Genomic DNA, 118,980 nt, shown 5'->3' on the forward strand with positions numbered 1-118,980 from the left:
GAAAAATAAATAAATACAGAGAGTACATTTTGACACCCAGAGCAGGTGAAACACTGAAAAAATATTGATTACCAGAAGTAGGTCTGACTTTTCCCTTCGGAAACACACTGACGTAACAACACAGTAGGTAGGCCTATGGCTCCAAACAATTTTATTCATGACAATTAGATGGTAACTATATTTAAAACTAACGACTTTGGCAGGTAATATAGCTGCAAACCATGATTGTAGGGTTCAAGCGCAAAGAACAAGCTAAAGAAACAGATGCAGAGGATAAAATGTAGTTGGCATTTGAGACATTTGGATCAGCACATTCAAAGATATGAATTTAGCATCTTTAAATAAAAATGTCGCCAACCTCTAATAGCATACAATGTGAATACAGATTGAGGAGATAATTTCCCATGACATCCTATTTAATTCCAAACAGGTTACTGGTGGACAAACTGAAGGCATTTAGCTCATGCATGAGGTTTGGTGGATAAACTATACTAACTGGGTTTTGAACAACTGACCTTGTTATTGTTGGCCAGATATTCAAACCACTAGGGGACAGGTATACTGTAGATGGGAGACAATAAAAAATGAAAGACATTTTATGACTGTGTGACCTACGGTGTTGGAAATCTGGCCTTTTAAAGAAGTGTGATATAAATCATTTTCAAGTTATTCACAGTGGTTAAACTTTCTATTGGAAAATATGCCTCTTGTTCTTGGCAGATTAGGACTTGTGTGGATTTGAAGCCATAATCATCTTGAGAGGAGGGTGCTTTACCTGTTGAACCAAACCCCTTTTATAGTTTTGTTGAAGAAAAAAGAACAATATGGAGAAGTAGTGTGATGCTGCAGCCAATGATTTAAAGGTTTTGGATCTCTAAAGCTCCCCATTAATCAATTTCATCATGGCTTTACAAACATCATCTTGAGAGTATTGACAGCATTATTCATTAGTTTAATGAAAATTGATCAATCTGCATTGAACATTTGACATTGTCAAGTTATCGGCGCGTTATAACCTGACATTTTGATTGACTGTATGCTCAGTTTTCAGATATTACTATTTTTAACGTTTTCGCTAAGATATGAGAATTTCAGTAATATGTTTTTAAAGAACTTACTGTCTAGGAGGACAATGTTATGTAACAGTTAGATTTTCTATAAATGGAGGGGGGCAACTTCAGAATTGGGGGTAGCCTAGGTACCAGTGTACCGAAGATTTGTCTCGAAGAATTATCAAAACATATTTGTGACGCCCGCTGTTGGCCATTTTTTGTATAATTGTGCAAAAAAGATTCATTTCTTCTGTGGAAGACATGTTCCAAGTTTCTTAAACAGTGGACACAGCCCATGAGTTACAACCATTTTTCTGCTTAGCATGTATGTTGTCAAGTTTGCTAGTTAACTGTGGCCATTAACCGATCAGGGAAAAAACATGAATCTTTGTGTAGCTTGGGCTAATAGTGTGGTGTAAAAATTTTCTAGGCAAAAATTGAAGAAGTAAAAGGTTTTCGAACAAAAACAAAAAAAAATGGCAGAAAATCCAATATAACGGAATTGCACCATGTGCACTGGCTTGGTCCAAGTCATCTAATGAAAAAATAATTTACATTTTTTTAGTCAAATAGTTCAGAAGTTATTGGCCAAAACGTATTTCTTTTTCCTGAGTGGCTGCTGACTTTTCAAACCTATCTGCCAAATTTGGTTGCTGTGGGTCTTAAAGTTTCTGAGCTCCAGATAGGGTTCCATCACTACTTGCTTGGACCCCTGATAGTGGCAGACATCATTCACATGTTTACATATTCATTTAATTTATATATAGCTATGAATTTCACTGCAGCATACAGAGTAATGAGATTATATAAATGTATGCTACAGGCTGCCAGCGAGTTCCTCGGTGTTACATAATACTGAACATGAGCCAGATAAAAACTAACCCTTCCTGTCAAAATTTTTCAAAATAAAATCCTTATTGACTAACGTGATGAAGTGTTATTTGGAAGGAAAAATACAAAGTATTAGACCTCTGAGGTGGCATCTGAAATCAGAAAATCCATCAATAGAACCATGCTCAGTGTGCTTTTGAAATGTTTTGGGTTTTGCCAATCTGCCCTGAGGGGGTGGTGGATCTAACTGGGCCTCAAACTACTTAAGTCTGCATAACATATTTCATCTCAGGGCAAGTTTTTTTTTTTTTGAGTTTGGAATAAAATGAAGTGGGGGAAAAAAGATAATTATGTATTTTGTATACAGTTATGCTATTGTATTTTGAATAATTAGATTGGTAAAACAGCTGCTATGCCATAACTCATAAATGAGCAAGATCACAGTAACAATTAAACTATTTAGCTCAAGCATACAACAGTTCCAGACTGACTTAACATCCAGTGCTTGTGCTTGACGTCTCTCAAGCCGACTTCAAGACGGATTGGTCACTGAAGCAGATTAGTTTATCATTTGATAGACTTGCTTTAGTGTTAAATACTAATCCAGGCTTGATCAAACAACCTGGAACACGCTCAAGCACCTATGCACAGGGATTGGCTAAAAACATGAATTTAAAACTGGGTGTATTAATTTTATCCAATGCTGCAAAGTACCCTAATGCACCACTGTGGAACCGGGCCCACAAAGTGCCAACATGAATATAAAGAATATATTTAAGAGGGAATCAGTAGTAAAATTAAATAGGATTTGCCCCTAAATGTATTTTTCACAGTAGACAGTGCATTTCAGTGGTGTTTTGTTGGCTGACTGGACACCAGGTACCGGAGCTCCTGTTAGGAACAATTTTACCTCTGTTGTGGGTTAAAATTGACTTTTTCAAGGTAGACAACAGTAGACATCCTTCCAAAAGTATTTGGTATAGGTTCTGTGATTGTGTAGTTTGGGTTGTTGTAATTAGTTTATCATTACTGTCTATTTGTCGTATTAACTATCTTATTCTCTGTTCTCTGCAGCTGGGTTAACCCAGTGTCCCCACAGGGATCATAGAACTTTAATGAAATCTCATTTAAATTTGGCAATAATATATAGAGGTCTATATGGCTATTATTCATTTCCTCTACAAGGGTCGAGGGTCATCACATTATTAAAAGCATTCAAACGTACAGTATGTTCGTCAATGTGTCTTTTATTTTGTTAATCTGTGACCGGAAGTCGTGTTTGGTTATAATTCTGTTGAGCTTGATCCCACCCAGTGTCAGTCCGCCCCGCTGAGCTGCGGTTCTGCTTAGTAACGACTATTGGTAAAAATGAGCGACAAAGGCTTGTCGGACGAGGCAGCAGCAGCGGCTTGTAAAGATGGAAACGCAATAACTAAGGTGAGCTGCTTGTTGTTTCTCTTTAAACTGAACTAAACTTCTGCCAGACAGTGTCAAACCCCGACTAACAGGCCAACGACTGGCCGATAAGTTAACTAGCTAACCACAATGCGTCCATTATCGGACTGTCCCTGTCCGACCTGCTTGTTTCTCCTTTCCCCGCAGAATTTAGATGATGTCCCCCGACAAACAGTCATTCCGCGGTGTAATAACAGGGTTTCCAATGCGTATGCAGAGTTTTGTAACACATTTCGGAGTACCAAAGTCGGGCAATCTCATGCGTCTACGCTAACGTTACCGCTGGACTTAACGCTACCCCGATACGTGCCGTTCACTCCTATGGAGAGAAAGTCACGCCAAACTCTATTGGAAAAATGTGGCATTGTAGTGTAGCCTTGCTTATAGGCAATATGCTTATCTAATAGAACATGACCTACAACCTTCTGCAAATGATTACAAGCATACATCCATTGCACCAAACGGCACTTGATTTAGTTAAAATGTAACTTTTCGAATTGGTTTCGAATTGATGGACAGATTGAATAGTAAAGAGCCTGAAATCTCGCCCGAGCCAGCAAAACTGTGTCCGATAATGGATCTTTAAACCATAAGAGTTTACTGCAGGCTGAGTTGTAGAGGGCAAGTAAATCAATTACAGCATATGAATGTTCACCCACGCCTTTATTGGCATTTTATTGCAAATTTTGCTTCCCGATTAGTTGTTTTGGTAATGATTTAGGCCTTGTTTGATAAGCAGAAACTATCCTGAACCTGAAGACTTGACTAATGTACAGTATGTAATAGGCTGCAACTCCCTGGTTTGTAAATATTGTAGAAGATGACATTTAGATGCGCTTTGAGAGAAAGTTGTCAGCCTGGTGAAGGGAGGGAGGAAGGAAGGAAAGGCACAGGAAAGGAGAAGTCTCCAACAGCACAGAGATAACACTCCACTGTGACACACACACACACACACAGAGAGAGTTTCGTATACACTTGAGAATACAAAATATCAGGATCAGGGTGGGAAATGGCGACCAGCCACCTGTCAAGTGCTGGTGAATGTTTGCCTACTACAGGTAACCAGCCATCATTTGGAGTCCTTTTCTGTTCTAAACATCTAGTCTGGTACAACAGTTAAAGTGGCTGGTGAGAGTTGGGATTTACCAGCCACTGTGGTTGGTAGACAAAAAAAGTCAGTTCCAGCTACTCTTTCATTGAAGCAGACTGATCAGGTGAAAGCTCTGAACCTTTATTGATTTAGGCTACCTGTTGAATCCACTTCAGTCATGAAGGAGAGATGGAGATGAAGAAGAGCAGAAGCTTCAAGAAGGCTTTAACCCTTTAGACAACTGAGACCTGGATTATGGAAAAGGTGGAGAAACCCATTGGTGTTCCATGTTAGTTACACTTCGGTGTAGCCTATAACCTGGTGATCCAAACAGGCCTGCTCTCTTCAGTATGTGAATTTTGCCTGGGAGATGTAGGTCACACACAGAGCTGTGGTGGTCGTTGTGGGTTATAAACCCTCGGCTGGACAGAGGCAGGGTTTGGCTGAAATCCCTTTCACATGGAACTGCTAGGAGACAAATTCTCCACTGCTGGAATCCAGGCATCTACCAACATGGATAAAGATGTGTTGAGAAGGCTGTTGTGATCTCTCTCTTGATATCTTTCTTATACATAAATATTATGCACTGCATTATATTTATCTAGAAGGCTGTACTTCTGAAGCTTCCCCTGTACCTCACATCTCGAATCTCTGTTAAATCCAGTCATTATGGTTAGTTTTAAATACTTTGGGGTTAAATTCTCATCTTGGCAAGATCAGTTTCTGGTACTGGGCAACATAAACTGCAAAACACTATTTAATTAGTACTTCTTGTCCCCACTCAATGATTTTAAAGCAATATCTCACATTTTCTAGGATGTGACTGCTTGACTGAATAGTATTGTGTATATTCTCTGTGAATTTTCTTTATGAATGCCTTCTTCTGTCAGGTCCCTCTTGAAAAAGGGATTTCCATCTCAATGAGACTACCTGATTAAATGAAGGATGAATGGGGGAAAACACAGTCTGACCAGGAGCTCCTTGAGTATTGCAGCAGGATGTTTAGAGTAGATTAACTTGTTTGTGCGGTGGCTGGGCCTTCTTTCCCACCTTGGTCTTCAGGTCTACTCTGTAGCATCTGTGGCAGTTTGGATGTTTGTCTGTGATGTCTAAAACTCTCTATCTTCTGTTTCTGCCTCCTGCCTGTGATGCTTCAGGACTTCATGATGCAGCAGACTATGCTGCGAGTCAAGGATCCAGTCAAATCCTTGGACTTCTACACCAGAATCCTTGGCATGACGTGAGTGTTACTGTTGGCTTTAGTTCAGTGGATTTGATCTTTTACGTCATTGATGAAACACAGAAAAAGAGGGAGAAGGTTAACAAATTGTACTGGACAAAGGGATTAACATGAAAGGGTTATAGAAAAACGGTTCACACGGGGAAATTAATTAAATGATAAAAAATAACCCTAATTTGTCACCATCACAAATAGGCTAGATTCTCACTTCTTGCTGCAAACCTTATTGTCCTGTAAGGGAAATTTAGTTTGCAGACAGGGTTATCAATAAAACACAATAAAACTAGATAGCACTCAGTAGAGCGCATACCTCCACCAACATTATGCAATTGTCAATATATGCCAGTGCCACAATCCTCCACAAAGTTTCATGCAAATCCATTCATAACTTTTGGAGTTATCCTGCTGACAGACAAACAGACAGACGGAACGGGGCAAAAACATTACCCCCGTCCAACTCGGTTAGCAGAGGTAAAAACACAATCAGTGGTATAGAGTTGTATTCATCCTGCACATATTTAGTATTTTTATCTTATATTTTTCATTCATTATTTTTCTTTGTTTGAGTAAGTTCTCCTGCCACTACTGCTGTTATTTTGCATACCCTCTTAATGCTGTAGCCTAATTCATACTTTCATTCATACATTTCTTTTTTCCTCACTCTAAACTTTGTCTTTTGATTCAAGGACCAAGATGACATGCAAGCCACTTAATTAGTCTAAACTAAAACGAGCATTTCCAGTCCTTACTCTTGCTGTTGCGGCAGTTATGGAAGTATGTGGACTGGCTTGTGTGTGTTTTTTGTCAGTCAAGAACTATTTGAAAGGACTTGGATGTTGAAATGGATTGTTACTAATAGGAGGCTGGTTCTTGAAAAAACAAAAACAAAGACTCCAGTCTGAAATTGTTTTTAATGTCCAGAGTGGAGCATTAGTTGCTGATTAGTAGGATAGGCTTAATCTTTGAGATTTTAATTGTCGGGTCTATTTCCATGCTTTATAGCGTGTAGAACTTTTTTCATGCATTTCATCTCACTCAGTACAACTCAATGCTGGACACTGTTGGACTCTCACCAACAACTGCAACCTACTGCATGCCACTACTGTTGCCTGAATGCACTGATAGAAGGCTGAACACATCTATATATATAGTCTACTTTCTGCTGTATGTTTCTCTCTGTTGCGCTCCATCCTCTAGGCTCCTGCAAAAGTTCGACTTCCCCACCATGCGTTTCTCTCTCTTCTTCTTGGGCTATGAGGACAAGAAGGAGATTCCTGCAGATGTGAAGGAGAAGACGGCCTGGACCTTTTCCAAAAGAGCCACCATCGAGCTGACACAGTAAGGGTCTATAGTCTTATTGAACTCTACAATTATTACCTGGGGAGCTAAAACTGGAATATACGATAAAACACATTTAATTGTGTAGCCCTACCACACAAAAAGTAGCCTGGGTTAATATGAGATCTCTCTTAATCTCTCAGTTTGACTGTCTAGATTGTAATGACTGTGATCATAACACAGCTGAAATCCCTCTCTTCCTCTCCTGCTCTCTCTCCTCTTCTTCCTCCCTCTCTCTCTCTCCTCCAGTAACTGGGGTTCTGAGTCTGACGAGAGCCAGTCTTATCACAACGGAAACTCGGATCCTCGTGGCTTCGGTGAGATTCCCTGTTTTTAAAGCAGATGGGAAAGATAAATAAAATGTCAAAGAAAATTGTCAAAAATGTCATTAAAATCAGAAGGCTACAATTTCCAGACTCACTTGGCCCTAATGGGGAAGTTGTCTTGCAGTAAGGCATACAAGACAATATATAATCGCAAAGAGATAAAGTACAGGAACATTTGTTGCACGTTAAAGGAAACGGTAGAAAGAGCAGTAGATTGAATGACCAGGAGAGTGGATGGGCATGGGCCGGACAGTCCATCAGTTATGCTGCATTCACATTGTGTTGGTATGTGGGAGATGGCAAACAACATGCTTGGTGTTTTTTCTTTTTTTGTTTTGTTTTTTATCTGTTCTTCTTGTTTCACCTTCCAACCAAGACAAACTAGAGTAAAAAGCTGTAGTAAAAATATAAAAAACAAATGAACAAGGGCTTCCTTCTGTATGAACATTTTGGAGTCAGGAGAAAAAGATGGACAGCCAAACTTAGGTTTAGCTGAGCTATGCCAATTCTCTGCTTGGCTTCTTATTCATTCACATTGGGAATCATGTTTAAAGCAAGTATTGAAAATGAATAATCAGCTATATGAATGTATAAGGAATGGTTGAACCTGTTGTTTATCAAGAAGGGTCGCTCTTTTTCTCTTCCTAACATTGGACAGGACACATTGGAATTGCAGTTCCCGACGTCTATGCAGCCTGCAAACTGTTTGAAGAGCAAGGAGTCACATTTGTCAAGAAGCCGGATGATGGTGAGATGTCAAGTGTTTATGGATGTCAGGCTCCTAGTTGGGATGGAGGGTTAGCTTGGCAGCCAGTCTTTCTTGTTTGCATTTGCCCTTTAGCAGTTGAATCTTTTTTTTCCTTCTTTATTCATATTTATGTTTATCTTTTCAACTGTTTGGATACATGCACTATCAAAGGTATTATTGAAATGAATTTTCCAGTGGAGGTGTTACTTGGTTTGTTGTTTCTGATTCTGTCTGTTACTCACGGCCCAGCCATCACTATGGACACCTCGTCTTCTGTCCATGTACCTGCATTTCTCTTATTGATCCATCCATCATAATATTCCTTACAAAGCACTGTATATTAGCACATAGGTAATATAACCAGAATTAGGTGGAGTCACTCTATTCATACATTGTACAATTTTTAAGTAAGATTTTCTACTCTTTAAATTGTTAGTTGCATTATGGAATTCTTTCTTTCTTTCTTTCTTTCTTTCTTTCTTTCTCAGGTAAAATGAAAGGCTTGGCCTTCATTCAGGACCCTGATGGTTACTGGATTGAGATCCTGAGTCCCAACAACATGGTCTCCATTACCTCCTAAAAACAATGATGACAACTTGCTACCTGCTGCAGTACAGATAGGCAAAGTCTGCTGTGGCTTCACTGGGAGAGCAGAACACTGGGGATTAGCAAAGAATTTAGCAACACAAGCCGGAAAGCCGAGGGGTGCGGAGCACTGAGGGAAGATTGACGGACCAGGATCTCTTCTGCAATGGCAATCACTGTGTCCTGGCATGGAATGGACTAATATTGGACAACTGATTAGCAGATAGCTTAAATAAGTGAGTCATTGCCAAGAATAGCAACTACTGTGTGGAGCTGTTGAGTTTGTTTGTCAGTTTGTATCTTCAAGAAGCGATGCTGAAATAATGTGGTGTTGACTGTGCAGTAAATGTGAAAGCCACCATTCAAAACAATTGGATTTTGTCATTTTTAATGTTCACATGTAACATGTGGCCTACATGTGATAGTAATGGTATTTTAGCCCCAAAATGTACCGTTCTTTCTCTCATATGGGAGAGAATTCATCAAACTCCATTACGAAATCTGTCAGTTTCATTTTGTTTTGCTCATCAGCAAACGCACCTAATCTCACCGAACACTACTAAAGGCCTTTTCAAGAATCATTACAATCAGAATCACTTTATTTTGCCAAATACAATGGGTGCACAAGGAGTTTGACTTGGACAATTGGTGCTGACACATTACAAGACAGTTGCATAAGACAGGATTGACACACTAGGTGTAAGACAAAACCAAACAGGACGCTGCATGTAGTGCAGACAAGACATGCTGCATGACAGCAGACTAAACTAACACACTGTAAGACAAGATTTACTGTAATGAATGTAGACTAAACAGGAACTCGGTACAAATATAAAGTCAAGGCTGAAGAACTGTAGCAGCTTTGTTATAATCAGATGTGGAAAGTACAAGTAGGCTGATAAATACCTAAAGATTCATAAATGACAGCCAGCCGAAGAGTTTATATCAGTGTACAGATTAGCGGGGTTCAGCCAGTCTGTCAGTTCAGGGTGGTGGGGGTCCACTCTTCCTTTATACATCCAGTCCACCAAGCATGAGTTACTTAAATACAAGTTAAACTTTTAAAATAAGTTATCCAGTTATTCCTTTGTCTATTTCCAACAAAAGACACTGTGAAGTGGAAGCGAGCAATACAAACCAGTATTAAAAGTCATTCTACAGCAGGGTTTGCTGGTGTCCAGGGAAACAAACTGTCAAATTTCACAATGCAGATTTTGACTATATGTTGTCTCTCCCATACAAAGACAGTATTTGAGTGTCAGAGCTTTTTTATAGTTTAGAAGGGTCTAGTTTGAGACAAATGTTTTGTAAGCCCCAAAATGAGATGAACTTTATTCATTGTTATTGTTTCAGCCAAGTGGTGTCCAATCATGTACCTTGGATTCATTCCAACCAAACACTACAGCAGCTGACCACTGGCCTAGTGTTTAGTGTGCTCTGTTCTCCAACTGCAGGGTCCCAGTTTCAGCCACGCTTCCTTAAGCAAGACACTTAACCCCTACCTGCTCCAGGGTTGCTGCAAACTGGCTGATCCTGCACCAGAAGAAGGAAAGACAATTCCCCCTGGATGGATAAATAAAGTATATTAGTGTAATGTTTGGTTGGTAGGGTTAGGGTTATACTTACATATATATAGTTCTATAACTATAAATGCTATACTATATAGTATAAGCTTTTTTATTCATAATACTGACAAGAGACGGACACATGAAGCCAGTTGCAGTGTTGAACTTGGCCACAAGAGGCACTCGCTCAAAATACAATTACGTAACTTGTACACTACATTCCATAACTCAACAACATCCGGTATGCTAACTCCTTCACAGAAGCTTTTGCCTTATTCAGAATACAACAATTTAACGTTACGTATTTTGGATGCACTTGGCCATTCTGTCTACTCTTGTTCAGTCGTGTGCTTTGCCGAAAAATCGTGCAATAACTACCCAACAAATCAACGTTTGGACAGGTAAGGAGTGGAATGTGATTTTGAGGCTGACCTAGCAAATTACAGCTGTGTCAAGCTTTCCACAATAAGACCGGAAGATAAGCGGTATTGTCTGCAAAGTAGTGGCGTTAAATTTGTCGCTTGTTAAAACAAGTAACAATGGAGTGTGCTGAAGAATACAAATCGTATCAGAGCACTCAATATAGTATTCAGGATTACTACTGATTCCTCCTGAATTATCCTATTTTGCTATGGTGCTTTGTATTCCCTAAAAACGGGGTACAGGGTTTTATTTTGAAAGTTAAAATCGGAAGTCCTATTTTTATTGTGACTGGCTTGACATGTTGCTAACAAGCTATTGTTAGCTAACGCTAGTTAGCTGGCTTGTTTACGACTTGCAGCTAGTATTCACGGCTAACGATAGTAAATAAGCAACTGAATTTGGGCCCATTTTGTCAAATATTAGAAAAATATTAAGTGAACCGTCAGCCCCGCACTACTCTACTAACGTTATAATGTCTAGTTAGTTTAAAATAGTAAGCTAAGTTAGCTAATATCATGAGTGGGTGTGTGTCTGACTCTGACTCGCTTGTCAAAGCGGTGTCAGCCCAGCGGCCTCAAGATGGCGTTGTAATTCACTTTCACTTTACTTGCATCTTGCAATATTTAAAAGAAATGTTAAAAGAAACAGGCAAGTTGGATTAACAAAATAAAATACATGTTTCTTTAGTACATCAGCTGTTCACTACCTTAGCTGGAATTAGCTCACTGAATTATTTGGGTGAAGTGCAGCTTGTAAAGTGCGACAGGGCTTTAGTTTTACAGTGCCCTTTTTGTAAAGCAGCTAGCACATACACAGTCCTCTAGGGCAGGCTGGATCCAGTCACTGTACACTGGACCATCAGCTAGGCGGTGCTAGCTAGAAACCCCTGTACTGTCAAAACAATTTGTTCATGGCACCTGGGGTGTCTGTCTACCTCAAACTATACAAAAGTCTGGAGAAACACAGTGGATCATAATAAAAAATATTGCATCTAAAGTTATCCACTGCTATGAGCAAGAATGCTAATGCTATGGTAACAATTAGACTTGATGTAAGTATGATGATGCTCTGCCATCCTCCGCACTGTTATGTTTTCTATTTGAGTGCACAAGCAATCATGAACTGCTGTGAAAAATCAGCTCTATCTTGCACAGTGTACAAGTAACAACATTATCAGAATTTTCCTGAAGTGTTCCCAGACTTTATTGTGAATTGTTTTTATTTGGTTGTTTTTTGACTGCTTACTTGCATGCTCACCTTCAGAAAGGTTGCGTGCATCAGCCATTTGCCAAATACAAACAAAAAGAGAGAGAGGACGTAGGCTTGAGTATTTCTGATGACAAATCGACAACGGTTTTATTATTTGATAATTTATTATTGCTGGCATTGTCAATAATTGAATAATCGTTTAAGGAATTGCATTGACATTTTGAGTCCATTGAGGCTAAATCCTCTCCATCCTTTCAGATGTGATAAGTAACACAACCTCCTCCTTGGATCCATGAGTAACAGTCACCCCCTGCGGTCCCTGACCTCCGTGTCGGAGATCGACCACCTCCATCTGCTGTCGGAGCAGCTGGGGACACTGGTGTCTGCAGAGGAATACAGCGATGTTACCTTCCTGGTGGAGGGGAAGCGGTTCCCTGCTCACCGGGTCATCCTGGCATCACGGTGCCAGTACTTCAGGTAGCCTGTGAATATAGTTTTCCATGGTGTGATTAGGCCTAGGCATCCAAGTGGAGTACAAGGAATAACCCTCTAACAAACACCTATGGATTGAAATGATTGTTTATCATGTTAAAAGAAAAGGAAATTGAATGCTGTTGATAGGATGCCTAATCACAATATCATCCATGACACCTGTTGGTGTAAAGAACCTATATAACTCAGCAAAAAAAAAAAACCTGTTGCAAACATTTGCCCCTGATGAAACACACTGAAATGTTTGCTGTTTTTTCAACATAATAAATAAACATAAGAATTGCTAAGACTGTGTGTGGCCTTACGTGTGTGTGTGTGTTTACACATACTTATCTTCATACATATACAGCAAATGTGTTTATACATACTTACATTTAAATACACTGTAATCTACTTTAATTTCACCACAGGGATCACTGAAGTTTCATCTTAAAAGAAAAAAAGTTGGGCTTGTATCATTATACAGTCCTAAACATCAGGTTGGCTGGTAAAATAGTGAAAGTGACTGAAAATTTAGATGTAGCAACCACTGTGGCCAGTGGACAAAAAAAACTGATTTCATGTATTGATTGCTGTCAATTGATTTCCCTTCCAGAGCTATGCTGTATAACGGGATGAAGGAGTCCCAGCCTCAGGCAGAGATCTCCCTGGAGGACACGCAGGCCGAGGCCTTCTCCATGCTGCTACAGTACCTGTACACAGGTACACTTCACCCCAACTCCTTTCAATACACATGAGTTCCCACACTAGATCAAACCTCAGGTGAGAAGAGTGGATTTTCATTCCCTGCCGCTTCCTCTCCGCAGGCCGGGCCAGCCTCAGCATGGCCAGAGAAGACGTGGTGCTGGACTTCCTGGGTCTGGCGCACCGCTACGGCCTCCAGCCTCTAGAGGTAATGTTGATAGCAGTAATAATAATAATAATAATAATAGGAATAATAGTAATGATAATCCTAGTAATAGAAACAATAATCATATTTGTACAGTGTTTTTCTTTAAGTTAAAAAGTGCTGTAAAGTAAAAGGAACAAAACAAACATATTAACAAGCAGTCAGCTCTAACAAAGCTAAGACTGGCACTGCTGACTCCAGTAACATCCCGAGCTCGTAAAGGCTGACTCAGCAAAATTCAGACACCATATTGCTCGCTCAACAAAAAATCGCAACATTACTACAGCATAACAAAAGTAGAGAGAACAAACAGGATTCTGGGATTTAAGGGGAAAAATATACAGTATAGACAATTTTTTGTTCAACAGTGCTACCTCATAGAAAAACGTACATTCTGCTGCATAGCTCAGCGGGCAGAGCAAGGCACTAACGCTGTCAGGGTTAAGGGATCCACTCCTTCCAGGTCCACCCATACTTAAAATATAGGCATACATTTATAAGGTGCTTTGGATTATAAGTGTCCTCCAAATGCCAGGATGTGTGTTCAGATAAGTGGATTCTACCTCTGCTAGAGGCTCCGATATAAAAAATAAATAGAAAAAAGTGATCAGGAAATTAAAGTTTATGCTTCCTCAACTTCCTGTTCCAGGGTTCCACCTGTGAGTTCCTGCGGACGGCGCTGAGCGTCCAGAATGTGTGTGTTGTGTATGACGTGGCCAGTCTGTACTGCCTGAGCAGCCTGGCCCAGGCCTGCTGTGCCTTCATGGACCGGCAGGCTCCAGAGGTGCTGGCAGCCGACGGCTTCCTCTCTCTCTCCAAGGTAACAGGAAGAGGAAGAGGCTTGTGGACACAGAGAGGCGGGGCTTTCCTCCATCTCTCCACTTGTCCTCCTCCCCTCTCCTTCTCCTTCTCTTTGTTTTTTTCTCTGCTCTCTGATGACAGTGATAATTTGTCTTATGCTGCTTGCCTAAAATTCGGCATCAACACCTCACTTTGGCGACTGACTGACTGTTGTATGTTGTGCCTGTTAGTCTTATGTTTTTATCTAATGTAAATTCCCGCTGCTAAACCCATCATCCATGTGGAGCAAATAATCTTGAAATTTTAAACTTCCCTCCATGCAGACCGCTCTGCTGGCCATGGTTCGGAGGGATTCCTTTGCGGCCAGTGAGAAGGAGATTTTCCAGGCTCTCTGCCGCTGGTGCCAACACAACGCTGACAACAACCAGGTAATCCCACACTTCTCACTTCTCTTTGCTTTTATTGCATTTCTCTCCCTAGGCCTGCACAATTACGGTTTAAATGAGAATCTGGATTATTTTGTGATGATATTATATTGCGATTGCAACTCTTAATCTTTAATAAGCCTCAATGATTTATTATTTTATTACGCCAAACTCCCATGCACATTCCTTTGTTCTGTATGCTGTAATTGAAGAGTCTCTTTCTAAAAATGACAACTGTTTGAAAAATGTGACACCTACTCTAACAAAATGATAGCTAGCTGTTAAAGTTAAGACCTTTGCAAAATAGTTCTGTTTTTAAGGATGGAATCATCTGTGTTTATGAAATATTGACTGACTGAATTGCAGGGGGCAACATTTTTCCAAGGTGGATATCGCGTTTTGAAATGAAACCCTTCTTGTCACCATCTTATTTTAATCTCTCACTACAACTGATCCAGGCCGCCGCACAGGAAGTGATGTCAGCGGTGCGTCTGCCGCTGATGAGCCTGGCGGAGATGCTGAACGTGGTTCGTCCGTCCGGCCTGCTGAGCCCCGACCACCTTCTGGACGCCATCCAGACCCGATCCGAGAGCCGTGACATGGACCTCAACCACCGCGGCATGCTCAGTCAGTAGACCAACCTGTCTGACAGTGTTGGGTGGTAACACATTACTCAGTGCTCTGCAACGCGTTATAATAATAATATTACTTTCCCCAGTAATGAGTCATATAAAAAATTACTATTTCATTTTTAGTAATCACAGATTCCAAAAAAGTCAGTAGTTTTGTGATCACCCCCTCTAAATATCAGGTTGAAACTGAATTATCCAAAAACGAAATCCCCCAAATACATTTCCTCACAATTAGCGGTCGTCCTCTCACACTAAACCAGCTTAGATGGGAAATGGTAGAATAGTTCACTTTCTCTGGGTGTATTATAGTATTCCTACTATTTTTTTAAAGCATAAGGATGCCAAGAACATGGTCTTCATAACACCGCTGGTCTGTATGTATGTGTGTGTCTGTATGTGTGGTGCGACTCTGTTAGATGTCAGTATATCTCTTCCTGAATGTCACCAAGACAAATTCCTTTACATTTAATGTACTCAGAGAAGAAAGCGATTCTGTTTAATGTTGTTGTCCTGTCCCATCTCTGCCCCTGCAGTCCCAGAGGAGAACATCGCCACCATGAGGCACGGCGCCCAGGTAGTGAAGGGGGAGCTGAAGTCGGCTCTTCTGGACGGAGACACGCAGAACTACGACCTGGACCATGGCTTCTCCAGACACCCCATTGAGGAGGAGGGCCACGGCTGCTCTGGCATCCAGGTCAGCCTCCTTTCACTCCCAATCCAGGAGGCTCAGGAACTTTTTGAGGAAAAATGCTTGACATAAAAAGATTATGTCTATTATATCTATGTATTGATGTTTTTACAATTTATACATATACTGCACATATTTCATGTTTTTCAGTCATTTTTTCTTCAATAAATTCTACTTCTACTGCTGCTAGTTTGCACAACCTCTCAATACTGTATTCCATACCTTTTCATGCTTTCATTCATACATTTCCACTTAAGATGTTGTAGTACTGAAATTGTAATTGTATTGTAAAATTCTTTGCTATAAGATAAGCACACAAAATTACTTTCAATTCCCATGCTGAGCAGAGTGAAAGTGAATGTGAAGTGAATGACCTTGAACTTTTCTTCAGGTCAAACTGGGCCAACCATCCATCATCAACCACATCAGACTTCTGCTGTGGGACAAAGACAGCCGGTGAGTAGGCCAAACCAGTAATGCCTAACTTCAATATAACCAATGAAATGACCACTAGCCAGCTGCCAAATACTGGCTGATTTTGTCTGTGCCTGATAAGTTAGACTACACAGCAGGTAACCGACCTTCATTTGGAGTTATATTCTATTCTTAACATCTAGTTGGCTGGTAAATTGGATTTTGGCACCCAGCAGCCACTGTAGCCGATGGATAAGAAATATACATATTACACACTCACAGACTCACACAGGACACTTAACTTGTGCACACACATAGATAACAGACACGTAAACACATTGTACTCAAACATTTTAGCTCTTCATATTAATGTTGATCTAATTTCTGTGAACTGTAGACTGAATTTATTGTTTGTTTTATCCTATTTAGCTGCCAGATAGGCAGGGATTGCCACAAAATACAATACAATGCCTGCAACTATTTAAAAGGATACTTTTTTGTGATTAACAAATTACCTGACACCAAAATGAACTATTCCTAATGTGGTAGACCCCACCCACCTGGTACTCCATGGAGGTGAAATCAAGCAAATTAATTTTGAATGCCTGGTGGTTTTCAGTCAATATCTACCGCTATCAGTGTTTGTACAGTACTACTGCAGTGTCCCATGCTAATTTCAATGAAATGTGAGCACGGTTTCCCTCCTGCTGTCCTTGTACAGGTCGTATTCTTACTACGTGGAAGTGTCTATGGATGGACTGGACTGGGTTCATGTCATCGACCACTCTAAGTTCCTCTGTCGCTCCTGGCAGAGCCTCTTCTTCCAGCCTCGAGTCTCCAGGTAAAAAGACAGGAGAGCATTAGAAACCTGTGCAGTCTCTCTCTCTCTCTCCCTCTCTCTCTCCCTCCCTCCCTCCCTCTCCCCTCCCTCAACAAATACTGTTAAACTGCCCTTGAGCAAGACACCTACCGCCTAATTGCTGGTCAGTGGCCAATAAGTGGAGACTTGCACTGGGCAGCTCCAAGGTGTGAATGTGCGGAACTGTATGAATGTGGAGCAGGGTGCTGATGAAAAAGAGCAAGGAGCTCAGTCAATGTTCCTTGGATAAATGAAGGTTAGAAAATACATAATTACTGGTGTTGTTGGCTCCAGGAAAGCCTGTGTGCTTGTTTGGAAGAACAAGCACAAGAACAAGGGAAATCCACCCATTGAGACAGACAGTGGCTATGTTACATGCACGGTGTAACCTGGTTATTGGCCACACCCCAGGTAAGGCCTTATGTGGCTTTAGCTGTTTAGATGCACCTTTGATACCATGTGATTGCGCCTCCATGAGTATCCACTGAGTTCCCACAAATAAACCAATTAACTTAACATGCCTCCTCCCTCATTGACTGAGCAATAGTAGCTTACTTCTAATACAGGGCAACGAAATGATACGCAGTAGTAATCTCTGTGATCTTCTGGCACTCCTGGCCAATAACCTGATGTTGTAACAGGCAATTATACTCTTCTAGTTTGAACACATGGCAAAAAACAAAAATGAAAGGAGATGTTTCCATGTTACAGTAACCCATTTAATATGGGAGTTAGCCAGGTTTCTCATAATTGGAGTATGAGCTTAGCCTGGTTATTCCAACCCAGTTATGATGGGTTCACAACAGGATTCTCTGTATATGGACATGTAGCCGATGTTCCATGCAGAGACGACACTGACATTTCTCTCTCTTTGTATTTTAAGAGTGGTAGCCTTTTTTGTGATCAGAACTCATATCCTCTTTAATTCATGTCTAGCATTCATGTCTAGCGTTTTCATTGTTTATGTTTTGGCTCGTATTCATTCTGTATTTGATAATTAATAATTTAAAATTTGGGGAAATACTCATTGAGTTTATGTCATCTGACTTGATGTGCTTGTGACTGATTAATTAGACTCTGACTTAATTTCATTACAGCCTACAACCTACCTAAACTCGCATACACTCAAACACACAGATACACACAACCTCTGGCCCTGTTTATTGGAGTTTATGATGTATTTCTTCTTATTCTTTTTTTTTAATGTGTTTTCTGTAAAGCACTTTGTGACAATTGCTCTATAAATAAACCTGACTTAACTAATGTGAGCACACATAATTTGACCGCAGTCTATTTTGTGAATGACTTTCAGGTATGTGAGAGTGGTGGGAACACACAACACAGTCAACAAGGTGTTCCACCTGGTCGCCCTGGAGTGCATGTACACACAGCGGCCCTACACCCTGGAGAAAAGATTTCTGGGTAAGGAACTGATGTTGTGATACACTGGGAATGGAACCCCTAACCCTGGCAGTGTTAGTACCGTGCTTGTCCCCACAGTGCCCAGTTGTAACGTGGCGACCATCCCCTGCGGGGCCAGCGTGATTGAGGGCGTGAGTCGAAGCCGTAACGCTTTGCTGAACGGAGACACGTCCAACTACGACTGGGACTCAGGCTACACCTGCCACCAGCTGGGCTCCGGGGCCATCATCATCCAGCTGGCCCAGCCATACATGCTGGCCTCACTCAGGTAGGACCTTCACAACATGCAACCTCTTCTATAATAATGATAATAATAATAATAATAATAATAATAGTAAGAAACTGTATTTGCATAACAGCTTTTCAAAAGATTTTGAGAAAACTTTTCAAAGTTTACAATGCTTTACAGAGCAAAAAAGACATTGCGTAAAAACAAGAGATTACATAAAATTATTCAAGAATAAATTAGTCAGTAATAAGTAAAAACTAAGAATTAATCACAGGGACACAGCCTAGACAGAAGGGCTCTGGACTTAAAAGGTCAGTAATGAAGCTAGGGGCCAAAACATGCCATGCTAATAATAAGAATAATAAGAATAATATATGTGTATAACGCTTAATAAAGTTCCAAAGTGCTGTAAAATACAAGGAACAAAACAAACATATCAACAAGATTTGTGCTACTGACTGCAGTAACACCCAGAGCTTGTTAAGGCTGACTCAGAAAAACTCCCAACTCCCAACATACAAATGAAAGTACAATAACATAACAATATATCAATAACAAGTTATCAAGTTAACAAGTTAAATGCAAGTTTATACGAATAGGTTTTCAGTTTTATCTTGAAAAAAGACAAGTTATTAATCATATTTCCTTATGCAGGATGTTCCAAAGATGATGGACTAATCGTCTTTAATGTAGATTTTGGAAATAAATCTAGATTTTTTTTATGTGCAATACACTTGAATCATTTACATTTACATTGTTGACATTCAGAATTGTCTACAATGACTTTGACCCAGGTCTATGTGTGTGTCTGTGTGTGTGTACAGGCTGTTGTTGTGGGATTGTGACAACCGCAGCTACAGCTACTATGTGGAGGTTTCCACCAACCAGCAACAGTGGACCAGGATCATAGACAGAACCAAAGCGGCGTGTCGGTAAGAGTCACAACCAGGAAACTATCTATCTAAACTACTATATTACTACGCAATCGGTCAGTGTGCTCGGCTGTTAACTGAGAGGATGATGGTTCGAGCCCACCCAGGGACGTAGTGAGACAAATCTGTGCTGCTCACAGTTTAGGTTTGGTCTTGCTGTGAATTCAGTGAGTTTCCAGTCATCATCAATCCTGCGGTGGAACCATTATCTCTCAAAAGCAAACTGGCAAGACCCTGGGCTCCACTAGAAGACTTTAAAAACCCGAACCAATTTTGAAAATGCATTGCATCATACACATAATGCTGGATTTCACAGATTTTGTCTCTCAATCGTGTGTGTGTATGTGTCGTAGGTCCTGGCAGACCTTACTGTTTGACCCACTGCCTGCCTCCTTCATCCGCATTGTGGGAACTCATAACACAGCCAATGAGGTGAGAACTAAAGGGGATTTCCACCAAAATTAACCTTAACATTGTTACTCTGCAAAAGCAAACATTTTCTTAATTCCCCAGCTTTTGAATTATGAGTTCTCAAGATCAATGAAAATGCAATGAGAGTATTTATTATTATTATTATTATTATTATTATTATTATTATTATTATAACATAATGTGATCAAAAGCAAGTTGTCAGTTAAATGCAAGTTTGTAAATGAACAATGAACAATTAAAATGAACATCTAGGCTGATTTGATTGGTCATGACTGATGCCAGCCCTTACCACACTTACTGATAATGTATTCCACCTAATCCAACCCTGTTTCCAACTTCGCCTCAGGTACGCTGTGCGCCTCTGGCCACAAAATTACCAAACATCAGTTGCCACACGCTGTGTGCTGTGCGCCACTGATTCACGAAAATAGAGCCCCTAGACTCCTTCTTTCAAAATTCTAGATGCTGAATATATAAGTGTGGGAACATGATGGTCTATATAAACTTCTGCTTCAGTCTTCTCATTTCTCATTCACATGTTTTTTTCAGAATATCCTAAAAGTGTAAATTTGGTGTAATTCCCTTTTTTAAATGCCCAACCATGTCGTTTCTTTCGGCAGGTCTTTCATTGCGTCCATTTTGAGTGTCCTGCCCAGCTGGACGTGGAGGTGAAGGAGGGCAGTCCAGGGTCTGACCAGCCCAACACAGACTCCAACTCCCAAAATGTCCAGCTTCATGTTTCACCAAGACAGCTTTCTGCCAGGCCTTCCTCCTCCTCCCCCTCTCCATCACACTCCCAGCATCTCTGAAGGGGTTTGCTTAAAGCCACGTTTTATTTTGGTGGAACATCTGTAGACCTCTGCAGACCCTCCCAGCGCCTCCATAGGATTTGAGGAACAGACAGCCTCCATCATCAGGCATCATGGACTCACCTCCAGCTCTTAGTATCAAGAACTGCACACTATTACGTCTAGAATAGTATGTTCCAGGACAGAGAGTGAACTCATGGTACCTGGGTCAAATTTTCCTCATTTGGAAATGTCTGATTTCGAGAGAATGTTGTAAAATTTCAAGCATCAAGGTGGTGCTGACTATGGACCTCCATTACTAACTCCCATAGTGGCTTGTGCACAAAAAATATACCGTGTCACTTTAAAGGGACAGTCCAGGATTTTCGGTTAGGATTTAGGATTTCTAAATTACTGTAATCTGGGAGTCTTTTCAATCCATTGTTTTGACTGATTAGATACAAAGAATATATAATGAGCATTTGTTACGCAATTTGCTAGTGATGCCAGTAAGATGCAAGTAAATAAGGCTGATAATCCTTTATGAGGAAACAGGAATTGGTTTAGACTGTACTGTTCATAATATTTTTCAGATAAATAGTTATTAGCAACAGTGACTAAGTATTCAGGGTAGGAAATGAGTCAGCCAGCCACTTTGGCAAGAAAACATCCAGTTCTTCTCTCTTCTACGAAGCTTTTTGTTTGGTAAAATGATGGAAGTGGTAAATGAAGTTTGGAATCCACCAACCACCTTGACTGGTGGTCTTGTGTAGCTCAATGGGTAGAGCAAGGCACTAACACTGCCAGGGTTAGCGGTTCAATTCCCACTGGGCCCACAAGTCCACTTATGGTACTTCAGTGTGCGAGCCACTATCAATGATCAAAACAGAGACTAGGGACATTTTGGGTGGACTGAAAAAACTATTATGTACTCAGAGAGGCTTCCTGAAACCATTAACTATGGCTGTAAGACATGCTGATGTTTCTCTAAGGCTTAGAAGGAAAGAACCATTGACAAAGAGCACACTCCCCCAGACGGCATCGCTCTCTTACTCCCCCTCTGTCTCCAGGGTACTCCATGACTGTACAATATGCTGCTAACAATATATATATATATATATATATATATATATATATATATATACATATTTATATATATATATATATTTGTACCATATATATATACCATATATATCCTAAAATATATATGGTATATATATATACCATATATATATATATATATATATATATATATATATATATATTTGTAATAAACTAAACTCTGGTGTTATTTATTTTCATAATAGTCATATTTATTATAAAACACTTACAGCACAAATCAAAAACTGTATTTTAAACAGGTCACACAAAACACCAACCATGAAAATGCCAAAATAATAATAATAATCTAAAATTATAAAGAAGAATGCTGAATGAACAGGTTAAATGCCAAATCAAGTAGAATGGTGATCATGATATTGGTGAAGACGATAGTGATAATGAGTATTGATAATTCTAGTACTGGCAACAGTGGTAGTTGACTTCAATCAATTTTACTGTAATCAGGTTTACTGTTACAAAGACAGAAACTATTTTAGTTACAGAACCAGTACACAACCTATTAAATGAACAGTTAGGCCTCTGTACTTCTACAAATTGTTTTCCAACTGTGAAAAGTTATTACGTGCTTTTACTCAATTACTGTACTAAAGTAGGTCACATAAAACGTAAAAAAAAAAAAAGCGTAAAATAAAGGAAAAACATGAAATAAGGAATACAAAGTGTATTGGAAGAAGGGGCACCCTTTAAAGGAACTTTATAACACTATTCAACTACATTATAAGGAAATATCCCACTATGCAGAGTACTGAATAGAGTACATACTGTTCCAGCAGGCTATTTCTACTGTTTAATTTGTATTGACCTATTTCTCATATGACTGAAATCTCCCACAACATGTGCTGGACTTTTGATATCCTCAATTCACTAAACCTTAAAGTGTTTGCCACAAAAACTTCCAAACTTATATAAATAAATTAAGTTTCTGGGGACAAAGTGGAGCAATGACTAATGACTAACAAAAATTATTTGGTCAACGTGATAAATTATTAGATGTAGGTAAGCAAACTCTCAGAGATATCATTGATCCTGAATGCTCCCCAGGTGTGATTTTTTTCTGTCAGTATGGCTTCCAAATACATTTCTAGTGATTTTTGCACAATTGTTGTCCATTATAATGATAAAAAAAAAACATCAAATCTGGCCTAATTTAGGTTAAGGTATGGCAAGTGCAGCATCTTGCCATACCCAGTTGTCACCTGTGAATTTCCTGAATTTCCACTGTTGAAGAGTGTAAAAAGGTCATAGGTTTGAGTCTTACAACCTTATTTTTCTTACACGTGAGAAAAATATGTCTTTGGGATGAGATAATTCTGTTTGTATCCAGTGTATATAAACTTGTTTCGACTTCTGCAGCTGATGGTGCTGTAGCTTAGTTCAAAAGTAGCTTAGTGGTCAAAGTGCCTGTCTAGCAAACAGGAGATCCGGGTTCAAACCCCAGCGGTGCTGGGATGCTATTTTTCTGCTCTTTGCCGTGTGAATTGGCTGCAGTATTTGCAGACTCAATAGCATTTCTCAGATGTCCAGTGAAACACTGATGCGCAGGTCTCTGTGGCGCAATCGGTCAGCGCGCTCGGCTGTTAACCGAGAGGATGGTGGTTCGAGCCCACCCAGGGACGTAGCGAGACAAATCTGTGCTGCTCACAGGTTTAGGTTTGGTGTTGCTGTGAATTCACTGAGTTTCCAGTCATCACCGATCCTGCGGTGGAACCATTATCTCTCAAGCCGCTCCTGTGCAGGGACGTAGCTAGGAATCTGGGCCCCCTGAAAGAATATTGTTCTGGGCCCCCCTGTTTCTATAAAATAAATGTAAGTATTTTTTATATAAAGGGCATATTTAATGCAGTGAATTAATACTCAGCTTGATTATAGAGGCCAAATCCATTTTCCTCGCTGCTCAATCTGTCTTCTCCTTCCTTTTACACATGCCACTCTCTTCTGGCTCTGCAAATGCTGAAATACTACTAGTACCAAATCAAGACAAGAGAGATTATTCCACATCAATGCAATTGGCAGGTTGCTAACTAACATCCCAAAAGCTCACAAACAAACCTACACAGCCAACAGTTCAAGTCCTCAATTTCATCTTCAGCAACATTGGATTATAAATTGAACTATCTCTATATTCATGATTCATGACTCAGATTCATGAATAACTACTGAAAAAGAAATAGGGGCCACATCATGCTCTGCAGGAGATCCTACGGTGCATTTGGGATTTTTCACGTGTATCTTGCTGTTGGCTCAAAACTCAAATGCATGTTTTAAAGAGTAATTAATCTATAACTGGCTATTAATAATTGACATAACAGCAAGTGCTAGCCCAAATTGCCTTATCAATCCCATAGCTGGCAGAGACAGAGCAATCAAGCTCTCAAAACAATGAAGACATGTCCCAAAATTGAGTAAGTCAACCAAAACAGCAGATACTGTCACATTGACCAAAGAAAACACAAAGAGCAGCTGTCAATACTGCAGTGAGCCTTTGTGTTATATGGATCTCTGGTTGATAGTATAAAATATGTATACTGTAGATAATATGCTTATTTTACTTTTGCTTGTAAAACAGTGCGGAACCTCCTGTTTTACTATGTACTATACTGGAAGAAAGGGTTAGAAAAAAGGTTAAAAAAATATAATATATATATATATATATATATATATATATATATATAAACTCAATAGAAATACTGCAAACACTACAGAAAAGGCTTCAGAGTATTTTACTTTTCACATTCTACAGTGGATCCATTTTTTTTTTTTTGCAGAATTACAAGATACACAAAACAAAATAGTTATGGAAACAAAAATTCCAATACTCTTAACAGCAACTCTCTAACCAATGCAGACAGACACACGGTCACACACAGAGAAGAGAGAGAGAGAGAGAGAGAGAGAGAGAGAGAGATGCTGGTGACCGGCTAGAGTGTTTTCTATCAAATTCCAATTATCAAATTCGTAGAATTGTCACCTGTCACCGCACTAGTGACGGCGCTGGTTGTCAGGCCAACTCTGCATCGCTCTTGAAGTTTTTCAGAGTCCTAAGCATAGAGATATAACAGTGTTATATCTCTATGGTCCTAAGCTACTCCACCTTTGAAATGCTACAGCAGTGTTCGCTGGGTTTTGGAGCGGGCTTTGTCATTGTGGGTGTTGTCTGCCTTTTTAGGCTTCATTGCAGTTCGTTCTTCCATGGTTGCGCAAATGAACCTGAAAGAAGTTCAGAACGCAAGGGGGGTGTGTGGAGAATTTCCACCAAAACAGAGTACAGATCTGACTGCCTGACCTGAAAGCTTAAAGGACCTATATGTAACAATGACACCCAGCGTTTAAAATGGGTACTGCAGTCCAAATTCAAAATATTGGAGAGAGTTGTCTCCCCCCGAACCCTCCTCCCCAGACTCGAAGCTCACGCGGGTTGCCAGGTGAAAACAGAAAGAAAACAGACTCAGTTTCCATTTTCATAGATTGAAGAGCGTGAAGCTAATCAGTATGGTAGATAGTGGTAACATGGAAGACAGGACTCTGACTGCTGGAACTTCTGCACCAAAACAAAACAAGAAGCCTATAACAGACGAGGCTAAAAGAGCTAAGAGGGAGAGGGAGGGGAGCGCGACACCTGGAGCCCGTTCGGCTTGAAGTTCCCGTTCCCCGGCCCCCTGCAACACGGCAGACCGGAGACTCCGGTCAGGCTCCTGTACAGCTACTAAGCTATGGTATGTAACCTAGCCTAGCAAATTAGCTTCACTTTGTCAGTACATAGCCAGCTGCCGACAGAGAGTGGGGGTACAGAAGGGAATGAAACTATCATAGTGACTTACATTTGTCAGCAGACCATGGTGTTCCTCATATCCAGTGTGTGTGCAGGTTGTAATCGCGTTGTTTAGTCCGCATTTGGCGTCTGGTTCCGACGTCCTGTGTCCGGTTCATGTGTCCTGCCTTCTGCCAGCTTGATCGGCCGTAATCGCCACTTAATATCCGCCATTATAATTACAATAATCGCCATTTAATACAACTCCATACTCTTATTATGTTACTTGATTTGTGTTTAGTCAAGTTTGTTAGCGGTAGCATTTTCCATTAGCTGCAACTCGTAGCATCAGAATAGTAAATGTTGGATAAGATATGTTCACAGTCTCCATCTTTCAAATGCATCTCCAATATTTACCCGTATTTTACCACGGCTCTGGTCATGGAGCTTTTTCGAAAGAGGACGAGGCTTTTTAGGTCGGGTAGAATCCATCTTACTTGATCCAGTTAGTTTGCTTGCTTCCATGGCTGCAGTATGCTGTGTTTGCGTGCAAATTTGTTTCATATCTGGCAACCCGGGGTGTCGAAATGGGCAGTGGGCGGGATCACACAGACCAAAACACAAACAGACGTTCCGCTCCGGAACGGAAATTTCAAAGGAGAACATACTGGCTGTAGCATTGTTTTGGAGAAGCCAGTATTTCAACTTAGCATGTTTCCTTAATCTCTGATGACATATCATGGTCATTTTATGATTTAGTAAAGTAAATATATTACATATTGGTCTTTTAAAATCTCAGCAGCCATTGAGGTAACAGTGGAGTGACTGGCACTGATCAACAACACTTGTGAACCCCTGCTGATATATAATGTTCAGTTTGTACAACGAGCCAGTAAAATATTAGTGATTGTTCCTTCATAAAATGTTTTAGTCTTCAACTGTTCAAAATCTCACTTGAGACCGAGGTAGGATTCTAAGACTCTGTAGTAAACTACTGTAACAAACAACTACAATATTTTTGACTATAAAAGAAATCAATTTATTTATTTGTTTATTCCTTCATTCTGACCACTGTGAAGGCATCCCTGGAGAATACACTCACACACTGTGTTCAGCTGCTCACTGCTGACCGTCACCCAATTCTTGGTGTCCTGCTTGTGCTTTTGTGCATTGGTAACACCACTTCCTGGATAAAACTTGATTCTCACACTGCTGAGCAACCTGGGCTTTTAGGTCCAGACTAGTCTCTGGCAAACGGGTGTCTGACTGAAAATGTAGGAGTGATGGAAACTGATCTTTTTACATTTTTTACATAGTTTGAACTTCCTCTAAGTAACTTTAGTTAACACAAATATATTTCAATCCAATCCAATGACAGGGAGTGCCATATGTTATGTATGTGTGTTGTATGCTCTATAATTCTGGGCACACACGCATGCACACGCACACACAAACACACACACACACACACACACACACAACAGTTACACAATTCAATGGATCCAGTACCATTAGAGACATAAATGTATGTTGGGGAAAATGTCCAAGTTTAAAAGCTCAGACTGTGACAGGGACGATTGTGTGAAAACCCCATTTATTTTCCTCATAGAGAAATTACTTAAGATATGGAAGGGCAAGGCTCACACCCAAGATGATGACATCACTGAGGAGGTCTATGACAAATACCACTCTGTAGGTAGGCCCTTTTAAGATGGAGCTGGTAAGGTTCTATATCTCATTATGAAGTCACAGCAACAGACTTCTGTACAAGTGGACATTGAGTTGGACACCAGTCATTTCACCAACAGATGAAATCATGCAAGGACGGAAATTGCAAGTGTGGATGTAAGTAGAAAGATCTTTGACAACAACACATGGACCATGTTGAATCCATGTAGAATCCAGCAGGACTCATAAGACTGGAGTAGGACAGGTGAATGAGACTTAACATATACAGACATGTTCATACACACAGACACACATACATACAGACAAATGGACATACATACAGACACATAAACACATACACACACACACACACCACAGTCTATATATAAATATCCTCACAATTGTTTGATGATGTACAGAAGTATCAAGACTGTATTTTCTTGTTCATCTTCCGTTGCCTCTTGTATTATTCTTTGGGAATGCTCCTCATTAAAATGCATTTGATACATGTATCTACTTCATATAGTTTCAGACTGAGAAGAAAGTTTTTGTGGCATAGTTGGTCAAAGTGCCTGCCTCGTAAACAGGAGATCCTGGGTTCGAATTCCAGCGGTGCCTGATCAGTGTTTCTATATTTATCAGAAGGATATGCCCTGAAGTCAAAATACTACTTTTTGCTCTATAGCGTCTCAATTGGCTGCAGTGTTTGCAGAATCAATACCATTTCTCACAGTGAAACACTGATGCGCAGATCTCTGTGGCGCAATCGGTCAGCGAGCTCGGCTATTAACCGAGAGGATGGTGGTTAGAACCCACCCAGGGACGTAGCCAAGGCTGGATTATGGACCGGGCCAGTGGAGCCAGTGCCCCAGGGCCTCGGACTGCCAGGGACCTCCGAAGCCTCAGGCCACGCGGCCCGAGACTGCCAAAGGATGTTGATTAACCGAGAGGATGGTGGTTCGAGCCCACCCAGGGATGTAGCGAGACAAATCTGTGCTGCTCAAAGTTTAGGTTTGGTCTTGCTGAGCTTCAAGTCATCACCGTTCCTGCGGTGGAGCTGCTGTGACAGGGGTTTTGTTGACGAGTCTTGTCCTGTTCCTGCTCCGGCCTTCACCTGGCTCTGTGGTCATCGCTTCACCTGTACCTCAATGTTTGTTCTCTCTTTCTCACTGTTTGTTCTCTCTTCCTCCCGAGCTTGTGCAATCCTCACTGCTTTTGCCATCACAGCTGCCAAATGCAGTGCGTCACTTTACAGCTGAGTCGGTTTTTACCTTAACCTCGGTTTGCTAACGTTCTTATGAATGTCTCTGTATAGTTTATGACCTTGAATCCATTTGATATGATTTCATTCTGAAAGTTATTGAGACACTATCTCAAGAGCTTAGCAGCTGAGGGTGCCGTGGCTTAGTTGGTCAAAGTGCCTGTCTAGTAAACAGGAGATCCTGGGTTCGAATCCCAGCGGTGCCTGCTCAGTGTTTCTATATTTGTCAGAAGGATATGCCCTCATGTCATAATCCTGTTTTTTTTGCTCTTTAGCGTCTCAATTTGCTGCAGCGTTTGCAGAATCAAAACCATTTCTCACAGTGAAACACTGATGCCCAGGTCTCTGTGGCGCAATCGGTCAGCGCGCTCGGCTGTTAACCGAGAGGATGGTGGTTCGAGCCCACCCAGGGACGTAGCGAGACAAATCTCTGCTGCCCACTGTTTAGGTTTGGTGTTGCTGAGCTTCAAGTCATCACCGTTCCTGCGGTGGAGCTGCTGTGACAGGGGTTTTTGTTGACGAGTCTTGTCCTGTTCCTGCTCCGGCCTTCACCTGGCTCCATGGTCATCGCTTCACCTGTACCTCAATGTTTGTTCTCTCTTCCTCCCGAGCTTGTGCAGTCCTCACTGCTTTTACCATCACACCTGCCAAATGCAGTGCGTCACTTTACAGTTGAAACGTTTTTTACCTTAACCTCGGTTTGCTAATGTTGTTCTTATGAATGTCTCTGTACAGTTTATGACCTTGAATCCATTTGATATGATTTCATTCTGAAAGTTATTGAGACACTATCTCACCAGCTTAGCAGCTGAGGGTGCCGTGGCTTAGTTGGTCAAAGTGCCTGTCTAGTAAACAGGAGATCCTGGGTTCGAATCCCAGCGGTGCCTGCTCAGTGTTTCTATATTTGTCAGAAGGATATGCCCTCATGACGAATTCCACACAGCAATTGCTCAGGTCACGGGTTGCAAGCAGGCTGAGCTGACCTGAAGCCTTGTTGGCACAGTAGGCAGCGCGTCTGATAATCTGAAGGTCGTGAGTTCAAACCTCACACGGGGCACTTCCGTTTTGCTTTGAACTAGGTCGTGGACCTTTCGTTGCAAAACACCTGGGCCCAGCAGACTAGTCATCACGTTGAGCCGAGTCAAACCTCAGTCATCTGGACCGTCTAGTCTAGGAATTCTTTTTAAACCAAAGGCTTTAGTTGAATACATAGCCTTTGCCTGTAGACTCGGACACTTGTGATACTAGTCTCCGTTGTAATGTCGTATGTATACGTTTCGGAAGCTTCGCTCAAATGAACAAGCTTTAGTTGGACAGACTCTGCGACGTTTCAGCACCACTGCTACGGACTGGGAAATGTTGTTTCTGCCCGGGTTCGAACCGGGGACCTTTCGTGTGTGAGACGAACGTGATAGCCACTACACCACAGAAACTCCTACGAAGAGGTTTTACAGTAAAGAAAGACGATAAAACGCTTTCCCTCGATTTCCACATCTATTTACCTCCAAAACAACAGAGAAATCTTTCATATTGCTGCCCGGTTTCAAGCCAGCGGCATTTAGCATATGAGGCAAATGGGATAACCACACCTGAGACAGTGTTTCACTTGAGGATGTAGCTTAGGCAATGCTCAAATGTGGATTGCATTGAGACGGTGGCACAGGGACAAATTCCACATAGCAATTGCTCAGGTCACGGGTTGCAAGCAGGCTGAGCTGAGCCGAGCTGACCTCAGCTGACCTGAAGCCTCGTTGGCGCAGTAGGCAGCGCGTCAGTCTCATAATCTGAAGGTCGTGAGTTCGAACCTCACACGGGGCACGTCTGTTTTGCTTTGAACTAGGTCGTGGACCCTTCATTGCAAAACACCTGGACCGAGCATCGCGTCGGGCCGAGTCAAACCTCAGTCATCTGGGCCGTCTAGTCTAGGAATTCTTTTTAAACCAAAGGCTTATGTAGGATACATAGCCTTTGCCTGTAGACTCGGACTGGGAAACTTGTGATACTAGTCTCCGGTGTAACGTCGTATGTATACATTTCGGAAGCTTCGCTCAAATGAACAAGCTTTACTTTGATACATGCCGTGGCGTTTCAGCACCACCGCTACGGACTGAGAAATGTTGTTTGTGCCCGGTTTCGAACCGGGGACCTTTCGTGTGTGACACGAACGTGATAGCCACTACACCACAGAAACTCCCAGGACAAGGTTTTACAGTAAAGAAAGACGATAAGACGCTTTCCCTCGATTTCCACACCTATTTACCTCCAAAACAACAGAGAAATCTTTCATATAGCTGGCCCGTTTCAAGCCAACGGCATTTAGCATATGAGGCAAATGGGATAACCACACCTGAGACAGTGTTTCACTTGAGGATGTAGCATAGGCAATGCTCAAATGTGGATTGCATTGAGACGGTGGCACAGGGTTGGGGTTAGCGTCTCAATTGGCTGCAGTGTTTGCAGAATCAATACCATTTCTCACAGTGAAGCGCTGATGCGCAGGTCTCTGTGGCGCAATCGGTCAGCGCGCTCGGCTGTTAACCGAGAGGATGGTGGTTCGAGCCCACCCAGGGACGCAGCGAGACAAATCTGTGCTGCTCAAAGTTTAGGTTTGGTCTTGCTGAGCTTCAAGTCATCACCGTTCCTGCGGTGGAGCTGCTGTGACAGGGGTTTTGTTGACGAGTCTTGTCCTGTTCCTGCTCCGGCCTTCACCTGGCTCTGTGGTCATCGCTTCACCTGTACCTCAATGTTTGTTCTCTCTTCCTCACTGTTTGTTCTCTCTTCCTCCCGAGCTTGTGCAATCCTCACTGCTTTTGCCATCACAGCTGCCAAATGCAGTGCGTCACTTTACAGCTGAGTCGGTTTTTACCTTAACCTCGGTTTGCTAACGTCGTTCTTACGAATGTCTCTGTATAGTTTATGACCTTGAATCCATTTGATATGATTTCATTCTGAAAGTTATTGAGACACTATCTCAAGAGCTTAGCAGCTGAGGGTGCCGTGGCTTAGTTGGTCAAAGTGCCTGTCTAGTAAACAGGAGATCCTGGGTTCGAATCCCAGCGGTGCCTGCTCAGTGTTTCTATATTTGTCAGAAGGATATGCCCTCATGACGAATTCCACACAGCAATTGCTCAGGTCACGGGTTGCAAGCAGGCTGAGCTGACCTGAAGCCTCGTTGGCACAGTAGGCAGCGCGTCTGATAATCTGAAGGTCGTGAGTTCAAACCTCACACGGGGCACTTCCGTTTTGCTTTGAACTAGGTCGTGGACCTTTCGTTGCAAAACACCTGGGCCGAGCAGACTGGTCATCACGTTGAGCCGAGTCAAACCTCAGTCATCTGGGCCGTCTAGTCTAGGAATTCTTTTTAAACCAAAGGCTTTAGTTGAATACATAGCCTTTGCCTGTAGACTCGGACTGGGAAACTTGTGATACTAGTCTCCGTTGTAATGTCGTATGTATACGTTTCGGAAGCTTCGCTCAAATGAACAAGCTTTAGTTGGACAGACTCTGCGACGTTTCAGCACCACTGCTACGGACTGGGAAATGTTGTTTCTGCCCGGGTTCGAACCGGGGACCTTTCGTGTGTGAGACGAACGTGATAGCCACTACACCACAGAAACTCCTACGAAGAGGTTTTACAGTAAAGAAAGACGATAAAACGCTTTCCCTCGATTTCCACATCTATTTACCTCCAAAACAACAGAGAAATCTTTCATATTGCTGCCCGGTTTCAAGCCAGCGGCATTTAGCATATGAGGCAAATGGGATAACCACACCTGAGACAGTGTTTCACTTGAGGATGTAGCTTAGGCAATGCTCAAATGTGGATTGCATTGAGACGGTGGCACAGGGACAAATTCCACATAGCAATTGCTCAGGTCACGGGTTGCAAGCAGGCTGAGCTGAGCCGAGCTGACCTCAGCTGACCTGAAGCCTCGTTGGCGCAGTAGGCAGCGCGTCAGTCTCATAATCTGAAGGTCGTGAGTTCGAACCTCACACGGGGCACGTCTGTTTTGCTTTGAACTAGGTCGTGGACCCTTCATTGCAAAACACCTGGACCGAGCATCGCGTCGGGCCGAGTCAAACCTCAGTCATCTGGGCCGTCAGGTCTAGGAATTCTTTTTAAACCAAAGGCTTATGTAGGATACATAGCCTTTGCCTGTAGACTCGGACTGGGAAACTTGTGATACTAGTCTCCGGTGTAACGTCGTATGTATACATTTCGGAAGCTTCGCTCAAATGAACAAGCTTTACTTTGATACATGCCGTGGCGTTTCAGCACCACCGCTACGGACTGAGAAATGTTGTTTGTGCCCGGTTTCGAACCGGGGACCTTTCGTGTGTGACACGAACGTGATAGCCACTACACCACAGAAACTCCCAGGACAAGGTTTTACAGTAAAGAAAGACGATAAGACGCTTTCCCTCGATTTCCACACCTATTTACCTCCAAAACAACAGAGAAATCTTTCATATAGCTGGCCCGTTTCAAGCCAACGGCATTTAGCATATGAGGCAAATGGGATAACCACACCTGAGACAGTGTTTCACTTGAGGATGTAGCATAGGCAATGCTCAAATGTGGATTGCATTGAGACGGTGGCACAGGGTTGGGGTTAGCGTCTCAATTGGCTGCAGTGTTTGCAGAATCAATACCATTTCTCACAGTGAAGCGCTGATGCGCAGGTCTCTGTGGCGCAATCGGTCAGCGCGCTCGGCTGTTAACCGAGAGGATGGTGGTTCGAGCCCACCCAGGGACGCAGCGAGACAAATCTGTGCTGCTCAAAGTTTAGGTTTGGTCTTGCTGAGCTTCAAGTCATCACCGTTCCTGCGGTGGAGCTGCTGTGACAGGGGTTTTGTTGACGAGTCTTGTCCTGTTCCTGCTCCGGCCTTCACCTGGCTCTGTGGTCATCGCTTCACCTGTACCTCAATGTTTGTTCTCTCTTCCTCACTGTTTGTTCTCTCTTCCTCCCGAGCTTGTGCAATCCTCACTGCTTTTGCCATCACAGCTGCCAAATGCAGTGCGTCACTTTACAGCTGAGTCGGTTTTTACCTTAACCTCGGTTTGCTAACGTCGTTCTTACGAATGTCTCTGTATAGTTTATGACCTTGAATCCATTTGATATGATTTCATTCTGAAAGTTATTGAGACACTATCTCAAGAGCTTAGCAGCTGAGGGTGCCGTGGCTTAGTTGGTCAAAGTGCCTGTCTAGTAAACAGGAGATCCTGGGTTCGAATCCCAGCGGTGCCTGCTCAGTGTTTCTATATTTGTCAGAAGGATATGCCCTCATGACGAATTCCACACAGCAATTGCTCAGGTCACGGGTTGCAAGCAGGCTGAGCTGACCTGAAGCCTCGTTGGCACAGTAGGCAGCGCGTCTGATAATCTGAAGGTCGTGAGTTCAAACCTCACACGGGGCACTTCCGTTTTGCTTTGAACTAGGTCGTGGACCTTTCGTTGCAAAACACCTGGGCCGAGCAGACTGGTCATCACGTTGAGCCGAGTCAAACCTCAGTCATCTGGGCCGTCTAGTCTAGGAATTCTTTTTAAACCAAAGGCTTTAGTTGAATACATAGCCTTTGCCTGTAGACTCGGACTGGGAAACTTGTGATACTAGTCTCCGTTGTAATGTCGTATGTATACGTTTCGGAAGCTTCGCTCAAATGAACAAGCTTTAGTTGGACAGACTCTGCGACGTTTCAGCACCACTGCTACGGACTGGGAAATGTTGTTTCTGCCCGGGTTCGAACCGGGGACCTTTCGTGTGTGAGACGAACGTGATAGCCACTACACCACAGAAACTCCTACGAAGAGGTTTTACAGTAAAGAAAGACGATAAAACGCTTTCCCTCGATTTCCACATCTATTTACCTCCAAAACAACAGAGAAATCTTTCATATTGCTGCCCGGTTTCAAGCCAGCGGCATTTAGCATATGAGGCAAATGGGATAACCACACCTGAGACAGTGTTTCACTTGAGGATGTAGCTTAGGCAATGCTCAAATGTGGATTGCATTGAGACGGTGGCACAGGGACAAATTCCACATAGCAATTGCTCAGGTCACGGGTTGCAAGCAGGCTGAGCTGAGCCGAGCTGACCTCAGCTGACCTGAAGCCTCGTTGGCGCAGTAGGCAGCGCGTCAGTCTCATAATCTGAAGGTCGTGAGTTCGAACCTCACACGGGGCACGTCTGTTTTGCTTTGAACTAGGTCGTGGACCCTTCATTGCAAAACACCTGGACCGAGCATCGCGTCGGGCCGAGTCAAACCTCAGTCATCTGGGCCGTCAGGTCTAGGAATTCTTTTTAAACCAAAGGCTTATGTAGGATACATAGCCTTTGCCTGTAGACTCGGACTGGGAAACTTGTGATACTAGTCTCCGGTGTAACGTCGTATGTATACATTTCGGAAGCTTCGCTCAAATGAACAAGCTTTACTTTGATACATGCCGTGGCGTTTCAGCACCACCGCTACGGACTGAGAAATGTTGTTTGTGCCCGGTTTCGAACCGGGGACCTTTCGTGTGTGACACGAACGTGATAGCCACTACACCACAGAAACTCCCAGGACAAGGTTTTACAGTAAAGAAAGACGATAAGACGCTTTCCCTCGATTTCCACACCTATTTACCTCCAAAACAACAGAGAAATCTTTCATATAGCTGGCCCGTTTCAAGCCAACGGCATTTAGCATATGAGGCAAATGGGATAACCACACCTGAGACAGTGTTTCACTTGAGGATGTAGCATAGGCAATGCTCAAATGTGGATTGCATTGAGACGGTGGCACAGGGTTGGGGTTAGCGTCTCAATTGGCTGCAGTGTTTGCAGAATCAATACCATTTCTCACAGTGACGCGCTGATGCGCAGGTCTCTGTGGCGCAATCGGTCAGCGCGCTCGGCTGTTAACCGAGAGGATGGTGGTTCGAGCCCACCCAGGGACGCAGCGAGACAAATCTGTGCTGCTCAAAGTTTAGGTTTGGTCTTGCTGAGCTTCAAGTCATCACCGTTCCTGCGGTGGAGCTGCTGTGACAGGGGTTTTGTTGACGAGTCTTGTCCTGTTCCTGCTCCGGCCTTCACCTGGCTCTGTGGTCATCGCTTCACCTGTACCTCAATGTTTGTTCTCTCTTCCTCACTGTTTGTTCTCTCTTCCTCCCGAGCTTGTGCAATCCTCACTGCTTTTGCCATCACAGCTGCCAAATGCAGTGCGTCACTTTACAGCTGAGTCGGTTTTTACCTTAACCTCGGTTTGCTAACGTCGTTCTTACGAATGTCTCTGTATAGTTTATGACCTTGAATCCATTTGATATGATTTCATTCTGAAAGTTATTGAGACACTATCTCAAGAGCTTAGCAGCTGAGGGTGCCGTGGCTTAGTTGGTCAAAGTGCCTGTCTAGTAAACAGGAGATCCTGGGTTCGAATCCCAGCGGTGCCTGCTCAGTGTTTCTATATTTGTCAGAAGGATATGCCCTCATGACGAATTCCACACAGCAATTGCTCAGGTCACGGGTTGCAAGCAGGCTGAGCTGACCTGAAGCCTCGTTGGCACAGTAGGCAGCGCGTCTGATAATCTGAAGGTCGTGAGTTCAAACCTCACACGGGGCACTTCCGTTTTGCTTTGAACTAGGTCGTGGACCTTTCGTTGCAAAACACCTGGGCCGAGCAGACTGGTCATCACGTTGAGCCGAGTCAAACCTCAGTCATCTGGGCCGTCTAGTCTAGGAATTCTTTTTAAACCAAAGGCTTTAGTTGAATACATAGCCTTTGCCTGTAGACTCGGACTGGGAAACTTGTGATACTAGTCTCCGTTGTAATGTCGTATGTATACGTTTCGGAAGCTTCGCTCAAATGAACAAGCTTTAGTTGGACAGACTCTGCGACGTTTCAGCACCACTGCTACGGACTGGGAAATGTTGTTTCTGCCCGGGTTCGAACCGGGGACCTTTCGTGTGTGAGACGAACGTGATAGCCACTACACCACAGAAACTCCTACGAAGAGGTTTTACAGTAAAGAAAGACGATAAAACGCTTTCCCTCGATTTCCACATCTATTTACCTCCAAAACAACAGAGAAATCTTTCATATTGCTGCCCGGTTTCAAGCCAGCGGCATTTAGCATATGAGGCAAATGGGATAACCACACCTGAGACAGTGTTTCACTTGAGGATGTAGCTTAGGCAATGCTCAAATGTGGATTGCATTGAGACGGTGGCACAGGGACAAATTCCACATAGCAATTGCTCAGGTCACGGGTTGCAAGCAGGCTGAGCTGAGCCGAGCTGACCTCAGCTGACCTGAAGCCTCGTTGGCGCAGTAGGCAGCGCGTCAGTCTCATAATCTGAAGGTCGTGAGTTCGAACCTCACACGGGGCACGTCTGTTTTGCTTTGAACTAGGTCGTGGACCCTTCATTGCAAAACACCTGGACCGAGCATCGCGTCGGGCCGAGTCAAACCTCAGTCATCTGGGCCGTCAGGTCTAGGAATTCTTTTTAAACCAAAGGCTTATGTAGGATACATAGCCTTTGCCTGTAGACTCGGACTGGGAAACTTGTGATACTAGTCTCCGGTGTAACGTCGTATGTATACATTTCGGAAGCTTCGCTCAAATGAACAAGCTTTACTTTGATACATGCCGTGGCGTTTCAGCACCACCGCTACGGACTGAGAAATGTTGTTTGTGCCCGGTTTCGAACCGGGGACCTTTCGTGTGTGACACGAACGTGATAGCCACTACACCACAGAAACTCCCAGGACAAGGTTTTACAGTAAAGAAAGACGATAAGACGCTTTCCCTCGATTTCCACACCTATTTACCTCCAAAACAACAGAGAAATCTTTCATATAGCTGGCCCGTTTCAAGCCAACGGCATTTAGCATATGAGGCAAATGGGATAACCACACCTGAGACAGTGTTTCACTTGAGGATGTAGCATAGGCAATGCTCAAATGTGGATTGCATTGAGACGGTGGCACAGGGTTGGGGTTAGCGTCTCAATTGGCTGCAGTGTTTGCAGAATCAATACCATTTCTCACAGTGACGCGCTGATGCGCAGGTCTCTGTGGCGCAATCGGTCAGCGCGCTCGGCTGTTAACCGAGAGGATGGTGGTTCGAGCCCACCCAGGGACGCAGCGAGACAAATCTGTGCTGCTCAAAGTTTAGGTTTGGTCTTGCTGAGCTTCAAGTCATCACCGTTCCTGCGGTGGAGCTGCTGTGACAGGGGTTTTGTTGACGAGTCTTGTCCTGTTCCTGCTCCGGCCTTCACCTGGCTCTGTGGTCATCGCTTCACCTGTACCTCAATGTTTGTTCTCTCTTCCTCACTGTTTGTTCTCTCTTCCTCCCGAGCTTGTGCAATCCTCACTGCTTTTGCCATCACAGCTGCCAAATGCAGTGCGTCACTTTACAGCTGAGTCGGTTTTTACCTTAACCTCGGTTTGCTAACGTCGTTCTTACGAATGTCTCTGTATAGTTTATGACCTTGAATCCATTTGATATGATTTCATTCTGAAAGTTATTGAGACACTATCTCAAGAGCTTAGCAGCTGAGGGTGCCGTGGCTTAGTTGGTCAAAGTGCCTGTCTAGTAAACAGGAGATCCTGGGTTCGAATCCCAGCGGTGCCTGCTCAGTGTTTCTATATTTGTCAGAAGGATATGCCCTCATGACGAATTCCGCACAGCAATTGCTCAGGTCACGGGTTGCAAGCAGGCTGAGCTGACCTGAAGCCTCGTTGGCACAGTAGGCAGCGCGTCTGATAATCTGAAGGTCGTGAGTTCAAACCTCACACGGGGCACTTCCGTTTTGCTTTGAACTAGGTCGTGGACCTTTCGTTGCAAAACACCTGGGCCGAGCAGACTGGTCATCACGTTGAGCCGAGTCAAACCTCAGTCATCTGGGCCGTCTAGTCTAGGAATTCTTTTTAAACCAAAGGCTTTAGTTGAATACATAGCCTTTGCCTGTAGACTCGGACTGGGAAACTTGTGATACTAGTCTCCGTTGTAATGTCGTATGTATACGTTTCGGAAGCTTCGCTCAAATGAACAAGCTTTAGTTGGACAGACTCTGCGACGTTTCAGCACCACTGCTACGGACTGGGAAATGTTGTTTCTGCCCGGGTTCGAACCGGGGACCTTTCGTGTGTGAGACGAACGTGATAGCCACTACACCACAGAAACTCCTACGAAGAGGTTTTACAGTAAAGAAAGACGATAAAACGCTTTCCCTCGATTTCCACATCTATTTACCTCCAAAACAACAGAGAAATCTTTCATATTGCTGCCCGGTTTCAAGCCAGCGGCATTTAGCATATGAGGCAAATGGGATAACCACACCTGAGACAGTGTTTCACTTGAGGATGTAGCTTAGGCAATGCTCAAATGTGGATTGCATTGAGACGGTGGCACAGGGACAAATTCCACATAGCAATTGCTCAGGTCACGGGTTGCAAGCAGGCTGAGCTGAGCCGAGCTGACCTCAGCTGACCTGAAGCCTCGTTGGCGCAGTAGGCAGCGCATCAGTCTCATAATCTGAAGGTCGTGAGTTCGACCCTCACACGGGGCACGTCTGTTTTGCTTTGAACTAGGTCGTGGACCCTTCATTGCAAAACACCTGGACCGAGCATCGCGTCGGGCCGAGTCAAACCTCAGTCATCTGGGCCGTCAGGTCTAGGAATTCTTTTTAAACCAAAGGCTTATGTAGGATACATAGCCTTTGCCTGTAGACTCGGACTGGGAAACTTGTGATACTAGTCTCCGGTGTAACGTCGTATGTATACATTTCGGAAGCTTCGCTCAAATGAACAAGCTTTACTTTGATACATGCCGTGGCGTTTCAGCACCACCGCTACGGACTGAGAAATGTTGTTTGTGCCCGGTTTCGAACCGGGGACCTTTCGTGTGTGACACGAACGTGATAGCCACTACACCACAGAAACTCCCAGGACAAGGTTTTACAGTAAAGAAAGACGATAAGACGCTTTCCCTCGATTTCCACACCTATTTACCTCCAAAACAACAGAGAAATCTTTCATATAGCTGGCCCGTTTCAAGCCAACGGCATTTAGCATATGAGGCAAATGGGATAACCACACCTGAGACAGTGTTTCACTTGAGGATGTAGCATAGGCAATGCTCAAATGTGGATTGCATTGAGACGGTGGCACAGGGTTGGGGTTAGCGTCTCAATTGGCTGCAGTGTTTGCAGAATCAATACCATTTCTCACAGTGAAGCGCTGATGCGCAGGTCTCTGTGGCGCAATCGGTCAGCGCGCTCGGCTGTTAACCGAGAGGATGGTGGTTCGAGCCCACCCAGGGACGCAGCGAGACAAATCTGTGCTGCTCAAAGTTTAGGTTTGGTCTTGCTGAGCTTCAAGTCATCACCGTTCCTGCGGTGGAGCTGCTGTGACAGGGGTTTTGTTGACGAGTCTTGTCCTGTTCCTGCTCCGGCCTTCACCTGGCTCTGTGGTCATCGCTTCACCTGTACCTCAATGTTTGTTCTCTCTTCCTCACTGTTTGTTCTCTCTTCCTCCCGAGCTTGTGCAATCCTCACTGCTTTTGCCATCACAGCTGCCAAATGCAGTGCGTCACTTTACAGCTGAGTCGGTTTTTACCTTAACCTCGGTTTGCTAACGTCGTTCTTACGAATGTCTCTGTATAGTTTATGACCTTGAATCCATTTGATATGATTTCATTCTGAAAGTTATTGAGACACTATCTCAAGAGCTTAGCAGCTGAGGGTGCCGTGGCTTAGTTGGTCAAAGTGCCTGTCTAGTAAACAGGAGATCCTGGGTTCGAATCCCAGCGGTGCCTGCTCAGTGTTTCTATATTTGTCAGAAGGATATGCCCTCATGACGAATTCCACACAGCAATTGCTCAGGTCACGGGTTGCAAGCAGGCTGAGCTGACCTGAAGCCTCGTTGGCACAGTAGGCAGCGCGTCTGATAATCTGAAGGTCGTGAGTTCAAACCTCACACGGGGCACTTCCGTTTTGCTTTGAACTAGGTCGTGGACCTTTCGTTGCAAAACACCTGGGCCGAGCAGACTGGTCATCACGTTGAGCCGAGTCAAACCTCAGTCATCTGGGCCGTCTAGTCTAGGAATTCTTTTTAAACCAAAGGCTTTAGTTGAATACATAGCCTTTGCCTGTAGACTCGGACTGGGAAACTTGTGATACTAGTCTCCGTTGTAATGTCGTATGTATACGTTTCGGAAGCTTCGCTCAAATGAACAAGCTTTAGTTGGACAGACTCTGCGACGTTTCAGCACCACTGCTACGGACTGGGAAATGTTGTTTCTGCCCGGGTTCGAACCGGGGACCTTTCGTGTGTGAGACGAACGTGATAGCCACTACACCACAGAAACTCCTACGAAGAGGTTTTACAGTAAAGAAAGACGATAAAACGCTTTCCCTCGATTTCCACATCTATTTACCTCCAAAACAACAGAGAAATCTTTCATATTGCTGCCCGGTTTCAAGCCAGCGGCATTTAGCATATGAGGCAAATGGGATAACCACACCTGAGACAGTGTTTCACTTGAGGATGTAGCTTAGGCAATGCTCAAATGTGGATTGCATTGAGACGGTGGCACAGGGACAAATTCCACATAGCAATTGCTCAGGTCACGGGTTGCAAGCAGGCTGAGCTGAGCCGAGCTGACCTCAGCTGACCTGAAGCCTCGTTGGCGCAGTAGGCAGCGCGTCAGTCTCATAATCTGAAGGTCGTGAGTTCGAACCTCACACGGGGCACGTCTGTTTTGCTTTGAACTAGGTCGTGGACCCTTCATTGCAAAACACCTGGACCGAGCATCGCGTCGGGCCGAGTCAAACCTCAGTCATCTGGGCCGTCAGGTCTAGGAATTCTTTTTAAACCAAAGGCTTATGTAGGATACATAGCCTTTGCCTGTAGACTCGGACTGGGAAACTTGTGATACTAGTCTCCGGTGTAACGTCGTATGTATACATTTCGGAAGCTTCGCTCAAATGAACAAGCTTTACTTTGATACATGCCGTGGCGTTTCAGCACCACCGCTACGGACTGAGAAATGTTGTTTGTGCCCGGTTTCGAACCGGGGACCTTTCGTGTGTGACACGAACGTGATAGCCACTACACCACAGAAACTCCCAGGACAAGGTTTTACAGTAAAGAAAGACGATAAGACGCTTTCCCTCGATTTCCACACCTATTTACCTCCAAAACAACAGAGAAATCTTTCATATAGCTGGCCCGTTTCAAGCCAACGGCATTTAGCATATGAGGCAAATGGGATAACCACACCTGAGACAGTGTTTCACTTGAGGATGTAGCATAGGCAATGCTCAAATGTGGATTGCATTGAGACGGTGGCACAGGGTTGGGGTTAGCGTCTCAATTGGCTGCAGTGTTTGCAGAATCAATACCATTTCTCACAGTGAAGCGCTGATGCGCAGGTCTCTGTGGCGCAATCGGTCAGCGCGCTCGGCTGTTAACCGAGAGGATGGTGGTTCGAGCCCACCCAGGGACGCAGCGAGACAAATCTGTGCTGCTCAAAGTTTAGGTTTGGTCTTGCTGAGCTTCAAGTCATCACCGTTCCTGCGGTGGAGCTGCTGTGACAGGGGTTTTGTTGACGAGTCTTGTCCTGTTCCTGCTCCGGCCTTCACCTGGCTCTGTGGTCATCGCTTCACCTGTACCTCAATGTTTGTTCTCTCTTCCTCACTGTTTGTTCTCTCTTCCTCCCGAGCTTGTGCAATCCTCACTGCTTTTGCCATCACAGCTGCCAAATGCAGTGCGTCACTTTACAGCTGAGTCGGTTTTTACCTTAACCTCGGTTTGCTAACGTCGTTCTTACGAATGTCTCTGTATAGTTTATGACCTTGAATCCATTTGATATGATTTCATTCTGAAAGTTATTGAGACACTATCTCAAGAGCTTAGCAGCTGAGGGTGCCGTGGCTTAGTTGGTCAAAGTGCCTGTCTAGTAAACAGGAGATCCTGGGTTCGAATCCCAGCGGTGCCTGCTCAGTGTTTCTATATTTGTCAGAAGGATATGCCCTCATGACGAATTCCACACAGCAATTGCTCAGGTCACGGGTTGCAAGCAGGCTGAGCTGACCTGAAGCCTCGTTGGCACAGTAGGCAGCGCGTCTGATAATCTGAAGGTCGTGAGTTCAAACCTCACACGGGGCACTTCCGTTTTGCTTTGAACTAGGTCGTGGACCTTTCGTTGCAAAACACCTGGGCCGAGCAGACTGGTCATCACGTTGAGCCGAGTCAAACCTCAGTCATCTGGGCCGTCTAGTCTAGGAATTCTTTTTAAACCAAAGGCTTTAGTTGAATACATAGCCTTTGCCTGTAGACTCGGACTGGGAAACTTGTGATACTAGTCTCCGTTGTAATGTCGTATGTATACGTTTCGGAAGCTTCGCTCAAATGAACAAGCTTTAGTTGGACAGACTCTGCGACGTTTCAGCACCACTGCTACGGACTGGGAAATGTTGTTTCTGCCCGGGTTCGAACCGGGGACCTTTCGTGTGTGAGACGAACGTGATAGCCACTACACCACAGAAACTCCTACGAAGAGGTTTTACAGTAAAGAAAGACGATAAAACGCTTTCCCTCGATTTCCACATCTATTTACCTCCAAAACAACAGAGAAATCTTTCATATTGCTGCCCGGTTTCAAGCCAGCGGCATTTAGCATATGAGGCAAATGGGATAACCACACCTGAGACAGTGTTTCACTTGAGGATGTAGCTTAGGCAATGCTCAAATGTGGATTGCATTGAGACGGTGGCACAGGGACAAATTCCACATAGCAATTGCTCAGGTCACGGGTTGCAAGCAGGCTGAGCTGAGCCGAGCTGACCTCAGCTGACCTGAAGCCTCGTTGGCGCAGTAGGCAGCGCGTCAGTCTCATAATCTGAAGGTCGTGAGTTCGAACCTCACACGGGGCACGTCTGTTTTGCTTTGAACTAGGTCGTGGACCCTTCATTGCAAAACACCTGGACCGAGCATCGCGTCGGGCCGAGTCAAACCTCAGTCATCTGGGCCGTCAGGTCTAGGAATTCTTTTTAAACCAAAGGCTTATGTAGGATACATAGCCTTTGCCTGTAGACTCGGACTGGGAAACTTGTGATACTAGTCTCCGGTGTAACGTCGTATGTATACATTTCGGAAGCTTCGCTCAAATGAACAAGCTTTACTTTGATACATGCCGTGGCGTTTCAGCACCACCGCTACGGACTGAGAAATGTTGTTTGTGCCCGATTTCGAACCGGGGACCTTTCGTGTGTGACACGAACGTGATAGCCACTACACCACAGAAACTCCCAGGACAAGGTTTTACAGTAAAGAAAGACGATAAGACGCTTTCCCTCGATTTCCACACCTATTTACCTCCAAAACAACAGAGAAATCTTTCATATAGCTGGCCCGTTTCAAGCCAACGGCATTTAGCATATGAGGCAAATGGGATAACCACACCTGAGACAGTGTTTCACTTGAGGATGTAGCATAGGCAATGCTCAAATGTGGATTGCATTGAGACGGTGGCACAGGGTTGGGGTTAGCGTCTCAATTGGCTGCAGTGTTTGCAGAATCAATACCATTTCTCACAGTGACGCGCTGATGCGCAGGTCTCTGTGGCGCAATCGGTCAGCGCGCTCGGCTGTTAACCGAGAGGATGGTGGTTCGAGCCCACCCAGGGACGCAGCGAGACAAATCTGTGCTGCTCAAAGTTTAGGTTTGGTCTTGCTGAGCTTCAAGTCATCACCGTTCCTGCGGTGGAGCTGCTGTGACAGGGGTTTTGTTGACGAGTCTTGTCCTGTTCCTGCTCCGGCCTTCACCTGGCTCTGTGGTCATCGCTTCACCTGTACCTCAATGTTTGTTCTCTCTTCCTCACTGTTTGTTCTCTCTTCCTCCCGAGCTTGTGCAATCCTCACTGCTTTTGCCATCACAGCTGCCAAATGCAGTGCGTCACTTTACAGCTGAGTCGGTTTTTACCTTAACCTCGGTTTGCTAACGTCGTTCTTACGAATGTCTCTGTATAGTTTATGACCTTGAATCCATTTGATATGATTTCATTCTGAAAGTTATTGAGACACTATCTCAAGAGCTTAGCAGCTGAGGGTGCCGTGGCTTAGTTGGTCAAAGTGCCTGTCTAGTAAACAGGAGATCCTGGGTTCGAATCCCAGCGGTGCCTGCTCAGTGTTTCTATATTTGTCAGAAGGATATGCCCTCATGACGAATTCCACACAGCAATTGCTCAGGTCACGGGTTGCAAGCAGGCTGAGCTGACCTGAAGCCTCGTTGGCACAGTAGGCAGCGCGTCTGATAATCTGAAGGTCGTGAGTTCAAACCTCACACGGGGCACTTCTGTTTTGCTTTGAACTAGGTCGTGGACCTTTCGTTGCAAAACACCTGGGCCGAGCAGACTGGTCATCACGTTGAGCCGAGTCAAACCTCAGTCATCTGGGCCGTCTAGTCTAGGAATTCTTTTTAAACCAAAGGCTTTAGTTGAATACATAGCCTTTGCCTGTAGACTCGGACTGGGAAACTTGTGATACTAGTCTCCGTTGTAATGTCGTATGTATACGTTTCGGAAGCTTCGCTCAAATGAACAAGCTTTAGTTGGACAGACTCTGCGACGTTTCAGCACCACTGCTACGGACTGGGAAATGTTGTTTCTGCCCGGGTTCGAACCGGGGACCTTTCGTGTGTGAGACGAACGTGATAGCCACTACACCACAGAAACTCCTACGAAGAGGTTTTACAGTAAAGAAAGACGATAAAACGCTTTCCCTCGATTTCCACATCTATTTACCTCCAAAACAACAGAGAAATCTTTCATATTGCTGCCCGGTTTCAAGCCAGCGGCATTTAGCATATGAGGCAAATGGGATAACCACACCTGAGACAGTGTTTCACTTGAGGATGTAGCTTAGGCAATGCTCAAATGTGGATTGCATTGAGACGGTGGCACAGGGACAAATTCCACATAGCAATTGCTCAGGTCACGGGTTGCAAGCAGGCTGAGCTGAGCCGAGCTGACCTCAGCTGACCTGAAGCCTCGTTGGCGCAGTAGGCAGCGCGTCAGTCTCATAATCTGAAGGTCGTGAGTTCGAACCTCACACGGGGCACGTCTGTTTTGCTTTGAACTAGGTCGTGGACCCTTCATTGCAAAACACCTGGACCGAGCATCGCGTCGGGCCGAGTCAAACCTCAGTCATCTGGGCCGTCAGGTCTAGGAATTCTTTTTAAACCAAAGGCTTATGTAGGATACATAGCCTTTGCCTGTAGACTCGGACTGGGAAACTTGTGATACTAGTCTCCGGTGTAACGTCGTATGTATACATTTCGGAAGCTTCGCTCAAATGAACAAGCTTTACTTTGATACATGCCGTGGCGTTTCAGCACCACCGCTACGGACTGAGAAATGTTGTTTGTGCCCGATTTCGAACCGGGGACCTTTCGTGTGTGACACGAACGTGATAGCCACTACACCACAGAAACTCCCAGGACAAGGTTTTACAGTAAAGAAAGACGATAAGACGCTTTCCCTCGATTTCCACACCTATTTACCTCCAAAACAACAGAGAAATCTTTCATATAGCTGGCCCGTTTCAAGCCAACGGCATTTAGCATATGAGGCAAATGGGATAACCACACCTGAGACAGTGTTTCACTTGAGGATGTAGCATAGGCAATGCTCAAATGTGGATTGCATTGAGACGGTGGCACAGGGTTGGGGTTAGCGTCTCAATTGGCTGCAGTGTTTGCAGAATCAATACCATTTCTCACAGTGACGCGCTGATGCGCAGGTCTCTGTGGCGCAATCGGTCAGCGCGCTCGGCTGTTAACCGAGAGGATGGTGGTTCGAGCCCACCCAGGGACGCAGCGAGACAAATCTGTGCTGCTCAAAGTTTAGGTTTGGTCTTGCTGAGCTTCAAGTCATCACCGTTCCTGCGGTGGAGCTGCTGTGACAGGGGTTTTGTTGACGAGTCTTGTCCTGTTCCTGCTCCGGCCTTCACCTGGCTCTGTGGTCATCGCTTCACCTGTACCTCAATGTTTGTTCTCTCTTCCTCACTGTTTGTTCTCTCTTCCTCCCGAGCTTGTGCAATCCTCACTGCTTTTGCCATCACAGCTGCCAAATGCAGTGCGTCACTTTACAGCTGAGTCGGTTTTTACCTTAACCTCGGTTTGCTAACGTCGTTCTTACGAATGTCTCTGTATAGTTTATGACCTTGAATCCATTTGATATGATTTCATTCTGAAAGTTATTGAGACACTATCTCAAGAGCTTAGCAGCTGAGGGTGCCGTGGCTTAGTTGGTCAAAGTGCCTGTCTAGTAAACAGGAGATCCTGGGTTCGAATCCCAGCGGTGCCTGCTCAGTGTTTCTATATTTGTCAGAAGGATATGCCCTCATGACGAATTCCACACAGCAATTGCTCAGGTCACGGGTTGCAAGCAGGCTGAGCTGACCTGAAGCCTCGTTGGCACAGTAGGCAGCGCGTCTGATAATCTGAAGGTCGTGAGTTCAAACCTCACACGGGGCACTTCCGTTTTGCTTTGAACTAGGTCGTGGACCTTTCGTTGCAAAACACCTGGGCCGAGCAGACTGGTCATCACGTTGAGCCGAGTCAAACCTCAGTCATCTGGGCCGTCTAGTCTAGGAATTGTTTTTAAACCAAAGGCTTTAGTTGAATACATAGCCTTTGCCTGTAGACTCGGACTGGGAAACTTGTGATACTAGTCTCCGTTGTAATGTCGTATGTATACGTTTCGGAAGCTTCGCTCAAATGGACAAGCTTTAGTTGGACAGACTCTGCGACGTTTCAGCACCACTGCTACGGACTGGGAAATGTTGTTTCTGCCCGGGTTCGAACCGGGGACCTTTCGTGTGTGAGACGAACGTGATAGCCACTACACCACAGAAACTCCTACGAAGAGGTTTTACAGTAAAGAAAGACGATAAAACGCTTTCCCTCGATTTCCACATCTATTTACCTCCAAAACAACAGAGAAATCTTTCATATTGCTGCCCGGTTTCAAGCCAGCGGCATTTAGCATATGAGGCAAATGGGATAACCACACCTGAGACAGTGTTTCACTTGAGGATGTAGCTTAGGCAATGCTCAAATGTGGATTGCATTGAGACGGTGGCACAGGGACAAATTCCACATAGCAATTGCTCAGGTCACGGGTTGCAAGCAGGCTGAGCTGAGCCGAGCTGACCTCAGCTGACCTGAAGCCTCGTTGGCGCAGTAGGCAGCGCGTCAGTCTCATAATCTGAAGGTCGTGAGTTCGAACCTCACACGGGGCACGTCTGTTTTGCTTTGAACTAGGTCGTGGACCCTTCATTGCAAAACACCTGGACCGAGCATCGCGTCGGGCCGAGTCAAACCTCAGTCATCTGGGCCGTCAGGTCTAGGAATTCTTTTTAAACCAAAGGCTTATGTAGGATACATAGCCTTTGCCTGTAGACTCGGACTGGGAAACTTGTGATACTAGTCTCCGGTGTAACGTCGTATGTATACATTTCGGAAGCTTCGCTCAAATGAACAAGCTTTACTTTGATACATGCCGTGGCGTTTCAGCACCACCGCTACGGACTGAGAAATGTTGTTTGTGCCCGATTTCGAACCGGGGACCTTTCGTGTGTGACACGAACGTGATAGCCACTACACCACAGAAACTCCCAGGACAAGGTTTTACAGTAAAGAAAGACGATAAGACGCTTTCCCTCGATTTCCACACCTATTTACCTCCAAAACAACAGAGAAATCTTTCATATAGCTGGCCCGTTTCAAGCCAACGGCATTTAGCATATGAGGCAAATGGGATAACCACACCTGAGACAGTGTTTCACTTGAGGATGTAGCATAGGCAATGCTCAAATGTGGATTGCATTGAGACGGTGGCACAGGGTTGGGGTTAGCGTCTCAATTGGCTGCAGTGTTTGCAGAATCAATACCATTTCTCACAGTGACGCGCTGATGCGCAGGTCTCTGTGGCGCAATCGGTCAGCGCGCTCGGCTGTTAACCGAGAGGATGGTGGTTCGAGCCCACCCAGGGACGCAGCGAGACAAATCTGTGCTGCTCAAAGTTTAGGTTTGGTCTTGCTGAGCTTCAAGTCATCACCGTTCCTGCGGTGGAGCTGCTGTGACAGGGGTTTTGTTGACGAGTCTTGTCCTGTTCCTGCTCCGGCCTTCACCTGGCTCTGTGGTCATCGCTTCACCTGTACCTCAATGTTTGTTCTCTCTTCCTCACTGTTTGTTCTCTCTTCCTCCCGAGCTTGTGCAATCCTCACTGCTTTTGCCATCACAGCTGCCAAATGCAGTGCGTCACTTTACAGCTGAGTCGGTTTTTACCTTAACCTCGGTTTGCTAACGTCGTTCTTACGAATGTCTCTGTATAGTTTATGACCTTGAATCCATTTGATATGATTTCATTCTGAAAGTTATTGAGACACTATCTCAAGAGCTTAGCAGCTGAGGGTGCCGTGGCTTAGTTGGTCAAAGTGCCTGTCTAGTAAACAGGAGATCCTGGGTTCGAATCCCAGCGGTGCCTGCTCAGTGTTTCTATATTTGTCAGAAGGATATGCCCTCATGACGAATTCCACACAGCAATTGCTCAGGTCACGGGTTGCAAGCAGGCTGAGCTGACCTGAAGCCTCGTTGGCACAGTAGGCAGCGCGTCTGATAATCTGAAGGTCGTGAGTTCAAACCTCACACGGGGCACTTCCGTTTTGCTTTGAACTAGGTCGTGGACCTTTCGTTGCAAAACACCTGGGCCGAGCAGACTGGTCATCACGTTGAGCCGAGTCAAACCTCAGTCATCTGGGCCGTCTAGTCTAGGAATTCTTTTTAAACCAAAGGCTTTAGTTGAATACATAGCCTTTGCCTGTAGACTCGGACTGGGAAACTTGTGATACTAGTCTCCGTTGTAATGTCGTATGTATACGTTTCGGAAGCTTCGCTCAAATGAACAAGCTTTAGTTGGACAGACTCTGCGACGTTTCAGCACCACTGCTACGGACTGGGAAATGTTGTTTCTGCCCGGGTTCGAACCGGGGACCTTTCGTGTGTGAGACGAACGTGATAGCCACTACACCACAGAAACTCCTACGAAGAGGTTTTACAGTAAAGAAAGACGATAAAACGCTTTCCCTCGATTTCCACATCTATTTACCTCCAAAACAACAGAGAAATCTTTCATATTGCTGCCCGGTTTCAAGCCAGCGGCATTTAGCATATGAGGCAAATGGGATAACCACACCTGAGACAGTGTTTCACTTGAGGATGTAGCTTAGGCAATGCTCAAATGTGGATTGCATTGAGACGGTGGCACAGGGACAAATTCCACATAGCAATTGCTCAGGTCACGGGTTGCAAGCAGGCTGAGCTGAGCCGAGCTGACCTCAGCTGACCTGAAGCCTCGTTGGCGCAGTAGGCAGCGCGTCAGTCTCATAATCTGAAGGTCGTGAGTTCGAACCTCACACGGGGCACGTCTGTTTTGCTTTGAACTAGGTCGTGGACCCTTCATTGCAAAACACCTGGACCGAGCATCGCGTCGGGCCGAGTCAAACCTCAGTCATCTGGGCCGTCAGGTCTAGGAATTCTTTTTAAACCAAAGGCTTATGTAGGATACATAGCCTTTGCCTGTAGACTCGGACTGGGAAACTTGTGATACTAGTCTCCGGTGTAACGTCGTATGTATACATTTCGGAAGCTTCGCTCAAATGAACAAGCTTTACTTTGATACATGCCGTGGCGTTTCAGCACCACCGCTACGGACTGAGAAATGTTGTTTGTGCCCGGTTTCGAACCGGGGACCTTTCGTGTGTGACACGAACGTGATAGCCACTACACCACAGAAACTCCCAGGACAAGGTTTTACAGTAAAGAAAGACGATAAGACGCTTTCCCTCGATTTCCACACCTATTTACCTCCAAAACAACAGAGAAATCTTTCATATAGCTGGCCCGTTTCAAGCCAACGGCATTTAGCATATGAGGCAAATGGGATAACCACACCTGAGACAGTGTTTCACTTGAGGATGTAGCATAGGCAATGCTCAAATGTGGATTGCATTGAGACGGTGGCACAGGGTTGGGGTTAGCGTCTCAATTGGCTGCAGTGTTTGCAGAATCAATACCATTTCTCACAGTGACGCGCTGATGCGCAGGTCTCTGTGGCGCAATCGGTCAGCGCGCTCGGCTGTTAACCGAGAGGATGGTGGTTCGAGCCCACCCAGGGACGCAGCGAGACAAATCTGTGCTGCTCAAAGTTTAGGTTTGGTCTTGCTGAGCTTCAAGTCATCACCGTTCCTGCGGTGGAGCTGCTGTGACAGGGGTTTTGTTGACGAGTCTTGTCCTGTTCCTGCTCCGGCCTTCACCTGGCTCTGTGGTCATCGCTTCACCTGTACCTCAATGTTTGTTCTCTCTTCCTCACTGTTTGTTCTCTCTTCCTCCCGAGCTTGTGCAATCCTCACTGCTTTTGCCATCACAGCTGCCAAATGCAGTGCGTCACTTTACAGCTGAGTCGGTTTTTACCTTAACCTCGGTTTGCTAACGTCGTTCTTACGAATGTCTCTGTATAGTTTATGACCTTGAATCCATTTGATATGATTTCATTCTGAAAGTTATTGAGACACTATCTCAAGAGCTTAGCAGCTGAGGGTGCCGTGGCTTAGTTGGTCAAAGTGCCTGTCTAGTAAACAGGAGATCCTGGGTTCGAATCCCAGCGGTGCCTGCTCAGTGTTTCTATATTTGTCAGAAGGATATGCCCTCATGACGAATTCCACACAGCAATTGCTCAGGTCACGGGTTGCAAGCAGGCTGAGCTGACCTGAAGCCTCGTTGGCACAGTAGGCAGCGCGTCTGATAATCTGAAGGTCGTGAGTTCAAACCTCACACGGGGCACTTCCGTTTTGCTTTGAACTAGGTCGTGGACCTTTCGTTGCAAAACACCTGGGCCGAGCAGACTGGTCATCACGTTGAGCCGAGTCAAACCTCAGTCATCTGGGCCGTCTAGTCTAGGAATTCTTTTTAAACCAAAGGCTTTAGTTGAATACATAGCCTTTGCCTGTAGACTCGGACTGGGAAACTTGTGATACTAGTCTCCGTTGTAATGTCGTATGTATACGTTTCGGAAGCTTCGCTCAAATGAACAAGCTTTAGTTGGACAGACTCTGCGACGTTTCAGCACCACTGCTACGGACTGGGAAATGTTGTTTCTGCCCGGGTTCGAACCGGGGACCTTTCGTGTGTGAGACGAACGTGATAGCCACTACACCACAGAAACTCCTACGAAGAGGTTTTACAGTAAAGAAAGACGATAAAACGCTTTCCCTCGATTTCCACATCTATTTACCTCCAAAACAACAGAGAAATCTTTCATATTGCTGCCCGGTTTCAAGCCAGCGGCATTTAGCATATGAGGCAAATGGGATAACCACACCTGAGACAGTGTTTCACTTGAGGATGTAGCTTAGGCAATGCTCAAATGTGGATTGCATTGAGACGGTGGCACAGGGACAAATTCCACATAGCAATTGCTCAGGTCACGGGTTGCAAGCAGGCTGAGCTGAGCCGAGCTGACCTCAGCTGACCTGAAGCCTCGTTGGCGCAGTAGGCAGCGCGTCAGTCTCATAATCTGAAGGTCGTGAGTTCGAACCTCACACGGGGCACGTCTGTTTTGCTTTGAACTAGGTCGTGGACCCTTCATTGCAAAACACCTGGACCGAGCATCGCGTCGGGCCGAGTCAAACCTCAGTCATCTGGGCCGTCAGGTCTAGGAATTCTTTTTAAACCAAAGGCTTATGTAGGATACATAGCCTTTGCCTGTAGACTCGGACTGGGAAACTTGTGATACTAGTCTCCGGTGTAACGTCGTATGTATACATTTCGGAAGCTTCGCTCAAATGAACAAGCTTTACTTTGATACATGCCGTGGCGTTTCAGCACCACCGCTACGGACTGAGAAATGTTGTTTGTGCCCGGTTTCGAACCGGGGACCTTTCGTGTGTGACACGAACGTGATAGCCACTACACCACAGAAACTCCCAGGACAAGGTTTTACAGTAAAGAAAGACGATAAGACGCTTTCCCTCGATTTCCACACCTATTTACCTCCAAAACAACAGAGAAATCTTTCATATAGCTGGCCCGTTTCAAGCCAACGGCATTTAGCATATGAGGCAAATGGGATAACCACACCTGAGACAGTGTTTCACTTGAGGATGTAGCATAGGCAATGCTCAAATGTGGATTGCATTGAGACGGTGGCACAGGGTTGGGGTTAGCGTCTCAATTGGCTGCAGTGTTTGCAGAATCAATACCATTTCTCACAGTGAAGCGCTGATGCGCAGGTCTCTGTGGCGCAATCGGTCAGCGCGCTCGGCTGTTAACCGAGAGGATGGTGGTTCGAGCCCACCCAGGGACGCAGCGAGACAAATCTGTGCTGCTCAAAGTTTAGGTTTGGTCTTGCTGAGCTTCAAGTCATCACCGTTCCTGCGGTGGAGCTGCTGTGACAGGGGTTTTGTTGACGAGTCTTGTCCTGTTCCTGCTCCGGCCTTCACCTGGCTCTGTGGTCATCGCTTCACCTGTACCTCAATGTTTGTTCTCTCTTCCTCACTGTTTGTTCTCTCTTCCTCCCGAGCTTGTGCAATCCTCACTGCTTTTGCCATCACAGCTGCCAAATGCAGTGCGTCACTTTACAGCTGAGTCGGTTTTTACCTTAACCTCGGTTTGCTAACGTCGTTCTTACGAATGTCTCTGTATAGTTTATGACCTTGAATCCATTTGATATGATTTCATTCTGAAAGTTATTGAGACACTATCTCAAGAGCTTAGCAGCTGAGGGTGCCGTGGCTTAGTTGGTCAAAGTGCCTGTCTAGTAAACAGGAGATCCTGGGTTCGAATCCCAGCGGTGCCTGCTCAGTGTTTCTATATTTGTCAGAAGGATATGCCCTCATGACGAATTCCACACAGCAATTGCTCAGGTCACGGGTTGCAAGCAGGCTGAGCTGACCTGAAGCCTCGTTGGCACAGTAGGCAGCGCGTCTGATAATCTGAAGGTCGTGAGTTCAAACCTCACACGGGGCACTTCCGTTTTGCTTTGAACTAGGTCGTGGACCTTTCGTTGCAAAACACCTGGGCCGAGCAGACTGGTCATCACGTTGAGCCGAGTCAAACCTCAGTCATCTGGGCCGTCTAGTCTAGGAATTCTTTTTAAACCAAAGGCTTTAGTTGAATACATAGCCTTTGCCTGTAGACTCGGACTGGGAAACTTGTGATACTAGTCTCCGTTGTAATGTCGTATGTATACGTTTCGGAAGCTTCGCTCAAATGAACAAGCTTTAGTTGGACAGACTCTGCGACGTTTCAGCACCACTGCTACGGACTGGGAAATGTTGTTTCTGCCCGGGTTCGAACCGGGGACCTTTCGTGTGTGAGACGAACGTGATAGCCACTACACCACAGAAACTCCTACGAAGAGGTTTTACAGTAAAGAAAGACGATAAAACGCTTTCCCTCGATTTCCACATCTATTTACCTCCAAAACAACAGAGAAATCTTTCATATTGCTGCCCGGTTTCAAGCCAGCGGCATTTAGCATATGAGGCAAATGGGATAACCACACCTGAGACAGTGTTTCACTTGAGGATGTAGCTTAGGCAATGCTCAAATGTGGATTGCATTGAGACGGTGGCACAGGGACAAATTCCACATAGCAATTGCTCAGGTCACGGGTTGCAAGCAGGCTGAGCTGAGCCGAGCTGACCTCAGCTGACCTGAAGCCTCGTTGGCGCAGTAGGCAGCGCGTCAGTCTCATAATCTGAAGGTCGTGAGTTCGAACCTCACACGGGGCACGTCTGTTTTGCTTTGAACTAGGTCGTGGACCCTTCATTGCAAAACACCTGGACCGAGCATCGCGTCGGGCCGAGTCAAACCTCAGTCATCTGGGCCGTCAGGTCTAGGAATTCTTTTTAAACCAAAGGCTTATGTAGGATACATAGCCTTTGCCTGTAGACTCGGACTGGGAAACTTGTGATACTAGTCTCCGGTGTAACGTCGTATGTATACATTTCGGAAGCTTCGCTCAAATGAACAAGCTTTACTTTGATACATGCCGTGGCGTTTCAGCACCACCGCTACGGACTGAGAAATGTTGTTTGTGCCCGGTTTCGAACCGGGGACCTTTCGTGTGTGACACGAACGTGATAGCCACTACACCACAGAAACTCCCAGGACAAGGTTTTACAGTAAAGAAAGACGATAAGACGCTTTCCCTCGATTTCCACACCTATTTACCTCCAAAACAACAGAGAAATCTTTCATATAGCTGGCCCGTTTCAAGCCAACGGCATTTAGCATATGAGGCAAATGGGATAACCACACCTGAGACAGTGTTTCACTTGAGGATGTAGCATAGGCAATGCTCAAATGTGGATTGCATTGAGACGGTGGCACAGGGTTGGGGTTAGCGTCTCAATTGGCTGCAGTGTTTGCAGAATCAATACCATTTCTCACAGTGAAGCGCTGATGCGCAGGTCTCTGTGGCGCAATCGGTCAGCGCGCTCGGCTGTTAACCGAGAGGATGGTGGTTCGAGCCCACCCAGGGACGCAGCGAGACAAATCTGTGCTGCTCAAAGTTTAGGTTTGGTCTTGCTGAGCTTCAAGTCATCACCGTTCCTGCGGTGGAGCTGCTGTGACAGGGGTTTTGTTGACGAGTCTTGTCCTGTTCCTGCTCCGGCCTTCACCTGGCTCTGTGGTCATCGCTTCACCTGTACCTCAATGTTTGTTCTCTCTTCCTCACTGTTTGTTCTCTCTTCCTCCCGAGCTTGTGCAATCCTCACTGCTTTTGCCATCACAGCTGCCAAATGCAGTGCGTCACTTTACAGCTGAGTCGGTTTTTACCTTAACCTCGGTTTGCTAACGTCGTTCTTACGAATGTCTCTGTATAGTTTATGACCTTGAATCCATTTGATATGATTTCATTCTGAAAGTTATTGAGACACTATCTCAAGAGCTTAGCAGCTGAGGGTGCCGTGGCTTAGTTGGTCAAAGTGCCTGTCTAGTAAACAGGAGATCCTGGGTTCGAATCCCAGCGGTGCCTGCTCAGTGTTTCTATATTTGTCAGAAGGATATGCCCTCATGACGAATTCCACACAGCAATTGCTCAGGTCACGGGTTGCAAGCAGGCTGAGCTGACCTGAAGCCTCGTTGGCACAGTAGGCAGCGCGTCTGATAATCTGAAGGTCGTGAGTTCAAACCTCACACGGGGCACTTCCGTTTTGCTTTGAACTAGGTCGTGGACCTTTCGTTGCAAAACACCTGGGCCGAGCAGACTGGTCATCACGTTGAGCCGAGTCAAACCTCAGTCATCTGGGCCGTCTAGTCTAGGAATTCTTTTTAAACCAAAGGCTTTAGTTGAATACATAGCCTTTGCCTGTAGACTCGGACTGGGAAACTTGTGATACTAGTCTCCGTTGTAATGTCGTATGTATACGTTTCGGAAGCTTCGCTCAAATGAACAAGCTTTAGTTGGACAGACTCTGCGACGTTTCAGCACCACTGCTACGGACTGGGAAATGTTGTTTCTGCCCGGGTTCGAACCGGGGACCTTTCGTGTGTGAGACGAACGTGATAGCCACTACACCACAGAAACTCCTACGAAGAGGTTTTACAGTAAAGAAAGACGATAAAACGCTTTCCCTCGATTTCCACATCTATTTACCTCCAAAACAACAGAGAAATCTTTCATATTGCTGCCCGGTTTCAAGCCAGCGGCATTTAGCATATGAGGCAAATGGGATAACCACACCTGAGACAGTGTTTCACTTGAGGATGTAGCTTAGGCAATGCTCAAATGTGGATTGCATTGAGACGGTGGCACAGGGACAAATTCCACATAGCAATTGCTCAGGTCACGGGTTGCAAGCAGGCTGAGCTGAGCCGAGCTGACCTCAGCTGACCTGAAGCCTCGTTGGCGCAGTAGGCAGCGCGTCAGTCTCATAATCTGAAGGTCGTGAGTTCGAACCTCACACGGGGCACGTCTGTTTTGCTTTGAACTAGGTCGTGGACCCTTCATTGCAAAACACCTGGACCGAGCATCGCGTCGGGCCGAGTCAAACCTCAGTCATCTGGGCCGTCAGGTCTAGGAATTCTTTTTAAACCAAAGGCTTATGTAGGATACATAGCCTTTGCCTGTAGACTCGGACTGGGAAACTTGTGATACTAGTCTCCGGTGTAACGTCGTATGTATACATTTCGGAAGCTTCGCTCAAATGAACAAGCTTTACTTTGATACATGCCGTGGCGTTTCAGCACCACCGCTACGGACTGAGAAATGTTGTTTGTGCCCGGTTTCGAACCGGGGACCTTTCGTGTGTGACACGAACGTGATAGCCACTACACCACAGAAACTCCCAGGACAAGGTTTTACAGTAAAGAAAGACGATAAGACGCTTTCCCTCGATTTCCACACCTATTTACCTCCAAAACAACAGAGAAATCTTTCATATAGCTGGCCCGTTTCAAGCCAACGGCATTTAGCATATGAGGCAAATGGGATAACCACACCTGAGACAGTGTTTCACTTGAGGATGTAGCATAGGCAATGCTCAAATGTGGATTGCATTGAGACGGTGGCACAGGGTTGGGGTTAGCGTCTCAATTGGCTGCAGTGTTTGCAGAATCAATACCATTTCTCACAGTGAAGCGCTGATGCGCAGGTCTCTGTGGCGCAATCGGTCAGCGCGCTCGGCTGTTAACCGAGAGGATGGTGGTTCGAGCCCACCCAGGGACGCAGCGAGACAAATCTGTGCTGCTCAAAGTTTAGGTTTGGTCTTGCTGAGCTTCAAGTCATCACCGTTCCTGCGGTGGAGCTGCTGTGACAGGGGTTTTGTTGACGAGTCTTGTCCTGTTCCTGCTCCGGCCTTCACCTGGCTCTGTGGTCATCGCTTCACCTGTACCTCAATGTTTGTTCTCTCTTCCTCACTGTTTGTTCTCTCTTCCTCCCGAGCTTGTGCAATCCTCACTGCTTTTGCCATCACAGCTGCCAAATGCAGTGCGTCACTTTACAGCTGAGTCGGTTTTTACCTTAACCTCGGTTTGCTAACGTCGTTCTTACGAATGTCTCTGTATAGTTTATGACCTTGAATCCATTTGATATGATTTCATTCTGAAAGTTATTGAGACACTATCTCAAGAGCTTAGCAGCTGAGGGTGCCGTGGCTTAGTTGGTCAAAGTGCCTGTCTAGTAAACAGGAGATCCTGGGTTCGAATCCCAGCGGTGCCTGCTCAGTGTTTCTATATTTGTCAGAAGGATATGCCCTCATGACGAATTCCACACAGCAATTGCTCAGGTCACGGGTTGCAAGCAGGCTGAGCTGACCTGAAGCCTCGTTGGCACAGTAGGCAGCGCGTCTGATAATCTGAAGGTCGTGAGTTCAAACCTCACACGGGGCACTTCCGTTTTGCTTTGAACTAGGTCGTGGACCTTTCGTTGCAAAACACCTGGGCCGAGCAGACTGGTCATCACGTTGAGCCGAGTCAAACCTCAGTCATCTGGGCCGTCTAGTCTAGGAATTCTTTTTAAACCAAAGGCTTTAGTTGAATACATAGCCTTTGCCTGTAGACTCGGACTGGGAAACTTGTGATACTAGTCTCCGTTGTAATGTCGTATGTATACGTTTCAGAAGCTTCGCTCAAATGAACAAGCTTTAGTTGGACAGACTCTGCGACGTTTCAGCACCACTGCTACGGACTGGGAAATGTTGTTTCTGCCCGGGTTCGAACCGGGGACCTTTCGTGTGTGAGACGAACGTGATAGCCACTACACCACAGAAACTCCTACGAAGAGGTTTTACAGTAAAGAAAGACGATAAAACGCTTTCCCTCGATTTCCACATCTATTTACCTCCAAAACAACAGAGAAATCTTTCATATTGCTGCCCGGTTTCAAGCCAGCGGCATTTAGCATATGAGGCAAATGGGATAACCACACCTGAGACAGTGTTTCACTTGAGGATGTAGCTTAGGCAATGCTCAAATGTGGATTGCATTGAGACGGTGGCACAGGGACAAATTCCACATAGCAATTGCTCAGGTCACGGGTTGCAAGCAGGCTGAGCTGAGCCGAGCTGACCTCAGCTGACCTGAAGCCTCGTTGGCGCAGTAGGCAGCGCGTCAGTCTCATAATCTGAAGGTCGTGAGTTCGAACCTCACACGGGGCACGCCTGTTTTGCTTTGAACTAGGTCGTGGACCCTTCATTGCAAAACACCTGGACCGAGCATCGCGTCGGGCCGAGTCAAACCTCAGTCATCTGGGCCGTCAGGTCTAGGAATTCTTTTTAAACCAAAGGCTTATGTAGGATACATAGCCTTTGCCTGTAGACTCGGACTGGGAAACTTGTGATACTAGTCTCTGGTGTAACGTCGTATGTATACATTTCGGAAGCTTCGCTCAAATGAACAAGCTTTACTTTGATACATGCCGTGGCGTTTCAGCACCACCGCTACGGACTGAGAAATGTTGTTTGTGCCCGGTTTCGAACCGGGGACCTTTCGTGTGTGACACGAACGTGATAGCCACTACACCACAGAAACTCCCAGGACAAGGTTTTACAGTAAAGAAAGACGATAAGACGCTTTCCCTCGATTTCCACACCTATTTACCTCCAAAACAACAGAGAAATCTTTCATATAGCTGGCCCGTTTCAAGCCAACGGCATTTAGCATATGAGGCAAATGGGATAACCACACCTGAGACAGTGTTTCACTTGAGGATGTAGCATAGGCAATGCTCAAATGTGGATTGCATTGAGACGGTGGCACAGGGTTGGGGTTAGCGTCTCAATTGGCTGCAGTGTTTGCAGAATCAATACCATTTCTCACAGTGAAGCGCTGATGCGCAGGTCTCTGTGGCGCAATCGGTCAGCGCGCTCGGCTGTTAACCGAGAGGATGGTGGTTCGAGCCCACCCAGGGACGCAGCGAGACAAATCTGTGCTGCTCAAAGTTTAGGTTTGGTCTTGCTGAGCTTCAAGTCATCACCGTTCCTGCGGTGGAGCTGCTGTGACAGGGGTTTTGTTGACGAGTCTTGTCCTGTTCCTGCTCCGGCCTTCACCTGGCTCTGTGGTCATCGCTTCACCTGTACCTCAATGTTTGTTCTCTCTTCCTCACTGTTTGTTCTCTCTTCCTCCCGAGCTTGTGCAATCCTCACTGCTTTTGCCATCACAGCTGCCAAATGCAGTGCGTCACTTTACAGCTGAGTCGGTTTTTACCTTAACCTCGGTTTGCTAACGTCGTTCTTACGAATGTCTCTGTATAGTTTATGACCTTGAATCCATTTGATATGATTTCATTCTGAAAGTTATTGAGACACTATCTCAAGAGCTTAGCAGCTGAGGGTGCCGTGGCTTAGTTGGTCAAAGTGCCTGTCTAGTAAACAGGAGATCCTGGGTTCGAATCCCAGCGGTGCCTGCTCAGTGTTTCTATATTTGTCAGAAGGATATGCCCTCATGACGAATTCCACACAGCAATTGCTCAGGTCACGGGTTGCAAGCAGGCTGAGCTGACCTGAAGCCTCGTTGGCACAGTAGGCAGCGCGTCTGATAATCTGAAGGTCGTGAGTTCAAACCTCACACGGGGCACTTCCGTTTTGCTTTGAACTAGGTCGTGGACCTTTCGTTGCAAAACACCTGGGCCGAGCAGACTGGTCATCACGTTGAGCCGAGTCAAACCTCAGTCATCTGGGCCGTCTAGTCTAGGAATTCTTTTTAAACCAAAGGCTTTAGTTGAATACATAGCCTTTGCCTGTAGACTCGGACTGGGAAACTTGTGATACTAGTCTCCGTTGTAATGTCGTATGTATACGTTTCGGAAGCTTCGCTCAAATGAACAAGCTTTAGTTGGACAGACTCTGCGACGTTTCAGCACCACTGCTACGGACTGGGAAATGTTGTTTCTGCCCGGGTTCGAACCGGGGACCTTTCGTGTGTGAGACGAACGTGATAGCCACTACACCACAGAAACTCCTACGAAGAGGTTTTACAGTAAAGAAAGACGATAAAACGCTTTCCCTCGATTTCCACATCTATTTACCTCCAAAACAACAGAGAAATCTTTCATATTGCTGCCCGGTTTCAAGCCAGCGGCATTTAGCATATGAGGCAAATGGGATAACCACACCTGAGACAGTGTTTCACTTGAGGATGTAGCTTAGGCAATGCTCAAATGTGGATTGCATTGAGACGGTGGCACAGGGACAAATTCCACATAGCAATTGCTCAGGTCACGGGTTGCAAGCAGGCTGAGCTGAGCCGAGCTGACCTCAGCTGACCTGAAGCCTCGTTGGCGCAGTAGGCAGCGCGTCAGTCTCATAATCTGAAGGTCGTGAGTTCGAACCTCACACGGGGCACGCCTGTTTTGCTTTGAACTAGGTCGTGGACCCTTCATTGCAAAACACCTGGACCGAGCATCGCGTCGGGCCGAGTCAAACCTCAGTCATCTGGGCCGTCAGGTCTAGGAATTCTTTTTAAACCAAAGGCTTATGTAGGATACATAGCCTTTGCCTGTAGACTCGGACTGGGAAACTTGTGATACTAGTCTCTGGTGTAACGTCGTATGTATACATTTCGGAAGCTTCGCTCAAATGAACAAGCTTTACTTTGATACATGCCGTGGCGTTTCAGCACCACCGCTACGGACTGAGAAATGTTGTTTGTGCCCGGTTTCGAACCGGGGACCTTTCGTGTGTGACACGAACGTGATAGCCACTACACCACAGAAACTCCCAGGACAAGGTTTTACAGTAAAGAAAGACGATAAGACGCTTTCCCTCGATTTCCACACCTATTTACCTCCAAAACAACAGAGAAATCTTTCATATAGCTGGCCCGTTTCAAGCCAACGGCATTTAGCATATGAGGCAAATGGGATAACCACACCTGAGACAGTGTTTCACTTGAGGATGTAGCATAGGCAATGCTCAAATGTGGATTGCATTGAGACGGTGGCACAGGGTTGGGGTTAGCGTCTCAATTGGCTGCAGTGTTTGCAGAATCAATACCATTTCTCACAGTGAAGCGCTGATGCGCAGGTCTCTGTGGCGCAATCGGTCAGCGCGCTCGGCTGTTAACCGAGAGGATGGTGGTTCGAGCCCACCCAGGGACGCAGCGAGACAAATCTGTGCTGCTCAAAGTTTAGGTTTGGTCTTGCTGAGCTTCAAGTCATCACCGTTCCTGCGGTGGAGCTGCTGTGACAGGGGTTTTGTTGACGAGTCTTGTCCTGTTCCTGCTCCGGCCTTCACCTGGCTCTGTGGTCATCGCTTCACCTGTACCTCAATGTTTGTTCTCTCTTCCTCACTGTTTGTTCTCTCTTCCTCCCGAGCTTGTGCAATCCTCACTGCTTTTGCCATCACAGCTGCCAAATGCAGTGCGTCACTTTACAGCTGAGTCGGTTTTTTCCTTTAACCTCGGTTTGCTAACGTCGTTCTTACGAATGTCTCTGTATAGTTTATGACCTTGAATCCATTTGATATGATTTCATTCTGAAAGTTATTGAGACACTATCTCAAGAGCTTAGCAGCTGAGGGTGCCGTGGCTTAGTTGGTCAAAGTGCCTGTCTAGTAAACAGGAGATCCTGGGTTCGAATCCCAGCGGTGCCTGCTCAGTGTTTCTATATTTGTCAGAAGGATATGCCCTCATGACGAATTCCACACAGCAATTGCTCAGGTCACGGGTTGCAAGCAGGCTGAGCTGACCTGAAGCCTCGTTGGCACAGTAGGCAGCGCGTCTGATAATCTGAAGGTCGTGAGTTCAAACCTCACACGGGGCACTTCCGTTTTGCTTTGAACTAGGTCGTGGACCTTTCGTTGCAAAACACCTGGGCCGAGCAGACTGGTCATCACGTTGAGCCGAGTCAAACCTCAGTCATCTGGGCCGTCTAGTCTAGGAATTCTTTTTAAACCAAAGGCTTTAGTTGAATACATAGCCTTTGCCTGTAGACTCGGACTGGGAAACTTGTGATACTAGTCTCCGTTGTAATGTCGTATGTATACGTTTCGGAAGCTTCGCTCAAATGAACAAGCTTTAGTTGGACAGACTCTGCGACGTTTCAGCACCACTGCTACGGACTGGGAAATGTTGTTTCTGCCCGGGTTCGAACCGGGGACCTTTCGTGTGTGAGACGAACGTGATAGCCACTACACCACAGAAACTCCTACGAAGAGGTTTTACAGTAAAGAAAGACGATAAAACGCTTTCCCTCGATTTCCACATCTATTTACCTCCAAAACAACAGAGAAATCTTTCATATTGCTGCCCGGTTTCAAGCCAGCGGCATTTAGCATATGAGGCAAATGGGATAACCACACCTGAGACAGTGTTTCACTTGAGGATGTAGCTTAGGCAATGCTCAAATGTGGATTGCATTGAGACGGTGGCACAGGGACAAATTCCACATAGCAATTGCTCAGGTCACGGGTTGCAAGCAGGCTGAGCTGAGCCGAGCTGACCTCAGCTGACCTGAAGCCTCGTTGGCGCAGTAGGCAGCGCGTCAGTCTCATAATCTGAAGGTCGTGAGTTCGAACCTCACACGGGGCACGTCTGTTTTGCTTTGAACTAGGTCGTGGACCCTTCATTGCAAAACACCTGGACCGAGCATCGCGTCGGGCCGAGTCAAACCTCAGTCATCTGGGCCGTCAGGTCTAGGAATTCTTTTTAAACCAAAGGCTTATGTAGGATACATAGCCTTTGCCTGTAGACTCGGACTGGGAAACTTGTGATACTAGTCTCCGGTGTAACGTCGTATGTATACATTTCGGAAGCTTCGCTCAAATGAACAAGCTTTACTTTGATACATGCCGTGGCGTTTCAGCACCACCGCTACGGACTGAGAAATGTTGTTTGTGCCCGGTTTCGAACCGGGGACCTTTCGTGTGTGACACGAACGTGATAGCCACTACACCACAGAAACTCCCAGGACAAGGTTTTACAGTAAAGAAAGACGATAAGACGCTTTCCCTCGATTTCCACACCTATTTACCTCCAAAACAACAGAGAAATCTTTCATATAGCTGGCCCGTTTCAAGCCAACGGCATTTAGCATATGAGGCAAATGGGATAACCACACCTGAGACAGTGTTTCACTTGAGGATGTAGCATAGGCAATGCTCAAATGTGGATTGCATTGAGACGGTGGCACAGGGTTGGGGTTAGCGTCTCAATTGGCTGCAGTGTTTGCAGAATCAATACCATTTCTCACAGTGAAGCGCTGATGCGCAGGTCTCTGTGGCGCAATCGGTCAGCGCGCTCGGCTGTTAACCGAGAGGATGGTGGTTCGAGCCCACCCAGGGACGCAGCGAGACAAATCTGTGCTGCTCAAAGTTTAGGTTTGGTCTTGCTGAGCTTCAAGTCATCACCGTTCCTGCGGTGGAGCTGCTGTGACAGGGGTTTTGTTGACGAGTCTTGTCCTGTTCCTGCTCCGGCCTTCACCTGGCTCTGTGGTCATCGCTTCACCTGTACCTCAATGTTTGTTCTCTCTTCCTCACTGTTTGTTCTCTCTTCCTCCCGAGCTTGTGCAATCCTCACTGCTTTTGCCATCACAGCTGCCAAATGCAGTGCGTCACTTTACAGCTGAGTCGGTTTTTTCCTTTAACCTCGGTTTGCTAACGTCGTTCTTACGAATGTCTCTGTATAGTTTATGACCTTGAATCCATTTGATATGATTTCATTCTGAAAGTTATTGAGACACTATCTCAAGAGCTTAGCAGCTGAGGGTGCCGTGGCTTAGTTGGTCAAAGTGCCTGTCTAGTAAACAGGAGATCCTGGGTTCGAATCCCAGCGGTGCCTGCTCAGTGTTTCTATATTTGTCAGAAGGATATGCCCTCATGACGAATTCCACACAGCAATTGCTCAGGTCACGGGTTGCAAGCAGGCTGAGCTGACCTGAAGCCTCGTTGGCACAGTAGGCAGCGCGTCTGATAATCTGAAGGTCGTGAGTTCAAACCTCACACGGGGCACTTCCGTTTTGCTTTGAACTAGGTCGTGGAGCTTTCGTTGCAAAACACCTGGGCCGAGCAGACTGGTCATCACGTTGAGCCGAGTCAAACCTCAGTCATCTGGGCCGTCTAGTCTAGGAATTCTTTTTAAACCAAAGGCTTTAGTTGAATACATAGCCTTTGCCTGTAGACTCGGACTGGGAAACTTGTGATACTAGTCTCCGTTGTAATGTCGTATGTATACGTTTCGGATGCTTCGCTCAAATGAACAAGCTTTAGTTGGACAGACTCTGCGACGTTTCAGCACCACTGCTACGGACTGGGAAATGTTGTTTCTGCCCGGGTTCGAACCGGGGACCTTTCGTGTGTGAGACGAACGTGATAGCCACTACACCACAGAAACTCCTACGAAGAGGTTTTACAGTAAAGAAAGACGATAAAACGCTTTCCCTCGATTTCCACATCTATTTACCTCCAAAACAACAGAGAAATCTTTCATATTGCTGCCCGGTTTCAAGCCAGCGGCATTTAGCATATGAGGCAAATGGGATAACCACACCTGAGACAGTGTTTCACTTGAGGATGTAGCTTAGGCAATGCTCAAATGTGGATTGCATTGAGACGGTGGCACAGGGACAAATTCCACATAGCAATTGCTCAGGTCACGGGTTGCAAGCAGGCTGAGCTGAGCCGAGCTGACCTCAGCTGACCTGAAGCCTCGTTGGCGCAGTAGGCAGCGCGTCAGTCTCATAATCTGAAGGTCGTGAGTTCGAACCTCACACGGGGCACGTCTGTTTTGCTTTGAACTAGGTCGTGGACCCTTCATTGCAAAACACCTGGACCGAGCATCGCGTCGGGCCGAGTCAAACCTCAGTCATCTGGGCCGTCAGGTCTAGGAATTCTTTTTAAACCAAAGGCTTATGTAGGATACATAGCCTTTGCCTGTAGACTCGGACTGGGAAACTTGTGATACTAGTCTCCGGTGTAACGTCGTATGTATACATTTCGGAAGCTTCGCTCAAATGAACAAGCTTTACTTTGATACATGCCGTGGCGTTTCAGCACCACCGCTACGGACTGAGAAATGTTGTTTGTGCCCGGTTTCGAACCGGGGACCTTTCGTGTGTGACACGAACGTGATAGCCACTACACCACAGAAACTCCCAGGACAAGGTTTTACAGTAAAGAAAGACGATAAGACGCTTTCCCTCGATTTCCACACCTATTTACCTCCAAAACAACAGAGAAATCTTTCATATAGCTGGCCCGTTTCAAGCCAACGGCATTTAGCATATGAGGCAAATGGGATAACCACACCTGAGACAGTGTTTCACTTGAGGATGTAGCATAGGCAATGCTCAAATGTGGATTGCATTGAGACGGTGGCACAGGGTTGGGGTTAGCGTCTCAATTGGCTGCAGTGTTTGCAGAATCAATACCATTTCTCACAGTGAAGCGCTGATGCGCAGGTCTCTGTGGCGCAATCGGTCAGCGCGCTCGGCTGTTAACCGAGAGGATGGTGGTTCGAGCCCACCCAGGGACGCAGCGAGACAAATCTGTGCTGCTCAAAGTTTAGGTTTGGTCTTGCTGAGCTTCAAGTCATCACCGTTCCTGCGGTGGAGCTGCTGTGACAGGGGTTTTGTTGACGAGTCTTGTCCTGTTCCTGCTCCGGCCTTCACCTGGCTCTGTGGTCATCGCTTCACCTGTACCTCAATGTTTGTTCTCTCTTCCTCACTGTTTGTTCTCTCTTCCTCCCGAGCCTGTGCAATCCTCACTGCTTTTGCCATCACAGCTGCCAAATGCAGTGCGTCACTTTACAGCTGAGTCGGTTTTTTCCTTTAACCTCGGTTTGCTAACGTCGTTCTTACGAATGTCTCTGTATAGTTTATGACCTTGAATCCATTTGATATGATTTCATTCTGAAAGTTATTGAGACACTATCTCAAGAGCTTAGCAGCTGAGGGTGCCGTGGCTTAGTTGGTCAAAGTGCCTGTCTAGTAAACAGGAGATCCTGGGTTCGAATCCCAGCGGTGCCTGCTCAGTGTTTCTATATTTGTCAGAAGGATATGCCCTCATGACGAATTCCACACAGCAATTGCTCAGGTCACGGGTTGCAAGCAGGCTGAGCTGACCTGAAGCCTCGTTGGCACAGTAGGCAGCGCGTCTGATAATCTGAAGGTCGTGAGTTCAAACCTCACACGGGGCACTTCCGTTTTGCTTTGAACTAGGTCGTGGAGCTTTCGTTGCAAAACACCTGGGCCGAGCAGACTGGTCATCACGTTGAGCCGAGTCAAACCTCAGTCATCTGGGCCGTCTAGTCTAGGAATTCTTTTTAAACCAAAGGCTTTAGTTGAATACATAGCCTTTGCCTGTAGACTCGGACTGGGAAACTTGTGATACTAGTCTCCGTTGTAATGTCGTATGTATACGTTTCGGATGCTTCGCTCAAATGAACAAGCTTTAGTTGGACAGACTCTGCGACGTTTCAGCACCACTGCTACGGACTGGGAAATGTTGTTTCTGCCCGGGTTCGAACCGGGGACCTTTCGTGTGTGAGACGAACGTGATAGCCACTACACCACAGAAACTCCTACGAAGAGGTTTTACAGTAAAGAAAGACGATAAAACGCTTTCCCTCGATTTCCACATCTATTTACCTCCAAAACAACAGAGAAATCTTTCATATTGCTGCCCGGTTTCAAGCCAGCGGCATTTAGCATATGAGGCAAATGGGATAACCACACCTGAGACAGTGTTTCACTTGAGGATGTAGCTTAGGCAATGCTCAAATGTGGATTGCATTGAGACGGTGGCACAGGGACAAATTCCACATAGCAATTGCTCAGGTCACGGGTTGCAAGCAGGCTGAGCTGAGCCGAGCTGACCTCAGCTGACCTGAAGCCTCGTTGGCGCAGTAGGCAGCGCGTCAGTCTCATAATCTGAAGGTCGTGAGTTCGAACCTCACACGGGGCACGTCTGTTTTGCTTTGAACTAGGTCGTGGACCCTTCATTGCAAAACACCTGGACCGAGCATCGCGTCGGGCCGAGTCAAACCTCAGTCATCTGGGCCGTCAGGTCTAGGAATTCTTTTTAAACCAAAGGCTTATGTAGGATACATAGCCTTTGCCTGTAGACTCGGACTGGGAAACTTGTGATACTAGTCTCTGGTGTAACGTCGTATGTATACATTTCGGAAGCTTCGCTCAAATGAACAAGCTTTACTTTGATACATGCCGTGGCGTTTCAGCACCACCGCTACGGACTGAGAAATGTTGTTTGTGCCCGGTTTCGAACCGGGGACCTTTCGTGTGTGACACGAACGTGATAGCCACTACACCACAGAAACTCCCAGGACAAGGTTTTACAGTAAAGAAAGACGATAAGACGCTTTCCCTCGATTTCCACACCTATTTACCTCCAAAACAACAGAGAAATCTTTCATATAGCTGGCCCGTTTCAAGCCAACGGCATTTAGCATATGAGGCAAATGGGATAACCACACCTGAGACAGTGTTTCACTTGAGGATGTAGCATAGGCAATGCTCAAATGTGGATTGCATTGAGACGGTGGCACAGGGTTGGGGTTAGCGTCTCAATTGGCTGCAGTGTTTGCAGAATCAATACCATTTCTCACAGTGAAGCACTGATGCGCAGGTCTCTGTGGCGCAATCGGTCAGCGCGCTCGGCTGTTAACCGAGAGGATGGTGGTTCGAGCCCACCCGGGGACGTAGCAAAACAAATCTGGGCTGCTCAAAGTTTAGGTTTGGTCTTGCTGAGCTTCAAGTCATCACCGTTCCTGCGGTGGAGCTGCTGTGACAGGGGTTTTGTTGACGAGTCTTGTCCTGTTCCTGCTCCGGCCTTCACCTGGCTCTGTGGTCATCGCTTCACCTGTACCTCAATGTTTGTTCTCTCTTCCTCACTGTTTGTTCTCTCTTCCTCCCGAGCCTGTGCAATCCTCACTGCTTTTGCCATCACAGCTGCCAAATGCAGTGCGTCACTTTACAGCTGAGTCGGTTTTTTCCTTTAACCTCGGTTTGCTAACGTCGTTCTTACGAATGTCTCTGTATAGTTTATGACCTTGAATCCATTTGATATGATTTCATTCTGAAAGTTATTGAGACACTATCTCAAGAGCTTAGCAGCTGAGGGTGCCGTGGCTTAGTTGGTCAAAGTGCCTGTCTAGTAAACAGGAGATCCTGGGTTCGAATCCCAGCGGTGCCTGCTCAGTGTTTCTATATTTGTCAGAAGGATATGCCCTCATGACGAATTCCACACAGCAATTGCTCAGGTCACGGGTTGCAAGCAGGCTGAGCTGACCTGAAGCCTCGTTGGCACAGTAGGCAGCGCGTCTGATAATCTGAAGGTCGTGAGTTCAAACCTCACACGGGGCACTTCCGTTTTGCTTTGAACTAGGTCGTGGACCTTTCGTTGCAAAACACCTGGGCCGAGCAGACTGGTCATCACGTTGAGCCGAGTCAAACCTCAGTCATCTGGGCCGTCTAGTCTAGGAATTCTTTTTAAACCAAAGGCTTTAGTTGAATACATAGCCTTTGCCTGTAGACTCGGACTGGGAAACTTGTGATACTAGTCTCCGTTGTAATGTCGTATGTATACGTTTCGGAAGCTTCGCTCAAATGAACAAGCTTTAGTTGGACAGACTCTGCGACGTTTCAGCACCACTGCTACGGACTGGGAAATGTTGTTTCTGCCCGGGTTCGAACCGGGGACCTTTCGTGTGTGAGACGAACGTGATAGCCACTACACCACAGAAACTCCTACGAAGAGGTTTTACAGTAAAGAAAGACGATAAAACGCTTTCCCTCGATTTCCACATCTATTTACCTCCAAAACAACAGAGAAATCTTTCATATTGCTGCCCGGTTTCAAGCCAGCGGCATTTAGCATATGAGGCAAATGGGATAACCACACCTGAGACAGTGTTTCACTTGAGGATGTAGCTTAGGCAATGCTCAAATGTGGATTGCATTGAGACGGTGGCACAGGGACAAATTCCACATAGCAATTGCTCAGGTCACGGGTTGCAAGCAGGCTGAGCTGAGCCGAGCTGACCTCAGCTGACCTGAAGCCTCGTTGGCGCAGTAGGCAGCGCGTCAGTCTCATAATCTGAAGGTCGTGAGTTCGAACCTCACACGGGGCACGCCTGTTTTGCTTTGAACTAGGTCGTGGACCCTTCATTGCAAAACACCTGGACCGAGCATCGCGTCGGGCCGAGTCAAACCTCAGTCATCTGGGCCGTCAGGTCTAGGAATTCTTTTTAAACCAAAGGCTTATGTAGGATACATAGCCTTTGCCTGTAGACTCGGACTGGGAAACTTGTGATACTAGTCTCCGGTGTAACGTCGTATGTATACATTTCGGAAGCTTCGCTCAAATGAACAAGCTTTACTTTGATACATGCCGTGGCGTTTCAGCACCACCGCTACGGACTGAGAAATGTTGTTTGTGCCCGGTTTCGAACCGGGGACCTTTCGTGTGTGACACGAACGTGATAGCCACTACACCACAGAAACTCCCAGGACAAGGTTTTACAGTAAAGAAAGACGATAAGACGCTTTCCCTCGATTTCCACATCTATTTACCTCCAAAACAACAGAGAAATCTTTCATATAGCTGGCCCGTTTCAAGCCAGCGGCATTTAGCATATGAGGCAAATGGGATAACCACACCTGAGACAGTGTTTCACTTGAGGATGTAGCTTAGGCAATGCTCAAATGTGGATTGCATTGAGACGGTGGCACAGGGACAAATTCCACATAGCAATTGCTCAGGTCACGGGTTGCAAGCAGGCTGAGCTGAGCCGAGCTGACCTCAGCTGACCTGAAGCCTCGTTGGCGCAGTAGGCAGCGCGTCAGTCTCATAATCTGAAGGTCGTGAGTTCGAACCTCACACGGGGCACGTCTGTTTTGCTTTGAACTAGGTCGTGGACCCTTCATTGCAAAACACCTGGACCGAGCATCGCGTCGGGCCGAGTCAAACCTCAGTCATCTGGGCCGTCAGGTCTAGGAATTCTTTTTAAACCAAAGGCTTATGTAGGATACATAGCCTTTGCCTGTAGACTCGGACTGGGAAACTTGTGATACTAGTCTCCGGTGTAACGTCGTATGTATACATTTCGGAAGCTTCGCTCAAATGAACAAGCTTTACTTTGATACATGCCGTGGCGTTTCAGCACCACCGCTACGGACTGAGAAATGTTGTTTGTGCCCGGTTTCGAACCGGGGACCTTTCGTGTGTGACACGAACGTGATAGCCACTACACCACAGAAACTCCCAGGACAAGGTTTTACAGTAAAGAAAGACGATAAGACGCTTTCCCTCGATTTCCACACCTATTTACCTCCAAAACAACAGAGAAATCTTTCATATAGCTGGCCCGTTTCAAGCCAACGGCATTTAGCATATGAGGCAAATGGGATAACCACACCTGAGACAGTGTTTCACTTGAGGATGTAGCATAGGCAATGCTCAAATGTGGATTGCATTGAGACGGTGGCACAGGGTTGGGGTTAGCGTCTCAATTGGCTGCAGTGTTTGCAGAATCAATACCATTTCTCACAGTGAAGCACTGATGCGCAGGTCTCTGTGGCGCAATCGGTCAGCGCGCTCGGCTGTTAACCGAGAGGATGGTGGTTCGAGCCCACCCAGGGACGCAGCGAGACAAATCTGTGCTGCTCAAAGTTTAGGTTTGGTCTTGCTGAGCTTCAAGTCATCACCGTTCCTGCGGTGGAGCTGCTGTGACAGGGGTTTTGTTGACGAGTCTTGTCCTGTTCCTGCTCCGGCCTTCACCTGGCTCTGTGGTCATCGCTTCACCTGTACCTCAATGTTTGTTCTCTCTTCCTCACTGTTTGTTCTCTCTTCCTCCCGAGCCTGTGCAATCCTCACTGCTTTTGCCATCACAGCTGCCAAATGCAGTGCGTCACTTTACAGCTGAGTCGGTTTTTTCCTTTAACCTCGGTTTGCTAACGTCGTTCTTACGAATGTCTCTGTATAGTTTATGACCTTGAATCCATTTGATATGATTTCATTCTGAAAGTTATTGAGACACTATCTCAAGAGCTTAGCAGCTGAGGGTGCCGTGGCTTAGTTGGTCAAAGTGCCTGTCTAGTAAACAGGAGATCCTGGGTTCGAATCCCAGCGGTGCCTGCTCAGTGTTTCTATATTTGTCAGAAGGATATGCCCTCATGACGAATTCCACACAGCAATTGCTCAGGTCACGGGTTGCAAGCAGGCTGAGCTGACCTGAAGCCTCGTTGGCACAGTAGGCAGCGCGTCTGATAATCTGAAGGTCGTGAGTTCAAACCTCACACGGGGCACTTCCGTTTTGCTTTGAACTAGGTCGTGGACCTTTCGTTGCAAAACACCTGGGCCGAGCAGACTGGTCATCACGTTGAGCCGAGTCAAACCTCAGTCATCTGGGCCGTCTAGTCTAGGAATTCTTTTTAAACCAAAGGCTTTAGTTGAATACATAGCCTTTGCCTGTAGACTCGGACTGGGAAACTTGTGATACTAGTCTCCGTTGTAATGTCGTATGTATACGTTTCGGAAGCTTCGCTCAAATGAACAAGCTTTAGTTGGACAGACTCTGCGACGTTTCAGCACCACTGCTACGGACTGGGAAATGTTGTTTCTGCCCGGGTTCGAACCGGGGACCTTTCGTGTGTGAGACGAACGTGATAGCCACTACACCACAGAAACTCCTACGAAGAGGTTTTACAGTAAAGAAAGACGATAAAACGCTTTCCCTCGATTTCCACATCTATTTACCTCCAAAACAACAGAGAAATCTTTCATATTGCTGCCCGGTTTCAAGCCAGCGGCATTTAGCATATGAGGCAAATGGGATAACCACACCTGAGACAGTGTTTCACTTGAGGATGTAGCTTAGGCAATGCTCAAATGTGGATTGCATTGAGACGGTGGCACAGGGACAAATTCCACATAGCAATTGCTCAGGTCACGGGTTGCAAGCAGGCTGAGCTGAGCCGAGCTGACCTCAGCTGACCTGAAGCCTCGTTGGCGCAGTAGGCAGCGCGTCAGTCTCATAATCTGAAGGTCGTGAGTTCGAACCTCACACGGGGCACGTCTGTTTTGCTTTGAACTAGGTCGTGGACCCTTCATTGCAAAACACCTGGACCGAGCATCGCGTCGGGCCGAGTCAAACCTCAGTCATCTGGGCCGTCAGGTCTAGGAATTCTTTTTAAACCAAAGGCTTATGTAGGATACATAGCCTTTGCCTGTAGACTCGGACTGGGAAACTTGTGATACTAGTCTCCGGTGTAACGTCGTATGTATACATTTCGGAAGCTTCGCTCAAATGAACAAGCTTTACTTTGATACATGCCGTGGCGTTTCAGCACCACCGCTACGGACTGAGAAATGTTGTTTGTGCCCGGTTTCGAACCGGGGACCTTTCGTGTGTGACACGAACGTGATAGCCACTACACCACAGAAACTCCCAGGACAAGGTTTTACAGTAAAGAAAGACGATAAGACGCTTTCCCTCGATTTCCACACCTATTTACCTCCAAAACAACAGAGAAATCTTTCATATAGCTGGCCCGTTTCAAGCCAACGGCATTTAGCATATGAGGCAAATGGGATAACCACACCTGAGACAGTGTTTCACTTGAGGATGTAGCATAGGCAATGCTCAAATGTGGATTGCATTGAGACGGTGGCACAGGGTTGGGGTTAGCGTCTCAATTGGCTGCAGTGTTTGCAGAATCAATACCATTTCTCACAGTGAAGCGCTGATGCGCAGGTCTCTGTGGCGCAATCGGTCAGCGCGCTCGGCTGTTAACCGAGAGGATGGTGGTTCGAGCCCACCCAGGGACGCAGCGAGACAAATCTGTGCTGCTCAAAGTTTAGGTTTGGTCTTGCTGAGCTTCAAGTCATCACCGTTCCTGCGGTGGAGCTGCTGTGACAGGGGTTTTGTTGACGAGTCTTGTCCTGTTCCTGCTCCGGCCTTCACCTGGCTCTGTGGTCATCGCTTCACCTGTACCTCAATGTTTGTTCTCTCTTCCTCACTGTTTGTTCTCTCTTCCTCCCGAGCTTGTGCAATCCTCACTGCTTTTGCCATCACAGCTGCCAAATGCAGTGCGTCACTTTACAGCTGAGTCGGTTTTTACCTTAACCTCGGTTTGCTAACGTCGTTCTTACGAATGTCTCTGTATAGTTTATGACCTTGAATCCATTTGATATGATTTCATTCTGAAAGTTATTGAGACACTATCTCAAGAGCTTAGCAGCTGAGGGTGCCGTGGCTTAGTTGGTCAAAGTGCCTGTCTAGTAAACAGGAGATCCTGGGTTCGAATCCCAGCGGTGCCTGCTCAGTGTTTCTATATTTGTCAGAAGGATATGCCCTCATGACGAATTCCACACAGCAATTGCTCAGGTCACGGGTTGCAAGCAGGCTGAGCTGACCTGAAGCCTCGTTGGCACAGTAGGCAGCGCGTCTGATAATCTGAAGGTCGTGAGTTCAAACCTCACACGGGGCACTTCCGTTTTGCTTTGAACTAGGTCGTGGACCTTTCGTTGCAAAACACCTGGGCCGAGCAGACTGGTCATCACGTTGAGCCGAGTCAAACCTCAGTCATCTGGGCCGTCTAGTCTAGGAATTCTTCTTAAACCAAAGGCTTTAGTTGAATACATAGCCTTTGCCTGTAGACTCGGACTGGGAAACTTGTGATACTAGTCTCCGTTGTAATGTCGTATGTATACGTTTCGGAAGCTTCGCTCAAATGAACAAGCTTTAGTTGGACAGACTCTGCGACGTTTCAGCACCACTGCTACGGACTGGGAAATGTTGTTTCTGCCCGGGTTCGAACCGGGGACCTTTCGTGTGTGAGACGAACGTGATAGCCACTACACCACAGAAACTCCTACGAAGAGGTTTTACAGTAAAGAAAGACGATAAAACGCTTTCCCTCGATTTCCACATCTATTTACCTCCAAAACAACAGAGAAATCTTTCATATTGCTGCCCGGTTTCAAGCCAGCGGCATTTAGCATATGAGGCAAATGGGATAACCACACCTGAGACAGTGTTTCACTTGAGGATGTAGCTTAGGCAATGCTCAAATGTGGATTGCATTGAGACGGTGGCACAGGGACAAATTCCACATAGCAATTGCTCAGGTCACGGGTTGCAAGCAGGCTGAGCTGAGCCGAGCTGACCTCAGCTGACCTGAAGCCTCGTTGGCGCAGTAGGCAGCGCGTCAGTCTCATAATCTGAAGGTCGTGAGTTCGAACCTCACACGGGGCACGTCTGTTTTGCTTTGAACTAGGTCGTGGACCCTTCATTGCAAAACACCTGGACCGAGCATCGCGTCGGGCCGAGTCAAACCTCAGTCATCTGGGCCGTCAGGTCTAGGAATTCTTTTTAAACCAAAGGCTTATGTAGGATACATAGCCTTTGCCTGTAGACTCGGACTGGGAAACTTGTGATACTAGTCTCCGGTGTAACGTCGTATGTATACATTTCGGAAGCTTCGCTCAAATGAACAAGCTTTACTTTGATACATGCCGTGGCGTTTCAGCACCACCGCTACGGACTGAGAAATGTTGTTTGTGCCCGGTTTCGAACCGGGGACCTTTCGTGTGTGACACGAACGTGATAGCCACTACACCACAGAAACTCCCAGGACAAGGTTTTACAGTAAAGAAAGACGATAAGACGCTTTCCCTCGATTTCCACACCTATTTACCTCCAAAACAACAGAGAAATCTTTCATATAGCTGGCCCGTTTCAAGCCAACGGCATTTAGCATATGAGGCAAATGGGATAACCACACCTGAGACAGTGTTTCACTTGAGGATGTAGCATAGGCAATGCTCAAATGTGGATTGCATTGAGACGGTGGCACAGGGTTGGGGTTAGCGTCTCAATTGGCTGCAGTGTTTGCAGAATCAATACCATTTCTCACAGTGAAGCACTGATGCGCAGGTCTCTGTGGCGCAATCGGTCAGCGCGCTCGGCTGTTAACCGAGAGGATGGTGGTTCGAGCCCACCCAGGGACGCAGCGAGACAAATCTGTGCTGCTCAAAGTTTAGGTTTGGTCTTGCTGAGCTTCAAGTCATCACCGTTCCTGCGGTGGAGCTGCTGTGACAGGGGTTTTGTTGACGAGTCTTGTCCTGTTCCTGCTCCGGCCTTCACCTGGCTCTGTGGTCATCGCTTCACCTGTACCTCAATGTTTGTTCTCTCTTCCTCACTGTTTGTTCTCTCTTCCTCCCGAGCTTGTGCAATCCTCACTGCTTTTGCCATCACAGCTGCCAAATGCAGTGCGTCACTTTACAGCTGAGTCGGTTTTTACCTTAACCTCGGTTTGCTAACGTCGTTCTTACGAATGTCTCTGTATAGTTTATGACCTTGAATCCATTTGATATGATTTCATTCTGAAAGTTATTGAGACACTATCTCAAGAGCTTAGCAGCTGAGGGTGCCGTGGCTTAGTTGGTCAAAGTGCCTGTCTAGTAAACAGGAGATCCTGGGTTCGAATCCCAGCGGTGCCTGCTCAGTGTTTCTATATTTGTCAGAAGGATATGCCCTCATGACGAATTCCACACAGCAATTGCTCAGGTCACGGGTTGCAAGCAGGCTGAGCTGACCTGAAGCCTCGTTGGCACAGTAGGCAGCGCGTCTGATAATCTGAAGGTCGTGAGTTCAAACCTCACACGGGGCACTTCCGTTTTGCTTTGAACTAGGTCGTGGACCTTTCGTTGCAAAACACCTGGGCCGAGCAGACTGGTCATCACGTTGAGCCGAGTCAAACCTCAGTCATCTGGGCCGTCTAGTCTAGGAATTCTTCTTAAACCAAAGGCTTTAGTTGAATACATAGCCTTTGCCTGTAGACTCGGACTGGGAAACTTGTGATACTAGTCTCCGTTGTAATGTCGTATGTATACGTTTCGGAAGCTTCGCTCAAATGAACAAGCTTTAGTTGGACAGACTCTGCGACGTTTCAGCACCACTGCTACGGACTGGGAAATGTTGTTTCTGCCCGGGTTCGAACCGGGGACCTTTCGTGTGTGAGACGAACGTGATAGCCACTACACCACAGAAACTCCTACGAAGAGGTTTTACAGTAAAGAAAGACGATAAAACGCTTTCCCTCGATTTCCACATCTATTTACCTCCAAAACAACAGAGAAATCTTTCATATTGCTGCCCGGTTTCAAGCCAGCGGCATTTAGCATATGAGGCAAATGGGATAACCACACCTGAGACAGTGTTTCACTTGAGGATGTAGCTTAGGCAATGCTCAAATGTGGATTGCATTGAGACGGTGGCACAGGGACAAATTCCACATAGCAATTGCTCAGGTCACGGGTTGCAAGCAGGCTGAGCTGAGCCGAGCTGACCTCAGCTGACCTGAAGCCTCGTTGGCGCAGTAGGCAGCGCGTCAGTCTCATAATCTGAAGGTCGTGAGTTCGAACCTCACACGGGGCACGTCTGTTTTGCTTTGAACTAGGTCGTGGACCCTTCATTGCAAAACACCTGGACCGAGCATCGCGTCGGGCCGAGTCAAACCTCAGTCATCTGGGCCGTCAGGTCTAGGAATTCTTTTTAAACCAAAGGCTTATGTAGGATACATAGCCTTTGCCTGTAGACTCGGACTGGGAAACTTGTGATACTAGTCTCCGGTGTAACGTCGTATGTATACATTTCGGAAGCTTCGCTCAAATGAACAAGCTTTACTTTGATACATGCCGTGGCGTTTCAGCACCACCGCTACGGACTGAGAAATGTTGTTTGTGCCCGGTTTCGAACCGGGGACCTTTCGTGTGTGACACGAACGTGATAGCCACTACACCACAGAAACTCCCAGGACAAGGTTTTACAGTAAAGAAAGACGATAAGACGCTTTCCCTCGATTTCCACACCTATTTACCTCCAAAACAACAGAGAAATCTTTCATATAGCTGGCCCGTTTCAAGCCAACGGCATTTAGCATATGAGGCAAATGGGATAACCACACCTGAGACAGTGTTTCACTTGAGGATGTAGCATAGGCAATGCTCAAATGTGGATTGCATTGAGACGGTGGCACAGGGTTGGGGTTAGCGTCTCAATTGGCTGCAGTGTTTGCAGAATCAATACCATTTCTCACAGTGAAGCACTGATGCGCAGGTCTCTGTGGCGCAATCGGTCAGCGCGCTCGGCTGTTAACCGAGAGGATGGTGGTTCGAGCCCACCCAGGGACGCAGCGAGACAAATCTGTGCTGCTCAAAGTTTAGGTTTGGTCTTGCTGAGCTTCAAGTCATCACCGTTCCTGCGGTGGAGCTGCTGTGACAGGGGTTTTGTTGACGAGTCTTGTCCTGTTCCTGCTCCGGCCTTCACCTGGCTCTGTGGTCATCGCTTCACCTGTACCTCAATGTTTGTTCTCTCTTCCTCACTGTTTGTTCTCTCTTCCTCCCGAGCTTGTGCAATCCTCACTGCTTTTGCCATCACAGCTGCCAAATGCAGTGCGTCACTTTACAGCTGAGTCGGTTTTTTCCTTTAACCTCGGTTTGCTAACGTCGTTCTTACGAATGTCTCTGTATAGTTTATGACCTTGAATCCATTTGATATGATTTCATTCTGAAAGTTATTGAGACACTATCTCAAGAGCTTAGCAGCTGAGGGTGCCGTGGCTTAGTTGGTCAAAGTGCCTGTCTAGTAAACAGGAGATCCTGGGTTCGAATCCCAGCGGTGCCTGCTCAGTGTTTCTATATTTGTCAGAAGGATATGCCCTCATGACGAATTCCACACAGCAATTGCTCAGGTCACGGGTTGCAAGCAGGCTGAGCTGACCTGAAGCCTCGTTGGCACAGTAGGCAGCGCGTCTGATAATCTGAAGGTCGTGAGTTCAAACCTCACACGGGGCACTTCCGTTTTGCTTTGAACTAGGTCGTGGACCTTTCGTTGCAAAACACCTGGGCCGAGCAGACTGGTCATCACGTTGAGCCGAGTCAAACCTCAGTCATCTGGGCCGTCTAGTCTAGGAATTCTTTTTAAACCAAAGGCTTTAGTTGAATACATAGCCTTTGCCTGTAGACTCGGACTGGGAAACTTGTGATACTAGTCTCCGTTGTAATGTCGTATGTATACGTTTCGGAAGCTTCGCTCAAATGAACAAGCTTTAGTTGGACAGACTCTGCGACGTTTCAGCACCACTGCTACGGACTGGGAAATGTTGTTTCTGCCCGGGTTCGAACCGGGGACCTTTCGTGTGTGAGACGAACGTGATAGCCACTACACCACAGAAACTCCTACGAAGAGGTTTTACAGTAAAGAAAGACGATAAAACGCTTTCCCTCGATTTCCACATCTATTTACCTCCAAAACAACAGAGAAATCTTTCATATTGCTGCCCGGTTTCAAGCCAGCGGCATTTAGCATATGAGGCAAATGGGATAACCACACCTGAGACAGTGTTTCACTTGAGGATGTAGCTTAGGCAATGCTCAAATGTGGATTGCATTGAGACGGTGGCACAGGGACAAATTCCACATAGCAATTGCTCAGGTCACGGGTTGCAAGCAGGCTGAGCTGAGCCGAGCTGACCTCAGCTGACCTGAAGCCTCGTTGGCGCAGTAGGCAGCGCGTCAGTCTCATAATCTGAAGGTCGTGAGTTCGAACCTCACACGGGGCACGTCTGTTTTGCTTTGAACTAGGTCGTGGACCCTTCATTGCAAAACACCTGGACCGAGCATCGCGTCGGGCCGAGTCAAACCTCAGTCATCTGGGCCGTCAGGTCTAGGAATTCTTTTTAAACCAAAGGCTTATGTAGGATACATAGCCTTTGCCTGTAGACTCGGACTGGGAAACTTGTGATACTAGTCTCCGGTGTAACGTCGTATGTATACATTTCGGAAGCTTCGCTCAAATGAACAAGCTTTACTTTGATACATGCCGTGGCGTTTCAGCACCACCGCTACGGACTGAGAAATGTTGTTTGTGCCCGGTTTCGAACCGGGGACCTTTCGTGTGTGACACGAACGTGATAGCCACTACACCACAGAAACTCCCAGGACAAGGTTTTACAGTAAAGAAAGACGATAAGACGCTTTCCCTCGATTTCCACACCTATTTACCTCCAAAACAACAGAGAAATCTTTCATATAGCTGGCCCGTTTCAAGCCAACGGCATTTAGCATATGAGGCAAATGGGATAACCACACCTGAGACAGTGTTTCACTTGAGGATGTAGCATAGGCAATGCTCAAATGTGGATTGCATTGAGACGGTGGCACAGGGTTGGGGTTAGCATCTCAATTGGCTGCAGTGTTTGCAGAATCAATACCATTTCTCACAGTGAAGCGCTGATGCGCAGGTCTCTGTGGCGCAATCGGTCAGCGCGCTCGGCTGTTAACCGAGAGGATGGTGGTTCGAGCCCACCCAGGGACGCAGCGAGACAAATCTGTGCTGCTCAAAGTTTAGGTTTGGTCTTGCTGAGCTTCAAGTCATCACCGTTCCTGCGGTGGAGCTGCTGTGACAGGGGTTTTGTTGACGAGTCTTGTCCTGTTCCTGCTCCGGCCTTCACCTGGCTCTGTGGTCATCGCTTCACCTGTACCTCAATGTTTGTTCTCTCTTCCTCACTGTTTGTTCTCTCTTCCTCCCGAGCTTGTGCAATCCTCACTGCTTTTGCCATCACAGCTGCCAAATGCAGTGCGTCACTTTACAGCTGAGTCGGTTTTTTCCTTTAACCTCGGTTTGCTAACGTCGTTCTTACGAATGTCTCTGTATAGTTTATGACCTTGAATCCATTTGATATGATTTCATTCTGAAAGTTATTGAGACACTATCTCAAGAGCTTAGCAGCTGAGGGTGCCGTGGCTTAGTTGGTCAAAGTGCCTGTCTAGTAAACAGGAGATCCTGGGTTCGAATCCCAGCGGTGCCTGCTCAGTGTTTCTATATTTGTCAGAAGGATATGCCCTCATGACGAATTCCACACAGCAATTGCTCAGGTCACGGGTTGCAAGCAGGCTGAGCTGACCTGAAGCCTCGTTGGCACAGTAGGCAGCGCGTCTGATAATCTGAAGGTCGTGAGTTCAAACCTCACACGGGGCACTTCCGTTTTGCTTTGAACTAGGTCGTGGACCTTTCGTTGCAAAACACCTGGGCCGAGCAGACTGGTCATCACGTTGAGCCGAGTCAAACCTCAGTCATCTGGGCCGTCTAGTCTAGGAATTCTTTTTAAACCAAAGGCTTTAGTTGAATACATAGCCTTTGCCTGTAGACTCGGACTGGGAAACTTGTGATACTAGTCTCCGTTGTAATGTCGTATGTATACGTTTCGGAAGCTTCGCTCAAATGAACAAGCTTTAGTTGGACAGACTCTGCGACGTTTCAGCACCACTGCTACGGACTGGGAAATGTTGTTTCTGCCCGGGTTCGAACCGGGGACCTTTCGTGTGTGAGACGAACGTGATAGCCACTACACCACAGAAACTCCTACGAAGAGGTTTTACAGTAAAGAAAGACGATAAAACGCTTTCCCTCGATTTCCACATCTATTTACCTCCAAAACAACAGAGAAATCTTTCATATTGCTGCCCGGTTTCAAGCCAGCGGCATTTAGCATATGAGGCAAATGGGATAACCACACCTGAGACAGTGTTTCACTTGAGGAGGTAGCTTAGGCAATGCTCAAATGTGGATTGCATTGAGACGGTGGCACAGGGACAAATTCCACATAGCAATTGCTCAGGTCACGGGTTGCAAGCAGGCTGAGCTGAGCCGAGCTGACCTCAGCTGACCTGAAGCCTCGTTGGCGCAGTAGGCAGCGCGTCAGTCTCATAATCTGAAGGTCGTGAGTTCGAACCTCACACGGGGCACGTCTGTTTTGCTTTGAACTAGGTCGTGGACCCTTCATTGCAAAACACCTGGACCGAGCATCGCGTCGGGCCAAGTCAAACCTCAGTCATCTGGGCCGTCAGGTCTAGGAATTCTTTTTAAACCAAAGGCTTATGTAGGATACATAGCCTTTGCCTGTAGACTCGGACTGGGAAACTTGTGATACTAGTCTCCGGTGTAACGTCGTATGTATACATTTCGGAAGCTTCGCTCAAATGAACAAGCTTTACTTTGATACATGCCGTGGCGTTTCAGCACCACCGCTACGGACTGAGAAATGTTGTTTGTGCCCGGTTTCGAACCGGGGACCTTTCGTGTGTGACACGAACGTGATAGCCACTACACCACAGAAACTCCCAGGACAAGGTTTTACAGTAAAGAAAGACGATAAGACGCTTTCCCTCGATTTCCACACCTATTTACCTCCAAAACAACAGAGAAATCTTTCATATGGCTGGCCCGTTTCAAGCCAACGGCATTTAGTATATGAGGCAAATGGGATAACCACACCTGAGACAGTGTTTCACTTGAGGATGTAGCATAGGCAATGCTCAAATGTGGATTGCATTGAGACGGTGGCACAGGGTTGGGGTTAGCGTCTCAATTGGCTGCAGTGTTTGCAGAATCAATACCATTTCTCACAGTGAAGCACTGATGCGCAGGTCTCTGTGGCGCAATCGGTCAGCGCGCTCGGCTGTTAACCGAGAGGATGGTGGTTCGAGCCCACCCAGGGACGCAGCGAGACAAATCTGTGCTGCTCAAAGTTTAGGTTTGGTCTTGCTGAGCTTCAAGTCATCACCGTTCCTGCGGTGGAGCTGCTGTGACAGGGGTTTTGTTGACGAGTCTTGTCCTGTTCCTGCTCCGGCCTTCACCTGGCTCTGTGGTCATCGCTTCACCTGTACCTCAATGTTTGTTCTCTCTTCCTCACTGTTTGTTCTCTCTTCCTCCCGAGCTTGTGCAATCCTCACTGCTTTTGCCATCACAGCTGCCAAATGCAGTGCGTCACTTTACAGCTGAGTCGGTTTTTACCTTAACCTCGGTTTGCTAACGTCGTTCTTACGAATGTCTCTGTATAGTTTATGACCTTGAATCCATTTGATATGATTTCATTCTGAAAGTTATTGAGACACTATCTCAAGAGCTTAGCAGCTGAGGGTGCCGTGGCTTAGTTGGTCAAAGTGCCTGTCTAGTAAACAGGAGATCCTGGGTTCGAATCCCAGCGGTGCCTGCTCAGTGTTTCTATATTTGTCAGAAGGATATGCCCTCATGACGAATTCCACACAGCAATTGCTCAGGTCACGGGTTGCAAGCAGGCTGAGCTGACCTGAAGCCTCGTTGGCACAGTAGGCAGCGCGTCTGATAATCTGAAGGTCGTGAGTTCAAACCTCACACGGGGCACTTCCGTTTTGCTTTGAACTAGGTCGTGGACCTTTCGTTGCAAAACACCTGGGCCGAGCAGACTGGTCATCACGTTGAGCCGAGTCAAACCTCAGTCATCTGGGCCGTCTAGTCTAGGAATTCTTTTTAAACCAAAGGCTTTAGTTGAATACATAGCCTTTGCCTGTAGACTCGGACTGGGAAACTTGTGATACTAGTCTCCGTTGTAATGTCGTATGTATACGTTTCGGAAGCTTCGCTCAAATGAACAAGCTTTAGTTGGACAGACTCTGCGACGTTTCAGCACCACTGCTACGGACTGGGAGATGTTGTTTCTGCCCGGGTTCGAACCGGGGACCTTTCGTGTGTGAGACGAACGTGATAGCCACTACACCACAGAAACTCCTACGAAGAGGTTTTACAGTAAAGAAAGACGATAAAACGCTTTCCCTCGATTTCCACATCTATTTACCTCCAAAACAACAGAGAAATCTTTCATATTGCTGCCCGGTTTCAAGCCAGCGGCATTTAGCATATGAGGCAAATGGGATAACCACACCTGAGACAGTGTTTCACTTGAGGAGGTAGCTTAGGCAATGCTCAAATGTGGATTGCATTGAGACGGTGGCACAGGGACAAATTCCACATAGCAATTGCTCAGGTCACGGGTTGCAAGCAGGCTGAGCTGAGCCGAGCTGACCTCAGCTGACCTGAAGCCTCGTTGGCGCAGTAGGCAGCGCGTCAGTCTCATAATCTGAAGGTCGTGAGTTCGAACCTCACACGGGGCACGTCTGTTTTGCTTTGAACTAGGTCGTGGACCCTTCATTGCAAAACACCTGGACCGAGCATCGCGTCGGGCCAAGTCAAACCTCGGTCATCTGGGCCGTCAGGTCTAGGAATTCTTTTTAAACCAAAGGCTTATGTAGGATACATAGCCTTTGCCTGTAGACTCGGACTGGGAAACTTGTGATACTAGTCTCCGGTGTAACGTCGTATGTATACATTTCGGAAGCTTCGCTCAAATGAACAAGCTTTACTTTGATACATGCCGTGGCGTTTCAGCACCACCGCTACGGACTGAGAAATGTTGTTTGTGCCCGGTTTCGAACCGGGGACCTTTCGTGTGTGACACGAACGTGATAGCCACTACACCACAGAAACTCCCAGGACAAGGTTTTACAGTAAAGAAAGACGATAAGACGCTTTCCCTCGATTTCCACACCTATTTACCTCCAAAACAACAGAGAAATCTTTCATATGGCTGGCCCGTTTCAAGCCAACGGCATTTAGCATATGAGGCAAATGGGATAACCACACCTGAGACAGTGTTTCACTTGAGGATGTAGCATAGGCAATGCTCAAATGTGGATTGCATTGAGACGGTGGCACAGGGTTGGGGTTAGCGTCTCAATTGGCTGCAGTGTTTGCAGAATCAATACCATTTCTCACAGTGAAGCACTGATGCGCAGGTCTCTGTGGCGCAATCGGTCAGCGCGCTCGGCTGTTAACCGAGAGGATGGTGGTTCGAGCCCACCCAGGGACGCAGCGAGACAAATCTGTGCTGCTCAAAGTTTAGGTTTGGTCTTGCTGAGCTTCAAGTCATCACCGTTCCTGCGGTGGAGCTGCTGTGACAGGGGTTTTGTTGACGAGTCTTGTCCTGTTCCTGCTCCGGCCTTCACCTGGCTCTGTGGTCATCGCTTCACCTGTACCTCAATGTTTGTTCTCTCTTCCTCACTGTTTGTTCTCTCTTCCTCCCGAGCTTGTGCAATCCTCACTGCTTTTGCCATCACAGCTGCCAAATGCAGTGCGTCACTTTACAGCTGAGTCGGTTTTTACCTTAACCTCGGTTTGCTAACGTCGTTCTTACGAATGTCTCTGTATAGTTTATGACCTTGAATCCATTTGATATGATTTCATTCTGAAAGTTATTGAGACACTATCTCAAGAGCTTAGCAGCTGAGGGTGCCGTGGCTTAGTTGGTCAAAGTGCCTGTCTAGTAAACAGGAGATCCTGGGTTCGAATCCCAGCGGTGCCTGCTCAGTGTTTCTATATTTGTCAGAAGGATATGCCCTCATGACGAATTCCACACAGCAATTGCTCAGGTCACGGGTTGCAAGCAGGCTGAGCTGACCTGAAGCCTCGTTGGCACAGTAGGCAGCGCGTCTGATAATCTGAAGGTCGTGAGTTCAAACCTCACACGGGGCACTTCCGTTTTGCTTTGAACTAGGTCGTGGACCTTTCGTTGCAAAACACCTGGGCCGAGCAGACTGGTCATCACGTTGAGCCGAGTCAAACCTCAGTCATCTGGGCCGTCTAGTCTAGGAATTCTTTTTAAACCAAAGGCTTTAGTTGAATACATAGCCTTTGCCTGTAGACTCGGACTGGGAAACTTGTGATACTAGTCTCCGTTGTAATGTCGTATGTATACGTTTCGGAAGCTTCGCTCAAATGAACAAGCTTTAGTTGGACAGACTCTGCGACGTTTCAGCACCACTGCTACGGACTGGGAAATGTTGTTTCTGCCCGGGTTCGAACCGGGGACCTTTCGTGTGTGAGACGAACGTGATAGCCACTACACCACAGAAACTCCTACGAAGAGGTTTTACAGTAAAGAAAGACGATAAAACGCTTTCCCTCGATTTCCACATCTATTTACCTCCAAAACAACAGAGAAATCTTTCATATTGCTGCCCGGTTTCAAGCCAGCGGCATTTAGCATATGAGGCAAATGGGATAACCACACCTGAGACAGTGTTTCACTTGAGGAGGTAGCTTAGGCAATGCTCAAATGTGGATTGCATTGAGACGGTGGCACAGGGACAAATTCCACATAGCAATTGCTCAGGTCACGGGTTGCAAGCAGGCTGAGCTGAGCCGAGCTGACCTCAGCTGACCTGAAGCCTCGTTGGCGCAGTAGGCAGCGCGTCAGTCTCATAATCTGAAGGTCGTGAGTTCGAACCTCACACGGGGCACGTCTGTTTTGCTTTGAACTAGGTCGTGGACCCTTCATTGCAAAACACCTGGACCGAGCATCGCGTCGGGCCAAGTCAAACCTCGGTCATCTGGGCCGTCAGGTCTAGGAATTCTTTTTAAACCAAAGGCTTATGTAGGATACATAGCCTTTGCCTGTAGACTCGGACTGGGAAACTTGTGATACTAGTCTCCGGTGTAACGTCGTATGTATACATTTCGGAAGCTTCGCTCAAATGAACAAGCTTTACTTTGATACATGCCGTGGCGTTTCAGCACCACCGCTACGGACTGAGAAATGTTGTTTGTGCCCGGTTTCGAACCGGGGACCTTTCGTGTGTGACACGAACGTGATAGCCACTACACCACAGAAACTCCCAGGACAAGGTTTTACAGTAAAGAAAGACGATAAGACGCTTTCCCTCGATTTCCACACCTATTTACCTCCAAAACAACAGAGAAATCTTTCATATGGCTGGCCCGTTTCAAGCCAACGGCATTTAGCATATGAGGCAAATGGGATAACCACACCTGAGACAGTGTTTCACTTGAGGATGTAGCATAGGCAATGCTCAAATGTGGATTGCATTGAGACGGTGGCACAGGGTTGGGGTTAGCGTCTCAATTGGCTGCAGTGTTTGCAGAATCAATACCATTTCTCACAGTGAAGCACTGATGCGCAGGTCTCTGTGGCGCAATCGGTCAGCGCGCTCGGCTGTTAACCGAGAGGATGGTGGTTCGAGCCCACCCAGGGACGCAGCGAGACAAATCTGTGCTGCTCAAAGTTTAGGTTTGGTCTTGCTGAGCTTCAAGTCATCACCGTTCCTGCGGTGGAGCTGCTGTGACAGGGGTTTTGTTGACGAGTCTTGTCCTGTTCCTGCTCCGGCCTTCACCTGGCTCTGTGGTCATCGCTTCACCTGTACCTCAATGTTTGTTCTCTCTTCCTCACTGTTTGTTCTCTCTTCCTCCCGAGCTTGTGCAATCCTCACTGCTTTTGCCATCACAGCTGCCAAATGCAGTGCGTCACTTTACAGCTGAGTCGGTTTTTACCTTAACCTCGGTTTGCTAACGTCGTTCTTACGAATGTCTCTGTATAGTTTATGACCTTGAATCCATTTGATATGATTTCATTCTGAAAGTTATTGAGACACTATCTCAAGAGCTTAGCAGCTGAGGGTGCCGTGGCTTAGTTGGTCAAAGTGCCTGTCTAGTAAACAGGAGATCCTGGGTTCGAATCCCAGCGGTGCCTGCTCAGTGTTTCTATATTTGTCAGAAGGATATGCCCTCATGACGAATTCCACACAGCAATTGCTCAGGTCACGGGTTGCAAGCAGGCTGAGCTGACCTGAAGCCTCGTTGGCACAGTAGGCAGCGCGTCTGATAATCTGAAGGTCGTGAGTTCAAACCTCACACGGGGCACTTCCGTTTTGCTTTGAACTAGGTCGTGGACCTTTCGTTGCAAAACACCTGGGCCGAGCAGACTGGTCATCACGTTGAGCCGAGTCAAACCTCAGTCATCTGGGCCGTCTAGTCTAGGAATTCTTTTTAAACCAAAGGCTTTAGTTGAATACATAGCCTTTGCCTGTAGACTCGGACTGGGAAACTTGTGATACTAGTCTCCGTTGTAATGTCGTATGTATACGTTTCGGAAGCTTCGCTCAAATGAACAAGCTTTAGTTGGACAGACTCTGCGACGTTTCAGCACCACTGCTACGGACTGGGAAATGTTGTTTCTGCCCGGGTTCGAACCGGGGACCTTTCGTGTGTGAGACGAACGTGATAGCCACTACACCACAGAAACTCCTACGAAGAGGTTTTACAGTAAAGAAAGACGATAAAACGCTTTCCCTCGATTTCCACATCTATTTACCTCCAAAACAACAGAGAAATCTTTCATATTGCTGCCCGGTTTCAAGCCAGCGGCATTTAGCATATGAGGCAAATGGGATAACCACACCTGAGACAGTGTTTCACTTGAGGAGGTAGCTTAGGCAATGCTCAAATGTGGATTGCATTGAGACGGTGGCACAGGGACAAATTCCACATAGCAATTGCTCAGGTCACGGGTTGCAAGCAGGCTGAGCTGAGCCGAGCTGACCTCAGCTGACCTGAAGCCTCGTTGGCGCAGTAGGCAGCGCGTCAGTCTCATAATCTGAAGGTCGTGAGTTCGAACCTCACACGGGGCACGTCTGTTTTGCTTTGAACTAGGTCGTGGACCCTTCATTGCAAAACACCTGGACCGAGCATCGCGTCGGGCCGAGTCAAACCTCAGTCATCTGGGCCGTCAGGTCTAGGAATTCTTTTTAAACCAAAGGCTTATGTAGGATACATAGCCTTTGCCTGTAGACTCGGACTGGGAAACTTGTGATACTAGTCTCCGGTGTAACGTCGTATGTATACATTTCGGAAGCTTCGCTCAAATGAACAAGCTTTACTTTGATACATGCCGTGGCGTTTCAGCACCACCGCTACGGACTGAGAAATGTTGTTTGTGCCCGGTTTCGAACCGGGGACCTTTCGTGTGTGACACGAACGTGATAGCCACTACACCACAGAAACTCCCAGGACAAGGTTTTACAGTAAAGAAAGACGATAAGACGCTTTCCCTCGATTTCCACACCTATTTACCTCCAAAACAACAGAGAAATCTTTCATATGGCTGGCCCGTTTCAAGCCAACGGCATTTAGCATATGAGGCAAATGGGATAACCACACCTGAGACAGTGTTTCACTTGAGGATGTAGCATAGGCAATGCTCAAATGTGGATTGCATTGAGACGGTGGCACAGGGTTGGGGTTAGCGTCTCAATTGGCTGCAGTGTTTGCAGAATCAATACCATTTCTCACAGTGAAGCACTGATGCGCAGGTCTCTGTGGCGCAATCGGTCAGCGCGCTCGGCTGTTAACCGAGAGGATGGTGGTTCGAGCCCACCCAGGGACGCAGCGAGACAAATCTGTGCTGCTCAAAGTTTAGGTTTGGTCTTGCTGAGCTTCAAGTCATCACTGTTCCTGCGGTGGAGCTGCTGTGACAGGGGTTTTGTTGACGAGTCTTGTCCTGTTCCTGCTCCGGCCTTCACCTGGCTCTGTGGTCATCGCTTCACCTGTACCTCAATGTTTGTTCTCTCTTCCTCACTGTTTGTTCTCTCTTCCTCCCGAGCTTGTGCAATCCTCACTGCTTTTGCCATCACAGCTGCCAAATGCAGTGCGTCACTTTACAGCTGAGTCGGTTTTTACCTTAACCTCGGTTTGCTAACGTCGTTCTTACGAATGTCTCTGTATAGTTTATGACCTTGAATCCATTTGATATGATTTCATTCTGAAAGTTATTGAGACACTATCTCAAGAGCTTAGCAGCTGAGGGTGCCGTGGCTTAGTTGGTCAAAGTGCCTGTCTAGTAAACAGGAGATCCTGGGTTCGAATCCCAGCGGTGCCTGCTCAGTGTTTCTATATTTGTCAGAAGGATATGCCCTCATGACGAATTCCACACAGCAATTGCTCAGGTCACGGGTTGCAAGCAGGCTGAGCTGACCTGAAGCCTCGTTGGCACAGTAGGCAGCGCGTCTGATAATCTGAAGGTCGTGAGTTCAAACCTCACACGGGGCACTTCCGTTTTGCTTTGAACTAGGTCGTGGACCTTTCGTTGCAAAACACCTGGGCCGAGCAGACTGGTCATCACGTTGAGCCGAGTCAAACCTCAGTCATCTGGGCCGTCTAGTCTAGGAATTCTTTTTAAACCAAAGGCTTTAGTTGAATACATAGCCTTTGCCTGTAGACTCGGACTGGGAAACTTGTGATACTAGTCTCCGTTGTAATGTCGTATGTATACGTTTCGGAAGCTTCGCTCAAATGAACAAGCTTTAGTTGGACAGACTCTGCGACGTTTCAGCACCACTGCTACGGACTGGGAAATGTTGTTTCTGCCCGGGTTCGAACCGGGGACCTTTCGTGTGTGAGACGAACGTGATAGCCACTACACCACAGAAACTCCTACGAAGAGGTTTTACAGTAAAGAAAGACGATAAAACGCTTTCCCTCGATTTCCACATCTATTTACCTCCAAAACAACAGAGAAATCTTTCATATTGCTGCCCGGTTTCAAGCCAGCGGCATTTAGCATATGAGGCAAATGGGATAACCACACCTGAGACAGTGTTTCACTTGAGGAGGTAGCTTAGGCAATGCTCAAATGTGGATTGCATTGAGACGGTGGCACAGGGACAAATTCCACATAGCAATTGCTCAGGTCACGGGTTGCAAGCAGGCTGAGCTGAGCCGAGCTGACCTCAGCTGACCTGAAGCCTCGTTGGCGCAGTAGGCAGCGCGTCAGTCTCATAATCTGAAGGTCGTGAGTTCGAACCTCACACGGGGCACGTCTGTTTTGCTTTGAACTAGGTCGTGGACCCTTCATTGCAAAACACCTGGACCGAGCATCGCGTCGGGCCGAGTCAAACCTCAGTCATCTGGGCCGTCAGGTCTAGGAATTCTTTTTAAACCAAAGGCTTATGTAGGATACATAGCCTTTGCCTGTAGACTCGGACTGGGAAACTTGTGATACTAGTCTCCGGTGTAACGTCGTATGTATACATTTCGGAAGCTTCGCTCAAATGAACAAGCTTTACTTTGATACATGCCGTGGCGTTTCAGCACCACCGCTACGGACTGAGAAATGTTGTTTGTGCCCGGTTTCGAACCGGGGACCTTTCGTGTGTGACACGAACGTGATAGCCACTACACCACAGAAACTCCCAGGACAAGGTTTTACAGTAAAGAAAGACGATAAGACGCTTTCCCTCGATTTCCACACCTATTTACCTCCAAAACAACAGAGAAATCTTTCATATGGCTGGCCCGTTTCAAGCCAACGGCATTTAGCATATGAGGCAAATGGGATAACCACACCTGAGACAGTGTTTCACTTGAGGATGTAGCATAGGCAATGCTCAAATGTGGATTGCATTGAGACGGTGGCACAGGGTTGGGGTTAGCGTCTCAATTGGCTGCAGTGTTTGCAGAATCAATACCATTTCTCACAGTGAAGCACTGATGCGCAGGTCTCTGTGGCGCAATCGGTCAGCGCGCTCGGCTGTTAACCGAGAGGATGGTGGTTCGAGCCCACCCAGGGACGCAGCGAGACAAATCTGTGCTGCTCAAAGTTTAGGTTTGGTCTTGCTGAGCTTCAAGTCATCACCGTTCCTGCGGTGGAGCTGCTGTGACAGGGGTTTTGTTGACGAGTCTTGTCCTGTTCCTGCTCCGGCCTTCACCTGGCTCTGTGGTCATCGCTTCACCTGTACCTCAATGTTTGTTCTCTCTTCCTCACTGTTTGTTCTCTCTTCCTCCCGAGCTTGTGCAATCCTCACTGCTTTTGCCATCACAGCTGCCAAATGCAGTGCGTCACTTTACAGCTGAGTCGGTTTTTACCTTAACCTCGGTTTGCTAACGTCGTTCTTACGAATGTCTCTGTATAGTTTATGACCTTGAATCCATTTGATATGATTTCATTCTGAAAGTTATTGAGACACTATCTCAAGAGCTTAGCAGCTGAGGGTGCCGTGGCTTAGTTGGTCAAAGTGCCTGTCTAGTAAACAGGAGATCCTGGGTTCGAATCCCAGCGGTGCCTGCTCAGTGTTTCTATATTTGTCAGAAGGATATGCCCTCATGACGAATTCCACACAGCAATTGCTCAGGTCACGGGTTGCAAGCAGGCTGAGCTGACCTGAAGCCTCGTTGGCACAGTAGGCAGCGCGTCTGATAATCTGAAGGTCGTGAGTTCAAACCTCACACGGGGCACTTCCGTTTTGCTTTGAACTAGGTCGTGGACCTTTCGTTGCAAAACACCTGGGCCGAGCAGACTGGTCATCACGTTGAGCCGAGTCAAACCTCAGTCATCTGGGCCGTCTAGTCTAGGAATTCTTTTTAAACCAAAGGCTTTAGTTGAATACATAGCCTTTGCCTGTAGACTCGGACTGGGAAACTTGTGATACTAGTCTCCGTTGTAATGTCGTATGTATACGTTTCGGAAGCTTCGCTCAAATGAACAAGCTTTAGTTGGACAGACTCTGCGACGTTTCAGCACCACTGCTACGGACTGGGAAATGTTGTTTCTGCCCGGGTTCGAACCGGGGACCTTTCGTGTGTGAGACGAACGTGATAGCCACTACACCACAGAAACTCCTACGAAGAGGTTTTACAGTAAAGAAAGACGATAAAACGCTTTCCCTCGATTTCCACATCTATTTACCTCCAAAACAACAGAGAAATCTTTCATATTGCTGCCCGGTTTCAAGCCAGCGGCATTTAGCATATGAGGCAAATGGGATAACCACACCTGAGACAGTGTTTCACTTGAGGATGTAGTTTAGGCAATGCTCAAATGTGGATTGCATTGAGACGGTGGCACAGGGTTGGGGTTAGCGTCTCAATTGGCTGCAGTGTTTGCAGAATCAATACCATTTCTCACAGTGAAGCACTGATGCGCAGGTCTCTGTGGCGCAATCGGTCAGCGCGCTCGGCTGTTAACCGAGAGGATGGTGGTTCGAGCCCACCCGGGGACGTAGCAAAACAAATCTGGGCTGCTCAAAGTTTAGGTTTGGTCTTGCTGAGCTTCAAGTCATCACCGTTCCTGCGGTGGAGCTGCTGTGACAGGGGTTTTGTTGACGAGTCTTGTCCTGTTCCTGCTCCGGCCTTCACCTGGCTCTGTGGTCATCGCTTCACCTGTACCTCAATGTTTGTTCTCTCTTCCTCACTGTTTGTTATCTCTTCCTCCCGAGCTTGTGCAATCCTCACTGCTTTTGCCATCACAGCTGCCAAATGCAGTGCGTCACTGCAGTGCGTCGGTTTTTACCTTAACCTCGGTTTGCTAACGTTGTTCTTACGAATGTCTCTGTATAGTTTATGACCTTGAATCCATTTGATATGATTTCATTCTGAAAGTTATTGAGACACTATCTCAAGAGCTTAGCAGCTGAGGATGCCGTGGCTTAGTTGGTCAAAGTGCCTGTCTAGTAAACAGTTCGTAAATAGTAAACAGTTCATGCACTTGCAATGATGAACAGAACCACAGCATGAAACCATGATATGTAAACACAAAGAAGTTGGAGTCTTTCAATGGTGGTGCTTTTTGAGCCATTCATATTATTTACCCTATTCTATTCTTATTCAGAGTTACAGCATGGTTTGAGCATATCCCAGCATGCATTGCGTGGAAGGCAATCAACAATTTAGAGTCTCCAATCAACCTGACTGGCAGGAGGAAAATCAGGGAGAATATGCAACAGAAAGGACAACCCATTGTGGTCCTCTAATATAATAAAACTAGAAAAAACACTTAGTACAAGAGAAGCAAAACCTTCAGAATAATACACATCACTTAAAGCAACACAGTTTTCAACCACATACACTCACATACACAATCATTTTGACATAATCACTCACAAAGCTGATTCTCACCATTGATTGCACAGTGTTATTTCCCTCAACGTATACATCTATCTCATGGGCAAACTAATTAGGCAACACAAGTAATGTATGGTTGACCCTCATACTCTACAAAACCAACCCCCAAAATAACCAAACTGATAGTAACGTCCAACCTGATAGCAACCTCAGAACAGCTAAATTATAGTCCTGAACAAGATCAATTATGTTACTGCTAAGGCTGCTGGGTAACCAAATGAGAACCATGCGAACAGGGATATGCCACAATAGAACACAGAGGGCACCCACGTCACAATATTAAGGCTAACTCCACATTGACACCTGCCTCCACATAAATTAACTGTTTTTTTCCAGTTTAAAACAAACATAGCAGAAAGAAAGCAGCCACTAGTAGTGATCAATTTTACATATCCTTGTGTCAGTTTTAGATATCTGTTGTGTCTGTATCTGCCAAATCAGTTTTACATTAGGTACTGGAATGTTTGCAAAGGTCTCAGATGTTAATTTTTATTTTTGGTTAAAACACTAAAGGGCAAACAAAGCATTATATCTCAAAGATCATTTGCCTGTGCAAAATGATACATTGCTACCATTTAATCAGACTGTACAACCTGAATCATAGATTTGTATTTGTACGTCTTTTTTTTATTGACCACTATTGATGACTGATGCTGATCTGGAATTAAGTGAGTCTCCTGTAAATATTAATATTGTCTGTAAAATGTGAGAAATGGTTCATTTTCATATTCATTTGTTTGATATTATTTTCATCACTCATTTGTAGCCAAAATTAAGAACATTTTTTTATTATTATGATATGATATAGGGTAACTTTTTCAATATTAATTAATGTTAAATATTAATTGCCATATTAATGTGCTGTGGCGCTCAGCAGTTTTCATTGTGAACTGACAGTAGAGCTCAGCTTTGTTGTTTCATATGCCACCACTTGATGGCATCCAAGTCCCAATTTTTCTAACAGAATAAGCCCTTGTTTATTTTTTAACCCTTCTCTTCATAAAAATGCAAACAAAAAATAAAAATGTGAACAAATATGGAAAAAAAAAACAAGAAGTCATGACCTAGGAACAGGAGATTACATGTAAAGCTGTTACATCTTATTTTAGATTATTTTAAAAACATTTACTCTATAACAGTCAGATTGCAAATACAGTTGGGGGGGGGGGGGGGGGGGGTTTAACACGTTATAAAGGTATAAAGATGGTAACACTATTCAAATAACATTGTGTAAAATAATTCATGTTAATTTAACTGAATATTCCCAGGATTTTGAAGACGAAGTAATCCAAAAGTAATTGAAAGTCATTAAGTCAAGTCAAGTTGTTTATTGGTCTGAATCAGTGCATGGATGAGTTTTTAGCCTCTGTACCTTTGTAGATTAGAGTGCATTGTTGTGTTGGGAGTTGTTGCTGATTCCAATCTCAGTCAGTAATCTGTAATGGGTTACATTTTACATAATCAGAAATCAGTCTGTAATGGGCGGTACAGTGTCGCAGACTGTTGTTTTACAGCCAGAAGGTTGCAGGTTTGATTCCCGGCCCTTTCTGTGTGGAGTTTGCTGTTCTCCTGGGTTTCCTCCTGCCAATCAGGTGGATTGGAGACTCTAAATTGCCCGTAGGTAGGAATGTGTGTGTTTGTCTATCTGCGTTAGCACTGTGTCGGACTGGGGACCTGTCCAGGGTGCCAGAGTGAATGAATGAATAATCTGTATGGATTACATGTTGAAAATAGTTTTACCAGCCGTGTGTTTTGGTACGACTTTACGAGCCAATGGACCAGAAACGGCTGATGCGAGTTGGACTTCACAAGACAATATCCATCTATTGTTTGAAGACAAAAAACACCATTATCTTCTCTCTAACTGCAGCACCCACATGAAATGGAAAACTGATTAGATGGCGTAGTTCTGATAGGATACTAGGGTAACTATAGGGTACAAGGGTAACTGATATAGGATACAAGGGGGTACAAGGGTAATTGATGTAGGATACTAAGGTAACTATAGGGTACAAGGGTAACTGATATATGAGGGTAACTATAGGTTATGTTCAATACCCCATTTGCTTGATTCTTATTGATATTGATTTTTTCTTTACTGTATCCTATTATTGTTTTGCTGCAGCAAAACCACCCCAATTTCCACAGGGAATCATAAAGGTTTAATCTAATCTTGATTAGTTTATTGGCCATTGTACACAAGGTGGTTGGAATTTGTTTTTCCACATATCTATTCTAGAAAACCCATACATACACATGCACGTCTTCACAGCATGCACACACACACACACACCAGTCTTTCGTTGCCTTATAAATATTCAAGGTATGAGAAAAGGCACATGGCTGCTAGAGAGCAAAAGTAGGAAAGACATATTTTTCAAGTGAGTAAGACACTACTCTCAAGCTAGCTACACCACAAACCACTGCCAATGGTCAGCTAGAGTTACTGCTCTTTTCCAATGCTATGATCCTTGAGATCCAGTGGAAACAATGCTGCTTCACCAGCATCACAGAATAGCAGAATGTTTTAATAGTTATAATCTTCTCATATTCATTTCAATTTCGTCTTTTGTTCAACAGCTCATAGCCATGATAAGATCTGGTATACACTTACACAGTACATAACATAGAATAATTTTTCTCTCATCCCCTTACCACTAATGCAGTACAAGCATATGGTCTCAGAATGGGGGATGGGAACAAAATAGCAATATTTTGTAGGTTCTGTGGGGATTCATAAACTATTAAATTTCTAGAATTATAATAAATTTACCTTGGTGACTTTTTACTCAATTTTAAATAGTATTTACTTATTTCATATAGCGTTTGTCAGGCAACATCTATTTCCAGCAAATATAATTGTGCCTACTCAGCACACAAGCTGCTACTGTAAGGCCACTAACTGCGCATGCTCAGTTTTATGCTGCATTCAAGTCCCATGGGAAAAAGCGTCAGGATATGTTTAAAAGCACTTAGGCTACTTGGAAGTGTTCACATGTTCAGACTCGTTTGAGGCCATAAAAATGCCATGATTGTAGTATTGTAGATTGTACTTAGGTGATCAGCTTTTTCCACACATGCACTTAGTGATGATAGCCTACATTTGAGTTCCTGCTTTACAACAAACTACAAATTGCAGCGTAATTCATGATAAACTGCGACCAGCTTGGTGCTTTGAGAAGGCGTGGCAGTCACATCACAGTTTTTGGTTTCAGTCTGTGGCTTCAATCAGAAAACTCCAATAGACAGTTAGGCTACTTTAGACTATATGTTCATTTATAGGCACAGAGCTGACAAGATGGATAACAATTAGGCTACACGGTAATCTAACCCAGAGAAAAAAAAGTTAGGCTAAAATACAGCCTTAAACACACAGAGCGAAAGATCACTATAATAGACCTACTAGTAGCCTATTACAATAGGGACTTAGCGTGTCTATGGTACTCTATAGAGAGTTTATGAGTGTGTATCATCACTCATTCCTTCGGGAAACAGACATTTTGATGCAATAAATAAAGAGATCATATAATATATTGATTTTCTGTCTTTATTGTGTATAGACAGCCGCGAGTCAAAATAGTGTATTTCCACGCTTCATACGACTACCAGCCTCTACTAACCCTTCTACTAGATATGTTAGCTAATCTGTTTACGAGACGGCGATGGTTAGCTGATAGACAGCTTATTATAGTTAGCAAGCTAACAAGCTAGCATTATCTAAACACAAAATCGATTAGATGTATCAGTGATGATGAGTTTCCAATCAAAAGCATCACCAAAATTAACCATGGCTATTTAATTCTGTTGAGACCAAGTTGTATACAGACAACTTGGTTGTCTCAACAGAATTAAACTCTCTAAACAATGAGAATAGCTGATTATGTTTCTAAAATGAGAATAGCTAATTATGTTTCTAAATATGTTTAGAAACATAGGCCTAATCAGCTATTCTCATTGTTGCCTAAGAGCTGAGGACCTCCAATATGGCTGGGAGAAGGTGTGTTATGTCACCTGAAAGTCCTATATTTCCTTGTTGGTGATGTCAGAATTCAGGATGTTGGAGAAATCGGGGTTCATTGGCAAAACCCAGAGTTCCCATGTAGTATTTAACAGTTGAAGGCTGGGGCGAATGTTATTTTCTAGTAGTATTTACCAGCTGAAAGCTGAGGTGAACAGTATTTTTAAGTAGGAAACCTCTATCCTCCATCTTTTCCATGGGATTTGAACGCAGCATATCAGCAGGCTGTTCTTTAAGTATGAGTCTCAGTGCGCATGCTCAGAGCCTTATTAGTGTAGTTTGTGCAGTGTAGTGTGTGTGCGTGTAGTGTGTAGATGTGAATGTGTAGCTATCGACATCGGTGTGTGTGTGCAGTGTGTTTGTGTGTGTGTGTGTGTGTGTGTGTGGTGTGTTGGTGTGTTGGAGCTGATCAGCTGCCTTCCATGTATTGCAGAGAGAAGTTTTACTGCATAACTATCGGGCGGCTGAAGTAGGAGACTATGTCGGCAAATAAAACAAAGAAAGTCAAAATGGCTACAAAATCATGTCCTGAATGCGACCAACAGGTGAGAAAATATATTTGGATATTTTTATTGAACATTTTTTGTGATTCCTACTTTTTCGTGATTTGTTGATAACCATGATGGCAGCATAAATATACGGGGCTGTACTCTTAATACGGAAATGGAATTCAGTATTAGCCCCGATGCGTGCCGTTCTATCTTATGGAGAGAAAGGCACGCCAAACTGTGTTCACAAATATAGCAATTTAATGTTGCCTTTCTTATTGACAAAGATACATGACCTATAAAATAATACTCAATACATTTTGTGAATCATTCGGAACCACTCTTAAATTCGGCATATATATAATCCACCAAGAACTATTGTAATTCAGTTAAATTTGTACTTTTTTAATTGGTTCCCCTGTTATTCCCACATTCTTCCACCAAAATACACAGTAGAGGACTATAGCGAGCAATGTGTGCCAATTCTGAAAGTTGGAATGTTATTAAAATGAGTGGTGCTTGGTGTGTTGGATATATCCCGAACTGAAGAGTGGACTCCATTGGTTCGGAATAAGTCTTGTGACATATTTTATAGCGTATTAGTCTTGCCGTTAAGCAACGAATCATTAAATTCCCACATTTTTAAATGGATTTTGGCGTGATTCTCCATAAGCGATATCGGGGCTAATTCAGTATAGATTGTGGGGGGATTTGATCCTCCGGTGAATTAAATCTTAAATGCTATAGGCCTATGTACTTTGTAGTCTGTTGACAACACGTCCAAAATAATACCCCAGTAGAGGTAATATGGTGAACAATTTACAGTGTCATTGTTTTTGCCATTAGTCAGTGCCACAGCGTTTCCTCGTTTAGACATAATGTTATCATACTGGTATTGTGGTTTATCGTACACAGTCCGTACCACGCTGTTCACGTCAGAAATATAATAACATCAAGCATTATTGCGCTAACGCAGGAATATTAGTTAGCAGCCTAAATCAAAGTTACGACATACAAAATACGATTTCCTTATAGACTAAGCCATACGATTGTCCACGGGGCGACATTTGCATCTGCCTATATAATTTCCTAATGTAAAATTTTTATTTAGCGTGATGACTTCGTTTTTTGAATTCAAATAACGGGGTATATACGTGGATGAAACGTTCATTTCCACGAGTGTTGATAGCCTGTGGCTCAGGAAACCAGTCCAACACAAGGATTTAAGAGTTTCGCCTACATTTTCGTCAAGGACTTTTTCATGAATATGGAGGGCCAGCAGCCTCAGCCTGCCTTATGTTTCAAATGGGGGATTCTTCCTCCACGCCCATTGAAATATTACAAAGGCAAATAAGCCTATGTATTACGTTACTCTGTATTCTGGTTAGGTTTGCATATTATGGCGCTATATATCGTGGTCTGCCATAGCCCCGATAGACGCTGTTCTCTCTTGTATGGAGAGAACGTGTCGCCAATCTCCATTCAAAAATATGGCAATTTTTGTTGCCTTGATTATGGGGAAACCAGCATTTCTGGTAGAACACTACTCAAGACCTCATACGAAGTACCCATTAGGATCCAGCCTTTAATCCGGCATACATCCAATACACCAAGCAGTGTTTTATTTCAGTAATTTCAACTTTTAGAATTGGTTTGCCTGTTATCGCCCCCCAAACAAAGTACACAGTGGAGGGCGGTAGAGAGCAACGTGAACCAGATTTAAAAGTTGAGATATTATTGAAATAACTGCTGCTTGATGGATTATTCGTATGCCGAATTTACCAGAAGACCTTAATGATTTATAATATGTCTTAAATCGTGTTAAATTGGCCGAAATTGCCAGATTTTTTTAATCGAGTTTGGCGTGACGCTCTCTGGGCTAGTGACCTAACCCTGTTTCTCGGTCTGTTTCTCTCTAGATTCCAGTTGCTTGCAAGTCTTGCACTTGTGGTTATGTGTTTATTAGCAGAAAGCTTCTCAATGCCAAGTTGAATGAGAGGACTTCTCCGGCAATAGCAGGTAACAGTCTCAAATCACACAAACCTAGTGATGATTATGTCATGTATATATACAAATATATTTCAGCCTTATGTATGAGAACGCCTGTTTACTTATTCTGAACATGTGTAGAATTTGTTGTTGTCATTACTGATATAAAACCCTTTTAAAATATCACAGAGCCAAAAATATTAAGCCCCTTGCATCTTGACATGTCAGTTTGTTATAGCTTGCCACTTAATTCATTTTGCAATGTAAATGTAGTTTTTTGCATGAGTGTGAGTTGGTTGACTAGCAGGAGTTTTAAGTGGTGCAGCGCTGGCTGGTTTAAATGGCTGTTTGCTCTAGAGTGAGTGCAGCCTATAGTCTGCTGGGGGAGGGGATCCTGGAAACAGCTCTCTCTCTCTCTCTCTCTCTCTCTCTCTCTCTCTCTCTCTCCCTCTCTCTCTCTCTCTCTGCAGCACTGTTGAAATTAGGCTACTAGGCCTTCTCCTTGTACACATACTGTATGCTCAATATTGGAAAGCCATATCCAGGCTCACAAATTTACATTACAAGTCACAAACGAGTCCAAACACGTTTGGTTTGTCATGAGATGAAACTTGAGATGAAATTTGGTAGTTGCAGCAGCAAAATAATAAAGGGATACAACAAATAAAAAATATAATAGATGGTAGGTATTAAACATGATGCAACTGACAATTCCAGCATTTCAAGAGCAGTAAGAAGTTGTTATATCACTGATATTGTCCTTAAAAATCAGATCTGGTCTAGTCAGTATCGCCTAGCTCTGATATGATGGATATGATGCAGTTTGATTGATAACATATTTATTGGAGAATTAATACTACATTGGTTGTCTAAGTGACAGCCTTAACCTGAATTCATTCTAATATTATTAGTGAAGAATTTCAGTGTCCCATGATCTCAGTGCTGTTTCAGAGGCTTTTCCACCCTGACAAGAATACAATTCTGGAGGAAACACTGAAGAGTTTGAATTTTTTGGTGTGGAAATGGTGAAATTTAAAAATGTATATATTCAAAGAAATTGAATATCGGCTATTGGCAGCTTCAGTCCAAAAATACTGGTACTGGCCTTCAAAAAAAAAAAATTGTAAATTGTGTCGCCTGCTCTCTGCTTCAGACAAGCTGGACAAGCGGAGGAGGACGGAGCGCATTCGTCGAGACAGAATCGACTCTCCTTTAACCAATGACATGGAGAACAGGAGGAGATCCCGGTCCAACAGCCAATCAGATCCCATCCGGAGAGGGCGGGGCAGACCTAAGACGGTGGGGCTGAAGAAACAGGAAGAGGAGAAAGGTAAAAGAATGGCTGTTTTACATACCTCTGCATTGGATCTACAATGTCAGTATTCAGTCTCCTCATATATTATGTGTGTTTGCAGAACAGAAGGCAGAACACAACAGAACTGTACAGTCTAGTTTCCTTGCCTTCTGCTTTGAGGTCGAGGTTTAAGGTTAAAATCTTGTTACATTCACTGATAGTTTCTCTTCCTATAGGGCATTTTAATCCTTTTTTTTGCCAGGGTGACTGATGAAACGTATCTGTAGTTTTGTTTCCTATTTTGCCTCTTAAAAATGGCACTCCCTATATTATCTGATCTGTAGAAATTATTTAGTTCATCCTGGATAATTTCCTTTATGGCACTGGCATATGGACAGTTTCGGAAATGTTGCTTAAATTACAACAGAAATTAGGAAAAATATGAAAAGCAATTTATAGTTTATTTATAGTTTTTTTTACAATTGGTTACAAGCATTTTTCAATACTGAGTTGAGTTTTTCAAAACTCTTCGCACAGTTAGCACAACAGTGTTCTATGTGAACCAAACTGTGAATCATTTTTCATTGCTTTGACACAAAATACATTCAATGACCACAATTATTTTCCCAATCAAACTCAACCACCAGCAATACACTTCTATACTTCTTATACTATCAACCAAAGAGCAAAGTAATTACAATCACAAAAGAAAAAAAATATACAAAAGAAAAACTAGAACGGGCAAAATAAATGTATTACTTCAAAGACTGACATAAAATGGTGCATCAACTGTAATGCTACCAGATGTGTTTTTTAGGTCACTGTGTTCTGACTGAAGTGTTCTTGTTGGGAGAAAGCTAGTGCTGGTGTTTCACTAGAATGATTTGATTTTGAGACATGCATGCAGTGTTTTGGTAGTTTTGGTGCATTTTGGACATGAAATGAACTGTTGTGCCAAGCTGCATGTCGGTGCAGAGAGCTGTGTGAAGCGTTTTGAAAAAGTGAACTCAGTATTGAGAAATGCTTGTAACCAATTGTAAAAAACTGTAATATAGTTGTTGATGCTTTGTGAAACTTTTCGTCATTGAAGTCATTCGATAGATTTTAAAGATCAAAGCTAATTTTCATATTTCAACACATTAGACCTCAAAAGTTCAACACACAGTGTGCAATTTCCATTTACAGCTGTTTACTGCCTAATAAAATGTTTTGTGCTAGTTATTATGAAAGACATGAGCAAAATACAAACTATTAAATGATTCTCTGTATTGAAAAAGAATGTTGCAGTAGGCCTAATGTAATAACCATTTTACTCTGTAATTTCTAAGATAGCGTATATTATATGTGATGGCCGAGAATACAGCTTTCGTTGGCAAGCAGACACTGGACCCAAAAAATTAACTGGTGGGCAAATTATTGGATTTTCCGCTCGTCAGATAATTGCTTTATTCCTAGTAACGGGCAGGCCAGCTCTGCTGCTGGTACATCCTGTATTTCTGTTCTTCTTCTTCTTCTTCTTCTTCTTCTTCTTATTATTATTATTATTATTATTATTATTATTATTATGATATAAAAAAACTGCAAAATTAATCAAAGCTAACTCCTCAAACATTTTACATTCAAATGATACCAAACCAGCGATACAGAATCTTCAGACTTTTACCTCTGATCCACAGTGTTTTTTTCAAATTTAGCCCACAGTGCATGAAAATGTCTGACTGTAAATGGTACTGCATTTTTCTTTATTTTTTTCTACTGCTTTTTCTTCTTGCAGTATATCAGGCCAGCCCTGTTCATGACTGCGTACACTCCTGGTTTAATTCATAAATTTAACAGGCAGAACACTCGCCCCTTTTCCCACACTGACAGACTGCCATAACTCAACATTTTTAAACAAACTGACAAAATGTACTGTAATAAATGACTCCTATGAAATCTGGAGTACAATGAAAGAGAATCTTCAAAACATATAGGATTATGTAGACTTAAAAGTTGTCATCTGCGACATTTTCATATAAATAAACGTCACTTTTGCTACTCTATCGCCGATTGATGCAACACAATAGTGATTCAACCTATACTCAGTTCATGAAAGCTTTTCCAGTTACTGCTTTAAACACCCGGTGTCTGGTAGCTCTTTCCTGAGAAAAATCCTTACACAGGAAGTGATGCGTTTTACGTTTCTGTTAGTCTGGAATAAACAGAAGAAGAACCGGCTAGTTAGCATGAGCAGTGATAGCCACCATGACTGAACAGACAGAGAAAAGACACTACAGACACTCAAACCGCATCAACAGAAAATCCAAGGAGAAAGACGTCACAGTACTGGACACACTGTTTGATTGACAGGTGATCTGTGGGAAGTGCAGTGCAGAAACACCACAGCAATGAGCACACAGCAACAAAGATAGAGACAAGATCAGTAAATCGAGGAGCTCATAGATTACCACTATAACACTATAATGTGGGCTCTGATTGATATATTTCAGGGCTTTAAAATAATGGATAGATGACAGTTTCTAGATCTACAAGCAGCACTCAACCATTATGCAAAAGATAATTTCTGGTGAGGGTAATGGAATCTGTCGTGGTATTCAGTCTTTCACCTTAGTCACATACTATAAGACTGTTGATTAGCCACATTCGTGACACAGAGCTGAGGATTAATCATTTAAAGGTGGTATTTTCTCTCTCTCTCTCTCTTTCTCTCTCCCTCTCTCCCTCTTTCTCTCTCCCTCCCTCTCTCTCTCTCTCTCTCCCTCTCTCTCGATCTCTCTCCTTTCTGAATAAATCATGCTTTGTAGCTTTGCCTCTGCATAATCATCTCGTCTAAGAGGACAGACACTCTTTACGGGATGACTGACATGGCACACAAAAAATTTAGAAAAAACACACTGCACATATAAGGAATATAGATATATAATACCTACAATGCAATACCATGCTGGTGCTTTAGCTCACTTGATAGGGCAGCGGACTCTCGTGTGGGTGTCCCGGGCGCTAATCCCAGGCTTGGCAAATTAGGCTTTTGTATTTGGTTTCACATAGCCAAACAGGTCGCAGCTACTCACGAATTCCGTGCTTGTTTTCCTGTTTAAATTCAAATGTGCTTTATTGGCATGAAATACAAGATTACGTATTGCCAAATTACAAACAACAATCATGACAAGACTCAGTTAGCAACCATGACAATGGCATTAACAAAGACAATTGGTTCAGTAATATCAATGAATTAATCAATGGACAAATTTATCAGTGTTAATGTCTCTCCCGTCTGAACTTGTGTGACAATTTTATACAGAATTTGCTGCAAGTGTGGCACCCTTAATTTTTTCCCCTTCTAGAATATATTGTAGTCTTCATTTGGAATGTTTTGAATTCAGCAAGGTCAATTTTTCCTAGTGCTTCTATTGCTTCACAGCTGCTATAATAGGAATGCTACGAAGTGCATTCTTTCTCTGTGATTCATTCTGTACATGTAAATTTGTCCACAGAGAAACAAGAGAAAGAAGTGGACATCTATGCCAATCTTTCTGATGAGAAGGCCTTTGTGTTTTCTGTGGCCTTGGCTGAGATCAACCGCAAGATCCTGGGTCAAAGGCTGATCTTATAGATTGAATCCTCCATTCCTGGGACACTGAGACAGAGGACTACAGAGGACTTTATCATGGGAACGCTATCAAACGGCAAGAGGACGACCAAAGAGGGCGGCTCTGGCTGGAGCTGAACTTTTACCTGGGTGTGCTTCATTTGGACGAGTGGATGAGGCCCAGAAGAATGGCCGGAGCTAGAGACGAGGGTGTAGTCATCGATTTGGAACAACTGCAGTTCCTAAATTCCAGCTCTACATCCTTTTTTCCCCCTTTGAAGTATACACCCGCCACAGACGTGCATGGTTTTGATGGACTAAAAGCATTAAAATGGTCTGTGTGCTGTAAGATAAACAACAACAGCGATAGAGCCAGGGAAAGGGGCATTGATGCTATTTCCTACCTGTTCTGTAGACATAAATACCTGAATATATGAATCAACAGCCTCCTTGACTGTGTTCAGAAGCTGAAATGATGCCCACACATTTTAAAATGCAGAGAGTTCATTGCAGGACCCAGAGAGAGACTTATTTCAAGAAACATATTAGTCATATTTGAAATATGTGGACTGGGTTATCCAATAAACATCTTAAACTCACCTCAGCTCCATTTTAAGTGAAGGGACTGAGATGCTTTTGGTGCCAGTATGTGTTTTTTTTTTTTTTTTTTGTGAACTGAACATGATGACCAACCTGTTTATTGTTCAGAATAAAGCCTATCAAATGTTGGTAATTGTTGGAGTATCGGATATAGAAGAAAAAAATGACATGTATTCCATTATGTGGTATAGATTATCTTGTTGAAAAAGTGTTAAAACCGATAGTGTAAAATGCAATAAAGATTTGGGCTGTTGTGTGGGATGTTGGTGTTGTCACTGACCTCTCAGTAATGTTGAGTGAGTAGGTAGACCATCCTGCTACCGGGGGACCCAGGTTCAAACCCCCACCCTGCTGAAGTGAAAATACAGTACCATGCATTCAGCGCATGTTTTTACTGCCACATAGCACAAAATGACCCTAATATATCTGCGAGGGGTTGATAGGGTCGTTGATCAATACCAATGACTCAAAGATTACTTGGCCAGATGTGGAGATTTCTGGCTTTCAAAACTCACTTTCTGGCCCGTAATCTGTTTTGGAACAAAAACTCACCAGCTATTGGAGTTCGAGACATTCCCAACCCTGTGCGTTCACATTGCAGGCTACAAAAGCTACAAAACGGTCTGGCGTACCAAGCTACATTGTCGCCAACGGAGAAGAAAAGTGTTGCCTGGGTAGTCGTTGGTGCTTCATGTCACATTGTGTGTACCAACTAATAATGTCATACTGTCATAGCTTTGAATTTGTCTCTTTTTTATTTTATTTGGCAAATAATTGTTCTTGTCAACTGAAATAATCACTTAAATAATAATAAAGTAAATATAACTACCTCCCTGTAGCCTGCTCTGATTGGTTCGCGCTTCGCCACATTATCATAGTGTGGAAAAAAGTTGAAGCCAGATGAATTTAAGTTTGTACCTGCGCACGCCCAAAACGCTGCTATATTTTACGCACTGGCGTTTGTAGCTTTGTGTTGCCGGCTTCCATTGAAAATAAATAACTTCTGCTGCTTTGTAGCCTGTAATCTGAACGTACCATTAGAACTGTGTCTGGAACGCCATTCCTCAGGCTTCTCACTGCTCATGGAATTCCTGGAATGTTATGGACTTTAGAGAGGTGTATTCCAGACAGGCAAAGTCAAAGAATTTGATAAATTCTCTGGGGAAGTCAGGGAATTTTACAAATGGGTTACTTTACAAGAATATAACGGAATGCAACTTGTTTCTCACATTCATTACATAGTTATGGGAAGTCATGAAAAAGTCATGGATTGATTTGTGTCTTGCACCACTAGGTGCCCAGCCCACATGGGCTTACAAGACACTATACAGTATATTGTATTGTACACATAGTACAGCACAGAAACACATCCAAAAATGGCGACCCAAGCAATCAACAAACAGGATCTATATCAACTGGACCACAACATATACAGAGAAGCTACGGGTACAAAATATTCTGCCTTCTTTTCCAGGTTCTCTCCAAAAATCTTGCCAAAATGAAAACCTCTTCTTTGAAAAGCCATTTCAACATGTCACCCTCACAAGACCAGAAGAAATCAGGATTTTCTCCTGCATTTTTTCATGGAATTTACATCAGGGGGAAGCCTAGTCCCATGGCATTCTGCTCCAAAAACCTGTAAATGAAATGTTTAAAGCAAATCCACTTAAATTAGAACTTTGCTATTAAAAGGGAAGAATTTGCAACCAATTGTGGCTGCTTTTCTTTTAGATCTCAAAATGTCCATTACTGCATTATGCTTGTTCTGATTACTGTATTATTCCAGGCCTATTGCCATATTTGGTACAAAGTATTCACATTTAAATCTAATTACCATTACACCCCTGCTTGAATATCTTATATATCTTGGTGCTGTTGGCCAAGCATGGTTAGGACTGTGCTTCCCTGCTTTTCACTGCAACATGGGCCATGGAGTGACTGATAATGTAATAACTGCTGGATAACAGAATAATTTATTTCATTTTTGAATCATTTAGAGGTACAGTTTATTTTATTTTCATTATTACATTATCTGACATTTATTATATCATGAGTTGCTACAGGCCTCAACATTGCTGCAGAGATTACATAGCAATTTTCTCTTGTCACCACTGGTTAGAATTCATTATTGTTGGCCCAATATTGAAGATTCAAAGTTCAAGTCAATTGAAATCTTGAATCTTGAATCTTGAACTGTTGCCTCAGATCTCAGTTTGGTATCATTTATAGTGGTTCCAACATATGGAATTCACTCCCTCCACATTTTATCAACTTCTCACCTAAACAATTTAAAAAAAGCACTGAAGTCACTCCTCTTGACTATAATTCCATAATTCTTCACATGGGTTGTTCATATAAGATGTATTTTAGTATCAGCTCTTCAATTATGTGCATGATGGTATTTCTATGCCACGTGAGCTGAGTGTGCATGTGCTAGCATGTGTGTGTACATGTGTCTGTGTGTGCGGGCTTTGTGTGTTGGCCAGATTAAAAATAACTAAACCGAAACTGAAGCACACGGCCAGTCATTTTTATAGATATGTATGACGGGGGGGGGGGGGGGGGGGGGGGTCCATCAGTTCTCTGCTGTCCCAGGCACCGCATCCATCAAGTCATTCAGTTTGTTGTTGATGCTTGGAGGATTCCGATGACAGCATCTCTTATGTTTTCATCCTACAGCTTCAGATTCCTTAATCTGGAATATGTCTGCAGGTCTAGCAGGCCCTCCTTCATGTCATGGTTTTCCTACACAGTGAAATCAGCTCAGTCTCAAGATGCTTATCTTTGTGAAGCTTTTCAGAGGTTCAAGTCATATTTATTTATATAGCCCTTTATCATAAGCATGTCTCAAAGGGCTCAACATACCATCATATACTATACTACATCACTATATACCAAACTATATATACATACTATGCACAAACACACTCACACCTATTATATGGGCAATTTAGAGTCTTCAATTCACCTGACCTGCACGTCTTTGGACTGTGGGATGAAACCCACACAAATCCACGGGGGAACGTGCAAACTCCACACAGAAAGGACCGTGGTGGAGATTTTTGCCCATTACATCAGTGGAAGAAATTCAAACCAGACTGAGCTCTTACATGTGTAATGTGTCACCTTACAGCATTTCAAAATATTTGTGAGTGATTTTAATCACAAACTCTTCAAAATTGTCAGATGAGGAAAATAAAAAAACACAGCCACCTAGAGTGAAACCATCTTGGCCTCCTTCTCATTAAAGCAAAGCAAAGATGATAATTCCTTCAGTAATGTGCTGATTTCGTCTTTATGTGGACACGTCGACATGATGTAGTTTATCTTTCCTCCACTGGAGTGCAGTAACATATAACTAAATACAACGCTGTAGCCTGAAGGGGAGAGAAGTCAGTTTGTGGCCATGAATTGGGCAGCTCCCATGTGTTACCTGAGTGAATGTAGATCAGGTTCAGATCCTCAAATATTTTCATATCATGGATCCCCACGTAGACACACATTAGGGACACACACAGACCCCCATTTGATTATATTTAGTCCCAGTGACCCATATGGGAAGATTTTAGTTGTTGATTTAGTATTGAATTGTAGAACTGTCTACATTGTACATGGAGAGACAATAGTGGTGAAAAGACAATACTGGTGCTTCCTATAAAGTAGAACCTCTGAAGTTGTTCCATCCTTTTTTCTATCCTGTCTTAGAAAGTTGGACTGTATATATTGTCAATGACTGTAGCTATAGCTAGCTGCTACACATGCTGTACATTGACTGTGCTTCACAGTCAGTCTCAACAAGACCGAGCTGCTCTTTTTCTCTGGAGGATCCTGTCCTCTACTGCCATTACTATTAGAAGACCAAGGTGACTCCTGTCTAGATCGTTAAGAATCTCAGTGTGATTCTACTGATTCAACTGTCATGGAGGTTGACATTACAGCTGCAACCAAGTCCTGCAGGTTTGCACACTGTCTAGCTCTATAGTATTGAATAAATCCAATTCATTATTATTTTTATGTAATAATCGGCAACATTTTCATATAAATCAATGGCCAATTTCCTACTCTCTATCTTCTCTCCATTGATATAACACAATAGTGATTCAACCTATACCCAGTTGATGAAAGCTTTTCCATTTGCTGTTGTAGACACCCGGTGTCTGGTTGGTCTTTCCCAGGAAAAATTCTCTGGCGCACAGGAAGTGATGACAGAAATTGTGAAATTGCTGCTTTAGTCTTCTGGACTCTGATATCTTGACTGTTGCCGTTGCTTAATATCACATATTACCCTCTGAAAAGCAACAGAAAAAACCCCTGTGCAGGCTTTGCAGTGTGCTTTGTACTGATTCTTTCATACAATGACAAGCCATGGATATTGCTGTGAATGTGAATTCACAGCAATGCTTTTATAATCTGTTGTGTTTGACAGGAGGGCTTGAAGAAGAGGAAGAGGAAGACGCCATTTTTAGTTTTTCACAATTGCTTACTGAGTTCACTTCTACCCTCAATGCAACTGTCAGCACTAAACCGCTGTTTGACCAAACAGTGAATTTTGTGCACTAAATGCAATCAAATTCTCAAAACAATTAAGGCATGTCCCAACATTGAATAAGTCAACCAAAACAGTAGATAGCCTACTGTCGCCTGTTAAGTAGAGTATTTGTTCAAGTATTACACACTGACCCAGAAAACAGGACAGCTATCAATACTGCTGCATTGATAGCTTTGTGTTATGTGGATCTTTGGTTGATAGGCCTAGTATAAAATATGTATACTGTCGATAATTTGCTTATTTTACTTTTGCTTGTGAAACAGAATGGGACCTCTTGTTCTCCTGTGTACTATACTGAGCGAAAGAGTTATACACAACAGAAATACTGCAGAAAAGGCTTCAAAGTATGTAATGTGGATCCAGGTTGTATAATTCCAATAATGTAATACAGTAACATTGGCATAATTTACAGTAAAAATGAAAAAAATCACCACAAACAATACTTATTTTTAGTCTGCCTGTCTTGTTCATTTGGCCTCATGTTCTCATCAGCATCACACCTTATGTCGTCTCTCGAAATACACTGGGGGAAGAATCTTTTTGCATGCTTCATCCATCCTGGCAATGTTCGGCCCATATCCAGGCATGTCTAGGAGAGATGGTGATTCACTGTTTGTCTCTGGTCTCTGATTATCTTTTTTTTTAAAATGTTTTTATCATTTTCACTATATTATGCAGTATTTTCATTTAGCTGTCAACTTTTGTTTGAATGTTAGGTTATGACCATAAATCTTTTGGTGGTGGTTGATTTTGAGTGAGAATTCATGGATTTTGAAAATTGTGTGCATTTTGTGTCAAAGCAATGAAAACTCATTCACAGTTTGGTTCACATTGAACATTGTTGTGCTAACGGCTTTGAAAAACTCAAAACTCCGTGTTGAGAAATGCTTGGAACCAATTGTTAAAAACTGTAAATGGAAGTTCAACTCTTGGTGCTCCCCAGCTCACGATTTACCCTGTGGTCACGTTTTATAATGAAACTGGTTTCATTACTATTCATAATTGTATTACTCTCACTTTCATAATATAATACATAACAGAAATGCAGAACAAATCCTTATTGGTTCATATTTACTCCTTAAGGAATGCAACATCTTACTCTTCATCAAGTAAGTATTAAGACGATTCCATACATATATTGGACGGGTGACAGCCTTAGCAGCGATACCATATATTCCAGGTAATAGGCTAACAGTGGCTGCAGGTTCTTACCTCTAACCACCATCTGGAGAACTCGCTCTGTATTTTCAGAATGTGCCACATGCACAGAGAGCAACGCATATCAGTTCTGCGGGAGAAAATGAGCCAATCCACAGTCTGTGCTTACTGTCTATGAGCCAATCTGATCTCATCATGTAGGGGAAAAAGATATTGTGCTAGCTGATGTGTTTAGAATAGCCTACTCACTTTGCTCTGACGGAGTCTTGCTATATTTTAAATGCTTGCTATATTTTAAACTGGCGAGACTGAACCTGAAAGCATGTGTCTCACACCAAATACGTGAGAACACTGCGGTTAACAAGACAATGATGACAGTTGAGCAGGTTTAGCTAGCTAACAAGTAGACGTTGTCTGATCACAAAATCGATTAGATGCATCAGCGATGAAATGATCATTTCCCCCGTCAAAAACAGGACAGAAATGACCCATGTCCACTCAATTGTGTTGAGACGGCCAAGTCGTAGGTTTAGAAATGCAACCAGCTGTTCACAGCCTCTGTTGCCCAAGAGCTGTAGAGCTGTAGATCTCCAAAATGGCCGCCAGAAGGTGTGTTATTTCACCTGAAAGCCCTCTTTTGACCAGCCATTACTGACTGGAAGCCAGTGTATAAAAGAAGAGGTCTCTGCAGAAGTTATTTGCTGACATTTTGACAGGAGTCGACCAACGGACCACAGACTGCAACACGATGCCACTAGGTTTAAGTGGTGGAGAGTGAAGGTTCAAATCCCTGACTGACCTCTCGCTCTCTCCAGCTAGATATGTCAAGATATTCTCTTATTTATATATTCTCTCTTTCACACACATATGAATAGACAGGATTAAAAGACAGTTAAAAGATTTTAAAAAAAAATGTGTGTTGTGTGTGTGTCTTTCCTTTCATCCTCAACAGCTTTGTAAAAACATGTCCAACACACATACACACACGCACACACACACACACGCACACACACACACACACACACACACACACACACTACGAAAGCTGAAGAGAGCGTCCAAAACAAAACTGTCCAATCTAAGTGCCTATTAATAAAACAGGACACTCACATTTCCTGCATACCCTCTCTAATCTCACACAGCTGCTATCTCCCGGCAGGAAGAAGCTTCCGTGTGTGTGTGTGTGTGTGTGTGTGTGTGTGTGTGTGTGTGTGTGTGTGTTTTGGTCCTGCTTAGCTCAGGACCAAAACAGAGAGGGAGGGCTCATCTAATTTAAAAGCAGTTTGTCTGCTTGTAGTTCTCCAGCATGTTGTAGAGCTCCACTGCTCTCTTGTAGCCCTGGATGGATGGATAGATGGATGGATTGATGGATGGATAGATGGATGGATAGATGATGGATGAATGGAGTATGAGGGGAACATCCGTCCTGCTCAACAGAGGAGGATTCAACGTATCTGACTACATTTGTAAATTTACGGTAAGAGGATGATAAAAAAAAAAAAGAAACACATCCACAAATCTGCGATGAACTTGAACTTATTGCTGGGAAATGTATTCCCATATTATCTCTCATATGTGTACATTTCTCATATATATTGTTTTTTTTTAAAAATATTGCATAGTCCTATTCAAGGTATAAAATGTGACTCACTGCGCCTTTGCTCTGTTTGTCCTTGTTGTGGGTGCGTAGGTACAAAAATCTAATATGCTTAAGAATGCAAAGGACCCGCACTCCAACAAATCAAAATACCCTCTTCTTGACATTTATTGTTTATTTATTATTTATTGTATAAAGTGTAAAAGTGCAAACATTTGGGCCTACTCCAGGCCTTTATCAGAGCAATACAGAAATAATTGCTCATTTATTCCATACTGCAACTATTTCATTTTTTTTGGTATATTAATTTCTTTTTTTGTCTGAGTATGCTCCACTGCTGTTATTTTGCACATCTTCATAATGCTGTAACTCATAGTTTTTCATACATTCCATTTAATATGTTCTTGACAATTTGTAGGAAATGTTGCATTATGTTTAATCACCAGCCCCTGTGCTATATTCTTATTTATGTTATTTGCTGTATCATATTATTACATTACTGCTGCAATGAAACAATTTCCCCACATGGATCAAGTTTAATCTCATCCAAACTTCTATGAACTTAAATAATCATTTTGGTATTAGCATTTTCACATTTTCCTTTTGATAGCCAATACTGAGTGGAATGATCCCCTGCCGTCTCTATTCTGGTTACCGGATATTTTTCATCTCTGGTTCCTGAGTATGACAGCAATTTAATGGGAGATTTTGGAGAAAGCAGTATTATGTATTATGTATTTCATTACGCAGAACATGCTTGTCTTATTCCAGTTCATAGCGGGTGGCCCTCGGTCAGATGTAATAAAAAACAGTGGACCATGACATGAATTATAGGACTGGAATCACCATGGCCATCAATCTGCATTCAGATTGAGTAGGTTATAATGAGTCAGTGACTAATGTCCCTGGAGTCCGATTTAATTTCTTTAATATGAAACCATTTTACTAGATACTGGACTCTTGTCACCTTGTAGATCATAAGCCATAAGTCTTGTATTTCATAGGTCAGTGAACCACATGGGATGCTGTGATATTTTGAAATCAAACAGGCATTTGTTGCACTGTGGGGAAAAGGGTATTGGAGAATCCATAAATGATGGGTATGCATACACACAGACTTTAAAATGTTTCATTACATCATTTATGGGTGTATACACATAATCTGAAGAGTAGAACATGCTGATTAACATTTGCCAATTCCTCCCAAGTGACTGGAGAAGGAAAACAGCAAACTATGCCCCATATATAAACTACGCAATTACATTATGCGTAATTTAAAGTTATTGAATATCAGCTAAAATATCAGCTACTGGCAGCTTCAGTCCAAAAAATATCAGTATTGGCCTTCAAAAACCCATATCGGCAGAACCCCAATGCTGTCATATTCAGTTGCTAGGTATTGATTCACTTCCTCTTCTCCTTTACTTGCAGCTATGCCTGCCAATTAACCAATAATTTCACACTGACTTTATCCATCCTGGACATGGCTAATATTGACACACTGCTGCCAAAGAATGAGGAATCCATTCCATTTGGTCATGAGGGATTTGTGAAACTGAATATTTACAAGAAGTATTGACCATGATTGTCCATGCAATGTGACCAGATAATTGGAATTAATGTGTAGTGTGTGTGTGTGTGTGTGTGTGTGTGTATGTACCACCACATGTGTGTTAGTATGCATGCAGACATGAGTGTGTACTCATATAGAGAAGTGTGTGCGTATTCAGTTCCAGTCTATCCTCTTCTCATCTGCATGTCTCTTTGTCTATTTGTGAACACATGCAGTTAGATGCGAGCCGAGGAGGAGGTAAAAGCTTGTACAGCCTGCTGTGCCAATCACGGCACTTAAACAGACAAAACACACTACAACTGAGGGCAAGCAATGAGGATACACTCTGACCGCCATCACATACTGTATCTAGAGTTAGGTTGTGGGGCAACAACCTTATTTGAGTTTCATATGCCTGCATCCTTTTATATCCTTTCACAGAGCACTGATCCCTCTGGATTCCAATCTGACATTGAGATACAGCGCTATAGCCAAGAATATTTCTTCCTAATGTCAGAGGTCGTATACAGGTATTAGACAAGTCAACACTTCTCTTCAGAATGGATAAAAGGCTGTGTTTCATACAGCCTGCTTACAAATCAGCTGTAGATTGCGTGCAAAAAAATAGCAGTGAATGAAATCGATCCAAATGGTGATTAACTTAAATTTGCAACAAGTCCCGGTCGCCCCTCCAAACTCAGTGAGGCCAACTGAGAAGTGTGTATCCCATCAGTCAAACCAATGAATATTTGCCGTTCTGCAGTTCTGCATTTTGGGTGCAAATGAGAGCTATATACAGTATCAACAAGCTCTTGAAGAGATCTAGTTAAAAGTCTTTGTATGTGTGTTCATGTGATGATATCAAAAGATATATACAACAGTTGATCAAAGTTAGGTCCACTGTTTTGTTTCACAATATTCTCAGACTCCATCTATCTAGAACTAAGCTTGTTCAAGGTTGGTCATTGAGATTTTCACTATGTTGAATTTAGAGTATTTAGAGAATTTAGAGAGGTGGTTTCCCAAAAGCTTTGACAGAGTTACGAACAAACCTCCACCCCTTTTCCCCCCTCGTAAACCCTGTCACTCACACTCGGAATAGCACTAACCAAGGTAGAAGAATACAAACTATGCCGCTTGCCAGGCTGGCTACCTTCAGACTTCATTTTTTGGCAGGTTTTTGTCTTTTAGCAGAGAAGCAAAGGAGTCACCAGTCAGCAAAAAGAAACAATTTTACGAGAGGACATGCAGAAGCCAAAAATATCCAGTTGAAGTGTTCACTCTTCAAAGGTCAGAGCCGGTCCAAGCTTCTGATAGTGTGTCAAGATTCAGACTTTAAGGCCATGGCATACCACCACAGGTTGTTTGTTTCATATGCTCACAGTGAACATACAAAAACAAACAAATAGGGAAATGCCTGATATGCACAACATAAATAAGAAATTATGTTAAAAAACTTTGTTACACATTTATGCTCCAAAAATGTGTAACTCTTTTATGCATTTATACAAAATTAACTCTATGCTCAAAAATGAACTCCAAACTATACATTTATGTTCCAAAATTAACTGCATCAGTAAATATAAACCCACTGGCAGTGAGATGCTATTTTTTTCAACAATATTTGCACTGGCAGGTTGAGGCCACTCAGGCTTATGGAAAATGAAATAGATAACCCTTGAGGAGACTCTACTATTGTTGACAAATTGCCATGATATATTTCCCCTTCATGGATGGCTGCAGATTACTGCAGAATGTACAAAGCTGCTCTTTAGTAACCTCTCAGTTGTTTACTGTGATGTATGTCCAAATACCGCCTGTCATGGAGCAAATTCTCTCCTCTGAGGGCAAATACACCAAGTTAACCCCAGCCAATACCTGGAGTTACAAGGGTATCCATACACATGGTTGTGGTTGTTGGTACTCAGAGTGAACTGCCTTCAGAATCCTTACCAAGCCAGAATTTACAACAATATTATTGTGCTTTTTAATGAATGGTCAGGTGCCTGTAGGAGGCGCTGTGGGAATATGGCGTGCTGGTGCGAGCCATTCTGTCCTTATACAATCGGAGAGAGAGTTGTTCTTGACATTAAGCCAAGCTTGTTCAAGGCGGGTGTCAAACTCCGACAAGGGTGCTCCTTGTTCCCCCTCAGGTTCATGATATTCATGGACAAGATATAAAGGCACAGCTGAGATCTGGAGAGTGGCCACCTTTATCTGTTATCTGCCGGTCCATTCCTGCATCTTTAATTCTACCAGCTAATTCCCAGCGGCCTTTATGCCAGACTTGGCAGGAAGTCAACTGTGCCTTTATCTCTTCTTGTTCAGAATATTGTAACTATCTATCTTGTTTCTGATTCAAAAGTTTCTCTCCCATCTACGACTTGTCAGAAATACTTCAGCAAGCTGAAGGAGCTATCACCCCTATTTTAGAATCTAAGATATGATAAGATGGAACTTTAATGATCCTTGTTGGTAAATTGGGTTGTTGCAGCAGTGACATGTAATAAGAAGAATGGGATATAAATAAAAATATAGCAATATAAACATAATGCAACCAACAATTCCAACACGTAACCATGTTAAGTGTGAATGAAAAATATGAGAAAAAATTACAGTAGTGAGGGTGAGGGTGTGCAAAATAACAGCAGTAAAACATATGCAATCAAAGGAAAAAATAATGTAGTATGATTACATACTATTTGAAAATATACCCCCCAAAAAAAAAACATTCCGTATGAAATAAGCAAACCATTTAATTCCTTTTCCATCAGCCGTTAGAGCAGCCTGGTTGAAAAGATGATGCCAGTGTGTGTTATGTGTGCTGTGTCATCCCCAGTAACAGCACATGTATTGGCTTGTACATGGGTTATGTTTGGCCTTGGAGCCTGTGTGACTAATGTACAGTATGCCAGGCTACAGTTACAGGGATCTGCTGTGTGTGTTGGCTCAAAACATTCATGGTGGCTGGCTATTCTCTCCTTGTTGTTGCTCAACAATCCAGTTTCTTAGAAGATAGCCTTTCTGAGTTCAGGAGGCATAATGAATCACATCTGACTCACTATAGATAGTGACTAGATGACGTAGATGAGAGGGACAATAATAAGCCTTACTTCGATAACAGCAACATCATATTCCATGTATTAGGGCTGCAATGAATATTTGATTTTCCAAACACTTTATCATAAAAAAAATAACATTTTCGATTTATCTTTAACTTGGGATTTGCCATAAACGGCCTCTATGGGAAATCTGCCATTCATTTAGAAAGTAAGAAGAATGGCTACTAGGGCTGGTTTTAAGTAATCAGTGGCAAGATCAATGAACCTGCATGCTATTGTACTACCACTAAATACACTATTTTATTTTACTTCTTAAAAAGCTTAATACTTTTGGGCTATCATATTCAGTTGACAGATTATACCATATGGAACTTTTGTGCATTGGTCAAAAATGTGTTTTTATAAATTTTGTGACATTGAAATGTTGAAAAAAGTTTGTTCTTCATTAGATTATTCAAATGTTCAATGTAAAATTCAACAGAATTCTTGATGAGAAGACTGTAATTTAATAATTTAATAATATTTTTTTATTAATTAATAAAATGATGACAGCACAGCAGTTTTACAGTTGCAGACAAATCTGCTGACCTGGATGACAACAGAGAAGCTGAGTAAAATATGGTTTTAGACAAGTAAATCATGCATTTTATCTTACTGTTACTTTTTTGCTCAATTTTTGTCATATATAGATGATATGAGCTAGGATGTAAGAAAAATCACACAAATCAAAAATAATCTGTACTGTAAAGGGAAAACTGTCATACAAAAGATTCTATATTCATGAAGAGGCAGTTCCATCACAGAAATCTGTCAAAAATTTAGACAAAGAGCAGATTCAGGGGTTCAGACAGAAAGTGATAAGAGGGTTAGAGAACATAGTGAGGTCAGTGTTAGCAGGCAAGCTCAAATTGTGGTGTTTGGGCTGATTCCCCAACTGTTGTGGCCATTGATGAGATACCTATAATTAAGGCAGAGAAGTTAATTATAGCTAGGAGTCCCTTGAAGTCTTAGCAGTGTAGCACTATATGGAAAAGGAATCCTTAAGTTACCGCTATCTAGCCTAATAGGAATTTTAATGTGCAAAAGTAAGACTGGAGTTGATGCTAACAGAGTGTAAAGACACAAGTAAGAAGTGTAGCACCTACTCTAGCGACTACAATGAAAAGTGATCCCTAAAAGAAGCAGTTCAGAAAGCACAACTGGCACTAAGACAGATATTATAGACAAGTACAACAGGTTTGTGGAGGTCAGGCAGACCGTTTCAAGCCAGGGGGGTCAGCCTTCCTGTTAGCAAGCAGTTGTTGAGGTCAATAGCGAGGTTAAAAATTATTGGGTGTAATGTTGTGAACTAGGTTTAAGCCAGACCAGGTAGAGGGTGTAGTAGATGAACACAGTTTTGATCAATGGTGGGTGTGGGTGGGTGGTTCAGGGACACCAGAACCTATTGGTCCTTCTGGAGGCATCGTGGATCTGATTAATAAAAGTATAAAAAAGAGTAATCATAGTGTATGAGCATAATATAGGCCTAGTTTAAAAGTGTTAAGCAGTTGAAGTAGTACTAGTATTTGAGTGTAATATACCTTTAGTATACATTACAATAGTAGTAGTACATGTTTTATGGGAGAATACCTTTAAAAGTATAAGTAGTAAAATAAAAGTATAAGTAGTACTAGTTGTGTTGTAGAGGAATATATCTGAGAATGTTCAGCAGTTGGTGTTGTACCAGTGTTTGAGCAAAATGTAATGTTATTAGGTATCATTAGCATCTCTGTTGTCACGGGTGCAAT

The 118,980-nt window shown here is 44.6% G+C and overlaps 3 protein-coding genes and 128 non-coding genes across 131 annotated transcripts; 94 read left to right on the plus strand and 37 right to left on the minus strand.

The window, feature by feature from the left end:
- Positions 1 to 3,184: 3,184 nt before the first annotated feature.
- On the plus strand, positions 3,185 to 9,172 carry glo1 (glyoxalase 1). The gene is made up of 6 exons (XM_071922138.2): positions 3,185 to 3,320; positions 5,586 to 5,668; positions 6,866 to 7,006; positions 7,256 to 7,323; positions 7,991 to 8,080; positions 8,569 to 9,172. The coding sequence occupies exons 1-6, from the start codon at positions 3,252 to 3,254 to the stop codon at positions 8,658 to 8,660; spliced, it is 543 nt and encodes a 180-aa protein (XP_071778239.1). The 5' UTR covers positions 3,185 to 3,251; the 3' UTR covers positions 8,661 to 9,172.
- Positions 9,173 to 10,481: 1,309 nt separating this feature from the next.
- Positions 10,482 to 22,032, plus strand: LOC139929285 (BTB/POZ domain-containing protein 9-like). Its single transcript, XM_071922139.2, has 15 exons — positions 10,482 to 10,631; positions 12,121 to 12,339; positions 12,950 to 13,056; positions 13,161 to 13,246; positions 13,893 to 14,063; positions 14,368 to 14,472; positions 14,928 to 15,096; positions 15,635 to 15,795; positions 16,181 to 16,245; positions 16,925 to 17,044; positions 18,375 to 18,484; positions 18,563 to 18,752; positions 19,538 to 19,645; positions 19,999 to 20,077; positions 20,698 to 22,032. Exons 2-15 carry the CDS (start codon positions 12,155 to 12,157, stop codon positions 20,884 to 20,886), a joined length of 1,845 nt encoding a protein of 614 aa, XP_071778240.1. The 5' UTR covers positions 10,482 to 10,631; positions 12,121 to 12,154; the 3' UTR covers positions 20,887 to 22,032.
- Positions 22,033 to 23,529: 1,497 nt separating this feature from the next.
- On the plus strand, positions 23,530 to 23,603 carry trnan-guu (transfer RNA asparagine (anticodon GUU)). The gene has a single exon. It is a non-coding gene; the product is annotated as a tRNA-Asn (tRNA).
- Positions 23,604 to 28,154: 4,551 nt separating this feature from the next.
- On the plus strand, positions 28,155 to 28,228 carry trnan-auu (transfer RNA asparagine (anticodon AUU)). Its single transcript has one exon. It is a non-coding gene; the product is annotated as a tRNA-Asn (tRNA).
- A 568-nt stretch (positions 28,229 to 28,796) lies between these two features.
- On the plus strand, positions 28,797 to 28,870 carry trnat-agu (transfer RNA threonine (anticodon AGU)). The gene has a single exon. It is a non-coding gene; the product is annotated as a tRNA-Thr (tRNA).
- Positions 28,871 to 29,005: 135 nt separating this feature from the next.
- Positions 29,006 to 29,079, plus strand: trnan-guu (transfer RNA asparagine (anticodon GUU)). The gene has a single exon. It is a non-coding gene; the product is annotated as a tRNA-Asn (tRNA).
- A 398-nt stretch (positions 29,080 to 29,477) lies between these two features.
- Positions 29,478 to 29,551, plus strand: trnat-agu (transfer RNA threonine (anticodon AGU)). Its single transcript has one exon. It is a non-coding gene; the product is annotated as a tRNA-Thr (tRNA).
- Positions 29,552 to 30,024: 473 nt separating this feature from the next.
- Positions 30,025 to 30,097, minus strand: trnav-cac (transfer RNA valine (anticodon CAC)). Its single transcript has one exon. It is a non-coding gene; the product is annotated as a tRNA-Val (tRNA).
- Positions 30,098 to 30,409: 312 nt separating this feature from the next.
- On the plus strand, positions 30,410 to 30,482 carry trnam-cau (transfer RNA methionine (anticodon CAU)). The gene has a single exon. It is a non-coding gene; the product is annotated as a tRNA-Met (tRNA).
- A 300-nt stretch (positions 30,483 to 30,782) lies between these two features.
- trnav-cac (transfer RNA valine (anticodon CAC)) lies at positions 30,783 to 30,855 on the minus strand. Its single transcript has one exon. It is a non-coding gene; the product is annotated as a tRNA-Val (tRNA).
- A 308-nt stretch (positions 30,856 to 31,163) lies between these two features.
- trnan-guu (transfer RNA asparagine (anticodon GUU)) lies at positions 31,164 to 31,237 on the plus strand. The gene has a single exon. It is a non-coding gene; the product is annotated as a tRNA-Asn (tRNA).
- Positions 31,238 to 31,655: 418 nt separating this feature from the next.
- trnat-agu (transfer RNA threonine (anticodon AGU)) lies at positions 31,656 to 31,729 on the plus strand. The gene has a single exon. It is a non-coding gene; the product is annotated as a tRNA-Thr (tRNA).
- A 479-nt stretch (positions 31,730 to 32,208) lies between these two features.
- Positions 32,209 to 32,281, minus strand: trnav-cac (transfer RNA valine (anticodon CAC)). The gene has a single exon. It is a non-coding gene; the product is annotated as a tRNA-Val (tRNA).
- Positions 32,282 to 32,593: 312 nt separating this feature from the next.
- On the plus strand, positions 32,594 to 32,666 carry trnam-cau (transfer RNA methionine (anticodon CAU)). The gene has a single exon. It is a non-coding gene; the product is annotated as a tRNA-Met (tRNA).
- Positions 32,667 to 32,966: 300 nt separating this feature from the next.
- On the minus strand, positions 32,967 to 33,039 carry trnav-cac (transfer RNA valine (anticodon CAC)). Its single transcript has one exon. It is a non-coding gene; the product is annotated as a tRNA-Val (tRNA).
- Positions 33,040 to 33,347: 308 nt separating this feature from the next.
- Positions 33,348 to 33,421, plus strand: trnan-guu (transfer RNA asparagine (anticodon GUU)). The gene has a single exon. It is a non-coding gene; the product is annotated as a tRNA-Asn (tRNA).
- Positions 33,422 to 33,839: 418 nt separating this feature from the next.
- Positions 33,840 to 33,913, plus strand: trnat-agu (transfer RNA threonine (anticodon AGU)). The gene has a single exon. It is a non-coding gene; the product is annotated as a tRNA-Thr (tRNA).
- Positions 33,914 to 34,392: 479 nt separating this feature from the next.
- On the minus strand, positions 34,393 to 34,465 carry trnav-cac (transfer RNA valine (anticodon CAC)). Its single transcript has one exon. It is a non-coding gene; the product is annotated as a tRNA-Val (tRNA).
- A 312-nt stretch (positions 34,466 to 34,777) lies between these two features.
- On the plus strand, positions 34,778 to 34,850 carry trnam-cau (transfer RNA methionine (anticodon CAU)). Its single transcript has one exon. It is a non-coding gene; the product is annotated as a tRNA-Met (tRNA).
- A 300-nt stretch (positions 34,851 to 35,150) lies between these two features.
- Positions 35,151 to 35,223, minus strand: trnav-cac (transfer RNA valine (anticodon CAC)). The gene has a single exon. It is a non-coding gene; the product is annotated as a tRNA-Val (tRNA).
- A 308-nt stretch (positions 35,224 to 35,531) lies between these two features.
- trnan-guu (transfer RNA asparagine (anticodon GUU)) lies at positions 35,532 to 35,605 on the plus strand. Its single transcript has one exon. It is a non-coding gene; the product is annotated as a tRNA-Asn (tRNA).
- Positions 35,606 to 36,023: 418 nt separating this feature from the next.
- trnat-agu (transfer RNA threonine (anticodon AGU)) lies at positions 36,024 to 36,097 on the plus strand. Its single transcript has one exon. It is a non-coding gene; the product is annotated as a tRNA-Thr (tRNA).
- A 479-nt stretch (positions 36,098 to 36,576) lies between these two features.
- On the minus strand, positions 36,577 to 36,649 carry trnav-cac (transfer RNA valine (anticodon CAC)). Its single transcript has one exon. It is a non-coding gene; the product is annotated as a tRNA-Val (tRNA).
- A 312-nt stretch (positions 36,650 to 36,961) lies between these two features.
- trnam-cau (transfer RNA methionine (anticodon CAU)) lies at positions 36,962 to 37,034 on the plus strand. The gene has a single exon. It is a non-coding gene; the product is annotated as a tRNA-Met (tRNA).
- Positions 37,035 to 37,334: 300 nt separating this feature from the next.
- trnav-cac (transfer RNA valine (anticodon CAC)) lies at positions 37,335 to 37,407 on the minus strand. The gene has a single exon. It is a non-coding gene; the product is annotated as a tRNA-Val (tRNA).
- Positions 37,408 to 37,715: 308 nt separating this feature from the next.
- Positions 37,716 to 37,789, plus strand: trnan-guu (transfer RNA asparagine (anticodon GUU)). Its single transcript has one exon. It is a non-coding gene; the product is annotated as a tRNA-Asn (tRNA).
- A 418-nt stretch (positions 37,790 to 38,207) lies between these two features.
- trnat-agu (transfer RNA threonine (anticodon AGU)) lies at positions 38,208 to 38,281 on the plus strand. Its single transcript has one exon. It is a non-coding gene; the product is annotated as a tRNA-Thr (tRNA).
- A 479-nt stretch (positions 38,282 to 38,760) lies between these two features.
- trnav-cac (transfer RNA valine (anticodon CAC)) lies at positions 38,761 to 38,833 on the minus strand. The gene has a single exon. It is a non-coding gene; the product is annotated as a tRNA-Val (tRNA).
- Positions 38,834 to 39,145: 312 nt separating this feature from the next.
- Positions 39,146 to 39,218, plus strand: trnam-cau (transfer RNA methionine (anticodon CAU)). Its single transcript has one exon. It is a non-coding gene; the product is annotated as a tRNA-Met (tRNA).
- A 300-nt stretch (positions 39,219 to 39,518) lies between these two features.
- On the minus strand, positions 39,519 to 39,591 carry trnav-cac (transfer RNA valine (anticodon CAC)). The gene has a single exon. It is a non-coding gene; the product is annotated as a tRNA-Val (tRNA).
- Positions 39,592 to 39,899: 308 nt separating this feature from the next.
- On the plus strand, positions 39,900 to 39,973 carry trnan-guu (transfer RNA asparagine (anticodon GUU)). The gene has a single exon. It is a non-coding gene; the product is annotated as a tRNA-Asn (tRNA).
- A 418-nt stretch (positions 39,974 to 40,391) lies between these two features.
- Positions 40,392 to 40,465, plus strand: trnat-agu (transfer RNA threonine (anticodon AGU)). Its single transcript has one exon. It is a non-coding gene; the product is annotated as a tRNA-Thr (tRNA).
- Positions 40,466 to 40,944: 479 nt separating this feature from the next.
- On the minus strand, positions 40,945 to 41,017 carry trnav-cac (transfer RNA valine (anticodon CAC)). Its single transcript has one exon. It is a non-coding gene; the product is annotated as a tRNA-Val (tRNA).
- A 312-nt stretch (positions 41,018 to 41,329) lies between these two features.
- On the plus strand, positions 41,330 to 41,402 carry trnam-cau (transfer RNA methionine (anticodon CAU)). Its single transcript has one exon. It is a non-coding gene; the product is annotated as a tRNA-Met (tRNA).
- A 300-nt stretch (positions 41,403 to 41,702) lies between these two features.
- trnav-cac (transfer RNA valine (anticodon CAC)) lies at positions 41,703 to 41,775 on the minus strand. The gene has a single exon. It is a non-coding gene; the product is annotated as a tRNA-Val (tRNA).
- A 308-nt stretch (positions 41,776 to 42,083) lies between these two features.
- On the plus strand, positions 42,084 to 42,157 carry trnan-guu (transfer RNA asparagine (anticodon GUU)). The gene has a single exon. It is a non-coding gene; the product is annotated as a tRNA-Asn (tRNA).
- Positions 42,158 to 42,575: 418 nt separating this feature from the next.
- On the plus strand, positions 42,576 to 42,649 carry trnat-agu (transfer RNA threonine (anticodon AGU)). Its single transcript has one exon. It is a non-coding gene; the product is annotated as a tRNA-Thr (tRNA).
- Positions 42,650 to 43,128: 479 nt separating this feature from the next.
- Positions 43,129 to 43,201, minus strand: trnav-cac (transfer RNA valine (anticodon CAC)). Its single transcript has one exon. It is a non-coding gene; the product is annotated as a tRNA-Val (tRNA).
- A 312-nt stretch (positions 43,202 to 43,513) lies between these two features.
- On the plus strand, positions 43,514 to 43,586 carry trnam-cau (transfer RNA methionine (anticodon CAU)). Its single transcript has one exon. It is a non-coding gene; the product is annotated as a tRNA-Met (tRNA).
- A 681-nt stretch (positions 43,587 to 44,267) lies between these two features.
- trnan-guu (transfer RNA asparagine (anticodon GUU)) lies at positions 44,268 to 44,341 on the plus strand. The gene has a single exon. It is a non-coding gene; the product is annotated as a tRNA-Asn (tRNA).
- A 418-nt stretch (positions 44,342 to 44,759) lies between these two features.
- trnat-agu (transfer RNA threonine (anticodon AGU)) lies at positions 44,760 to 44,833 on the plus strand. Its single transcript has one exon. It is a non-coding gene; the product is annotated as a tRNA-Thr (tRNA).
- Positions 44,834 to 45,312: 479 nt separating this feature from the next.
- trnav-cac (transfer RNA valine (anticodon CAC)) lies at positions 45,313 to 45,385 on the minus strand. The gene has a single exon. It is a non-coding gene; the product is annotated as a tRNA-Val (tRNA).
- A 312-nt stretch (positions 45,386 to 45,697) lies between these two features.
- trnam-cau (transfer RNA methionine (anticodon CAU)) lies at positions 45,698 to 45,770 on the plus strand. The gene has a single exon. It is a non-coding gene; the product is annotated as a tRNA-Met (tRNA).
- A 681-nt stretch (positions 45,771 to 46,451) lies between these two features.
- On the plus strand, positions 46,452 to 46,525 carry trnan-guu (transfer RNA asparagine (anticodon GUU)). The gene has a single exon. It is a non-coding gene; the product is annotated as a tRNA-Asn (tRNA).
- A 418-nt stretch (positions 46,526 to 46,943) lies between these two features.
- Positions 46,944 to 47,017, plus strand: trnat-agu (transfer RNA threonine (anticodon AGU)). Its single transcript has one exon. It is a non-coding gene; the product is annotated as a tRNA-Thr (tRNA).
- Positions 47,018 to 47,496: 479 nt separating this feature from the next.
- Positions 47,497 to 47,569, minus strand: trnav-cac (transfer RNA valine (anticodon CAC)). The gene has a single exon. It is a non-coding gene; the product is annotated as a tRNA-Val (tRNA).
- Positions 47,570 to 47,881: 312 nt separating this feature from the next.
- Positions 47,882 to 47,954, plus strand: trnam-cau (transfer RNA methionine (anticodon CAU)). The gene has a single exon. It is a non-coding gene; the product is annotated as a tRNA-Met (tRNA).
- A 681-nt stretch (positions 47,955 to 48,635) lies between these two features.
- On the plus strand, positions 48,636 to 48,709 carry trnan-guu (transfer RNA asparagine (anticodon GUU)). The gene has a single exon. It is a non-coding gene; the product is annotated as a tRNA-Asn (tRNA).
- A 418-nt stretch (positions 48,710 to 49,127) lies between these two features.
- trnat-agu (transfer RNA threonine (anticodon AGU)) lies at positions 49,128 to 49,201 on the plus strand. Its single transcript has one exon. It is a non-coding gene; the product is annotated as a tRNA-Thr (tRNA).
- Positions 49,202 to 49,680: 479 nt separating this feature from the next.
- On the minus strand, positions 49,681 to 49,753 carry trnav-cac (transfer RNA valine (anticodon CAC)). The gene has a single exon. It is a non-coding gene; the product is annotated as a tRNA-Val (tRNA).
- Positions 49,754 to 50,065: 312 nt separating this feature from the next.
- Positions 50,066 to 50,138, plus strand: trnam-cau (transfer RNA methionine (anticodon CAU)). Its single transcript has one exon. It is a non-coding gene; the product is annotated as a tRNA-Met (tRNA).
- Positions 50,139 to 50,438: 300 nt separating this feature from the next.
- On the minus strand, positions 50,439 to 50,511 carry trnav-cac (transfer RNA valine (anticodon CAC)). Its single transcript has one exon. It is a non-coding gene; the product is annotated as a tRNA-Val (tRNA).
- A 308-nt stretch (positions 50,512 to 50,819) lies between these two features.
- On the plus strand, positions 50,820 to 50,893 carry trnan-guu (transfer RNA asparagine (anticodon GUU)). The gene has a single exon. It is a non-coding gene; the product is annotated as a tRNA-Asn (tRNA).
- A 418-nt stretch (positions 50,894 to 51,311) lies between these two features.
- Positions 51,312 to 51,385, plus strand: trnat-agu (transfer RNA threonine (anticodon AGU)). Its single transcript has one exon. It is a non-coding gene; the product is annotated as a tRNA-Thr (tRNA).
- A 479-nt stretch (positions 51,386 to 51,864) lies between these two features.
- On the minus strand, positions 51,865 to 51,937 carry trnav-cac (transfer RNA valine (anticodon CAC)). Its single transcript has one exon. It is a non-coding gene; the product is annotated as a tRNA-Val (tRNA).
- Positions 51,938 to 52,249: 312 nt separating this feature from the next.
- Positions 52,250 to 52,322, plus strand: trnam-cau (transfer RNA methionine (anticodon CAU)). The gene has a single exon. It is a non-coding gene; the product is annotated as a tRNA-Met (tRNA).
- A 300-nt stretch (positions 52,323 to 52,622) lies between these two features.
- trnav-cac (transfer RNA valine (anticodon CAC)) lies at positions 52,623 to 52,695 on the minus strand. The gene has a single exon. It is a non-coding gene; the product is annotated as a tRNA-Val (tRNA).
- A 308-nt stretch (positions 52,696 to 53,003) lies between these two features.
- On the plus strand, positions 53,004 to 53,077 carry trnan-guu (transfer RNA asparagine (anticodon GUU)). Its single transcript has one exon. It is a non-coding gene; the product is annotated as a tRNA-Asn (tRNA).
- Positions 53,078 to 53,495: 418 nt separating this feature from the next.
- trnat-agu (transfer RNA threonine (anticodon AGU)) lies at positions 53,496 to 53,569 on the plus strand. The gene has a single exon. It is a non-coding gene; the product is annotated as a tRNA-Thr (tRNA).
- Positions 53,570 to 54,048: 479 nt separating this feature from the next.
- trnav-cac (transfer RNA valine (anticodon CAC)) lies at positions 54,049 to 54,121 on the minus strand. The gene has a single exon. It is a non-coding gene; the product is annotated as a tRNA-Val (tRNA).
- A 312-nt stretch (positions 54,122 to 54,433) lies between these two features.
- Positions 54,434 to 54,506, plus strand: trnam-cau (transfer RNA methionine (anticodon CAU)). Its single transcript has one exon. It is a non-coding gene; the product is annotated as a tRNA-Met (tRNA).
- Positions 54,507 to 55,187: 681 nt separating this feature from the next.
- trnan-guu (transfer RNA asparagine (anticodon GUU)) lies at positions 55,188 to 55,261 on the plus strand. Its single transcript has one exon. It is a non-coding gene; the product is annotated as a tRNA-Asn (tRNA).
- Positions 55,262 to 55,679: 418 nt separating this feature from the next.
- Positions 55,680 to 55,753, plus strand: trnat-agu (transfer RNA threonine (anticodon AGU)). Its single transcript has one exon. It is a non-coding gene; the product is annotated as a tRNA-Thr (tRNA).
- A 479-nt stretch (positions 55,754 to 56,232) lies between these two features.
- On the minus strand, positions 56,233 to 56,305 carry trnav-cac (transfer RNA valine (anticodon CAC)). Its single transcript has one exon. It is a non-coding gene; the product is annotated as a tRNA-Val (tRNA).
- Positions 56,306 to 56,617: 312 nt separating this feature from the next.
- On the plus strand, positions 56,618 to 56,690 carry trnam-cau (transfer RNA methionine (anticodon CAU)). The gene has a single exon. It is a non-coding gene; the product is annotated as a tRNA-Met (tRNA).
- A 681-nt stretch (positions 56,691 to 57,371) lies between these two features.
- trnan-guu (transfer RNA asparagine (anticodon GUU)) lies at positions 57,372 to 57,445 on the plus strand. Its single transcript has one exon. It is a non-coding gene; the product is annotated as a tRNA-Asn (tRNA).
- A 418-nt stretch (positions 57,446 to 57,863) lies between these two features.
- Positions 57,864 to 57,937, plus strand: trnat-agu (transfer RNA threonine (anticodon AGU)). The gene has a single exon. It is a non-coding gene; the product is annotated as a tRNA-Thr (tRNA).
- A 479-nt stretch (positions 57,938 to 58,416) lies between these two features.
- On the minus strand, positions 58,417 to 58,489 carry trnav-cac (transfer RNA valine (anticodon CAC)). The gene has a single exon. It is a non-coding gene; the product is annotated as a tRNA-Val (tRNA).
- A 312-nt stretch (positions 58,490 to 58,801) lies between these two features.
- trnam-cau (transfer RNA methionine (anticodon CAU)) lies at positions 58,802 to 58,874 on the plus strand. The gene has a single exon. It is a non-coding gene; the product is annotated as a tRNA-Met (tRNA).
- Positions 58,875 to 59,555: 681 nt separating this feature from the next.
- Positions 59,556 to 59,629, plus strand: trnan-guu (transfer RNA asparagine (anticodon GUU)). The gene has a single exon. It is a non-coding gene; the product is annotated as a tRNA-Asn (tRNA).
- Positions 59,630 to 60,047: 418 nt separating this feature from the next.
- Positions 60,048 to 60,121, plus strand: trnat-agu (transfer RNA threonine (anticodon AGU)). The gene has a single exon. It is a non-coding gene; the product is annotated as a tRNA-Thr (tRNA).
- Positions 60,122 to 60,600: 479 nt separating this feature from the next.
- trnav-cac (transfer RNA valine (anticodon CAC)) lies at positions 60,601 to 60,673 on the minus strand. The gene has a single exon. It is a non-coding gene; the product is annotated as a tRNA-Val (tRNA).
- A 312-nt stretch (positions 60,674 to 60,985) lies between these two features.
- Positions 60,986 to 61,058, plus strand: trnam-cau (transfer RNA methionine (anticodon CAU)). Its single transcript has one exon. It is a non-coding gene; the product is annotated as a tRNA-Met (tRNA).
- Positions 61,059 to 61,739: 681 nt separating this feature from the next.
- trnan-guu (transfer RNA asparagine (anticodon GUU)) lies at positions 61,740 to 61,813 on the plus strand. The gene has a single exon. It is a non-coding gene; the product is annotated as a tRNA-Asn (tRNA).
- Positions 61,814 to 62,232: 419 nt separating this feature from the next.
- Positions 62,233 to 62,306, plus strand: trnat-agu (transfer RNA threonine (anticodon AGU)). The gene has a single exon. It is a non-coding gene; the product is annotated as a tRNA-Thr (tRNA).
- Positions 62,307 to 62,785: 479 nt separating this feature from the next.
- Positions 62,786 to 62,858, minus strand: trnav-cac (transfer RNA valine (anticodon CAC)). Its single transcript has one exon. It is a non-coding gene; the product is annotated as a tRNA-Val (tRNA).
- Positions 62,859 to 63,170: 312 nt separating this feature from the next.
- trnam-cau (transfer RNA methionine (anticodon CAU)) lies at positions 63,171 to 63,243 on the plus strand. The gene has a single exon. It is a non-coding gene; the product is annotated as a tRNA-Met (tRNA).
- A 681-nt stretch (positions 63,244 to 63,924) lies between these two features.
- On the plus strand, positions 63,925 to 63,998 carry trnan-guu (transfer RNA asparagine (anticodon GUU)). The gene has a single exon. It is a non-coding gene; the product is annotated as a tRNA-Asn (tRNA).
- Positions 63,999 to 64,417: 419 nt separating this feature from the next.
- Positions 64,418 to 64,491, plus strand: trnat-agu (transfer RNA threonine (anticodon AGU)). Its single transcript has one exon. It is a non-coding gene; the product is annotated as a tRNA-Thr (tRNA).
- Positions 64,492 to 64,970: 479 nt separating this feature from the next.
- Positions 64,971 to 65,043, minus strand: trnav-cac (transfer RNA valine (anticodon CAC)). The gene has a single exon. It is a non-coding gene; the product is annotated as a tRNA-Val (tRNA).
- Positions 65,044 to 65,355: 312 nt separating this feature from the next.
- On the plus strand, positions 65,356 to 65,428 carry trnam-cau (transfer RNA methionine (anticodon CAU)). The gene has a single exon. It is a non-coding gene; the product is annotated as a tRNA-Met (tRNA).
- Positions 65,429 to 66,109: 681 nt separating this feature from the next.
- On the plus strand, positions 66,110 to 66,183 carry trnan-guu (transfer RNA asparagine (anticodon GUU)). The gene has a single exon. It is a non-coding gene; the product is annotated as a tRNA-Asn (tRNA).
- A 419-nt stretch (positions 66,184 to 66,602) lies between these two features.
- Positions 66,603 to 66,676, plus strand: trnat-agu (transfer RNA threonine (anticodon AGU)). The gene has a single exon. It is a non-coding gene; the product is annotated as a tRNA-Thr (tRNA).
- A 479-nt stretch (positions 66,677 to 67,155) lies between these two features.
- trnav-cac (transfer RNA valine (anticodon CAC)) lies at positions 67,156 to 67,228 on the minus strand. The gene has a single exon. It is a non-coding gene; the product is annotated as a tRNA-Val (tRNA).
- A 312-nt stretch (positions 67,229 to 67,540) lies between these two features.
- trnam-cau (transfer RNA methionine (anticodon CAU)) lies at positions 67,541 to 67,613 on the plus strand. The gene has a single exon. It is a non-coding gene; the product is annotated as a tRNA-Met (tRNA).
- A 681-nt stretch (positions 67,614 to 68,294) lies between these two features.
- On the plus strand, positions 68,295 to 68,368 carry trnan-guu (transfer RNA asparagine (anticodon GUU)). Its single transcript has one exon. It is a non-coding gene; the product is annotated as a tRNA-Asn (tRNA).
- A 419-nt stretch (positions 68,369 to 68,787) lies between these two features.
- Positions 68,788 to 68,861, plus strand: trnat-agu (transfer RNA threonine (anticodon AGU)). The gene has a single exon. It is a non-coding gene; the product is annotated as a tRNA-Thr (tRNA).
- Positions 68,862 to 69,340: 479 nt separating this feature from the next.
- Positions 69,341 to 69,413, minus strand: trnav-cac (transfer RNA valine (anticodon CAC)). The gene has a single exon. It is a non-coding gene; the product is annotated as a tRNA-Val (tRNA).
- A 312-nt stretch (positions 69,414 to 69,725) lies between these two features.
- trnam-cau (transfer RNA methionine (anticodon CAU)) lies at positions 69,726 to 69,798 on the plus strand. The gene has a single exon. It is a non-coding gene; the product is annotated as a tRNA-Met (tRNA).
- A 685-nt stretch (positions 69,799 to 70,483) lies between these two features.
- trnam-cau (transfer RNA methionine (anticodon CAU)) lies at positions 70,484 to 70,556 on the plus strand. Its single transcript has one exon. It is a non-coding gene; the product is annotated as a tRNA-Met (tRNA).
- A 681-nt stretch (positions 70,557 to 71,237) lies between these two features.
- Positions 71,238 to 71,311, plus strand: trnan-guu (transfer RNA asparagine (anticodon GUU)). Its single transcript has one exon. It is a non-coding gene; the product is annotated as a tRNA-Asn (tRNA).
- Positions 71,312 to 71,730: 419 nt separating this feature from the next.
- trnat-agu (transfer RNA threonine (anticodon AGU)) lies at positions 71,731 to 71,804 on the plus strand. Its single transcript has one exon. It is a non-coding gene; the product is annotated as a tRNA-Thr (tRNA).
- A 479-nt stretch (positions 71,805 to 72,283) lies between these two features.
- Positions 72,284 to 72,356, minus strand: trnav-cac (transfer RNA valine (anticodon CAC)). The gene has a single exon. It is a non-coding gene; the product is annotated as a tRNA-Val (tRNA).
- A 312-nt stretch (positions 72,357 to 72,668) lies between these two features.
- Positions 72,669 to 72,741, plus strand: trnam-cau (transfer RNA methionine (anticodon CAU)). Its single transcript has one exon. It is a non-coding gene; the product is annotated as a tRNA-Met (tRNA).
- Positions 72,742 to 73,422: 681 nt separating this feature from the next.
- On the plus strand, positions 73,423 to 73,496 carry trnan-guu (transfer RNA asparagine (anticodon GUU)). Its single transcript has one exon. It is a non-coding gene; the product is annotated as a tRNA-Asn (tRNA).
- Positions 73,497 to 73,914: 418 nt separating this feature from the next.
- trnat-agu (transfer RNA threonine (anticodon AGU)) lies at positions 73,915 to 73,988 on the plus strand. The gene has a single exon. It is a non-coding gene; the product is annotated as a tRNA-Thr (tRNA).
- Positions 73,989 to 74,467: 479 nt separating this feature from the next.
- trnav-cac (transfer RNA valine (anticodon CAC)) lies at positions 74,468 to 74,540 on the minus strand. Its single transcript has one exon. It is a non-coding gene; the product is annotated as a tRNA-Val (tRNA).
- A 312-nt stretch (positions 74,541 to 74,852) lies between these two features.
- On the plus strand, positions 74,853 to 74,925 carry trnam-cau (transfer RNA methionine (anticodon CAU)). Its single transcript has one exon. It is a non-coding gene; the product is annotated as a tRNA-Met (tRNA).
- A 681-nt stretch (positions 74,926 to 75,606) lies between these two features.
- trnan-guu (transfer RNA asparagine (anticodon GUU)) lies at positions 75,607 to 75,680 on the plus strand. Its single transcript has one exon. It is a non-coding gene; the product is annotated as a tRNA-Asn (tRNA).
- A 418-nt stretch (positions 75,681 to 76,098) lies between these two features.
- Positions 76,099 to 76,172, plus strand: trnat-agu (transfer RNA threonine (anticodon AGU)). Its single transcript has one exon. It is a non-coding gene; the product is annotated as a tRNA-Thr (tRNA).
- Positions 76,173 to 76,651: 479 nt separating this feature from the next.
- Positions 76,652 to 76,724, minus strand: trnav-cac (transfer RNA valine (anticodon CAC)). The gene has a single exon. It is a non-coding gene; the product is annotated as a tRNA-Val (tRNA).
- Positions 76,725 to 77,036: 312 nt separating this feature from the next.
- On the plus strand, positions 77,037 to 77,109 carry trnam-cau (transfer RNA methionine (anticodon CAU)). Its single transcript has one exon. It is a non-coding gene; the product is annotated as a tRNA-Met (tRNA).
- A 681-nt stretch (positions 77,110 to 77,790) lies between these two features.
- On the plus strand, positions 77,791 to 77,864 carry trnan-guu (transfer RNA asparagine (anticodon GUU)). The gene has a single exon. It is a non-coding gene; the product is annotated as a tRNA-Asn (tRNA).
- A 419-nt stretch (positions 77,865 to 78,283) lies between these two features.
- On the plus strand, positions 78,284 to 78,357 carry trnat-agu (transfer RNA threonine (anticodon AGU)). The gene has a single exon. It is a non-coding gene; the product is annotated as a tRNA-Thr (tRNA).
- Positions 78,358 to 78,836: 479 nt separating this feature from the next.
- On the minus strand, positions 78,837 to 78,909 carry trnav-cac (transfer RNA valine (anticodon CAC)). The gene has a single exon. It is a non-coding gene; the product is annotated as a tRNA-Val (tRNA).
- A 312-nt stretch (positions 78,910 to 79,221) lies between these two features.
- On the plus strand, positions 79,222 to 79,294 carry trnam-cau (transfer RNA methionine (anticodon CAU)). The gene has a single exon. It is a non-coding gene; the product is annotated as a tRNA-Met (tRNA).
- Positions 79,295 to 79,975: 681 nt separating this feature from the next.
- On the plus strand, positions 79,976 to 80,049 carry trnan-guu (transfer RNA asparagine (anticodon GUU)). The gene has a single exon. It is a non-coding gene; the product is annotated as a tRNA-Asn (tRNA).
- A 419-nt stretch (positions 80,050 to 80,468) lies between these two features.
- Positions 80,469 to 80,542, plus strand: trnat-agu (transfer RNA threonine (anticodon AGU)). The gene has a single exon. It is a non-coding gene; the product is annotated as a tRNA-Thr (tRNA).
- Positions 80,543 to 81,021: 479 nt separating this feature from the next.
- On the minus strand, positions 81,022 to 81,094 carry trnav-cac (transfer RNA valine (anticodon CAC)). The gene has a single exon. It is a non-coding gene; the product is annotated as a tRNA-Val (tRNA).
- Positions 81,095 to 81,406: 312 nt separating this feature from the next.
- trnam-cau (transfer RNA methionine (anticodon CAU)) lies at positions 81,407 to 81,479 on the plus strand. Its single transcript has one exon. It is a non-coding gene; the product is annotated as a tRNA-Met (tRNA).
- Positions 81,480 to 82,160: 681 nt separating this feature from the next.
- Positions 82,161 to 82,234, plus strand: trnan-guu (transfer RNA asparagine (anticodon GUU)). The gene has a single exon. It is a non-coding gene; the product is annotated as a tRNA-Asn (tRNA).
- Positions 82,235 to 82,652: 418 nt separating this feature from the next.
- On the plus strand, positions 82,653 to 82,726 carry trnat-agu (transfer RNA threonine (anticodon AGU)). Its single transcript has one exon. It is a non-coding gene; the product is annotated as a tRNA-Thr (tRNA).
- A 479-nt stretch (positions 82,727 to 83,205) lies between these two features.
- On the minus strand, positions 83,206 to 83,278 carry trnav-cac (transfer RNA valine (anticodon CAC)). The gene has a single exon. It is a non-coding gene; the product is annotated as a tRNA-Val (tRNA).
- A 312-nt stretch (positions 83,279 to 83,590) lies between these two features.
- On the plus strand, positions 83,591 to 83,663 carry trnam-cau (transfer RNA methionine (anticodon CAU)). The gene has a single exon. It is a non-coding gene; the product is annotated as a tRNA-Met (tRNA).
- A 681-nt stretch (positions 83,664 to 84,344) lies between these two features.
- Positions 84,345 to 84,418, plus strand: trnan-guu (transfer RNA asparagine (anticodon GUU)). Its single transcript has one exon. It is a non-coding gene; the product is annotated as a tRNA-Asn (tRNA).
- A 418-nt stretch (positions 84,419 to 84,836) lies between these two features.
- Positions 84,837 to 84,910, plus strand: trnat-agu (transfer RNA threonine (anticodon AGU)). Its single transcript has one exon. It is a non-coding gene; the product is annotated as a tRNA-Thr (tRNA).
- Positions 84,911 to 85,389: 479 nt separating this feature from the next.
- On the minus strand, positions 85,390 to 85,462 carry trnav-cac (transfer RNA valine (anticodon CAC)). The gene has a single exon. It is a non-coding gene; the product is annotated as a tRNA-Val (tRNA).
- A 312-nt stretch (positions 85,463 to 85,774) lies between these two features.
- Positions 85,775 to 85,847, plus strand: trnam-cau (transfer RNA methionine (anticodon CAU)). Its single transcript has one exon. It is a non-coding gene; the product is annotated as a tRNA-Met (tRNA).
- Positions 85,848 to 86,528: 681 nt separating this feature from the next.
- Positions 86,529 to 86,602, plus strand: trnan-guu (transfer RNA asparagine (anticodon GUU)). The gene has a single exon. It is a non-coding gene; the product is annotated as a tRNA-Asn (tRNA).
- Positions 86,603 to 87,020: 418 nt separating this feature from the next.
- trnat-agu (transfer RNA threonine (anticodon AGU)) lies at positions 87,021 to 87,094 on the plus strand. The gene has a single exon. It is a non-coding gene; the product is annotated as a tRNA-Thr (tRNA).
- A 479-nt stretch (positions 87,095 to 87,573) lies between these two features.
- Positions 87,574 to 87,646, minus strand: trnav-cac (transfer RNA valine (anticodon CAC)). The gene has a single exon. It is a non-coding gene; the product is annotated as a tRNA-Val (tRNA).
- Positions 87,647 to 87,958: 312 nt separating this feature from the next.
- On the plus strand, positions 87,959 to 88,031 carry trnam-cau (transfer RNA methionine (anticodon CAU)). The gene has a single exon. It is a non-coding gene; the product is annotated as a tRNA-Met (tRNA).
- A 681-nt stretch (positions 88,032 to 88,712) lies between these two features.
- Positions 88,713 to 88,786, plus strand: trnan-guu (transfer RNA asparagine (anticodon GUU)). The gene has a single exon. It is a non-coding gene; the product is annotated as a tRNA-Asn (tRNA).
- A 418-nt stretch (positions 88,787 to 89,204) lies between these two features.
- trnat-agu (transfer RNA threonine (anticodon AGU)) lies at positions 89,205 to 89,278 on the plus strand. Its single transcript has one exon. It is a non-coding gene; the product is annotated as a tRNA-Thr (tRNA).
- A 479-nt stretch (positions 89,279 to 89,757) lies between these two features.
- On the minus strand, positions 89,758 to 89,830 carry trnav-cac (transfer RNA valine (anticodon CAC)). Its single transcript has one exon. It is a non-coding gene; the product is annotated as a tRNA-Val (tRNA).
- A 312-nt stretch (positions 89,831 to 90,142) lies between these two features.
- trnam-cau (transfer RNA methionine (anticodon CAU)) lies at positions 90,143 to 90,215 on the plus strand. Its single transcript has one exon. It is a non-coding gene; the product is annotated as a tRNA-Met (tRNA).
- A 681-nt stretch (positions 90,216 to 90,896) lies between these two features.
- Positions 90,897 to 90,970, plus strand: trnan-guu (transfer RNA asparagine (anticodon GUU)). Its single transcript has one exon. It is a non-coding gene; the product is annotated as a tRNA-Asn (tRNA).
- Positions 90,971 to 91,388: 418 nt separating this feature from the next.
- On the plus strand, positions 91,389 to 91,462 carry trnat-agu (transfer RNA threonine (anticodon AGU)). Its single transcript has one exon. It is a non-coding gene; the product is annotated as a tRNA-Thr (tRNA).
- Positions 91,463 to 91,941: 479 nt separating this feature from the next.
- trnav-cac (transfer RNA valine (anticodon CAC)) lies at positions 91,942 to 92,014 on the minus strand. The gene has a single exon. It is a non-coding gene; the product is annotated as a tRNA-Val (tRNA).
- Positions 92,015 to 92,322: 308 nt separating this feature from the next.
- On the plus strand, positions 92,323 to 92,396 carry trnan-guu (transfer RNA asparagine (anticodon GUU)). Its single transcript has one exon. It is a non-coding gene; the product is annotated as a tRNA-Asn (tRNA).
- A 5,226-nt stretch (positions 92,397 to 97,622) lies between these two features.
- c1h16orf87 (chromosome 1 C16orf87 homolog) lies at positions 97,623 to 106,095 on the plus strand. The gene is made up of 4 exons (XM_071926152.2): positions 97,623 to 97,860; positions 99,723 to 99,822; positions 100,946 to 101,122; positions 104,581 to 106,095. Exons 1-4 carry the CDS (start codon positions 97,795 to 97,797, stop codon positions 104,697 to 104,699), a joined length of 462 nt encoding a protein of 153 aa, XP_071782253.1. The 5' UTR covers positions 97,623 to 97,794; the 3' UTR covers positions 104,700 to 106,095.
- Positions 106,096 to 118,980: the final 12,885 nt, after the last annotated feature.

The sequence above is a fragment of the Centroberyx gerrardi genome, chromosome 1 (genome assembly GCF_048128805.1).
Source record: "Centroberyx gerrardi isolate f3 chromosome 1, fCenGer3.hap1.cur.20231027, whole genome shotgun sequence".
Taxonomy (NCBI): domain Eukaryota; kingdom Metazoa; phylum Chordata; class Actinopteri; order Beryciformes; family Berycidae; genus Centroberyx; species Centroberyx gerrardi.

Excerpts from the sequence above, each read along its gene's own strand:
- c1h16orf87 (XM_071926152.2), top strand. The coding sequence starts at position 97,795 with ATGTCGGCAAATAAAACAAAGAAAGTCAAAATGGCTACAAAATCATGT. Across the intron at positions 97,861-99,722 it reads GTCCTGAATGCGACCAACAG|ATTCCAGTTGCTTGCAAGTC; the intron begins GTGAGAAAATAT and ends GTTTCTCTCTAG. Across the intron at positions 101,123-104,580 it reads GAAACAGGAAGAGGAGAAAG|AGAAACAAGAGAAAGAAGTG; the intron begins GTAAAAGAATGG and ends ATTTGTCCACAG.
- glo1 (XM_071922138.2), top strand. The coding sequence starts at position 3,252 with ATGAGCGACAAAGGCTTGTCGGACGAGGCAGCAGCAGCGGCTTGTAAA. Across the intron at positions 3,321-5,585 it reads ATGGAAACGCAATAACTAAG|GACTTCATGATGCAGCAGAC; the intron begins GTGAGCTGCTTG and ends GTGATGCTTCAG. Across the intron at positions 8,081-8,568 it reads TGTCAAGAAGCCGGATGATG|GTAAAATGAAAGGCTTGGCC; the intron begins GTGAGATGTCAA and ends TTTCTTTCTCAG.
- LOC139929285 (XM_071922139.2), top strand. The coding sequence starts at position 12,155 with ATGAGTAACAGTCACCCCCTGCGGTCCCTGACCTCCGTGTCGGAGATC. Across the intron at positions 15,097-15,634 it reads CAACCACCGCGGCATGCTCA|TCCCAGAGGAGAACATCGCC; the intron begins GTCAGTAGACCA and ends CTGCCCCTGCAG. Across the intron at positions 15,796-16,180 it reads ACGGCTGCTCTGGCATCCAG|GTCAAACTGGGCCAACCATC; the intron begins GTCAGCCTCCTT and ends ACTTTTCTTCAG.